This window comes from Ixodes scapularis, unplaced genomic scaffold (genome assembly GCF_016920785.2).
Source record: "Ixodes scapularis isolate PalLabHiFi unplaced genomic scaffold, ASM1692078v2 ptg001080l_1__unscaffolded, whole genome shotgun sequence".
Taxonomy (NCBI): Eukaryota; Metazoa; Arthropoda; class Arachnida; order Ixodida; family Ixodidae; genus Ixodes; species Ixodes scapularis.
Window position 1 is genome coordinate 704,955 of NW_024610096.1, and position 139,564 is coordinate 844,518.

The window sequence follows — 139,564 nt, forward strand, 5'->3', positions numbered from 1 at the left end:
ATCCATGTGCACCACCTCAAATGGTCGCGTGCCTGGTGGTATGGGATTAAGGAGACCTTCTCGTCTGCCAGCAGGTATCTTGTTGGAAATGCACTCAAAGCACTGTGAAATGTGTTTCCGAACGTAGTTCCGCATTCGCGGGAACCAGAAGCTCTCTTGAATCTTGGCAACTGTTCTGTCAAGTCCGAAGTGACCCATTAAGTCATGGGACTGCACCACTACAGCCTTCCGCATACACTTGGGCAGCACAAACTTGTACTTTTTCTTGCCGTCGTGTTCGATTTCTCTCATGAGCCTATCATCCTTCAGAACGTAGCCGCTCACTCTTCCCTTCGCCTGCCCGGTGCGACAATGTTCTGGCTTTTCTAGTATGGCCACCAGTTCTCGTAGCTCTTCATCTCCTCGTTGTAACACTAGCACTTGGTCTGCAAGGTCATAGGTGAGGCAGATCTCGAAGCGGTCCTCAAGGACAGAGTCCATCGTATCCACCGGCTCCTCAACTGGGCTTCGGCTAAGTGAGTCCACATGAAGCATCCGTGATCCGGGACGGTGCCTGATTGAAAAATCAAACTCCTGGATCAAATCATACCACCTTGCAATCTGGGGCTTCTGTGTTCATTGTGCATTAAGGTACACCAGAGCCTGGCAGTCAGTCACAATAGTAAAATGGATGCCAAGTAACAGCGGTCTAAGCCGATCCACCGCCCAAACGATAGCCATCAACTCGAGCTTCGATGAGTGATAGTTGCTCTCGGCGTCGGTCGTTCTTTTGCTTACGCAATAGACAAGGTGCCACTCGTCGTCTTTCCGTTGAAGGAGCATTGCTGCCAATCCCTTCGCACAGGCGTCTGTATGCAACTGCGTCTCCGCATTCGGGTCGTACAGTTGAAGTACAGGTCCACATGTTAGTTTTGACTTCAAAACTTGGAAACTTTCCTCTTGCTCAGAGTTCCACTCAAACTTTTCATTCTTCTTGGTGAGCCTTGTGAGGGGTTCAGCGATTAACGCATACTTCGGGACGAAGCGTCGGAAAAAGCTCGTCAGTCCCAAAAATCGTCTGACATCATGAGGGCTCTCTGGGACTGGGAATTCTGTGATTGCGCGTACCTTAACTGCGCCGGGTTGCACCGCTCCGTTCTTCAGTCGAAAACCCAGAAAATCCACACTGTCTTTTCCGAAAGCGCATTTGCTTAAGCGAAGGGTTAAATTCGCCTTCCTGAAGGCTTCGAGGATTTGGCGCAGCCGTGTAATGGTGTCATCCCAGTTTTTCGCTGGAATCAGCACATCATCCAGGTAGCACATAGCTATCGTTCCCCTCAGCGGCCCCAAAACGTGGTTCATAAGACGCTGGAACACGGACGGAGCATTCGTGAGTCCAAACATCATCCTCTCAAATTGACCGGTCTCGTCCGGAGTGATGAAAGCTGTCTTCTTCTTCGCATCGTCAGTCAAGGGAACCTGAAGGTAGCCGTGAGCGAGGTCGAGAACTGTGTACATCACTGCTCCGGATAGTCCTTCTAGTTGATCATCAATGCTTGGTAGGGGGTATTTTTCTTTTACGGTCTGGGCGTTCAATCGTCGATAGTCTACCACTAGACGCTTCTCTCCGTTCTTCTTCTGAACAAGGATCACGGGACTTGCGTAAGCGGAATGCGTCTCGCTCACAATTCCCTCTCGTTTCCATTCGCTGACGATCTCACGAATCGTTTCTCTTTCGGCCACGTTTGTTCGGTAAGGCCGAACCGCAACTGGTGAGCTTCCCGGCACTTCCGGGATGTCCATTTCGAGGACATTTGTGCACCCAAGCTCGCTCAAGTTCGTAGCGAAGCACTCCCGATACTCGTTCAGGAGATCAAGGAGCTCATTCTTTTGCACCTCGGTCACCGACGGACCTACTTCGACCTGATTCTTGTCTATCGGCTTCCGAATTGCCGTGGTGAAAACCCCTTGTTTCTCGGTTTCGTAACTCTCTTCCGCTCGGTTTCTCTGGTTGTCCTCCTCACCGAGCGTGTTTACAATGTCGACCGCAGTGACACGTCCAAGACGCTGTCCCTTTTTAATGACTACATCGTTATTTCCGCTTGGGAAAACTGGAACAGCCAGCTCTCCGTCTTTCATGTCGAGAAGAATTTCTTTTCCACAGTTGTTGAAAAGTACAGGGCCAGTGACATTCTGATGACAGCGTGATCCAATTTATCACGTTCGCCTGGAGGGTGGATTTTTCGGTTGTCTTTACAATCAACTTGGGATCGTCGCTCAAGGGTTCGAGGTGGGAGAAAGGGCACTGACTCTTGTGCCAAATCGTAGACATCCGCCCAGCCTAGCATAGGTCACGTACGGGAGCTCGGTGAAAGTTCGACCAACGAGCAGGTCTACCGACTGGGCCTCGTCTGGTACAACAAAAATTGTGATATCCTTCCCGGTAACACCGTCAATATCCAAGTCTGCTTTGCATTTACCAATTGTCCTTACTGCTGGGACGTCCTGGTTACCGAATCCATAAAGAGGTGTTGCGTCTCTCATCAGCTCAGCACCGAAACGCGCCGCCGCAGACGCGCGCAAGAGGCGTCCGGAACTTCCGGTGTCAATCATTCCAATGAGCTTTTTGTCGCCATTCCATGTGACTTGCTTAAGGAGCACTTCAGAGAAACTCCTCTCTTTTGAGTTGCTTACGGCGTTGGTCTCACTCCTTGGAGCTCTTTCGATGCAGTGACGCTGAGTGTGCCCGGTTTTTCCACAGCTCAGGCACTTTAGTGGGCGCTTTGGCTCTGGACAGTCACGCGCAATGTGACCGAACCGTGAGCAGTTGTAGCACTTACGCTCACCCTTTTCGTTGTGTATTGGTGATCTCTTATCCTTGTTGTCTCTCTCGTCAATGGTTTTCTTGACAGACGTCATACCCTGGTCTCTGTTTCGCGGTGTGTCGGTAGCAGCCCCTTTTTCACGCTGTCCACCGAAGCGCTCTTGTCGCTCCCTATCGATCCTTTCGAATTCCTGTATGTCGTGTAGGAGGTCATCACCGTCCTCGTGTGTTCTCCCCATTAACATGGTGCACAGTTGTCGCGAACGCAAGCCGGTGAGTACTTGCTCGCGAGTATCGCAGAAGTCGAGGTTTGCCTCTCCACAAAGACGAATCTTCGAATGGAAGTAGGAAATCGTGCTCTCGTTTCGCTGCTGGACGCGGTCTTGCATTCTCCTCCAGCGTTCCGCTGCTCGGGTCTGGCTAACGAATGTTCGTCGAAACTGGTACTCTAGATCTTCCCACGACGCAATTTCTGCATGGCGTGAGCGTAACCAGTCTTTGGCAGCTCCTGTGAGATGTGATTTTGCCGTTTCCAGGAGGAAAGGTGTCGGCCACTTATGAAGAGTCGCCGTCCTCTTTAGGTTCTCAATCCAGTCTCGCACTGCTGCTGCGTCCTCGCCTCCGTCGAAATTGGATATGTTCTTACTGAGGTCAGGCATCACCTGGAACGTCGCCACGCCGCTCACGTCCGCTGCGCCTGACTGCGCCGGAAGGGCAAGTCGTCCCAAGAGGTCCGTTAACAAACGATCCTTTTCTCGAATCATTCTCAAGAGCTCATGCAAAGAAAACCCGTCCCCCATGGAGTGAGCAACTTCAGGCGAACCCGCCTGGCTCGGAGACGCTCCCGACGCTTCCTGGTTCATGGTGAAGCGTTGAGCTGTATACATGTAATTACACCCAACACACACGCTCGCACAAACAATATAAAGCCACAACATAATACACTACATCTCATATGTAAAATGAAAACTCTGTTGATAAAGAGTTCCACAGGGAGATGAAAAATCCGACAGTACCTGAACCTTGAGTTCCGCACAGTGGGAAGCCCCCAATCGCAGGCACTCACACACACGTCGCCCACCTGTCGCACTGTGGGTCGCTCCAACCTGACTCTGATCGCACTTGACTCGTCGATCCAGGGTCCACGGGTTTGGATGCTTGACGCACTTGATTGCTTGTGTCACTCTTCGGTCCGCTCTTCGTTCCGAGGAGTTGGTTGATAATCCCACTTCTGATATGTAATCGTATGGTCGTTTCAAATAAAATAACTTCTTGACAATAAACGAGGTCTTGACGAATGGGTTTTTGGAATTAAAGAAACACTGGATTTAATATTCTTGATACAATTTGAGAGAGAGAGAGAGAGTTAACAAGACGGACACTATTGGTGGTCGCGTACCACCATCGCACACGCACTCTCGCTTTGAGTCCCGCTGTTAGACTGACGCATAGTTTTCTTGAGCAGCTTGGTCTCGCCCAAGGCTGTAACCCGATCCGCATCCTGCCCGACGCCAGCCAGTCGCGCCTTCATGGCACGGGCATCCACGTGCGAGATTCCCGGCGCCGAGGAGTTCAAAATAAAACACAATCTTCTGAGAACTGAACCTTGCGCCCAGCGAAATAAAAGAAAAAGGCAAAACACAATGGCGCCTGCTTGGAATGCGCTCGGCGAAATAAAATAAAAGAGCCAGTAGAGAATGGCGCTCGCTTACACGCCTGAGTCAGCAAGTCGGACCAACTGAGAGGTGCCCAGTGGCTCACCTGACACTAAGAACGGCGTGCTGGCCACCGATCCAGATCGGCCGTCGACATCCCACAGCTGCAACTCGTCTGGAGACTCCAATGCTTCCACCGTTCTCTTGAAACGCTTCATGTATGAAGTACGGAAAAACGTCCGCAGCAGCCAAAAAAGACCAAGAGAAGCATTTGACGAAGCCGTGCGACGGTGTCTTAAACGGAATAGATACCACGCGGCGTTGAAAGGAAACACTCAGGAAACGCGCTTGACGCCATTCTACCTGAGCTCCGTGTCACTACGGATTCGCAAATGTTTCTCCAACTTCAAGACAAAACTCAAGGACGGCGGACACTGGTCTTATACGCCGAGAAGGACCTCGATGTCCTGGTGGGCGCAGAGCGAGTTCTGGGCGACGGGAACTACAAGTACAACCACCCGGAGTTTCACTGCCCAGGACAGCTCTACACCCTCCACACCTTTATCAAAGAGGAAGCACACCGTGTGCTTTACGCACTGATGCAAGCCTGTGATGTGCAAGCATACGAAGTCGTGTTTCGGTGCCTGCAGGCATCAATGGAGAGAAGATTCGGACATATTGGCACATTATCAACGACGAATACGTGGGTGTTTGATTACGAGTCCGCAGCAATTCAAGCTGCAATCAACGTGTTCAGGACATCTACAGGACGGCCACAGGTGAGTAATTTACGTTTTCATAGAGCGGGGCACACTCCTAATTCTCATGTTTTCTGTAGCGTTGCATTGGGTGAACTTGAGAAATGTAGAGCTGCCACTTATCGAAGCATTGAGCACGTGCCATTGCTCTTTAGACGTGGAGTAGCATGCATATCACTTTGAATGATCAATAATTCGCAAAAACAATTCATCGGGCTCCTTAAAGTCTCTGAAGCGAGACTTCTGAAATAGCAAGTGACGAGCGCCCACACGCAAAACTAAAATGCATATTTAGGACAATGCGTCATTCATTCTCTAGTACAATCATGTTTTACTCTCGAGTTGAGTAGGCGAAAATGTGAATTTTTTAAGTTTGTATACAAAAACGGGGCGTGGTGTTTGCCTAATTAACATGCTTCCTTACATTCTACGTTTTTTTTGCATCGCAACAGATCCGAGGGTGCGCCTTCCACTTTGCAAAGGCTATTAACGCAAGGCGGGACGAGCTGGGCCTCAAGACACTCTGCAGGGATAACCCTGCAGTCCATGCGTGGTTCACAAGAGTGAGGCACTTCCCCTTCGTTCTGGACGCCTTCCGCTTGAAATTTGCCAGCGACCTGCTCTCAGACAAGCCAAGCCTTCAGCCGCTGAACGCTGCGCGCCTGGACCAATTCGAGAGGTACCTCTGAGGGTCCTGGCTTACCAACAGCCCGCTCAAGGACATCTGGGGGCAATTTGGCAACCGAGGTGCCAGGACAACCAACAACGTGGAGGGCTGGCACAACGGTCTGCATAGCCGCCTTCCAAGCAGACATCCCGACCTGGCAGAGTTTCTGCAATTCCTGAAGTCGGCTCAGCATGCAGCGCAAAACAGGATTCAAGCGCTACTGCTTGACCCTCTGGCCGTGGCTCAGCCGCAATCCCACGTCATCCAAACCAGGAACAACAAATTGCACCAAGAAATGGGCGCCTTTGCATCTTTCATCAGCTCTCACCCACCCACGTTTGTTGATGTCCGGAATTACATCGACAGAGTTGCCAGCAGTGGCGCGCTCCCAGTCTCACATTGAGCTGACTAACGGCGCTTGAAAAGGCGACATTATTTTTGCATGTGGAAAAAAAAAAAAAGAATTGAATTGAACCACGTGTCATTTTTTAAACCGTTCCATGCTGTATACACGCTGTATGACTTGCGTTAAGAATGCTTATTACGAAAGTTCTTGCAACCCTGTTTAATGTTGCTTATATCAAGTATGATCGAGTCAGATGTGGAATAGAAACGCCCGAAAAACTGTGGCAGGCACAGAATGCGCCGACCCCTGTCCAAGGCCTTCTGACTAATGCCACTAGCAGTGACCTTAATTATAACGAGGGTGCAGTCATCTGTCCCCTTTATCGAGGAAAGGAAGCTAGGATGGCAGCGAACAAAGCATGCGATGCCGAATCTGAAGCATGCTGGGTTTCTTCGTACACACTGCGTATTCATGTGCTCGCCCGGGGGAAAGATTCGGGGTGGACGACTAAAATAAGGTAATGACGAATGCACGTGCAATGAGTAATTTCTTCTTGAGTCTCGTTTTAAACGATTCGGCTGCAAACGTCCGCATGTGAACCTCGTGGACCTGGGCACGAAGCACCCTCCTTGGCTTTTATACTTTAAAATTGGCTCAATAAAAGATAACATTGTAGAGGCAAAAAGATACAGACGAAAAAAAAGACATTGAAGACAACCTTTCTTTTTTTCTTCTTTTTTTTTTCGTTTGTGTCTTTTTGCGTTCTTCATTCCTTTTAGTCATGAACCAACTACCTAATCCAAAGTTTTAGTTTGCGCTATTTTATCTTTGGTTCAATCACCTTATCCTAATTACAAAATATATTATTGCATTTGCTGCCGTTATTCATCACGTTTAATTATATTGTCTTAGGTGTCTCCTAATTTGCAGGTTAAGGAAGGAAACCCTGTTTTAAGCCTTGCAAAAAATAAGCTGGATATCGCGGTCAGCACCAACCCCGCCAGTATATAACTCCAGCGGCTGCATCAAATAACCCAATTTTTCGGAACATAGCGTAGTCTGATTCATTTTAGGCAATGCTTAGAAATGTTCAGTGCTGAAATGGTAGTCTACAGAGCCCGCGAATACATGAAGATGAATAGCGTCCGTCACCGAAAACGGGCCCCATTTGTTAATTAAAAAAACAAATCCCCCCTCCCCCCTCCTTTTAACCAGAGCACAAATATGAACCATGTTGAATTAACCTGAGACTGGGGTAGAAAAGAAACATCAAAATTTAGAAGGGAAAGAAAATAGACAGGACGACCGTCTCGACGTTTTCTTTCCCTTGTATACGTTTTGATGTTTCTTCTCTACCCCAGTCTCAGGTTAATTCAACATGGTTAATATTCACCAGCTCGCCTGCACCGCTAGGGTTACATTTTAGCGGACTTTCAGCGTCCGCAACTTATATTAGTTTTTTTTTTTCTTTTTTTACTTTTTTTTTCTCTGCGATTAGAAATATTTTGTTTTTTCCAAAAAAAAGTTTGTCAGATTTCTTCAAGTCATCACACTACTACCGCTTTAGTGAAAACCCGGGGCGCGTGTAAGTATTCGGAATTCTAAAGACGTTCGTCTGAGCATTTAGCAGTGCCAGAGTCTGGGCCAGCGATACAAAGAGGTCAAAATGTCTATCGGGTGAAAACGTCCTCCGATTCGAAATGTCTAATTGGGTCAAAATGTCCAAAGAGTCAAAATGTCCAACGTGACGAAATGTCCAATCGGGTCGAAATGTCCAAAGAGTCAAAATGTCCAACGAGACGAAATGTCCAATCGGGTCAAAATGTCCAAAGAGTCAAAATGTCCAACGAGACGAAATGTCCAAGCAGGTCAAAATGTCCAACGAGGCGAAATGTCCACCGAGACGAAATGTCCAATATTGGACATTCTGACCCGTTGGACATTTCGTCTCGTTGGACATTTTGACGTGGAATCATTCCACGTCAAAATGTCCAACGAGACGAAATGTCCAACGGGTCAGAATGTCCAATATTGGACATTTCGTCTCGGTGGACATTTCGCCTCGTTGGACATTTTGACCTGCTTGGACATTTCGTCTCGTTGGACATTTTGACTCTTTGGACATTTTGACCCGATTGGACATTTCGTCTCGTTGGACATTTTGACTCTTTGGACATTTCGACCCGATTGGACATTTCGTCACGTTGGACATTTTGACTCTTTGGACATTTTGACCCAATTAGACATTTCGAATCGGAGGACGTTTTCACCCGATAGACATTTTGACCTCTTTGTATCGCTGGCCCAGACTCTGGCACTGCTAAATGCTCAGACGAACGTCTTTAGAATTCCGAATACTTACACGCGCCCCGGGTTTTCACTAAAGCGGTAGTAGTGTGATGACTTGAAGAAATCTGACAAACTTTTTTTTGGAAAAAACAAAATATTTCTAATCGCAGAGAAAAAAAAAGTAAAAAAAGAAAAAAAAAAACTAATATAAGTTGCGGACGCTGAAAGTCCGCTAAAATGTAACCCTAGCGGTGCAGGCGAGCTGGTGAATATTAACCATGTTGAATTAACCTGAGACTGGGGTAGAGAAGAAACATCAAAACGTATACAAGGGAAAGAAAACGTCGAGACGGTCGTCCTGTCTATTTTCTTTCCCTTCTAAATTTTGATGTTTCTTTTCTACCCCAGTCTCAGGTTAATTCAACATGGTTCATATTTGTGCTCTGGTTAAAAGGAGGGGGGAGGGGGGATTTGTTTTTTTAATTAACAAATGGGGCCCGTTTTCGGTGACGGACGCTATTCATCTTCATGTATTCGCGGGCTCTGTAGACTACCATTTCAGCACTGAACATTTCTAAGCATTGCCTAAAATGAATCAGACTACGCTATGTTCCGAAAAATTGGGTTATTTGATGCAGCCGCTGGAGTTATATACTGGCGGGGTTGGTGCTGACCGCGATATCCAGCTTATTTTTTGCAAGGCTTAAAACAGGGTTTCCTTCCTTAACCTGCAAATTAGGAGACACCTAAGACAATATAATTAAACGTGATGAATAACGGCAGCAAATGCAATAATATATTTTGTAATTAGGATAAGGTGATTGAACCAAAGATAAAATAGCGCAAACTAAAACTTTGGATTAGGTAGTTGGTTCATGACTAAAAGGAATGAAGAACGCAAAAAGACACAAACGAAAAAAAAAAGAAGAAAAAAAGAAAGGTTGTCTTCAATGTCTTTTTTTTCGTCTGTATCTTTTTGCCTCTACAATGTTATCTTTTATTGAGCCAATTTTAAAGTATAAAAGCCAAGGAGGGTGCTTCGTGCCCAGGTCCACGAGGTTCACATGCGGACGTTTGCAGCCGAATCGTTTAAAACGAGACTCAAGAAGAAATTACTCATTGCACGTGCATTCGTCATTACCTTATTTTAGTCGTCCACCCCGAATCTTTCCCCCGGGCGAGCACATGAATACGCAGTGTGTACGAAGAAACCCAGCATGCTTCAGATTCGGCATCGCATGCTTTGTTCGCTGCCATCCTAGCTTCCTTTCCTCGATAAAGGGGACAGATGACTGCACCCTCGTTATAATTAAGGTCACTGCTAGTGGCATTAGTCAGAAGGCCTTGGACAGGGGTCGGCGCATTCTGTGCCTGCCACAGTTTTTCGGGCGTTTCTATTCCACATCTGACTCGATCATACTTGATATAAGCAACATTAAACAGGGTTGCAAGAACTTTCGTAATAAGCATTCTTAACGCAAGTCATACAGCGTGTATACAGCATGGAACGGTTTAAAAAATGACACGTGGTTCAATTCAATTCTTTTTTTTTTTTCCACATGCAAAAATAATGTCGCCTTTTCAAGCGCCGTTAGTCAGCTCAATGTGAGACTGGGAGCGCGCCACTGCTGGCAACTCTGTCGATGTAATTCCGGACATCAACAAACGTGGGTGGGTGAGAGCTGATGAAAGATGCAAAGGCGCCCATTTCTTGGTGCAATTTGTTGTTCCTGGTTTGGATGACGTGGGATTGCGGCTGAGCCACGGCCAGAGGGTCAAGCAGTAGCGCTTGAATCCTGTTTTGCGCTGCATGCTGAGCCGACTTCAGGAATTGCAGAAACTCTGCCAGGTCGGGATGTCTGCTTGGAAGGCGGCTATGCAGACCGTTGTGCCAGCCCTCCACGTTGTTGGTTGTCCTGGCACCTCGGTTGCCAAATTGCCCCCAGATGTCCTTGAGCGGGCTGTTGGTAAGCCAGGACCCTCAGAGGTACCTCTCGAATTGGTCCAGGCGCGCAGCGTTCAGCGGCTGAAGGCTTGGCTTGTCTGAGAGCAGGTCGCTGGCAAATTTCAAGCGGAAGGCGTCCAGAACGAAGGGGAAGTGCCTCACTCTTGTGAACCACGCATGGACTGCAGGGTTATCCCTGCAGAGTGTCTTGAGGCCCAGCTCGTCCCGCCTTGCGTTAATAGCCTTTGCAAAGTGGAAGGCGCACCCTCGGATCTGTTGCGATGCAAAAAAAACGTAGAATGTAAGGAAGCATGTTAATTAGGCAAACACCACGCCCCGTTTTTGTATACAAACTTAAAAAATTCACATTTTCGCCTACTCAACTCGAGAGTAAAACATGATTGTACTAGAGAATGAATGACGCATTGTCCTAAATATGCATTTTAGTTTTGCGTGTGGGCGCTCGTCACTTGCTATTTCAGAAGTCTCGCTTCAGAGACTTTAAGGAGCCCGATGAATTGTTTTTGCGAATTATTGATCATTCAAAGTGATATGCATGCTACTCCACGTCTAAAGAGCAATGGCACGTGCTCAATGCTTCGATAAGTGGCAGCTCTACATTTCTCAAGTTCACCCAATGCAACGCTACAGAAAACATGAGAATTAGGAGTGTGCCCCGCTCTATGAAAACGTAAATTACTCACCTGTGGCCGTCCTGTAGATGTTTATCCTTTTTAGTCAAAACTGTCGCGCGCAAGAAAACATGTTTTGTTTTTGTTATTCTTTGTTATATAGGTGACACAGGTTAATTCCCTCAGTCCGAAAATCGTTGCATCGGCGGTTTTAGCGGGGCGGTGCAAAGATTTGTTACAGCTTTTTCCGCCGGCCTACATCATCATGCACGTTTAGATGCAAATAAAATTGAATGTTTGACATGCCTTCAGACAGCTCTCGTGTGACCAATGTGCCAGGATCGTGAAACAAAAAATAAATACACCTCAGACAGTGTCTGCAGGCAGTCTTTTGTATGATATAAATGTCTTGTGAATACGGATACCTTCGTTTCCTCAAAAAAATCGCCCATAATGTGAGTTCTCCACAATAACGAGATAAAAACGCGTGTATCATTCCCGGTTTGTCACTGGACTTTAACAAAGTTTGAAATATACATTTCGTGTTCAGAAGTAGGCTGAATATGATCCACAATATCCGTAAATGACAATCACATTTGTATTTTGAGCCTGATGGCTGTATTTTTCGTTATAAACGGCCCACTCTGGCAAACGCTCGGAGAGCAGCCAGCGGAGAGCACGTCACATCCGCCGCAATCGTGACGTAGTTTCTCTCGGGTCCTTACGTCCGGACGCAGCGGGCACTGCGAGCTATCCCATCCCGCTCTGTGGACGTAGCCCGTGATACGCTTTCCGCGCGTCGCTGTGCCCCTCTCTAAGGTCGCGTGACATTCACACGGCCTTGGATAGGCCCCGATGGCTCGTAGCATTTGCTGAAAGCAGCCTAAGCACACCAGCGATCGGGTCACCGCAAGTTACCCCAAAGTAGGGAGCCTTCATGTGCGATTTGCACATGAGGGCACCTATTCGCGACTCCAGCGACCTATAGGGGGCGCCACCACCAAACAAACATGGCGGCTGAGTCCAGGTCGCGTCGGCTCGGCCGGACCGCCTGAACAGGTGGCGCATTCAATTTAACAGATTTTCTTCTGTTTAATGCCCAATTTGATAGGTATTTGAACTGAGACGTTTAAGTGTAGCCGGTGCACATAAACTTGCAAAGCATAGTATTTTTTCCCCGGTGGTTTTTTTTTTGTTTTTTTTTGTTCTCGTGTCAAATTTTCGTTTCGGAGATTTCGTTCAAAACCGAAACTATGGGCTCCGGAGAGACGATAATAGGCTCTTATCAGTTTTGATCATGTAAGGAAAGCGGCGATGACTACAGAATTGTTGCACCGAGAGTAATTTTCAGCTAACTCACATGCCTCGACCACGCGACCTATCTGGCCGCGAAATCAAGCTTTTGTGCGTATCCGTAAGAAACAGCTCCAGTCGTCTGCTCGGTCAACAATACAGGCTGCAGGAAAATTACGAAAATTAAGCAAGCGCTTTTTGAGCCAAGTAGCATGTTAATCCGCTGGTGCCCCACTAAGCAGCTTATACTCGTATTTCAATTCAGGTTTTAGTAGCAATCGAGATGTCATTTTGGCGAGCGGGTTGTGCATTATGTTCCGTACTATGATCCCACTAAAGTGATAATAGTACATTCTTCAGGTTGAAATATGAGCTTAGTTGACTAGCTATTAAGTGAACTGCTGAATAAAAGTATATTTGACAGAGAGTGAGATACTACTTAAACTTAGCCAACTGGTTCTAGCCGGCAGCACGGAGACAAACTGAGTAGAGTCTTCATCGGAGATTCACGCAGAACCTCTCTGTATTGAACTTTACTTCGAATCCTGAACGGAGAAAATTAGTATTTTTTGCGGCCGGTCAACCTGAGCAATGTAGACGTATATATATATTGCTGCTGGCTTCGACGGGGGTATAATATAAATATTGGAGGCGCGATAGATCAAAATGCAGTGACAGCTTCTAACGTTGTGAGACGCGTCCCCACCTTTTGAAAGCAGATAATTTCCGTCATTCATCATTTGCAGCGATCAGGTTTTCCTCAATCAAGTAAATGCGAAATCAGCCCAACTCCTTCAGTGTGGTCCAGAGGCTTTTTCGGCGAAAAGCAGCCAAGATGAATAGCCAACGCACCGACCGGCGTGGGTGGCTCAAACTTGAAGCTAATCGAACAAAACCAAACTAAAAAAAAGCAGCTATCGAACCTTCCCATTTACTTGACTGCGACATTGCTGTTCCCTCCAGTGAAATGCCACGACTGTCGTCCTCAGTCCGCTGTTCTACATCCTTATAAAAAAACACTTATCAGTTACCAAGCAGTCGTCACTTTGAATGTGATTCAAGACAGACAAGAAATCAAAACATTTTTCCGTGACTCGTCCCCATCTAAGAAATCGAAAGCACGCGACCATGTGTTGTGGAGTAAACGGGTTTTCAAAGACGTGATGGAAGGAAACAATCTTCTGAGCCTTCACCGCACTAACGAACACTCAGGCAAACTAAAGAAATTTTCGGACCTTCGTCAAATTAGATTGTTCGCCACCGCGCCGACAACACGTGTCCGCGAAAGCCATCAGAGACGCGGAGGGGCGCGGAGCGAACCTGGACCGGCTGGTTCCCGGTTTTCTCGCTTGGTGGCGTCCGTTTTGCTGGAGTCGCGAATACCCCAAAGTAGAGCACTGCACGGGCCGGAATTTCTAGGCCCGGCCCGACCCGGCCCGGTAGAGACACGACCCGGGCCCGGCCCGAGCCCGACAGAATTTTTAATTTCTAGGCCCGGCCCGACCCGACCCGGAAGAGACACGACCCGGGCCCGGCCCGAGCCCGACAGAATTTTTAATTTCTAGGCCCCGCCCGACCCAGCCCCATGGCTGTAGCCCCAAACAACCCATTCCCGTTTGAACCCGTCCCGTTTCGACCCGTTCACGAAACGAGCTCCCCATTTGAACCCGTCCTGTTTCGACCCATTCTTTAAACGCCCTTCCCATATGAACCCGTCCCGTTTCGACCAGTTTCCTAAACGCCCTTCTCGTTTGAATTTGTCCTGTTTCGACCCATTCCCTAAACGTCCTTCTTGTTTGAACCAGTTTCCGGAACACCCTTTGCGTTTCAACGCGTCCCGTTTCAAAATATACTTTTATTAGGCCCTGCACATCGCAACCTCTTCGCAAAAAGTTTCAATCGTTCTAAGCCTGCAGTCTGCGCATCTTTTCTGTTTAAGAATATGTTCTGAAGTGGCTTTACATGTCAACGCGTTCTTAAAATATACAACCCTTTCAGGCAAGCTTAAGTTTAATATATTCCTACTTAACCCCTTAAAACGTTTTTTTTTTTTTTTTTTTCAAGATGGTTCCCAAAACGTGCAAGCGCGGAACGGACTATGTACACTGCGCGACACTGATACCGTGAACACGACGTTGGCTCTTTTTTCGAATTTTACTTCGAAATGGTGTTAGTTGGCACCAAAGTATACCGCTTAGGTCTGTGGCCCAGAATAGCACTTCTAAAGACACTAATAGTTTTGAAAACAGCGTTTTGATTCTATGAGATAAACATAAAAACACGATGATCGCTTGTTCGCACTAATATAGTGTCGCGCTCTGTGCAATAGGAGAGCCTAAGAGCGATGAATCAGACAGGTTGACAAGCATATGACTGGGACCTTATTTTGTTTACAATTTATAACACTGAACCCTCGCTCACACGGAAAAAGCTTGAAGACTTGCTAGCTTCAAGACGTCTTTTAGTTTTATTTTTAACGACGCTGTAGTGAATTTGCACTTCGATTTTTTGTATTTAATAAACCTAAAAGATTAATGAGCAAACTTCTTGCTATCAACAACAATTTATGATTTACGGCACAAGATTGCCCAGGCACGGCCCGGGGCGGCCCGGGCCGGCCCGGGCCGGCGCGGCCCGAGAACTTTTTTGTTCAAGCCCGAGCCCGGCCCGGGCCCGAGAAAATACGTGTTACCCGGCCCGAGCCCGGCCCGCGGGCCGGGCCGGGCTCGGGCTTTCGGGCTGGCCCGGGCCCGTGCAGCGCTCTACCCCAAAGTTGCCTTTGTACGAGTATTGAGTTACGGGTTAATTCTATAGTCTTGTACAGGGACAATAGCGACTTTTGGGACACACAAAAAAGAGTCTCGGGGGAAAGGGGATCTCCTCCTTCGGCTCTTCTCTCGTCGTGGCCGGAGGCGACACAGTTACCGTCACTACCTGTCAAGGTTCCCAGACGGGCATTACAAACGAGGCGTGAGCGACATTATGGTGCCTGGAACGCGTCTCCGACTGGTGTGTTTACCGCGTCCAAAAAGTGGTCCCTCGATTTCCGCCTGATGACGTCATAAAAGTGTCATGCTGTCGCCGATCCCGATCCTGGCGGCGTCCAAACAGCTGTGGTGTGTGTGGCATGCGCCTGTTCTGCTGCACGTCGCTTTCCACTGTGACAGTCCACGGAAGATACGGAAGCCGGAAGTTGGGACGCCTGGGACGCCGTGACGGCAGCGACACTCGCGTTCGCTCGTGCTTTTCGCCAGCGTTTCTACGGCCAACCGTCAGGATCGCGACAGGCAACAGCATGACACTCCGGCTTCTGTGACGTCGTTTGTTGCCACTTGAGGACCACTTTTGATGTATGGGTGGGATAGGACGCTAAACACACCAGTCGGAGACGCGATCCAGGCACCATAGCGACATCCACCAGGTGCTCTTTGCTATTAGTGAAAAGACGGTGAGTGTGCAGGCGAGCTGGTGGTAGCTAATCATGTCGTATTACACATGAGACTGCGGTGGAAGAAATCGGAAGAACTTTCAGTAGAAGGAACAGACACAGAGAACGTCTCACAACTTTCAGTAGAAGGAACATTCACAGAGAACGTCTCAAATTGAGACGTTCTCTGTGTCTGTTCCTTCTACTGAAAGTTCTTCCGATTTCTTCCACCGCAGTCTCAGGTGTAATACGACATGATTAGCTCTTTGCTAATCGTTTAATTGGTTTTTAATAAACTTCCCGATTTCTTCTTCCAAGCTACCACAAAAAGGAAACTGAAAAAGCTGCTAACCAAAATTGTCAATCAAGGTCCGCTGCATGGGGTTTTGCTACATCCTGGCGACGTGTATTGGTGTGAAATACTGTATATCATGTTTTTTTTGTTTTTTAATATGATGGGTGACACCGTTATAATTGTTGGAATGTGTGTCTGTTACTGAACTTTTTTGTTTTTTCCTTCTTTGTATTTCGTCGCTTGCCTGCCGGGTCCTGTCCTTCAAGCCTCCTATTGGCTTCGACAGACCCGTTTTTGTATTTGTTTCCTCTTCAAATGATGAATAAAGATTATTATTATTATTATTATTATTATTATTATTATTATTATTATTATTATTATTATTACCATCATCATCATCCACGCCTATACTTTGGCTTTGACGAGCCCGAAAATATCGAAAACAAACATGAAAGCGGAATAAATATTATTATTATTATTATTATTATTATTATTATTATTATTATTATTATCAACAGGAACAATATATTATTATTATTACGAACAATCACTATAGTTGACTGGAACCGTTATGAGCTCACCAGGCGTTACCGCTGGGAGGATCTTGTTGGCTCGTCAAGTACATCCGAACTTTATGACAGGTTTACTGAAGTTCTAAATCCTTTAAAGCTAAATTGCATAAAAAAGGTGAGAGTTCGAAAAAGGAATCCTGTCCTTCCGTCGTTGGATGCTGACATTTTGGCAGAAGTTAAGCAAAAGGAGCTGGCATGGGCTCGCAGCAGGAATAATCCAAAGAGTAAGCAGCTAAGACAAGACTTTAAGATAGCCGGAAACCGCGCCAACGCCATGTTGCGCTCGGCTAAAAGAAGACATTACAAAAATAAATTGCTTCAATCATCTCGTGACTTTGCTAAGACACGGAGTCTTATAAACGAACTCCGCGGGATTCCTGAACGAAATACTAACTTCTGGTAGCGTACCGGTCAACCTAAAGACTGCAACGGTTAAGCCGTTGCAGTCTTTGAAAGTTATCGCCCAATATCAATCTTGCCTTCGTTGTCTAAAATTTTGGAGAAGCATTTGTTCAGCGTTATGACCTACTTTTTTTAGAAGCATAACCTTATGTCATCCTGCCGATACTGTTTTGTCAAGGGTCGCGGCACACAGCCTCTACTGGAAGAGCTGTCGGACGTGTTGAACACCAGTTCTGACAATAATCAAATCTCCTGTGCTCTGTTTCTTGATGTATCCAAGGCGTTCGACACAGCTAGTCGCGACATACTGCTTCAAAAACTGAGTTTTTATGGTTTCAGAGGTGGCATTTCTTTCAATTCTTGCTAACTTTTTAACTAACCGGTCTCAGATGACTTTGGGTGGCGACAGAAAAAGTTTTAGGGATTGGCTGAAAGCAGGAGTGCCGCAGGGTTCTATTTTGTCACCTCTATTATTAAACATTTATGTTAACGACGTGCAATCTTGTATTCAGAACTGTATACCCTTTATCAGTACGCGGATGACACGCTGCATTTATCTCGCCATATGCAATATAGTACCGCGATAGATATGCTGCAGGATGACGCTATACACCTGTTGGATTGGTTTGCGTCAAACCTTATGAATATCAATGGACCTTTTCCATATACCGACGGCACCAGGCGGTGGCTGCACGAACTAAAAATCGAGGAAGTGACCTACCTGCGCTACAAATCGATTATGGAGGCTACACTACCAGTTTCTTCGCTTTCTGAGCAGCTGCGCGTGCCCAGCGCGACTTTAGAGGGGAATCCGTGGTGTCCACCCAAACATCGTGTTTTCCTTTCCGTCGACGTTCTTTTTTTGTGTAACACAATTATATATGTGCTGCAGTTACGTGTTTTACTCGCTAATATACAACCTCCTTCCGAATTTCCTCGATTTTTCGCTCCGGCTTCCGCCGCTTGGCATCGGGCGCTCGCGCGTGCGCAGAACGCTTCTCGGAAAAGGTCCATTGCTCAAAAACAAAACGTGTCTGTTTTTCAAACCCGCTGAGGAGTGTTTGCCTAGAAAGGCCCTTTATTTTGCATACGTTATGTTGTGGCGATTGTACATGTGTTCCTGTTGAATATGTTTGTGATGTTAAGTACATGGGAATTGTTTTCGATTCTGATTTATCCTGGAACACGCAGATGGCAAATATTTGCACACGAATGAGAAGAGTATCATGTCTACTGTATTCTATTAAAGTGTTTGTCCCGATGTCAATTCGAATATTTATTACGCAGACACTGGGATACAGTATTTTAAGGTATGGCATTACTTTATTTGGAAACTGCCCCAGGCGATGGCATACCAGGATTGATGGTATCTTGAAAGGTATGCTGAGAAGCGTAGCTTACAACTCGGAGTTTCTCGCAGAGGACAACTTGTTTAAATCGTTTCAGTTGCCTAATTCTGAGACCCTGTTCAAGCACACCATTATCACCAGGCACTACTGGGACAGTTCCTTTAACAATCCCAAGTATGTGTCTAGGTCTCTTAGGAGCAATCAACGGTTTGAAGTGCCCAGAAGAAAAACGCATTATGGAGAAAGCGTAAGATCATTTTACGTACCAAAGATATTTAATGAGCTTCAGGAAGACTTACATAACATAGAGTCGGTGCAAAAATTAAAGAAAGCTCTCAAGTGTGTTTGCTAAGGCCCATCTCAAATCCGAAGGAGAATAAAAAATTATGATGTTTTGTGTGTTCCTGCTTTAAGTTTGATGGTAATGTGGCGTCACATAGTGTGAGTAATCATATTAAATTACCTTTTTTATTTAAGTGACTCCGAAACAAATTTCGTTAGCATTTGTGATTTTCTGTTTCACTTCACGAGCAGCATGCCCATCAAGGTGGTGTGCATCATACAAGCCGTAGATGGCTTTGATGAACTAGTGTCTGTACCTGATTCTGTGTTCGTGCAATAAACTAGTATTATTATTATTACGTAGCTTGTATACTGAAACTGTTGTGCTGCGCCACTTATGGGCTGAAAGTTTTAAAACGCTTTATACACCATCGCGCCTCCTCAGAACGTCTCCTCGGTATGAAGTACAAAGATCTGTCAGGAGATGGAAAACAAATCCGCGGTTGTTTTACGTCTCGGATATTTTTATTTTTATTACCCTTCCCGAAGATATTTTCAGCGTTACTGGCAAAGGAGAGTTGAAGAATTTACTTCGTCATTATGCTTGTGAAAGATAATTATTGTGCTGTTGTCGTTTTGACTTGAATATGGAGGCTGGTTAGCCGAAGCTTATGATCGGGCGTTTGCTTCTATGTGCGTTCTTGGTTTTGTTCTCGCTTATGCATACTTGTTTTCTGGACTTGACTTGGGAGGCTGATTAGCCGAAGCCTTGTTTACGTGTTGTTTATTTATCTGTTCTTTTTTTTACCCCTGCGAATTTGCTGGGTCCAGTCCTACAAGCCATTGTCGGCTTAGACGGACCCTTCTTTTGACATATCGAAAGCGCTGTGTCAATAAAATTATTATTATTATTATTGTTATTATTAATATTATTATTTTTACTTTCTGTCGTGGTTTCCTTTCTTTCGTGGGGCTCGCATCGCGGATGTTCGTAGTCTAATAGTCAAGTTACCTCAAGCAATAACCAGACTGATACTTCATGTCTGGAGTAAGGACACTGCCCAGAATGGTGCGGCACGTGTGTGCATTAACTACGTTTGGATGATTCGACAACTACAACGAAGTCGACCTGAACTACGAAGCATTCATGTGAACCACGTACTTTCTCGCCACACCAATCGACGGGGGCAACATGAATGGCGGCTTCGTTCGCCGTTTTAACTACGAAGCTCGTAACTTCAACCAGGAGATGAACAGGCTATGGCTATGAGGACCTCGCTAGAGTTTACTTCATAGACCACAGTTTTCACCTACTTCCGCCGTGGTCCGCCGTGGCCATAGGCGTAGACTACGGGGGGGCATCGGGGCTCGGGCCCCCCCCCCCCCCTCTGGCCCAGGCCATGATCCTTACCGAGACGCTGTTTACGTGCCATGTAACGAGCTTCTATACTCCGTTTCATACTTAGCGTGCAACGCTGTCAAAGCTACTGGCGCGAGCGTGTGGCTTCATCTATGGTTTTGTTTGCGCGAGAACGCGTGCAAATGATCAACGAGATCAAGCCCCATGCTCGCGCCAAAAGCTCTGACAGCGTTGCACACTAAATATGAAACACAGCATAGTTGTGGCATGTAAACAAAATAACGCCCACGTTGCCTTTATTGAAAAAATACATAGGAAATGGAATCCCAGCGTGCTTTCGTTAGCTTCAATCTCCAGTTCTGGCGAGAAGGTAACACGCCCCCCCCCCCTCCCCCCAAAGAACTTCTCAACCTGCCCCTGCCCCCCCTCCCCCTCCCCCCCCCCCCCCCCCCCCCCCCGGGAAAATGGAAAGTCTATGCCGCTGGCCGTGGCGCTTCCTTGCGGCCGATGGAGTTTTTACCAGTTTTGAAGACGTCGCACTACCGGCGGAGCACTTCAAAGCTGTGCTCGGATATGGCAGAACAAACCGGATCTCTGATTGGCTTGACCCCCCCGTTGGGATTTCACGTTTTCTACCTTGAGAAATATGGTCACCCTAACCATGATGCAACGCTTTATTTTCGGCTCAGAAATATCATCGGAACCCGCCGTAAGTCCACGTTAGGGGCATTCGTTCCTGTCATGCTATGTTTCGTGTGCTTTGGGGCCGTGTTCGCGTTGTAGTTTGTCAGCTCATTCGAGGTTTAAAATGGTCAGTTGCGACAAGATTAATTGTTTCTGACGTAGACGTCGGCGACAAAATGGAGCTACGGCCAGCAGTATTGATCTTCTTTTTTTTAAATTTTGGCAATCATTAGGAATTAGGACAAGGCGACGCTCGAGCAGTCGGTGCGCCGTCGTCATGAATGGCTCCGACGGATACGTCGATCGGCACAACCTCGACAGAAAAGCTGCGTACTAAGTATTTGGGGACTGCACTTTATGTCAGGTGAGGAACCTTTTTGCGACTGACTAGGAGAAGTAAAGCGAGTAAAGCAGATGAATTTACTTGTGCGGTAGCTCCAGTCTTTATCTGCGTAGCCAGTAAAAAGTAGAGGATCCAGATACAGTGCTGACAATTTTTGCCCAATATCCCCCAATGATTTCAGGTATAAGTTGCGGCACTAATTATCTTGTCAGTCACCGCAAATGATAAGTAGATGACGCATTTTTTGCCGTCTGACGGCCCTCTTGCAAGGCGTTCAAGTGCCGAGTGACAGCACTCTGCACGCGCATTCTGAGTCGTCCTAGGATGTTAAACACAAGTCCCTCTTATTCTGACCAGTGTTCCATCGGCTGCTCGCCACCAATTTGTTTTATCATCAAACGCAAACGAGGCCAACGCCAGGGTTCTACGGCACCGGCAATGCCCTAATAAGAAGGCGAATGCCTTTTACATGGCGCCAAGGCACTGATGGCAGACGGCAGTGTTTGTTTCAACGAGGTAGAGGGGCTTAGAGCGATAAACCGGGGTTTCGGTCTGCACTCGAAAGTGACCCCCTTAAGGCGGCTGCCATTGTACGCAAATTTGACCGCTGGTCACATGACCAAACCAAATACGTGACGTCACAGAAAAGATGGCAGCGCCCATGCAGCGGCTGGCCCTAGCTGGGCCGGAGCTTGTCGGATTCTTTGTTGGTTGTCGTTCGTCTCGGCGAGTTAATTTCAGACGCGGAAGCCGTCATATGAGGCCGGTCGAAAGCGACTTCAGAGTTCAGCGTGGTGTCTGACGTAGGTATAACGTGAAAACACGGAGGAACGGTGTGCATTTCGCTGGTGACCGACGGGGATATTGCCACGGAAGAATCTGCCCTACGTTGCTCGGACCTCGGATTGATTCGAATACCGCTAGGATAAAATTTAAGGCGACGTTTCTGTGCTCTGGTTGACCATCGGAATCTTCGAGGTCTGCGGTGAAGCGTGTGCAATATATTAAGATACACAGTTTAGCGACGGAAATTGCGCGAGTCGTGCATGGCAGTGGGCAATCATGGTGCCGCTTCGTTGAAGTGACCGAAGGCTCACTTTGGTTTTGCGGTGCACCGGAGACCTGCCTTGAAGCTGGTAGTTGCCGTGCCGTGCTAAATGATGCTGTGCTGCTTCCCAAATTGTTCCGGCGTAGACGTGCACTTTCACGGAGCACAGGTGTGTCGGCGTACCGATGAGCTGCCTTTAAGCTGGTAGTTCCTGTGCCATGCTTTAGGTTATGCTGTGCTGCTTCCCAAATTGTTCCGGCCTAAACGTGCACTTTCACGGAGCACAAGTGTTGCAGTTGATATTGATTCCGCTGGTCTGTCGCACGCTTCGTCGACACAAAAGTTTCATCAACCTTCGTTACGCGAATTGCAAGCCGTATGGACATTTCATTGCGCGTGTTACCTACCCAAGCCACCCGTTCACGCCGCTTTGCGACAACAGTCTGCAGCGGCTCATTACCAGAAAAGTGGTCCCACATCCATTTCAGTTCAGTTCGCCCACGGCCGTCGCCAAACCCCGAGGGAGAGAATTTATTTGGACAGAATGCCAGTAAAGCAATGCAGCTTCTTTAGTGGTCAGGGTAGTCTCTCTTCTCTCAGTTTTGTTATATTGTCACGGGTGCTTGCTCCAGTCCTATCTTCTATCAATATTTAATATTCTGGAAAGTTCCAGGCCATGCTCAGCTGTCATCGTATGTTCCGGTGGAGATGCTGGGTACTTTACCAATAGCCCTTCACTCTGTGCACCTTCGCGGCTCCTCAGCCGAGTTGCCCGATAACGGGGACACGGGTGGCGGACTATCCCGCGTCTTAAACCCTTGGCGAGCCGTGAACCAATAACTATCCCGAGCCCGGCAGAAAGACCGTAAGACGAGCAAGTACCACAAGGACGAACCTCAAAAATACACCACGAAGAACCTGAAATCTGAGTCGGTCGCTGCTACCAGCACGAACCACCGGAATTCGGTCTTTTGCGGGAAAAATCCGAAGCTGACTAAGCCAACAATAACAAACCTGTAGCGGTGAACCGCGTCCACTCCCACCATTGTTCGTATGCCCGTCGCACCTCACACTCCGACGCCCTTTCACGCATGGTATATGAAGGTGTCGAGGGCTGGATTGAACAATATGACTGTGTTGCCCGCCACAGTGGGTGGACAGACAACCAGCTCCTGCAGAACCTATGCTTCTCGTGGAAGAAACTGTCAGGCACTTGTTTGAGAACCACAAATCCTCCTCAACGTCATGGGAAGTTTGCAAGATCAAGCTGAAGTGCACGTTCATCAGCCAACATTGACGAGAGAGAGCCGAATTCCTGATTTTGTCCAGGACACGACCCCAACAAGAGCGTCGCTGCCTTCGTGGAGGATGTTTTGCGCCTGATCGAGCACCCACGCCAACCCTGGTGCTACAGAAGACGAGCAGATAAGAATCCCAAGCCCCTCAGGTTAGGGACAGCACCTTTGGCAGCCTTGTCCGCAACCCCACGACAACAGTCGAAGGGTTCGTATCACCGAGACTTCCAACATTAAATGTACACTGCAGGCCGAGCCTGTCACTATCAACAACTCCCCGGCGTCTCGACACTCGAGTCATCCAGCTGCAACTTCGACGCCAGACTCCCAGGCATCTGTAACATCATCCACATTGTTGTCCGGGAGGAGATCAGGAAGCTACTTTCTGCCATCGGTTGCCTAGCTTTTATTTTGATTGCTGAGATTGTTTCTGAACAAGTTCGACAGGTATTTCAACTGAAAACTTCTTCAAGCAAAGAGGCATCTGACGAACCGAGGGCGACTTATGCCACAAAGTCACGACGCCCACCACCGGCTACCAGTTAATATTCAATGGCAATTCAACAAGACACCCCAACGCCGAAGCATTCCCAACATCGGAAAGAACCAGTGTAGGTTCTTGCTGAACAAAGTACATCGAGGAAAACGGAGGTGCTGCGAATGGTCGACCGAACACCACTCTGCTACCACTGCATGAGGCCAACCATGTCTACTGGAGGTGCCGGTACCAATGAATTGGCCTGCAAGAGTTTGCGCCGAACGACCTTAGACCACGTCTCGGGGAGCGTCCGCGGGACATTGAGGATTATCTTCGGTGACCTTTGCCCCTTGTGCTGACATTACCCCGAAGCTCCTGATCCCAATCACCACGACAGGAGGTAAGCACGACAAAGCAGGTGAGCGGCGATGCAAGGACAGTTGATTTGGTCTTGGTTGTTGTCCAAGGACAATACCTAATAATTTGCGGACACCATTTATCTGTGTCCATGCAATGAAGCACACAATTTCCAACTTTGACGGAGAATGCCGCTGAGTGACTTGAAGAAATAGAATGGTTGGTTGTTCTCAAAAGTGGACACCAAGCATCACCCGACTTCACTTTGCCGCACGAGACTTACACAAGTTACAGTGGTAGCGGGATGCAGAAAAAATCTTCATTACGAAATGCAAGTGAAATGGCTTGGCTAGCAAACAAACACTGGTGCCTGTTGCCAGCCATCAAGTCAACACTACAGCAAAGGCACAGCCACGTAAGCGCTACATGCCCGAGCTTGCTGCATTGACGCAGAGAACAACCAGGAAAATTTGCGGATTAGAAGCCAGCTCTGCAGCTTCAGTGCATCAAATGTCAGTGACCGCACACGGCGTATGATTACAATACGGCATCTGTCGGTCAAAGCTGCCACTCGACCAAACTGAACACCGACGTGCCAGGAGCGTCATCCGACAACAAGGAGCACAGGTACTACGACTGGACGCCTGACACAAGGCTGTCGCAGAAAAAACTCGTTATGGAACCATTTTCTAAGAATCAATAATTATGTAATTAAGTGGAAATAAACATATTTGATACACTTACCAGATAAACATATTTCCGCTCGCCTTTACGCCTTCAGAGGCTCTACACAAAGAATTATATTCACGGCACGTGCTGGACCTTTTGAGGACACCCGCATCTCTGACCCCTCAATATTAATTAATGGGACATACCAGACTGGCAGACTGGTTGCATTGGGCTGCACTCGTTCCACTTCTCCTGAACATGTGGCGCGTCCGAAAACCAACTCCATTGATGTGAAAATGTTGTTTATTAATTTATTCCCTCCAAGGGCCTCTGTAGGCATTGCAGAGAGGATATACTTAAAGCTACACACGTGATAACATCAAAGCACACGGACATTAGTGAGCACAAACCAGGCCCAGCTACCGAAATTAAATAATACACTAGTAAGAAATAATAATTGCTGCAACTTGTTGAGTGCAAAAACAAACACACCTCTGCGCATCTAGTATAATAGTATGGATGCATTGTTGTATAGCAGGACACTTCCTATACGTATGACACACTACACCCTTTGCAGAACCCCATCAAGAAACACAACTGTCACCATTTTTTTTCGGCGTAATAAGCACACGAATGGGCCCCAGTCCACGTCGAATGCTAATGCAGCATTACAGTCCAATAGGCGCTGAGCCGAGTTCACAGTGATGGCGGACATAACATTATTGTCGAACAAATGCCCAAAGTATGGAAACCTGGGGTAATTAGAATAGTAGCTAGTGTAATTCGTATCATCACAATTTGGTAAACGGCAAAGGCTACAGTCTCGGTGAGCCAATTTGCACGTTGGAGAGAGGCACATGACACCATGTCATTCAGAGTGCTCGTCTGCACAGATTTGTCACACACCTTCGCTCCGTGTCTCTGATTGGCTCGAGGGGGCTGTGGCGGTTTCCCTTTTCCAAGTTACAATGATACGAAGTATAGGCAGCCCATACTTTTCAAAAAAGTCTATTGAAGAGACCGAAAGGAATGGTGAACATTTTTCAACAAGACTGCTCTTCAGGCAAGGGATGAACACAAATGTGAATAATCTTATCCAGGTAATTAGAACAAGTACGCTCTAGATGAAAAAAAAAAAGTATTGCTGCAATAAATTTTACAAAAGAGAAAAAGGTGCAGTTAATCTATGCATACACCAAAACAGTTGTTCTTATAGCAAGTCGAAAAGCTTTGAAGCAGGTACCTGCAACAATTTATTCATCCCCACACTCAATAAAACGTCATCCTCGTAGCTGAAAATGAGTGTGCACTTCGCACTCACAAAAAAAAAAAAGGAAGAAAAGCGATCGAATGTAGAATCATCGATTAGCACAAAAGGTTAAATATCGCAGGAGTTTCCTCGCTAAAAGTTGCTATGGTTATTCGCTGACGCAGTGCTGAAACAACTTCCCCTAGGCCCTAACGCGACGTATAACTTTCGCTTCGATTCTCAGACATTCTAACGTTCAAACGAAGCTAGAAAAATGCGAATATTTTATGCCTGAAGTTATGTCGTAAAATTGTTGATAAGTGCAAAACCTAACGGTCACAGGAGCTTCCTCGCTAAAAGTTGCTGTGATTATGCAGTTACCTAGGGCTGAAACAAATTCCCCTAGGCCAGTGGTCTCAAACTCATTTGAGTGTAAGGGCCAGGATATCACACACGTGAAAGGTCGAGGGCCAACGGAAGACGCGCGGGGAGGGGGGGGGGGGGGGGTAGAGATTTTGTGCTTTATGCTTTTTGTAAACGTTAAGTCTTGCCAGTGACATCTTTAGATGTGATTTGGTTATAAGACTACTTTGGGCCTTGACCTGATGTGATAAGAATTAAAATGACACCGCACCGCCAACGTGCTGGCATTTTTAGTAAAATTACACGGTCGTTCCCGTTGCTTAATTCACCCAGGAATTGACCAAGCTCAACATGTCTCTAAAAACAATCAGTAATATGACAGTTGCTGTTTTCCTGACGATTTTTGCTACAGCACTCGAACAAATACTTGTCTTTTAAGGGTTATATATTTTTGAAGGCGAGAATCCCGAGCTCGTAGCTTTATCTTTGCCAGTTGCTCCTGCTGATCGAGAGTTCGCGCAGCCGAAATGCATCCTTTAACGAATAGCTTGCGCTTGCAGTATAGTAGCGGAATCGTTATACATTACAGAAAGCTGGGAAGCAAAACATTATGTGAAACAAATGGCAAATGAACACTGATAAGTATCAACTACGTGAATATATGTTAAAAGAGCAGGGCTACTTTTCGAGCGAAAATGAATCGGCGAGATGAGATCACAATGGCGCATGCTATTTCTAGCGCTCGAGACATTGAGACCAAGACTCGTAACTGGTTGCCTTTGCGCCGCGTCCCAGCGAGTCGCGGGCCGCATGCGGCCCGCGGGCCGCGTGTTTGAGACCCCTGCCCTAGGCCCTACATCCGACGCATACATTTCGCGTCGATTTTCAGACATTCCAACATTCAAACAAAGCTAAGAGAATGCGAGAAGTTTATGCTAATTAAGCACTCAAAGTTCTATCGATCCTCGAACAGATCCCGAATCCGAGCACCGGTACGGCGATACGGCTGATGCTGTCTCAAGGTGTTAATACCCAGATGATCCAGAGCGATCTTGCGCAAAAAGGGTATAAAGTCTCATTCCTTCATATTTTCACATTATACCTGCGTCAGCGAGCACGAAAAAGACCGAAGTCGTCGGAAAGCCGCTGCACATCACGGCTACCGCGCACCAAAGAAACTCGCATCCGCCAGCTCTGGGCGCTGCGACGTCACGGCTCTTGGGAGGTCACATGACGAGTAGTCCCTTTTGCGTAAAACATGGCGGCAACCGGGGGGGGGTGCCACTTCCGAACTTCCGGTTTATCACTCTAAGCCCAACGTTATTAGATTAGCTCAGTTACGGAACTGCTCATAGGCGCCGCATGCAGGAACGGTACCCCCCCTCACTCACCACGACTCGCCAAGCGTCGCTCGACGCGCCGCCAGACGGCTGCTTTGGTAACTGAATCAGGATACGTACGTTTCAACGTTACTAGAAACGTAAAATCCAACGGAAAAAAACTCTTTTTGTAGTAACTTTTATTGGAGCTTAGTACAAAATGGTGGGCGCGTGATGTTTTCCAAAAATTTTAGATTGCAATGTTTTGCAGTACAATTAATATTGTTTTCAATAATAATAATTGGGTTGTGTGTATGTTTATACAGCCTAGAACTTGGTCTGCCTCACAGGGGCGACGAGTCTCCCAGCTGTAGATGAGCAATTTAGCCAGTGCAGTACAACCGCTAGCCTGGGATCTTTAACGTGCACCACGCAGTAGTGATACACGACCGCACGCCGGTACGATGCTCATCCAGATCGAAACGGGCAGGGGTGGGGTTTGAACCCAGGATCCCTGAGCTCTGCGGCGCGAGCTTTCGCTCCACGTGCTCCGAGCTGGTGTGCGCTAACCCACTCGGCCACCGATCCCCCCAATATTGTTTTCATACAACCAGGACTCAGCGGCCATTTCAGGTAGCACGTCCCGACCTAGGCGCATCTTAACTTCGGGGAAATTTCGCGGCGCACCCGCTGGGGACACGGGGGTTGCATCCCTGTGACCTCTTTCCATTGTATCTGTTTCGGCTCCGAAATGGCCGATTGAAACCAAAATAGGTGTTACGTGCAGTTCCTTGAGTGACCGCTGCGGGATAAATGGCGGCGTTGTGATCGCCATTTGGCGCTTCAGCTGGGCTCTTGGAAACGAATAGTTATGAAACGAAAATGTAAATGGCACTTCGATCGACGCTTGGCGGATTGGGGTAAGTGAGGGGGGTACCCTCTCCGCGGGAGTTCCACAACTGAGGTAATCTAATAACGTTGTCTAAGCCCCTCTACCTCGTTGGTTTGTTTCGACCTCGAGGATAACCGGAAGTGACGTCAGGTGCAAGTCCTCGTCCCCAGCCACCTAAAAGGCGTATCCAGTATGGACGACGAAAAAATAATAAAATGTTTCAACGTGTAAATAATAATAATAAAAAAAAAACACAACAACAACAGTGGAGGCAAAACGAGAATGTCTGACGGATACGCTAGCCTAAATGTCTTTTATTGGCGTGGCGACGGCAAGACAATGTTTTCGCTCATGACGATTCAAGATAGCAGCGCCCTCGTGTAAAATCGTTTATGAGACCTATACAAACCTTGACATGGCTTTACAACACACAGAATAAGAGAAATCGGGTATCGGTAAGCAAATTACACTTTCTGGTAAGTAGGTATTTACGAAAGGTTGCTCGTGAGCAACACTGAGCATTTGCGGCACCACTTCACGTCGAGCGAATCAAAGCAAATGGGACGAGGCACAGGCAGTTTCTAATTTCGCACAGTACATAAAGGTAAAATCGAATTTATATTATTTCTCTTCTCACAGTTTTGGGGCCAGTTGTTCGCGCCACCAGACGTCACATCCACTGTCGGCTTTGGTTTCTAAGGACGAGTGATCTGTTCCGAAGACGCATTTCGATCCTCCACTGCTAGCGCAAGTATCCTCGCCCATGCGACAGAGGGCGCTAAATTTATTGGGGCGCACGCGGAACGGGAGAAAATAAATCATTATTACGTTCAATGAAAAAACTGTTAAAGTGCAGGCGAGCTGGTGTAAGTTATACATGATCATTGAAACCTGATCTGTGGATTTGAAAAATGGAACACTCGTGAAGGAGGAAGAAAAAGGGGCAGACAGCGTCCCTTTTGCTGGGTATCCGAGAGCTGCCCGGTCTAAGCGCCAAGAAAGTGAGAAGGAGAGAGGGGGCGTCAGAACGCCGAGCTCCGATCCGAATGATTAGGGGGTAGACCGAAAGCTAGCCGCCCTGATCTCCACTGCACTCGTCGCACGCGTTCGAATGGAAGAGCCAGACACCGGCGTTCCGGATTCTAGCGCGTTCAACGTGTTCAGTGGAGGCAAAGGCTGCTAGCGTGAGGCCTACCCACTAATCGTTCTAACCAGAGCTCAGCGTACTGTCGTCCCCCCCCCCCCCCCCGGCCCATTCCTCTTCTCCTCTCCCTCACTTTCTCGTCGCATACAGTTCGACGGAGTCAATCAGGCATCGGCGAAAGTGAACCGGCCCTCGCAGTCTTTGCCACCATCCAAATCAGTCGGGCACAAAAGAGAGCGCAGTATTGGTTTATCCGGTCACAGCAAACGCAGACAAGACGACAGGTGCGCTTTCCACGCTGCTTGATTGACCGTGACGGATCCTGTCGTCTGCGGTCGACTTGAGCGCACTGAACGGTCGACCTGAGCGCACTGAACGTAGTAACTTAAAGAAACTTTTCTTTCCTCAAATTTCGTTTTATTTTAAAAAGTTATAGGCAAATTAGAATTACAAAAACAAGCAAAAAATTACCTCCTCCTTCATGACGTCGTAGGGCCTGGCTTGAGAGGCCGTGAACTAGAGGAGAAGTTGTGAGCTCATCGAGCGCTCACGGCTGCCGCACTCCGTGTCGACGGCTCGAGAGGGCGCCACTAAAGCACGTGTTGGATAGGCTGTATGAAGCGGGCGGCCAGGCTGGCCGCCCGCTTCATACAGCCTATCGCGTAGCAAATGCAGTGCGAGCCGCCCTGGCCCGGCTCGCATTGCATTTGCTGCGCGATTAAAGACTAAATCGGCATAACACTTCATTGGCCACAAACGACAGCAAACACGGGGTAAATATCAGTTCAGAACGAGAGCCATGCACTTCGCGCTGCCATACCGCCAAATGGCTAAACAGCAAGCCATACCTGCTCGCCGAAGGCCTTCGGAACGCTCGGAACCGGTCGGATCCTCGAGCCAGTATACGACCGCAGCGCCGCCGCATACATCCGGGACCTTTCTACGCTCGCCGTTCGTCAGAGCCTAATCCGACTAACCCTTTCCAGTATGCGCCGTTTTTTCCGCCGCCTGGTGGCGGGTTTGTCGACGGGTCTTTTCTTGTTCCGTACTTTATAAACTGCATTTGTTTTTGTTTTTTCTGATCTAAAATACTGAACAAAAACTACTTTCATACATAATAGAAACGGTTCGCAACACTTGTATTTTGTATCTCGACTAAAAAAAAAAAAAAAAAAAAAAGCTTTTAGCGGCTTTGATTAGTAGTATGTGCAGGACCAAAGATGTCACATATTGCGCGCTTTCGGCAACGCGGGTCGCCCTCGTAGGTGGAGGAGGTTTTCGCGTCGTCCGGTTAAAGTACGACTCACTGATATTTAGTTACTGTCTCCGTGCCCTCTGGCTTTCCCGAACCCCAAGAGACGTGGAAACCGCAAAAAAGGTAGACGCTTAAATATGATTGCAAGACCCCTTTAACGTTCCTATGAGCAGCCGGAGCCAATCCGAAGCTCGGAACGTGTCACGTAAAGGCTCGTTCACAGACGTGCAACCGAGTACGACCGAGAGAGACCAGACCGGTTTTTAGGCCTCTTGCGACGTCTTAGGACCGGGCGCGCTGCTGCGGAGCTGGACCTAAGACGTCGTAAGAGGCTTAAAAACCGGTCTGGTCCCTCTCGGTCGTACTCGGTGGCAAGAGCGTGAACAGGCCTTAATTCTCCGGTTGGGCCGAAGACCTCCCTTTCCTGCACGGCGTATATGGCTCGTAGCGTCTGTGGCCGTACATCAGAAGACGCCCGCCACACTCTGAGGCTTTGGGAAGATTCCTTTGCGAGCTCGCGATCTTATCTGGCCAGCCAATCTCGAGAGAGAGAGTGCGTGCTCGGCGAGTATCAATACAGTCTGCAGTACCGCATCCGCGGTTGGGGGTGCAACCGTCGAGCTAACTCGTGAGTTTATTCCGGTCTCGTGGAGAGACCCATTTGGACCGAAATACTTCGGCACTTACTTGAGTGTATATCTCTTTCGATATTTTGCCTTATTAGGGCTATATTTTCTTGCCCAACAACAAGTTCTTTTATATTTTGTTGCGAGATCGATAGAGGAGAAACGTCAGCTCAGAATAGGCACGTTCTCCAATCGCGGTCGGCGCGACGATGCGTACAAACAAGAGGCACAGACGGCCGCTAACCGGGTATACATTGGATGTACAGTGCTCCTCGACTCGAGAGCGCGTTGTCTAGTATAGTACCGCGACAGTTATCGGAGTTTGCCATGTTTGGGCACTTAATCCGATCATGTATTGGACAATACTGCAGGGTAAGTGTTCGACGTTAACTCAGCTGAACTCCTATCGAAGAGGAGCGCTGTGCCAACAATCGGCGAAGACTCGGCTCCAATAGCAGGCTTCATTTCCAGGAAATGGTGACCGCCAGTTGTAATTGTGAAAAATGGCGATTGCCAATCGAATTGTTAAGAAGTAACAAAAAGAGTGAAGGGACAGGAAAAAAAGCGGAACAAGCGTATACGTCTTTCCATTTTTTATATCTGTTTTTTTTTTTTAACTACCGGCTTCTTTGATGCTAATTTTGTTATATGTATTCAATATAGGAATCTTTCACTCGTATAACACCTAAAGAACTCTCCAGCCACGGCCCCTACTTTTACAGCGTACCAAAGACAGTGTGCCGACACTGTCTGAGGCATTCCATGCACGATGGTCCTGTCACGCTGATCATTATAAAACCTGTCTTTAGACATGTTCGAAACGTGCGAATGTGCAAGTAAACATGCCTCGATGATGCTTGGGGCGTGTCCACCGATAATTCTCTCTTCATGTCTGCGCCGAACATGGTGTCCTTTGTGTGATCTGTGAGCAGTGGTGTTTTAGCGGCTTTACCAGTGCCGCCCTAAGAACGAAAGACGCGCCGTAGGGCCCGTTCACACACTTGCCCCTGACTACGACCGACTGAAGGCCGGTCCACACACTCGCGCCAGTCCGACTGAGTGCGACTGCTACCTTTTCGCGACGTTCATGCTCTTACGGGCTGCAATGGCAACGGAGTTTGGAGCCGCTTCCACCCGCCATTGTTGCTGCGCGGCGCTGTCCTAAGAGGCCTAATTAAAAACCAGTCTTGTCTCAGTCGGTCATTGTCAAACGGAAATGTGTGAGCGGGCCTTTATCCTCCTGTGTTATTGACGCAGATAAAGGGAGACAAAAATCTTTCACTGTCTGTGTCTTCATTAGCACGTCCCTGAACCTTGGCCGTGAGCCTGAAAACTATTTTGGTTTTTGCTGCTTTTTTTTTGTTTTTTTCTTTCTTTCAGAAGAAATGCGAAGGGAAATCATGGCAGCAGTTATCGCAGTGGTGGCCTTCCTCCTCCTATCTCTGGGTGCTCGAGGAGATAAACGTACGTTACACGCTCGAGTTCCGAGGGTTGAAAACGGACTGCAACCGACGCTGGCCGGCGACGATCGACGGTGCCAATCAACCAGCGCCGAAAGTGCTATGTCACGGCCCTCCTCTCCTTTGTTAAACTCTCATCGTAATGCTCCGTTTCTTTTTTTGTGCGTGATTGGTTTAGCTGACGGGGAAACTCACAAAGGCGACTAGGGCCGTGACGATGCATTTTTGGAGCCGCTTGATTGCTACTTTCGGATTGCCACTATACTTCGTTTCAGCTTCGGTCCGAGCGCGGCCGATGTTATGAGCCAAAGGCCAATCAAACAGTGAAAGAGGCACAACGTCATGACGTGCTCTCTGCAGTTGATAGGACCAGCCGGTATTCGTCGTCTCTCTCTGCGTGCTCCTCCGCAGGCTAGTCTTATCAAGCGCAGAGAGCACGCCATGACGCTGCGCTTTTTGCGGTGTTTGATTGCTCTTAACATCGGCCGCGCTCGGACCGAAGCTGAAACGAAGTATATAGCGACAGAGACAAACGACAGCGACGGGCCATAGAGTAATATACACAATGTAAAGAGCGGACACTAGCATAGGCCCCAGCGGCCCAGATAGACCAGTGACAGGTAGCGCTCCTAGCGGGCGGCATTAAGCATAACTACGTTCCGGTTCCGGTCAAGTCAGTTTCGGTTTCGGTTTGGGCGGTTCAGCTCCAGTTCTCCGGTACCCTTCTCCTTTTTTTCTCCCTCTCTTTCCTCCTCCCCTCGCTCCTCGCTAGGCTCTCGGGAGCTCCTCGGCTTCCGGAGCCGCTCTTTTTTTTATTTTTAATGTTGACACAGTTTTATTTTAATTTTTACGGTAGAATCGGTGCAAAATATGTCAAACAATATTTTAACTTACATAAAAAAACATAGGTGTATTTCTTGCTTTTTTTTTTCTACCGTAAAACATGTAAGTTACACAATCGCCACATTGACTCCTGGCTGGTGGAGCATTTTGCGGTCAACGACAGTAAGTGGTTTGAAAATATTTTATTGGACCTCATTCATATATACATGATTTACTTAAGAATCTCTGTATGTTTTATGAGAAACAGATACTCGCAAAAATAAATGAATATGAAAGAGTTCAGAATATCGTACACTTCGTAATAGATTTTTAGCCGAACCAAGTTAACAAAAACTTTCCACAGGGAACATGGAACATGCTGAATGATCCATTCACTTTCACGCCTACTCGGGCACGGGAAGTGAGTGCAGAAATAAATAAGACATCGCTATCATTACTAGTCATAAGAGTATAATAAGAGTGCGAAGCACACACCGGATAGTAAAAATTCCCGATTTCCGGCTAATATAAAAACACGAAATGCCATAGCTTGAAACTCACTGCGGGCGAGCCATCACCAAAAAATGAGAACCCTATGCGGAATCTGACTAGATTCAACATCCCTGAATATTACCCGAAACATATTTGTTCAGAAAAAAAAGGATGGCTTCAAAAAAACAAACGGCAAAAAAAAAAAAAAAAACTATAAACAGTAGGTACAAGAGTGGATACATTTTCTTTCGAATATATATAGCCTCTGTACACTATCTTCCATAAATATTTTGTAGAAAGTGGATAAATATTTTTGTAAGGGCGCCGTGATGCACATATGCTGGAAATAAGAGACACAAATTTTGGAGTGCAAGTTGCACCGCCCAATTAATAAGCACTTTCTATTTTTCATTTGCCAACCGCCTCTGTTAATACACTTAAAAATTAAACCTGTCTAGTCGCTTACCAGCAAGTGAAGAGCGCAACCGAACTTTATAACAAGCTTCGGTTAAGAAATCGACCATTCCAACACACGCGTATTCTGCAAAATATTTAAAAAAAAACCTTTTGTGGCACTCCTCTGAGAAAATGATAAAACCACCCAGACCTGAACGTGTGCGATACAAGGCAGCACGCACGGCTCGAACACGCGCCGCACTCTCTGTTAAGGCAAGAAAGTGATTTTCTAGTCGCTGATTATAATTAAAGGCAGCCTGTAATGGTACTACTAGGTTCCCGAAGAGTTTTCCATGCACGTGGTATGCTTTTAGCACAAGGATGTACTGGTGAGGCCTGGTCAAGTTGTTAGACTCATCCCTTAGCAGCTGAGAACAGCCACAGCTGTGGGTTGTCTGTTCAAGCAAAACCTTGATCAAATAGTCCCCAACGTAATAAGTGGACGAGTCATCAATTATGTTAGACCTGATGTCTGACGTCAGCTCAGAAATATCTTCTATTAACGGGAATTTATCAATTGAGAGACATTCACATTGTCTGCAATATAACTCTGATGATGCGAAAATATTGGCAACTCCTTGAGGCGGTCAGCCTTGTCATCCTCTACGTGTCCATTGTTCGACAGTTTGAACAGTTCCTTTATCCCTATGTGTTTTAGTCCAGAGGTGAACTGATACACATTTAGGTTTGTATTGCAGCCCAGTATGTGTCCTATAGCTCCAAAAATGATTTCAAGTGGGTCTTGCTGCAGGCATCGTGTAAGTAAGAACTTAAAGTCATGGCTGTTTGAAAGCTCATCGAAGAGCATGAGGACATTCTTTATAGTAACTTGCAACCCTAAGACGGTTTGTGGCTGCCTCCTACTTTGGAACTTCCATGATGAAATCCATCCGACTTGCTGGTGAAGGAAAACCGAGTATAGGTTCTCCTTTCAGAATGGCATGACGCAACTTCTGCCATGTCTTCTTGAGCTGTGAGCTATTTAGACAATCAAAAAGTCTGTCCATCCTGTCACAGAAAAAGACTTGCCGTGGCTTCCTCAGGAAGCTTCTTGGCATAAACAAGGGATAGGATTGCAAGACAGAGTGAGGCATTCAGTTCCTGTGCGACACGCATTAGAATCTTGTAACTGAAAGGTTTTTAACAGATGTATATCTCAGTAAGTTTCGCACCCAGTCGCAACCTCATCTGATGGGTAGAGCCCTAAAGTCTAAGAATAAGGGACCACTTAATGACCTCATTTACAATGCAAAGTTTGTGTGTTTGGAGATTGTTTCTGGTTGTTTTGATGAGGTGCGGAACATGAAAGATAAAGTAAACATGTTCGTTGTCAACTTCAAAAAATGACTTATCAACAGACACACCAAGTTGGTTGATCAAGCTTACGTTTAAAGCCCCCTGATCACAGACCACAGCTTTTACTGTGAAGCCAACAGTCTTAGCTCCCGAATGAAAGAAATGAAGATCCTGCGGATATTAGAAGACCGTGTTGGAGTGTGCCCAACAGTGGATGCAAGGGGCTGAACCCACCTCCTGGAAATTCCAGAAAGCACAACAGCCAAGGCTCTATCTCTAATGGTTAAGGTTCGTTCAACACCTTCATCTGTAAACCCATAGACAATGTCGTGTGCAGGGTCATAAGTCAAGTTCTTTTTTAAAACGATCTCATCGAAAATCAAAGTGCACACACGATCACGCGCAGCTCGAATGCCCAACGGAAACAACAGCGCGAGAAGCGGGCTCCACAAGCTCACGCCGAGCATGCGAGCACGCGGACGGTCATGCGTCACCTTGTTTGATGCAAAGTCGACCGAACAGGCTGTTGTTGTTGTTGTTAGAACGTTCTTTATTGCCCTGTTATATATAATATATGTATATTGTTATATAGATGAAGAAAATACGACAACGTCATCCAGGTAACACAGACATGTTGTCCAGCGCAACCTGCGTAGTAGCGAGTCCATCATACGTTCGAAAGTTGCAGGAGCATTGCATAAGCCAAAAGGCATGACTCGAAACTGGTAAAGTCCATCGGGTGTTACGAACGCTGTCTTTTCTCGATCTTTTTCGTCAACGCTAATTTGCCAGTAGCCCGAGCGCATGTCAATCGACGAAAAATAGTTGGCGTCATGTAGTGTATCAAGGGCATCATCGATTCGGGGAAGGGGATAAACATCTTTTTTGGTAATTTTGTTGAGTCGTCTGTAGTCAACACAAAAACATATCAGCAATGGTGCGATTGAAACGTTCCACCAAGCCATTTGTTTGTGGATGATATGCTGTTGTAGGTCTATGAATGATTCCACAAAGATGTAATAGTTTTTGTATCACCTGGGAAAGAAATACTGTTCCTCGATCGCTCAGTATGTGACGAGGGGGGCCGTGTCGCAAAATGATATTGTGTAAGAGAAATGTGGCGACTTCGTCTGAGTTTGCTGACTGTAAGGCAGCGGTCTCTGCATAACGTGACAAATGGTCCATGGCAACAATGACCCAGCGGTTACCGTTGTGTGTAAGAGGAAGGGGCCCCAACAGGTCGACACCGATGCGTTCAAATGGGCAGTGAGGTGGATCGAGAGGATGTAGAAGTCCAGCTGGTGCGGTTGTTGGCCGTTTTCGTCGCTGACATTGGACGCATGATGCTACGTATTTGGAGATGTCGCGGTACATGCCGTGCCAGTAGAAGGTATTGCGGACACGCATATAAGTTTTAATGAAGCCCAGGTGTCCAGCTGTGGGGTCATCATGTAGAGCGCCTAAGATATCAGGTCGGAGATGTCTTGGAACGACAAAGAGCAGAGTAGGACCATGTGGGTCATAGTTGCGACGATACAGTACGTCATTCTGCATTGTGTAGGGGTCAACAAGCCGTTGTTCGTGGCGGGTGAGGGGCTGCGGTGTTTGCGACCACGGTTGGAAGGAGATTTTGAGTGCCTGACGCCTCACCTCGAGACAACTCAGCGTCACCAGGGCTTGGCGACCAAGTTCCTCCACCGCTACATCGGCCCGTACGTAGTCGTGCGCAAGCTCTCCGACCTTTCATACCACGTGCAGCAACAGCAAGACACTACTGACCGACGCCGAGCAGCCTCCGATGTAGTCCACGTCGCCCGCATGAAGCCCTACACCCCCCGACCCACCCCTTAAACCACCACCACCCTCGTAAAAAAAAAAAAAAAAAAAGCATACATATATATTTTGTTAATAGCGGTCGGGACGACCGCAAAACAAAAGGGGGTGTAATGTTATATAGATGAAGAAAAAGAGCGCACCAGACAAATGGCTAGGGCGCGCGACAGCTCGAGCTGAGCCCGGCAGTTCCAAATAAAAGCCGACCGACAGAGACTGTCTACTCCTTCAACGACAACACCGTAACAATATATATATATATACATACCATACATGTAATGCACCATTGTCGTCTGCATCGGTGCGGGCTTAAGGATCTGCCGTTGCCGTCATGGCGGTCTGGGTGGGTGTTGGTCCCAGCGCCTTCGGCTGCATGCAAAGTCGTCCACCGGGGCCGTCGTTGTCGTAGACGAACTCCGCCAGCTTTGTCCACAGCAGGGAGACGATCGCCTTGTCACGACTGGTGGGCAGAATCCAATCGACATACGTCGCCGGACGGATCTCGTCTGGGAGTTCCTCCAGTTTCGTTTTCCGAAGGCTAGCGTGGCGCTCGCACTCCCAGACAACATGGACAGCCGTCGCGGTCCTCTGGCACCGGCGACACACCCCCTCGTCGGGATCGTCGCCGAAGAACTTATGTCGCAGCGCCGGGGATAGGACAGTGTTGGTCGCGAGGCGGCGGACGAGGGTCTGAGTGCTCCTCGGTAGATCATTCCGCATCGGAGGAACGGGACGCAACTGCTCGTCCGGGCGTTCCTCCCGCTCCTCACGAAGGTGCCGTAGGGTTCTCCGCCTTCGCTGTTTAGCACTTTCCTTGACGACAGACGGGTCGGCCGGGCCGGCTGCCTCGCCGGCTGAGTTGTCGAATGCGTTTGGCGCGGATGCCATCTGGCGAACTGCTGCTCCCGCCTCGCTGTGGGCCCACTCATTGCCGTCAATGCCCGCATGCGCGGGCACCCAGGAAATAGTAGCTTGGATGTTGAACTTGTTTCGAAGTTCTAGGAAGGCGGCGAGCAACTCGCCGACTATTCCCGTGTGCGTTGAGGGGCTCCCGCTCGCTCGTCTGCAAGTTTCGTACGCGCGGGTCGAGTCGGTAAACAGTAGGAGTCTGTGTGGGATGTCTTCTTGTGCAAAAGTTGGTGAGGGGCTCCCGCCCGCTTGCCTGCGCGACGGCGTGCAGGCAAGCGGGCGGGCAGGCCTTACGGCAGGCCATGGCAGGCGCCATTCATCACGCGTTGAAATTTCGTTGCACCTAAGCTCAAGGGGCATAAGATTTCCATCAGCAAGGATTACTCACCAAAAATAGTCCACGCTCGTAAACGACTTATTGAGCACTCGAAAAACACAAATGCCACGTTCAGGCTTCGCTTTGATAAGATGTTCATTGAAAATAAGTGTTACATTTTTGATTATGCTAATAACTACGTGAAAGAATGTCCGCGATAGCAACAAAAGCCTCAGTCAAAATATATCACCTAGTTCCTCTGCCCACTTTTTATTTTATTGTGCAACTTCCGTAGCATCCTGTCTAAACAGGATGAAATCTTTTCCATTATTGACACGTGTTGCCCTCACATAATCCTTGAAACCGAGACTTGGCTATCTGAGGATGTGGACAACATGCAGCTGACTTTTTTTTGGAAACTACAACATTTTTTTGGAAAGATAGACAGCAGACGAGAGGGGAATGTGTAATGATTGCAGTGAAAAGTACCCTCTCATGCGTACTCTTAGCTATCAACTCCGAACTTGAAGTACTTTAAGTTCGTGTGAAACTAGCATGTTTCTTTCTTGTTATTGACGTACGCTACCGACCGCCATCGTTTTCCTATCACTTATGCGACCTTTTGAGCGAATGCATTAAAGGAATAATCAACAGCTATCCCAGAAGCCCGATCATCTTGGGTGGAGACTTTAATTATCCGGGTGTCAACTGGAGCGAGTGTTCTATTTACCCAGGCTCTCGTGATTCGTCTGAGTGTAGGAAGTCTTTATCGTTCTTTCAATCTTGCAACCTTACTCAGATGGTCACAAATCCTACGCGTGGTGATTCTGTCCTCGACCTTTTCTTTTCGTCTGACCCTGATTGTGTTTCTGCTTGCCACGTTCTAAAAACCATTAGCGATCACAACGCCATTCTAATTGACTCAACATTTTCTCCTGCTGAGCATAATGATGTTAAGAAAACGTTTCTAAACTATTCCAAAGCCGATTCCAGCAAACTGCTTAGCTCCTTCAACTCTTTTTCACACAACTTTTGGGCCTCTTTGACACGCGATCTGTAGCAGAGAATTGAGCTGTGCTGAAAGATAAACTCAATTCCCTTGTCAAGGAGTTTGTCCCATCAGTGGCAATAGTAAAGAATATAACGAACCCTTGGTTTAATAACTTCCTTAAGAAACTCCTGAATAAATAAAAAAAAACGGTTGTTTTCTTTTTCCAGGACAAGGGATTCTCCTGAATCCTGGGCTAAGTACAAGGGAAGTGCTAAAACGTACAAATCAGAAATAACAAGAGTAAATCAAAGTTTCTAATCATGATTTGCCTAATATGCTATCAACCAACACTTGAAAGTTTTTGCAGACGGTCTCGCCTAAACGTCAAAATCCATTTCCCGTTCTCAACGACAGTAGTGGAACAATAATGTCACCATTTGGCTCTGCGTCCATATTTAACTCGTACTTTAGTTCAACTTTACCGAAGAGTCATTTCCTCTACCGTTAGCTTCGCACCCTGTTAGTACGAGTATGGATCCAATAATATTCACTCCGTGTGGGATTGCTAAAATCATAGACCATTTGCGTCCAAATTCTGCTTGCGGTGACGATAAAATTTCAGCGTAGTTTTTGAAACTAACTAAAAATAAAATGTCCACTCTTTTGTGCCTCCTTTTCCAAGCCTCTTTAAAATCTTTAGAAATACCCGACGATTGGAAATTTGCAAAAGTTATTCCTATTTTTAAATCAGGTGATCGCAATAATTCGTCCAACTATAGGCCAATCCTTCTTACCAGTATACCTTGCAAAATAATGAAGCACGTCATCTACTCTCAAGTTATGGACTATCTGAACGATAACAGCTATCTCTCACCCAACCAGCATGGCTTTCGTAAAACCCTTTCATGCGAAACTCAGCTATTTGAATTTGTGACGGATTTGCATGGCAGCTTTAGCGCCTCCTCTACCACCGATGCAATCTTCAATGGTTTTGCTAAGACCTTCGACACTGTCCCTCATCAACCATTACTAGAGAAACTTTCAATTCTAAATATAAACAACGACGTTATCAATTCGATTTCTTGTTTTCTAGCTAATCGGGAACAGTTTGTGTGAATAGACGACGACGACACTTCCATCCCATCCAATTTCAGTAAAATCCGCGCGGGGTACCACAGGGCAGTGCCCTAGGACCCTTGCTCTTTCTGGTTTAGATTAATGACCTACATCCGCTAATTTCGTCATCCGTAAAACTTTTCGCCGATGACTGTGTTATATACCGCCGGATTTCTTATTCCAGTGACTCGGAAATCCTCCAACGAGATATTGGCGGATTCAAATCCCGGCCGAGGTGCCCGCAATCTGACGGAGGCTTATTGCGGAGAAGGCGACGTGTAACCGAGCTTTCGGTTGCACGTCAAAAAAAAAATTCCATGTGGTCCAAATTAATCCTCAGTCCTCCGCTGGGGCGTGCCAGATGCCCGTCGTTGGTTTGACACGTAAAACCCCCAAATTTGAGTTTTCTCCAACGAGATATAGACATTCTGGCGGAATGGTGCCTAACATGGCAAATGAATATTAATATCGCGAAAACAAATATTGTCTCTTTCAATCGTTAAACGACATATATTCCATCCTACACTTACAACTCTGTTGCTATTTCACCTGTCCCCCCTTATAAATACCTAGGTATCCCTTTCACGGAGGATCTCTCTTGGAATTCTCACATTGATGACATAATTAACAAATCATCTAGAACTCTCGGTTTTCTTCGGAGGCCAAGCCCGACAGGATGTAAGGCTAATGGCACACAAAACCCTCGTCCGATCTAAACTTGAATATGCCAGCACGATTGGGGACCCTTACCAATCTTACCTGGTCAATTTGCTAGAGTCAATTCAAAACAGGGCAGCCTGCTTTATTCATCGTAACTATTCTTTCAAAAGCAGCCTGTCCCAACTTAAGGGTCGTTGAAACCTAACTTCCCTCGATGTACGTCGCAAACTATCTCGTCTTTCTCTTTTTCATAAGATATATTATCATATGCCATCTTTCATACTGATGTACTGCAAGCTTTCCTCATACATTTCCCTACGTCATGATCATTCTCTGAAGGTGGAGCCAATATTCGGTCGCACTAATAGATTCAAATTTTCACCACTTGCGCTTTCTATTAAAAACTGGAACTCCCTCACTGACGATATTGTTAAAGAACAAGATCCTTCTGGGTATTTCGCAAGAAATGTTTAATTCTACTGACTTGATTAGCGAACACTATATTTGCCTCATTATGTTAGTGTCAATTACCAATGCTACCGATCCCTGTGTGTAGTTTTCCTTCGTATGTTTATGTATTGTTTATGTGTACGTGAAATTAATGTTTAATCTATTTGGTATGTTGTTATTGCTGCTACGAATTTTTGTTTCCCCCTCATATAAGGCATTCCATGAGAATGCCCTTGAGGGTAATGAACTTGAACTTGATACGGTTCTTCCCGCCTTTCTAAGCCAATGGACCTTTTCCGAGAAGCGTTCTGCGCACGGGCGAGCGCCCGATGCCAAGCGGCGGAAGTCGGAACGAAAAATCGAGGAAATTCGGAATGAGCCTGTGGATAAGCGAGTAGGACAGGTAATTGCAGCATATATATAATGGGGTTACACACAAAAAGAAAGTGGATGGAAGGAAAAACACAACGATTGGGTGGACGCCACGGATGCCCATCTTTAAGCTCGCGTTGGGCACGCGACGCAGCTTGGAGAGCGAAGAAACTGGTAGCGTAGCTCCCGGTATCGATTGGTAGCGCAGGTAGGTCACTTCCTGGATTTTTAGTTCGTGCAGCCACCGCCTGGTGCCGTCGGTATGTGGAAAAGGTCCATTCGGAGCGCAAGTTCGTCTGCTTCTTTTGGAGGGGCTGTGGTGACGTCAGAACGCCGAGCTCTAATTGGCTCTGATTGAAGGATAGTGAGTAGACCTCAAAGCAAGCTGCCTTAAGGTCTACACACTATCCTATAATCAGAGTCAATCCAAGCTCGGTGTTCTGACGTCACCACAGCCCCTCCAAAAGAAGCAGACGAACTCGCGCTCAGCTCTGACCCCGAAAGAATGACGTCACTGCTCCAAACAAAATCGTTGCTGTAGGGTCTTCTTGTTTACTAATACATGGGACTGGATTTCGCTCCGAAAGAACGATAGGTCAAAAATCGGACGTGGGATTAAAACGTCTAAACACGAATAGATATATGAAGCCTAGATTTCGCACTTGCCACGACAGCAGTTTGCCGAGCATCTGCAATCTTTGCGACGACAACTTCTGGTCCTAGAGATGTCTTGAGATGCCTGCTGCAGACGACGAACGCATAACAACCGCACACGAAATGACTGAAGTATGCCGTCTGCAATAGTTTAAATCGTTTGTGCAATGATACGATTCTAATTTTGTATTAATTTGAAACGTGGCGGGCCTAAGAGAACTCATCAGGTTTTTAAAAAGGAATCGTATTTGTGTGCGATACGGGGTACTTTCTGACGAAAATAATCACACACATGTACATCTACTAAAAATAGAGCGAAAAAACATCTACTTAGAACATGATATCAATGCAGCGTGGAGCCTTTTATTTTGCAGTTGACGCGCATTGTAATGCAGGAGCAATTCTTTTGACTCAAACATTATCGATTCGTGACCCTAAACTTCGTTTTTTTCTGGCTCGCCGTATGGGGGTGTGTTTCGTACTTACTTGTAATGATCACACTGAGAAAACAACGTAGTGATTCTTCAGTTTTAAGTAAGACCACAAATAGCGAAGGAGCTGGATTATAGGGACTTCTTGCAAACCTTTACCGTGTTCCGCGTACCGCACTACTGGAGCCTTTGAAGCATGCCCCGCGGTCACGGTATCACCCGGGCGCGCGCTTAAAAGCATGCTTCAAAGGCTCCGGTAGTGAGGTACGTGGAACACGGTAATGGTTAGCTAGAAGCCCGTAACAACATCGGGTAAGTTCTATGTCTCTATTACGGAGAGTTTGTTTTATCACACAAATGTCCACTGAAGCAAATTCTGTGTTATCAGGACTCGATCGAAACGTGTGCTGGCCTTCACTTGGACCTGGATGCACTTCACGTCGTCGTTGTACGTGATTCGGCTTCACAATGTTTTCACCTTGCGGAAGCGAGTTCCATGGGAAGGCGTTCGCGCACCTCAAACGTTGATCAAAGCTGTGTACGGGCACACTTCGCTTTCAAAATCCCACAGAAAGTTGACCCCGAGAATGGAAGTTTCGTCGATAGTGACCAACTTTATTTAACGCAGTCGCGTACATCCTCAGAAAGAACCCCTGAACCTGCGAAGCCGTCGTGTCGTCTGCTAGCAAGGCGAAACCGGTTGTGGAACTTTATTGTGGGCTATTGTCATCGCTTTATGGCACTGAGACGATAGAAAAAAAGTCTTCATGATTATATATTACGAAGACACAATGCATACAAAAAAGCTCGATGTACACCTAAGCACTTCTTATGAGTTGTGAATGCTAAAGCACGCACGCCGTTCTTCGCTCCCATCTTTCGTCTGTGGCGTACGGCGCGCTAACCTTGGGCGTGGAGCGGTGGAACCGCTGCCTCGCGGAAACGCAGCGCCATCGGGTGAGCGATCGTTGAAACTGACGCGCAGTGGCCAATGGGATCCTCGTCGATGCGCGCCAGCCACTGTGACCGAAGCCGAAAATTCATCAGCTTTACTTCGCTCCTTTGGGATCGGGGAAACTAGGTGCCGTGTCTAGGCTTTTCGCGTGGTTTCATAGTTGGGAGCTGGCTACACTTGGATTAAGGATTTAAGGTGCCGTTTTCGCGCTTTAAATTGATGACGTCGGCTCGCTCCATGAAACCAGTTAATGCTCTCGCATTAAAAAAAATATTCGCTTTCTTATCAGACAATTTCTAACTTCATGTCGAGCTCCCATGCATTTGTCGATAACAACGGCCTTAGCAATGGCTTGTTTGGAGCAAAGCGCCTTATTTGTGACGTCATCACTTCCGGGGTCAATTCTCTCCCTCTAATTCTACCACCAGGAAATGGCGACCACCAGTGTTGTTTGATGGGGCTTTGAAAAGAGTCTTTCGTCACCGTGACTATGGTATGGCGCTGCTTGTATGCTGCTTCTTCTCGGTGGAAAGGGAAGGGGAAGATAATTAAAGGAATAAAGACATACCAAATGTGTGGCAGTAAGAAGTTATGCAATGATGTGCCGAGCGTACATAAAAAGGGTACACGTGAACACTTGAAAAATAAATTCACACAAAACGCCCCAACAGTACCAACAAGCTTCAACGGTCTGCCGAAAGTGTATGATCTCGCTTTGGTTTGTGCGGATATAAGTAATATCTTCACAGGCTGTGCACCTGACGACGAGCTGGGTTAGGTTATACAATGTTAAGCATGTCCAAGTGAATGCTTTTGTAAGCTTTGATAGTTAGTGACTCAGCATTTTTCGCCTGAGTGATAAGCGCTGGAAAAGTCTATAGTAGCGTTACACAAGATCTTAGCAAGCTATGAAGCTGTCGTGGGTCAGGGTGCGCGTAGGTTGAACAATATGTTATCCTGGCTGAAGTTTAAGCTCAGATAAGCTTTGTTCGAGTTAGCCTGTGCTTGATTAGGATAGGTCACGATATAAATCTCGTTTTCGCTGCAACTATTTTTAATTGTTCCTTTATGTTTTTGCAGCTCCACCTAACATTCTGTTTATCGTGGCCGACGACCTAAGGCCGACCCTTGGGTGCTACGGAGACGACTTGGCTCTGACGCCGGCCATCGACAGCTTGGCTCAAGAGGGCGTGCTCTTCGCCAATGCTCACGCTCAAGTAAGTGATGGAAGCTGCAGTTCGGGTCGGGGCCTATCGATTGCCATGACCTTCTAATACCACACCCGTTGTAATTCCCCTTGCTTGGGCAGCGTTTCTGCCTCTAGTATTTGTAAATAAATAATAAATAAATAAATACATTTTAGTCCGCCGCACGGAAGGTAATATATGGCTCGCGTTTGACTGACAAGTGCCCCTTTTTACAACTACAGCAGTTTTGGCGAGCTTATGCAGAGGATTCCGAGGTGTGTTTTGTGTTCGCGACTCCAGCGACCTCTAGGGGTCGCCACTTTTCGACAAATATGGCGGTCGAAAACAGGTCGTGCCGTACCATCTTCCAGCTCAACGCAGACACGTATTTGCTTGAAAATTGTTTGCCTGGATTTTTATCCACTTCGTTCAAAACCTCCGGTGATGTGTTGTCGCCAGCAAACTTCTAGAGGCCTTGGCTTCTTTGCAAGCAATGGAAAGAATTGGACTACCTGCGGTCCTTCTCCAGTGCTAATAAAGGTTGATAAACACATATGGGCTTGGATCACGCGGTTGCGTAGGTCGCGTTGAGAGCAACCTTGGCAAGACGCTGATGTCACAGTAACGACAGTAACCAGAACAACTGTTCGCTCCGACACAACATAAGAAGAAACTCAAGACGCACCATTTTAGGTCATTATGAGTCACGGTTTTCCCTGTGGCCCTGTCGTTTCTGCAGATTTCGTTGCTGACGGCACAACCAACGCAGCTTCCCTCGCTTTTCTTCGGTGGCCATCGCGCCAACCACCTATAAGTCACGGAAGCCACAGGAGATACAAGCAGAAATCGCGAAATAACTTTTTTGGGCCAGTTTTGTGTTTTCGCGCTAGGTGCCGTCCGTTTTGCAGTCGTAAATAGGTCGTAGCCGAGAAATTTATTCGCTCGATTCGGCGGAAAAAATGTATCTACTCAATTTAGCTTAAAATGTTGCGAGGAAACGTCTCCGTTAGATTTAGTGGGAAGATGTCCCCAATAAATTTAGAGGTAAATGTTTTCTGCTAAACACAACGGCATCACGTGACGCCAAGTCAGACCATGACGTCACGTGAAACTGTGACGTCATGTGATATACACCAATCCGCTATGTGGCACTGTGACCTTACGTGACACCATGCTGTTGTGTGAAACTACAACGTCACGTGGAACTGGCGTCATGTGGCGCAATATCGTTGTGTGACACGGAGCTCGCCACGTGACACCACGTCGCTGTGCGACATTGTGAAGTCGCGTGACACCATGTTTTGAGAGCCTGATGTCACGTGATATCATGACAACCGCGATACTGTGACATCGCATGACGTCCTGATTAGTCTGCAGTGTGATTGCGTGTAATCTGAGTGGAGCCGAGTAGCATAAGTACGCTGTCACCGCAGTTCATTGGCGGTGACACGGCAAGAAACCGGGAACATTTGTTTTATCCGACCACGACTGCTGGAATACGATCGTTGCATCGCTTATCACCCTGGCGAAAAATGCTGAGTCACTGAGCTGTGGACGCATGCACAGCGTCTGATCAACCGCTCAGCAGAGCAAGAGCGCATGCTCAGAAAGCGTTCCATAGCCAAGCAGACAAAGATGGCGGCGTACAGGAGGCGATTTTTGCAAAGGTCTATACAATCAGTGCTGCAAGGATGTCTAGTTAACTTTTTCAATAAGGAAATAAACTGCCCATGACAGTCATTTTTAACGCTTTTTTTTAGGTTTTATCCGCAAAACTTTTGATGGTCCATCAGGCTGATGGTCTGTTTTATTTTGGGACATTGATGGTCTGATGGCCTGATGCTTTGATAGTGTGATGGTTTGATGGTCTGATGGTCCGCCTTATTTTTGGACATCTGACGGCCTAATCGTTTAATGGTCTGTTAGTCTAATGGGGGGTAGGAATCAACCGGAATAAATATCTGGGGGGCGGGATGCTGGTGGTCATGTCTGAATTGGCTAAATACTGCATTTAAATAAAAAGTATATGTATTCATCCGCTCAGTATTATTCTTTTGTTCTATTTTTCTGATATCTTTGCATTTTATTTAAATATTTTCCTTGCGATGTTTATTTACTTATTTATTTTCCGGTTATCGAAACAGCGACAGATCCCCGATCCGGCTCCTTTGTAAAAACGTTTGGAGATCACTGTTCTAAATGATTGTACTATAATCGGATGCCTAGCACATATCTAACTTAAAATTTCACCGTTTCCAACAAAACGATTTATTTCCCAGACAGAAACAGAACTTCCTCGAAACTTTTCATCTCAACTTGCCTCACCGGCGGATAGAGGGCGCTGACGTTTTCGCCGCAATTAGGTTGGTTCAATTTGGTTGGTTTCGGTTTCTACTTGAACGCGACTGTATTGCAGCTCTGTGTGGTTTTTGCTTAATCTTAGGATACCGATATGTCCCTTGTAGCGCAAACCTGAGCAGTGCACTGAGCTACTTTGAGAACCACGAAGTTGTTTCGAGCCGAAATTGCGGACTTTTTTTGCGAACACATTTGATGCGTCTGATTACGTTTATCCTTAATTTCGGCCATGTTCACCGGCGAAACGACAGAACTGATGGATACTGATGGATGATGCCCATTAATTATTACCATCGTCTACTACCGCGTATCCGATGACATAAGTTTCCAGAAAAATAACCTAATTTATAGACTAATAGATGAACGCATTGTGAAGAAGCAGGTCGACAGCCTAATTATCAGTGTGCTCAATCGAAAAGAACGCATGAACTCGCAAGTTACGATTGGTCTTCATGGGCACCATCTTTTTGTGAACTTGTCAGACTGGAAAAGTATAATATAATGACGCAAATAATCTATAAAAAAATGTTGTATCGGCTTGCTTTTTTATGATATTAAGTGTTTGAGGAATATTTTGACAGTCCGGCGTAGGCCGAGTAGAACATTTTGTAATTATCGACCCTGATAAAGTACTTATTAAGCGCATTTTAGAATAATGAACTAAAAATATTCTATATGTTATATGGACATTTGCTTACGGCGAACTCAAAATGTAAGAAAAATCACAGGCTTGTTAAATTAAAGCCCGACATTTTTCTTCCGTGAATTTTGACAAATAAAATTAGAGAGCGCAAGAGAAGTGATCTCAGCAAATTTAGCTGAAGTCTAACCCCATGGCGTCACTTCATGGAGCTGTGTAGGCAGTTATTTATTTCTTTGAACAGATGCGCTCTGCAGATTTCGGCATCAGCAGGCACTGAAAGTAAATCTCTATTCGCCATCAACAACGCTGCACTTGGGTGATTTTCGTGCAGACGACTTCGTTTCGGCGTCACATATCCTTACAAAAATGGCATATCTGAACTATGTAAAAAAAAAAAAAATATGGGTATATAATGCGGGCTTCTAACTCCGATTCCCTCAGACCCTGTCCCCGGATGAATATGACACTTCAATACTTCGCTCTCGGCAAAAGGGTTTATTCACTACTTATTGCCTGGGGGGTTTCGAGATCGGACGACGGTCATCAGCGAGGCCGGGGCAAAGTCCGCTGCTAGAGCAGCTGCTCCACGTCATAGGGAACGTCGTCGTCCAGGGTCGCCGTCCGATCTGTTTGTCGAGTCAGACACTCGACGTCTTGCCCGCACTTTCCCCGCGCCTGCGTCCCAACCCCGCCAAATCCCGCGCCAGCGTCCTCGTCTCCTTGTCACCGCTGCACCATCCTTCGTGTCCCGCCGTTCGAGAGAGCGTCACCGTCCAAGAGCGCTGCCGTCCTAGAAAGACTTTCTTTTTCCGGCTTCCCCTTTTCAAGCCTTCGCCCCTTTGTCTTGGGACGCCAGTCGCGTGACGTCAGTTTGCTTAGGGGAGCGCCGTACCCGGATCTCTGGTATGCCAGGCCATGGCCGCTGCCCCCAGGCATGACGTATCTCGGAGGCCGAAAATTGGGTCTCGGAGGGTCGGCGCAGGGGAGGGCAGCCAGATCTCCACAATAAAAAATTGGGCATATCTGGTCATATAAAGCATATCCATTTATATAAGGCATATCCGGCCAGATATGCCCAATTTTTATATATCCGTATCTGGGTCGGCCAAATAGAGGTATATGTGCCTCCCATATAAGGCCATATATATCCCAATCGAATAAGGCAACCTTTACAGATACTGTTATTTTCTACAAAAATCTACCAAAAGTGACTTCTCATCTGTATAAGAAAAAAACCAATTGGATATTGAGCATGTGCCAACTTTTATTAACTTTTGCATGAGCTGCGCTTTACGCCACTCCTGATTTCGCTCAACTTGGTTCCCCGGGAAAGCAGGATTATCAACATTCGCGTAACGAATGTCGATGAAACGTTAGTGTCGACGAAGTGTGTGCCCATGAAACGTCTATCCACGAGAAGGTGGCCGTGGAACGTGTTACCACGAAATGTAGGAAGAATATAAAATTCAGTATTCTACCTGCAGTTGTGACATGATTTCAGACGGCCAATGGCAGGTGACTGCTGGCAGAACTTCGGGGAAATTATTCTCCCAGCTGCCAGGAGATCGAGACGGCCTAATTCTAGAGGGAATCTGGAGCAGTACCTGTAGGAAAACGATTAATTGTCGCGAAATAGGTTGCAGCGCATTTACGTTGACGAAACGGGACTTGAAAGTTGTAATCCGAGATATATGTCGACACGGCCACGGCAGAACCACCACTCAAACGCAAAAACGAGAAGGAGGGTGTCTTTGAAGATTCAACACGATGTAGCACAAGCTGTCATTTGTAGAACCGAACACTAGACGCATCACAAAAAAATTATTGGGCTTATTCGAAGAAATCGCTTGTTGCCGATGTACCGGGATGACTTTTCAAACGAGATACCATTTACTACACAAGCCGAATTAATCTACAGCAGCCACACAGGGCGCGCCATACGCCAAACTAGGTCCGCATCCGCAAGCAGGCATTTCGAGAATGCCAATGACTAATGCGTCATCCATCACACCACGCGACTATGCTTCTGCCATTTCCTGCGCACAGAGAGCGGTGTGAAGCGATGGAAAGTCTACGGCTGATTGGTTCGGCAAGTCCTCACCTTCTACCACGCTTTCAGCTTAGGGAGAGAGAGAAAAAGAGAAAAGGAAAGACCAGAACCTTTTGCCTTTTGTGATAAGCCTTTTGTGCACACACAAGAGGCTTATCTTCCGGGGAATCAATGACCACAACAAGCGGATTTGTCACTTGTACCTAAGGTTGATAGTGCAGTGAATGCTATGTGTTGCCTTGGGCTCAAGGCAGGTGCCGTGTTCTGCCTTATCACCAGCATCTAGACAGTAGTCACGTAACCCAAACCGGAGACAAGATTGGCCCAAAACATGCATAGCGTCTACCCTGCTGAGTAAACAGGACAGCTCTATGAAGTTCAGCATTTGAACTTCCAAAGAAGCTGTCCAGCCCGAAAGTGACCCAAAACGATGCGAGTTTGAAGATACGAGGGTGATTCAATAAATAAGGTGAATTTTTTTGTATAAGGACTTCTAATACACATAGACGCTTACTTTTTAGTTATTTTTATTGTTTTACTACTTTTCCACGTGGATTTAATTTCTTATGCAGATTACAAACAACACTGCGAGAATTTAACCGAGTAACAAAGATGGCTGACCAAGAAGCATGCTCCAGGATTGAACAGCGGTCAGTTATCAAGTTTTTGGTTGCTGAAGGGTGCAAACCCGTTGAAATTCATAGGAGAATGTCAACTGTGTATGGTGCCACATGTTTCAGCCAGAAAAATGTCTACAAGCGGGCTAAATTGTTTAAAGAAGGACGGAGCAGTGTTAAGGATGAAGACAGGCCTGGGAGGCCTACAGAAGTGAGATCTCCTGAGGTGATCGAATCAGTCAATGACCTCATTCAGTCTGACAGAAGGGTGACAGTGGATGGCATTGCAAGGACTTTGAGCTTATCTGTGGGGACAGCACACAAAATTGTCCATGATGACCTTGGCTACTCGAAGGTCAGCAGCAGGTGGGTGCCAAAGATGCTTACTGCGGAGCACAAACAGAGGAGGGTCGAGTTGTCCCAGCAGTGTCTTTCCCGCTATGAGAAGGATGGTGATGAGTTTCTGCAGAAGGTGGTCACATCTGACGAGACATGGGTTTGGCACTATGAGCCTGAGTCTAAACGACAGTCCATGGAGTGGAAGCACGCAGGCTCTCCAGTGAAGAAGAAGTTCAAGTCCCAGCGGTCCACTAGGAGGGTGATGCTCACCGTTTTTTGGGATATGCAAGGCCCAATCACCATTTCATTCCTTGAAAAAGGAAGCACTGTGAACAGTGCCAACTACTGTGAACTGCTGAGGCAGGTCAAGAAAGACATGAAGAACAAACGCAGAGGTCATCAGTCAAAAGGAGTCATCTTGCATCATGACAACGCAAGGCCTCACACAGCAGCCTTAACGGTGCAGACCATCAACGAGCTCGGCTGGGAACTGCTCCCTCATCCCCCTTATAGCCCAGACCTTGCCCCTTCGGACTTTCACCTGTTTGGTCCCTTGAAAGCGTTCACGAGAGGCACGAAGTTTGAAAGTGACGATGAAGTCAAAAGTGTTGTGAGCGACTGGCTGAGACATCAGTCTAAAGATTTTTACGCTGAGGGAATAAGGAAGCTTGTGCATAGATGGGAAAAGTGTGTGACAGTGCTGGGAGACTACATAGAAAAATAAAAAAAGTAAGCTTCTATCTGTATTAGAAGTCCTTATACAAAAATATTCACCTTATTTATTGAATCACCCTATGTTTTACGCCGTATAACCCACATTATAATTTTAAATGAAAAAAATAAGCTCGACTATTTTTTGCGCACGATGTCCGCAAATAAATAGATAAATAAATATATATATAAATTTTTAACAATAAATTAAAAATTTATGTGCACACTGTTAGGTTCGCGTTTTTAAATTTCAATTTTTGTTTACGAAAGAGTTACACATCAAAGACACCATGAACAGCAGATCTTCCGACTTTCAACACACGATGAATCGCCGACGCTCACAAACGGAAGGTTGCGACGCCGCGCGAACGGCTTTTGAAAGATGCTGCGTAGGGTACTCCGGGCGCAACGGCTTCGAAGCCGTTCGAAGGGAAAAGGATTCGGGACGACGAAGTAGCGTCTTGCATCTTCAGTAAGCTAACAGTTCATGTTTCCCCGCTTAATTTAGTGGGGAAACATGGACAAAATTAGTTTCACTGCTAGATTTAGCGGGAAAATTGACGTCACGTGACGTACTTGCCAATTCAATTTCTCGCCAAATTTAGCGGGGCGGTTACACCGATGGTGACGCCGACACCGCTTATCTCGGAAACGGGTGCCTAGGAGCTGCGATCTAAAATTCATTATTTGATTAACTCACTTTCCGTTCGCACTTCCTTATGTTGTCACACGTCAAACATACCACCAAATTTCATTTGTCTTTCAATCTTCAAAATGCGCAATTGATTAATTGGTTCAAATATCTGGAATAACTTCACTTTAAGGATGTTAACAATAGTTATTAATCAGTTACATGAGACTCATACAATAATGATCAATCAAGTAGTGTCTTGGAGAGTGCATATGACGTTTTGCTTGCACGACCGAAACGGGCCCATATATGATCATCAGGGGATATATTTTTACCCATGCATGTCGTATATGGCAGTATTTGAACTTTGATACAGCAATATATGGCTGTATTTTCACGCGTATATGGCGATATATGGCCGTATTTACGCATGTATATGGCCCCATATACATGCGTATTTGCCCACTCATATGGCGATATCTGGCCGTATTTTCTCTCACATATGGTGGTATATTGAAATATCTGACTCCTTATATTATCCCATATGACCATATATGGCCGTATTTACGCATGTATATGGCCCCATATGGCAGTATTTGCCCACTCATATGGCGATATCTGGCCGTATTTTCTCTCACATATGGTGGTATATTGAAATATCTGACTCCTTATATTATCACATATGACCATATATGGCCGTATTTACGCATGTATATGGCCCCATATGGCAGTATTTGCCCACTCATATGGCGATATCTGGCCGTATTTTCTCTCACATATGGTGGTATATTGAAATATCTGACTCCTTATATTATCACATATGACCATATATGGCCGTATTTACGCATGTATATGGCCCCATATGGCAGTATTTGCCCACTCATATGGCGATATCTGGCCGTATTTTCTCTCACATATGGTGGTATATTGAAATATCTGACTCCTTATATTATCACATATGACCATATATGGCCGTATTTACGCATGTATATGGCCCCATATGGCAGTATTTGCCCACTCATATGGCAATATCTGGCCGTATTTTCTCTCACATATGGTGGTATATTGAAATATCTGACTCCTTATATTATCACATATGACCATATATGGCCGTATTTACGCATGTATATGGCCCCATATGGCAGTATTTGCCCACTCATATGGCGATATCTGGCCGTATTTTCTCTCACATATGGTGGTATATTGAAATATCTGACTCCTTATATTATCACATATGACCATATATGGCCGTATTTACGCATGTATATGGCCCCATATGGCAGTATTTGCCCACTCATATGGCGATATCTGGCCGTATTTTCTCTCACATATGGTGGTATATTGAAATATCTGACTCCTTATATTATCACATATGACCATATATGGCCGTATTTACGCATGTATATGGCCCCATATGGCAGTATTTGCCCACTCATATGGCGATATCTGGCCGTATTTTCTCTCACATATGGTGGTATATTGAAATATCTGACTCCTTATATTATCACATATGACCATATATGGCCGTATTTACGCATGTATATGGCCCCATATGGCAGTATTTGCCCACTCATATGGCGATATCTGGCCGTATTTTCTCTCACATATGGTGGTATATTGAAATATCTGACTCCTTATATTATCACATATGACCATATATGGCCGTATTTACGCATGTATATGGCCCCATATGGCAGTATTTGCCCACTCATATGGCGATATCTGGCCGTATTTTCTCTCACATATGGTGGTATATTGAAATATCTGACTCCTTATATTATCACATATGACCATATATAAAATATATCAGGGCCATATCTAACATTTTTGTACGGGATTGCGGACCTAAGGCGTTCTCAAACGGTCTCTAAAGTTTCTCGCACAAGACGTCCTAACCTTTGTGTCGAGATAGATAGATTAGATTGAACTAATTATTTTAAGAAAAAATTAAATCACTCAAAAGACTGCAGAAATGGGTCGAGCACGTTACACAGTTTCTTAAAATAGTAAATAAACTAATCAAGTGAAGGTTCATATTTCAGAAACTATTGAGAACGTCAAACACCTGTAGTTGTAATATTATTAAAACCTATAGGTGACGTCGACATGAGACAAAATGCAAGTTAAACGTTCGGTGCCTATCTTCTAACGAGTTCCCCCATATTATCCAACACAACTGTTTTCAGTGTAAAAGCCTGAGTTGTCGTAAGTGATTGGCCTTTGAGCCGTCGTGCTTTCTTAGACATCTACGTACTCACTGTGCTTCAGTGCTAACGCTGATTCCGGTGCCTCATCTTCACACGCACTCGGTACGCCAACGCTGAAAATAGTAAAAACGTGTTACAAAATTAACTGCAGAAGTTGTACACATAACACTGTAATGCGATCGGGTATTAAATATATCGGACTACACATTACGGAGTAAGGCAAGGAAACGCGTAAACACAAAGAAAAGGCATCTGGCAATGCGCAGAGGGGAGAGCGGAGCGGCGGGTTGAAGCAACCTAATGGCGGCCGCGTCACGTGGATTCAAGATGGCAGCGCCCATGCGACGGGAGGTGAAAAGGCCTCCGTTAAACCCTAAGCTAAGACTACGGTGGAAGGTACGTCCTCGCTTGATGAACCACGTGCCTCCCTTTCGCCACGTTATCACGCTCTCGCCCATACCCACGCGTCCCATGACCCATGGCCGGGTCAAGGCCTGACCAAACAGGATACTACAAAAATCGTGAGGCGATACGACTCTGACATAAATCACGCAACGCTCTGCTTCCCTCCGTTTTTTTTTTTTTAATTTTATTTTTTTGGTGGCGGGAAAGTTCCCTCCGTCAAAGGTCGACTGTGCCTTTCACAGGGGCCTTAAATATGCTCATCACGTGGGTCCGGACGGCCACTAAGAAGCTCTGTTGGCTGTTGGTAAATCGCCCAAAGCCTCCGCTGCTCTTCAGGTTCCGAAAACGGGAAAGGGAAGGACTGTGTTCGAAATCTTACCGCTGGACGCTGGACGCGGATAGGTTTTCGAACGCAAAAACAGAAAACCCTTACCCTGGAGTAAGACCGACTAAATTTTGGAACACGGCCAAGGATTTGAGGGTCCGGCAGAACAGAGGGACAGCATTGGCAGGTGGCGTGTGACGTCAAGTCTGACGAGCACCGAGGTCACCGAAAAGCGGAGGAAGCGAGGAGGAAAATCGGGATGTTTGCTTGGCCGGTATGCAAACAGACATAGGACTCCCGGAGACTTCAACTTCCACGAGTTTTGATAGAGTCGTGTCGCCTCACGATTTTTGTTGTATCCGGTTTGGACAAGCTTTTAGGCGGCGAAAAAGAGATGGCTGATTAGTCCGGTGGGGACGTAGCTCCCACCGCAGTCTCAGAAAAGGCTATACTCAGAACGGAGTATCGTCTTATTTGTTGAAGCTCCCGCAAACAAAAAGATATAGAAGCAAGACGTCTCTTCAGTTCGGCCAAATGTCAAGCGGAACAGTGAGAATTATGTTCACCTTCCATTGGCTATCCGACGTCTATACATTTCCATTAACACTGCAGTCACAGACAAGAAAGCAAAAGCCTTTTTTTAGTTAAGATAATTTTTGTAACTATTCTTTATTCCCCGATGACCCTTTGAACGCAATGCTCGGCATACACGATTATGTTGTGTGAGCGTTTGCTCCACTTGCTCCGGGCTGCGGTGCGCTAACACACTTGGCCACCGATTCCTCACAATCATCAATGGTAAATGAAAAAAAAAAAGAAAGCCGCGGGTTGCTTTACCGCTTTCCTTGCAGCAAGCCCTGTGTGGTCCGAGCCGGACGTCGTTCCTGACGAGCCGCAGGCCAGACAGCCTCCGCCTGTACTCCAACCATGGTCACTACTGGAGACGTGCAGTGGGCAACTTCACCTCGCTCCCTCAGTACTTCAAGGAGCACGGCTACCACACGGTCAGCGTGGGCAAGGTCTTCCATCCCGGTGGGCATGACCTCTCTGTCTGTTGTCCTTACCTAAACGCCGGAAACTTTCCGACCTCACCACTTTCTCAGCTTCACCTTTCGGACTCCATGGCCGGTCTGCTGATCAAGGCGGGTATCCCTAGATATCCCGCAACCAAAATTTTAAAAACCGGCAGGCGATTTTTTGTTGTTATTGTTTAGTGAGGTGACGTCACCGGTGACGTATTCCCTGGCCTCACAACAATCGGACGGGAACGGGACGGGGGCTGACGGAGGTCCTCACTTTTCGTGAACCCTACAAAAGGAAAAAAAGAGGCTGTTGCCTTCGTCCTTTTCTCGTCTTCGAAGAATAGCTATTCACTCACAATTCCCACAAAAGGGCCTTATTGCCCCCTCTCGCCCGTAGCCTTAACAGCGATGCCCAACCGGCAACGACCATTGCTGAATCTAGCGCAACAAACAATCTCCCTCGACTTCCCACCCCACCCACCGTTCCGGCCGCTCTGGTAATCCCGTCGTCTAAATAAGTCACTGTATTCGCTTTATTTAATGACTCCAGACCAAACTAAAGTCACTAGATTCTGGGAAAATAGCGCTAAACTCGTATGGTCACTCTTTTACTTTACGGAAGGTTCTTTTTTACCTCTTCATAATTCGTGAGCCTATCCAAAATCCAGGTTATAGGTTGCTTTATAAAGATTTTTTTTTGTATACAGAGATTTTGTATACAAAGATCTTGTCATCCATACACCGGCGAAACAACCGCACATCTTCACTACGACTTCCACATTCGGCGTCGGTGCTTGGAGGCATTGAAAAATAAAGTTTATGTCTTAAAATGTGCAGGAACAATATCATTATAAGAGATCAGTGGAAATAAACATACTTGACAAGTTGATTGGATACACAGTCCCAAAGACGCTTATATCGGCGAGGAACGCTCACAGAACAATTAAGTTCTATAGCGATATTGTCGCTACTGGTTCCGAACGACTTTTCAAAGCTGTAAAGACCTGAAAGGACCGAAGTGTCGATTGGCACGGCAAGAGACACCGATCAGCCCATCCCCTTGTGATGTTTCGGTTATGTGTATGTTAGTACCTGTTTGTGTCCGGCTAGCGGGCAGGGGAGGCAATGCCGCTACTTTCAGGTCCAAACTAGATCGCACGCTGTCCTCTTGTAACGATTATTAAAATCACAGAAAAAGTAAAAAAATGCACTAATTTAGTTACCTGTTGATCGATTGAGATATGATTGTACCGTGGGAATGACGCAAATATGGGTGAGAAACGCTTTTATGCCTTTACCATCTACGCTCAAATGGCCAGAAAGGGAGAACCGCTACTGGGTGCCTTGATGTGTGCGCGTCCCTCTACGTCTGTGTTAATGTCGACGTGCCAGATATATTATGACACCATTTTGGCCCATGTCCGCTGGTAATTTTATGGCGTTGGGCACTCTAAAAAATAGCGATACTGGTTAGAGTCCCATCAACAACGCGTGCCTTTGTTTTCTCTTTCAGGTTCTATGTCTGGCCACCACTACGACTATCCTTTCAGCTGGTCCGAGGAACCCTACCTCCCGCCTTCCAACAAATACGAAAACACAAAGGTAACAAACTTTACGTTCCTAAGCATGTAGCCATTAGCAGGTTCTGTGCTTTATAATGTACATGCTGTTTTTGTTTTAACTTTTGCGAAATATACATGAAGGAGCTCGCACTTCATTTTCTCTACAACCGTATGTACATATTTTTCCCCAATGAAGAGGAGGGTCATAGTCCTTATCGAATCACACAAAGTAGTAATTGACCTTTTTCGCACAAAGATGACACCAAGCCGCAAAAACTCGGAAGTGCGATTGGCGTCCGGGGAGGGGAGTTGCGCTACCCCTCCATGCCTCCTCCGTGACTTCTCCGAGTCGCGGAGGAGGCAGCAGGTGCCAACTATAGTTCGAGTTCTCGCCGTACGTGAGAGCCTAAGCTGCAGAAAACGGATGTAGAGGTCACGTGAATTAAGATCACTCGAAGTAAAAGTTTCTCGCCGAATTTGCGAGCGAGTGTTCCAAAATGCAACTTCGGCGCATTGGAACGGAAGGAGGAACACGCGAACACGCCAATCAAAGGGCAAGTTGGAGAAGGCGCAGGTAGTGCATGATGGCGAGGAAGCCAACCTCGCGCCGTCGTTGATTGAGGCCGGGGTGGAAACAGAAGCGCGTGGCCGCGTTTAGGGGGTAAACAAACGCGCGAGGTGCGCAAGGAGCAGACGAACTTGCACGCCGTATAGACCTAGAACGCCGAGCTGTGATTGGCTGATTGAGAGAGAAAAAAATTGGTTCATTGGAAAGGAGAAGAGGTTATCCCGCGAAGATTGGCAGGATGGCTACTTCACACTTAGGGGAGGGAAAGAGGGGAGGTATAGATTATAAAGAGACAGAGAGAAGAGAAAAGAAAAAAAAGAAAAAGGTATGTACACCTATATATAATACTTATATACATTCATCTATGCACATATATACAAGTATATACATATACACATGCATACACACACACCTATGTGCATATATATACATATATATATATACATACACACATACATATACATACATATGCATAAAAGAAAAGAAAATTCTGTCCGTTATTGTTTGTTCATGTAAAGGTATGTTCTGGATTTAGAGTATTCGGTCCAGTTTTGTTTTCTTAAGAAAGCGGATGAAGGAGGTCGTTGATTTGACCCTTTCCGATGCGGAGTCCCATGGTCCGAGCAGGTGAGTCAGGGAAAGTGGTTCTCCGTTTTGAAGATGGAGAGAGTTTGCCAGTTCATTTCGTTGACTTGTGTATAGGCTACACTGGCACAGGACATGTTCGAGTGTGTCTGTGACGGCACAATGCTCACAGAGAGGAGAGTCTAGCTGGCCGATGAGGTTGAGATAGAATCCCGTTGAAGCTACGTTGAGTCGTATTCGGTGGAGCGTAGTTTCAGTCCGGCGTTTAAGGCCGCGGGGTGAACGAAAGACAAGGAAAGGGTCAATGCTGTGCAGGTGTCTGTAATAATAAAGCGGATTTGCCCAGAGGGAACTTATCATAGTCTTAGCAACACAGTTGACTCTGGCCCTAGCATCTGTTCGTGAAAATGGGATTTTTAAACCAGATTTACGTCGGTGAGCATCCTTGGCAGCTAAATCAGCACTTTCATTGCCTTGGATACCGCAGTGGCTTGGAATCCATTGTAGTATCAGACTATGCCCATTTTCGATAGCCTCCTGGTGAAGTTTCAAAATTTGATGAACGAGCTGTGCATTGACGTTCTTGTTTTTAGTGGATTTGAGGCTCTGAAGAGCTGCCCTAGAATCGGTAAAAATTGACCAATCTCGTGAGTCACATGCAGAAATGAAGCGAAGTGCTTCTCTAATCGCTACTAATTCTGCAGCTGTTGATGATGTCGTGTGACCCAATTTTCCATAAAGTCTCTCATTGATTGATGGTATTACGAAGCTGTAAGTGGAGCTTTCGTCAGTGCAGGACCCGTCGGTATAGACATGTGTTCGCGAACGGTGATGAACACTAATTATTTCCAAAGAGTGTTGCCTCAATGCAGTTAACGGAATGTGTTTTTTGGAATATAGCCCTGGAATATTTGTCTTTATATTAATTATTGGATAGGCCCATGGGGGCGAAGAAGAGAACTCTGCTGGTTCGAAATCTCGTGGAGTGTCTAAGCTGCCAGAATTAATAACTTGAGCAAATCCAGAGGCACTTCTGCTATCTGATATATCTGCAAGATAGTGTTCTTTATGTCTGGTAAGATGGCGAAGGTGTGTTCGAAGGGTCTCTTGCAGTCTAAGGACCCCTATGGGAATAGCGCCTGCTTCAGCTACAGTTCCGACATTGGAAGTACATTTTGGGAGCCCTAGACAGGCGCGTAGGGCTTGAGCCTGCATACTCTCAAGCGCTCTTATATTTGTGCGGCACATCCCATGAAGTACGGGCAGACTGTATCGCATAATGCCGACAAAAAGAGCGTTATATAGTTGGATAAGTGAAGCTACAGATAGACCCCACGTAGTTCCACTTATGAATCGTAAGAGCTGGGTAATGCTAATAAGCTTTCTTTTCAGTTGCCTAATGTGTGGTGTCCATGTTAAACCTTTGTCTAGGATAAGACCAAGAAATCTGTGAGTTTGGACATATGATATAGGGTGAGCATCAATAGTGAGCTGATGCCTAAGCGTACTTTTTTGTGTAAAAGCTATAGCTGCGGACTTTGATGGGCATAGCGATAGTCCACGGCATTTTAAGTAATTTGAAATTATCTCAAGTGCTTTCTGTAAGCGAATCACATTAAATCGCTGCGTGATTGATGAGGTCCATATGCAGATATCATCCGCGTAGAGCGTTATTCTGACGTTTCGAGGAAGTTTGTTCACAAGTCCTATGAGGGTGATATTGAAAAGTGTGGGACTGAGAACACCACCCTGTGGCACGCCACGAGCAACAATATACTCAGCTGTTTTCCCTTCTGTCGTCACCATATGAACTGTTCTGTTTTCAAGATAGTCTAAAATCCACGCATACAGACGTCCTCCTATCCCGGCATAGCAGAGTGCGTTGCAGATAGCCTTGTGGCTTACAGAGTCAAAAGCGCCCTTAATATCGAGGAACACTGCAGTGGTGATTCTTCGGGATTTCTTTTGTTTTTCGATGCTCGTTGTGAGGTCAATGATATTATCAAGAGAGTTGCGTCCGCGTCGGAAACCTGCCATAACTTCGGGGTATATGTCATACTGCTCTAGGTACCATTCAAGTCGGGTATGTATCATCCTTTCCATGATTTTTCCGACACAAGAGGACAAAGCAACTGGACGGAACGATGAAAGGTCTAGGGGGGATTTACCTTGCTTAAGGATGGGTATAATGCGCGATGTTTTCCAATCCCGGGGCGCCTGGCCCGTTTCCCACGATGTGTTATATAGTTTGTGGGGATTCCTCTGGTCTCCCTTCCCCGATGGCTGTGATAACGGCCGCGGGTCGGAACGCTCGGCCTTCTTCGCCGTGAGCTCCGTCCTGTTCGTGAGGCAGAGGGCCGCCTGGCTTGGGGGGCTCTCCTTTCACTCTCTCCCGGGGGGCCTCTTTCCGTCCCCCCGCTCGGATGCGAATCACTGCCGACAGGCGAGGAGGTTTCGCCTCTTGTTTTCCCGCTTTCGGGAAAGGGACTCGTCCGGGTGACCGCGAAAGAGATAGGACGTGTGTCGGCGACTTCTCCGACGCTTTCCCGGTCTTGGCTCTCCGGAACCCCGCGTCTGGCCAGGTAAGGACCTTTTCTTACCTTGCCGGCGCGGGGGGCATTTTGGATGGCGACATAGTAGTCCATTTTAAGAGTGTTCCAATAAATGCTCTTGGACTCTGTCCTTACTCTGGTACGTGTGTCTTCTCTTCCGCTATATCCGAGAGAGTGAGACAAGGTAGACGATCATTGGCACCGACGGAGGTAATTAATCGAACCGACCCGCGGTAATGTAGCCCTAAACGTTCGTCTACATTGCCGCGGAGATGTGGGGACCGCGGGCTACTAGGTTTGACGTCTCCTTTGAGATATCGCCGCTGTTGAGACAATCCTTTGGTTACTCTATCGGTACCTTTGTTGGTAGCTAACAAAGATCCCACAAGTTTCAAGAGCCTCACTTTGCCTATTGTACCCAGGTGAAATAAGGCCGCGTAAGTTATGCCGTCGGAACCGGGAGAGGTTGAGAAACGTAGTCCAGAAAGGGCCTCGTCTAGTTCTCGTATATCGAACGGTGCGTCCATGTATGGACACGCTCGGAAGGGACTGTTGGATTTAACAAGTGGAATGGTCGCATTTCCGACGTTTTCCGTGAGCTTTTTACAGTACTCTTCAGCCACAGCTAGTTCCGAAAGATCTAGTCGGAGGGCTAGTGCACGTAAAGGTTGACGCTGTTGTGGAGTCGTCCTTAGACCACGAGCAAGACTGTATATTCTTGAAAGAGGCTTACGAGGATCTAATGTTGCGCAATGATCCCTCCAATGACGTTGGGCTAGTTTATCTAGATGTCGTTTTATGCGTTTTTGTTGGCGTCTTACTTTACGAATATCTTCAGGATCATGTGTTTTTCTTGCCTTTCTTTCGTATCTCCTGCGAAGCGCACGAAGACGTTCGTATTCCGCGTCAATCATAACAAACCTTCGGGGTAGTTTGTATGTCTTTGTGTGTTGTTTCACAAGTTCTCCGATACAATGGTAGAAATCACCTTCGGTGCTAAATGAATCACATGCTTTTTCAAGATTAACTTTGAAAAGGCACCAATCTGTCCGTCTGATTGTTGACGCTATGGTATTGGATGAAAACCCCTTAAGAAGAGTGTACGTAGGCATATGGTCACTGCTATGGCATTCAATATCTGTAAACCATGTGAGAGAATTCGAAAGGCTCGAGCATGCAAATGTCAAATCTAAACAGCTGCTTGTAGTGGCGCCCCGGAAAAAGGTTGGACTTCCGTCATTCAAAGTAAAAAGACCATGCTGATGCGTGAGTGTCACAAGTGAGGTACCTCGGGCGGTTGTTTTTGTACTTCCCCATAAGGGGTGATGGGCATTAAAGTCCCCCGTTAAGATGTGTGGAGAGGGGGTGTTTTTAATAATAGAGCTAATACGCAGGGAGTCAAACTGCGTATTTGGCGGAATGTATCCTGCGATTAGGGTGAACATGTTGCGACCTTGTTTCACAGTTAAAGCGACGTACTCGTTGGTGGCATCAGGAGTAAGGCTGTGGGAGATATAAGTAAGGTCTTTACGAATCGCCACTAGAACTCTGCTTGGAGATCTACCTCGTAGCGAGTGAAAAACATCATAACCAGATAAACGAAAACTGTCGGCAATGTTTGATTCTGATAATGCTATAACCGGAAATTGGTACTTATACACAAATCGGCGAAAGTCGGAAAGACGGCTGCGAAGGCCCCTTGCATTCCACTGGAAAATGGTTGCTTGGTATCGAATCTTATCTATTGATAGCATGTCCAGATTAGCAGCTGGGGCCTAGGCAGAGAGTAGGCTGAATCATAGTTAAAAGTGTGAGCATGATACCTTTGAAAGCTGTGTCTTGCTTGCTGATAAAAAAAAGGAGTTTTTTGCAGCTTGAAAGATTAGAGGCAAAAGGACGTCAGTCGTTAGGTTGGTTTTTCGTGGTTCCTTGAAAAGGGCTCTGGTGGTGATCGTAGGCTCGCCTTTCTTCACGGGGGTAGTGAATAGTCTTGATATGTTGAATAATATCCAATTGCGGACGCGTTTATGCGGCTTCTTGGTGCTTCCATCGTTTATAATTCTCCCATAAGCGGAAGAATCATATTAAGCAATGATGTGATGTTTCGTGCCCATTGGGCGTCGACAGAAGATAATAGGCTATAGGCCATGCGAGCTGCTTTTTTGAGAAGCGGAATCCAGCTTTCCCATGCATTCCCTTTGATTGGTGGAGCACCAGAGGTGGAAGTGGTCTTCCGCATTGGATCAGGAGTGACAGCCGCTGACGTCGACGGCCTTTCCTTTTCTCCCTTGAGTTCTGAAACTTGACTTTTGCGGTCAATTGAGGGAGGGGCCCCCTTCGTGAGCTTCTGTTGATTCTTCTTTACAGCTGCAGCATAGTCATGGGAGCTTGGGTTCTGCTTGTTAGATGTCTCATTTCTTGTGTTCTGTGAGTGTGGAGGTCGTTTATCAGTTTCAGCCGTTTGTTTTGTTTCCGTCTTTTGTGAGACGGCGGATCTTGCGGCGCGAAAGTCAACTGCGTGTTTGCGTGCTTAGCTGCGGGTCTCACTTTCTCTCTGCCATTTTGGGCAGGAAGAGGAGGTGGCAGCGTGAGCTTGACTGCAGTTCGCACATTTTTCTTGTCCAGAACACGTGTCGTTTCTGTCATGGGCTTCTCCACAGCGACTGCAGATGGGTGGGCGCTTGCAGTTGGCTTCGCGATGTCCATATCCACAACATTTGCGGCACTGAATTGGGCGTTCCTTGAACGGGGTCACCGGATGGCGAACGTGACCGAGATAAACAAAACTCGGCAACGTTGTTTCGCTGAACGCTATCTTTACTATGGAACTTTGTCCAAGCCGTCGAATTCTTGCTACTCGGCCTTCTGGTGATCTCACATGCTGTTCAATTTCGGCATCAGTAAGTGAAGTGTCGACGTCTTTAATCACTCCTACTGCGAAATGCCGCGGAACGGGCTCGTACGCCCGAACTTTCAAGCCGCAGATCTGAGTGCAGGCAAGGAGCGCACGGGTCGTCTGGCCATTTCGAGTATCTACTGCGATCAGATTTAATCTGCTGTTGGGCCTAATCTCGTGGATGCATTCGGGACACATCTGTTCCAATGCAACAGACAGTTTTAGACTGCTGATCGCTGTGATTCTCTGGTTTTCAACCGCTGGCACAAAAATTATAGTCAGGCCAACTGTCGTGGTAGGCGAGTTCGTAACTGTGTCTCCGCTTTTGCTTGAACTGGAGTTCTTTTTGCGCTTCTTGGATGTCTTGGCATCGTACCATTCACCTTGGTCGGTGTCGGCGATTTCCATGTCGCTAGTTAACATTTCAGCGTTGGGTGGAGATATGTGGGGTCCGTGGTCAGGAGCTCGAACTTCAGCCAGGTTAGTGAGGGAGGTTTCGTTCTCTAATTCGGCGATAGAGGATCCGCATGTTGAAGGAGGCATGCTGTAGCGCTCAGTTGGAGTCTTCTGACTTGCCGTTAGCGAAGGGGTTGCGGTAGCCATGGCTAAGTGAAATCAGGGTTTATACCCCGAGCCGATCGAAAGCCACCCCTCCGACAGGCGGAGGAAGCCTTATTAATTGTTCGCTGAAGTTAGAGTTGTCTAAACTAGCGATATTATAAATAGAAATAAGCACAAACAGATGAGCCGAGAAAAACACAGACCTGTTCGAAGCGCTTCGGATAGTGGGTAGACGTCAATGCTATAGCTGCATTAAATTCTACCCACTATTTGTTCAATCGGAGCAAATCAGCCCTCGACGTTTTGGCGTCATGCGCAAGAAGAAGAACTTGCGCTCCGCACGGCTTAATTACCCAAGCATCAAGGAAAATTATGTAGGTCTACGCGTAGCGTGTGCCTGCGTTCGCAGCGGTAATTGTTTTAAAGCAGAAACCTAAGACAATGGGCATCTTGCACGCGCGTTCGTCAACGCCTTATTTTTGTCATTTACTTCCAATCTCTTATACGGGGACAGCGAGCGCGTGCGGTGTTTCCAAAACTTGGCTACTGGCCGGTTTCATTTTCAGCGTTCTCGCGCATGGCTCTTGATTTGCTCGTTTTGCGAAGCAAGGAACATGCGCGTGCTGGGCTGACGAGATCGCACGCTGGTCTGAGGATTTGTAAATATTGGAATGATGCATACATTTTATGCATTCTTTTTGATGCTGTGGTATTTTTGTGATAATCTCGCTCTACTAATAATTGCCGCCCGATCGGTATGCGCTTGGCTCGTCTTCCAAGGAGTCGCATAACAGAACGAGAAGACAGCGAATGGGTTCACTGTACTTCCCGGTTACCCGTACCCGAGAGCCGGCAGTCCGGGCCCGCCGACCCTGGTTGTCGCCCATCGTTCAGAGCTCGCAGTCGGAGTCCGTGTCTAGGACTGCGGATCGCCCTTCCCACGCCGGCACTGCGTAGGCTAGCTGTCCCGGGCTATCATAGCCCGAGTCTCGCTGCGGAACCACTCCGGGATCGTCATGGCCCAGGCCGGTATGACCAGGGCTCACCGTTCCCTTCGGTCCTGATCAGAACCTCGCTGGTGGACCGCTCCGGGGATCACCATGAGCCAGACCAGCCAGAACGGCTCCATCGTTCCTGTCCAGCCTGTTGGGAACGCATGTGGTTCGGGCACTATGGGTACGGCAGGGAGCCGAGCCAGGGCAGGAACTCACGTGGTAGCCGGAGTCGGGAAGGACCAGGAAGCAGGAGGGGTGTGTCTTATATTAATATAACTCTATATATACATATGAACAGGTTACATCAACTCAAGAACACTTGAGGACACTGTCGAGAACACAAGAGAACTCACAGCAGCAGCCGCTGGCTGCTACTTTTATAACGTCCCTTTTCCCCACATCTCTAGTAGGGAATCCCTATCGTTCATTGTTCCTAACGGCCAGGCACGCCATTTCCCTCTCCCTCGCACTGCCACACGCGACACACACACGGAAGGGCCAGACATCCTTGGCCGCGGTGTCGCCGGTCAATCTCGGCGGACAATGGTGCCATCGAAGTCGAAGAAGGCGGAAGACGTCCATAATTGCACGCGTCCTGGCTTTCGTGTGTTAAGGGATAATCCCATGGGCGATCTAAGCTCGGGAAATTAAGTAAAGCCCCCTCCTTTGTCGAGGACGTCCCAAGGCTGTCGGGTCGCCTTGCGTCGAGGTCAGGCCGAAGAAGCAAGGAGAGGTACCGGACGGCAGAGTCGGCTAGATAACACTGGCGTGGGTCAACCCGATGTTTCTTCGGAGAAGGTCACGTCGTCCCCGCGTACCAAGGTGCGATGGCGGCTCCAAGGCGCCTCTCGCTTTGTGTCCGGGCGCAGCTGACCGTAGCCACCTGGCGACGATGCTACAGGGCGTTCACCCGTGCCGGTCGGTTTGGAAGGACAAGGTCGTCTCCTGGGGCCTTTCGCAACAAGCCCCAGCATCGCGCAGTACACTCTGTCTCGCGCCAGCTCGTGCTTTCCGGCCGACCGCCTGTCACGTGCCCTCCGCCCGTCGTCTTCTATCCTCGCCTTCTACACTTCCCCTCCCCTCCCCCCCCCCCCCCCCCCCCGAAGGCCCGGACTTCGGAGGACTTCCAGTACTTGGGACTTCATATGGGCCTCAGGGAGGAGTTCTTTTCACGTCGATGGGCTCGGGAGACAGGTGAAAGCTTTGGTCGGGGCTGTGTGAGGTGTTGGAGAGGCGGCTGCTGTTGGGTCTTGACGGAGTGGCCACGTTGCAGCGTCCGAACGAGGCGTAGGTAGTGGTGGGACCCTTTTTGTCGGTCTTTCTTTGTGCCGGCCTCAGCTGGCTCTTCTAGCCAAGCCCGCTGACAATGTCGACCTGTCCGTCGCTCGCTGTTCCAGTCACCATGATGCGGCAGGGGGCCTGCTCTAAGCTGGTCCCCCTGACGCGGACGGACCTGCCCCGTTCCGCTTGGAGGTTGCCGCGGGCCTAGAACTGCCCGCTTGAACCGTTCGTCAGACCGAACAAGTGTCAGCCACCCTGAGCACTTGAGAAAACGGATGGGCCCGTGTTTTCTCCCATAGGACTTCCTGGGTGACGCCGTCTATGGCCATCTTTCCAAGAAGCCATTCTGCGCGGAACAAAGTGTTAAAACAACACACAACGAACAAATACTCTACCGCAGATTGTGGTAGTGGCCATAGCCTCTACCGCCAAATTGTTTGCTGACGGGTTCATGTACCGTGCGGCTAACTCGGCGAGTCCGCATTCCGGAGCTCGCTTCTGGGTCGCCAGGATCAGGGGATTTCCTGTGTCCTATCGCAACCTCATGTTAATCATATTCCCCATCGCGACGGTAGTATATCCCTTCAAGTCAGAAGTGTGAACCGGGCCAGACTCCTCGTTTGTATCTGGTAAGGGTGGTAAGGATACCCGACCGACGACGAGGAGGACTACATCCTTCGGGGTTTTGCCAGTGTCCAGGACCCCCCCCCCCCCCCTCCCAACCGTTACCGTGCCAGGGTCGCCGACGAGGACACGGAGGACCCCACTGACAGCAAGTGGGATGCCAGCCCTGACCGTAATCACCTTCCCCGCTACGTGCGACCCCAACGTGTCCCGACATGCTCCAGAGGCCAGCGCCTCTTTACGACCACAGACCCACCCACCCGCCGAGACTTCAGCAACGCCCTCATCTTCGTTGACCGAGCCAGCCGGCACTCCCGATTCTTCGGGACAAGAGACATTGTGGAGATCCAGCTCCTTGAGCACTTCCTCGCCGTGTGAAAGTGTCCCCCCCCCCCCCTCCCCCCCTCCGCCCTGCCGCCAAGTTGCGGATCGGTCGGGTTTCAGGTAAGGATGGTGTAAACCTAGCCCATCTGTTGCGCAAGCGAAGAGATGGAAAGCCCGCGGCGGGATGACCATACCATACCCGCGTTCCGCAGCGGCAGCGTGTACCAAGCGTCGGCGTCCCGTTCTGTCGACGTGCATACCGGCTCTAGGGACTCATCGGTCCTCGGAGGGGGCGGCAGCTCAGCGAGCAAGCCCGCTTGAACCGTTCGCACCTCAAGGCAAGCTGGACAGCTGCAAGCTCACCTAGATGTCTCCCGCCTCATCCCCGGCGAGGTCGTGACGCGACAAAACTTATTAAAAGTCTTGCTGTCACTGCTGCGACCGGCCAAAGTGCAGTCGAAAAAGCATCTTATAAATCACCTCCGTAGCTCTCTTTAAACCACAACCCTGAAGGGAGAGTCATCTTTCTTCCTTTCGCCGTTCGTTGGGATGACGCGAAGCAACAAGCCGCGTCTTGGCCCAGCAGATACGAATCGTAGTCCCCATTAACTCGCCTGCCAGCGTTCCCGGTGTCAACTGCTATCTCGCAATTTTTTCGACCCCCGCTTACAATCTCGTCCGGCCGTGTTCCCGGTGTCAACTGCTATTCCCGCAATACCCGCTGACAATCTCGTCCGCCAGCGTTCCCGGTGTCAACTTCTATTCCCGCAATCTATCCGACACCCGCTAACAGACTCGTCCGCCAGCGTTCCCGGTGTCAACTGCGGTTACCACAATTTTTTCGACACCCGCTGACAGAAACCCACCTGCACCCTGGGCCTCGACAATCGCTTACTTGCTCACCGCGTAACCGCAAGCCTAAATTTTAAATCTGTCTTCTCGTCTAAAATCCTAGATCCTAAATCATAATAAAAACAACTCAGAAATCTGCAACGAGTCCTGGCTTTTTCCCCTCCTGCCAGTCGTTATTCTGCCTTCTAGCGAACATGCGGTGCCTCTCTCCTGCCTCCAAAGACGACTTACTTACGTCATGCCCGCACTCCTCATAAACTACTCAATTGCATCACGTCCTCCCAACCGCTATTCTGGGGTGCTCAAGAGGGCGGTTCCGCAACCTCCCCAAGCAGCACACATGGTCCCCCGGATATCCGCAGGATGTCTCGACGTTCAAGGGTTGTCCTGTGGATGTGTATAGGACATCTGTGCTGCTGGGTCGTCTTTCGAGTCCTTTCGGTACTCGACACGGGGAGACACCTGCTGAGCTCTGCTGTGAGACAAGTCGCCAAAATTCCAACAGATTTTGTCTCAACGGGCATCGTTAGCGTTAGTAAACAACCCGCTCAACGAATCCGGCACTCCCCGGGGACGAACAGAAACAGAGGCATACCGACCGGGCCCCACGTTTGGATGCGCCATTGGTGGTCGCTCTTTGTGGTGTTCTCGCTCCATTAATAATCACCACTTGATTAGAATGCGCTTCGCTCGTCTCCCAAGGAGTCGCACAACAGAACGAGAAGACAGCGAATGGGTTACAGTACTTCCCGGTCGCCCGTCCTCGAGAGCCGGCAGTCCGGGCCCGCCGACCCTGGTTGTTGCCCGTCGGTCAGAGCTCGCAGTCGGAACCCGCGTCCAGGCCTGCGGATCGTCCTTCCCACGCCAGCGCTGCGTAGGTTACCTGTCCCGGGCTATCATAGCCCAAGTCTCGCTGCGGAACCACTCTGGAATCGTCATGGCCGTTTCCTTCGGACCTGCTCAGAACCTCGCTGGTGGACCGCTCCGGGGATCGCCATAGGCCAGACCAGCCAGAACGGCTCCATCGTTTCTGCCCAGCCCCAGCCTCGCGCAACACGCTCTGTCTCGCGCCAGCTCGTGTCTTCCGGCCGACCGCCTGTCACGTGCCCTCCGCATCGTCGTCTTCCACCCCCGTCTCCCACAAGGCTTGGGTAATTTCGAAATAGTTCAATTGATTTGGCGTAGTGTGCGACGTGGCCTTCATCGCCGTCATCGCACCGTTATGATCGCTAATGGTTCACGCCGCCAAACCGAGCTAACCGGGAAGTGCGCGTCAGTTCGAAGAACATAACTATCGTTGAGAATACAGTGTTCTGGAGGATGTATTGGCAAGAGCGGCGCCTGCTTACAATGGGCCACGTGAAGACGGTCAACGTAGATGGCCGCGAGTGGCGCTGGAGTTCCGAGCCCTAGGAGAATTTGTGGCAGAAGGCAGATTTGCGATGAGCGAAAAAGAAGACGAAGCTGAGGCGGTATGCTTCTCCCGAAAATAGCAACGTAGCACTTTACTTTGTGATGCAGTGGTGGGGAGTCTTCACCGTTCCGTTTCCATCTCGGTCATAAATGCAAGGAAAAAAACGGACACACACACTGCTTCGCGCCGGGATGCAAGTCGGGCTTCCCGGTCAACAAGGGCAGGCGGAGCACCAGCGATCGTAAGACGTCGTTGTTTCGTGTGCCAATGAGGAGTCGCGCAGACTACAGTGGGAAAAAAATCTTACCCGACAAGATAAACACCTCGATGAGACATCAGCGGTGTCCGAGAGACATTTTGAACCGCGCCTTATCTTTCGAGACTATGTGCACATCGTCAATGGCGAAGAGGTTAAAATTCTATGCTGCAATATATTATGACTATTCTGTAGTCTTTTTGCATAGTATGTTGCTGGATACCTGTCATGGGCTTGCTGTGTATGTCGATGAAGTGTATTACACTTTTGAGAGGTCATAAAGCAGTGAGTTGAGAATATTTTTTTTTCCATATTAGGGGTTGTTGAAGTTTTTCTTCATATTGTATTTTAATGCTTCATGTACTCCCAATCAAAGAATTTTTTCTTCATAGACTGCCTTCCACAAAACACAATTTGCTATATGTTCGCCGGTTGCATTGACACCTTGGACGTTCCCAAATGCGTTCGGCCTTGCACCTTACAGAACGCTGGTTCCCGCATCAGCAACATGATGACAAAAAACTGTACACCTGTTAATTGTTCCTCTCACCATTAAGAAAGTGAGAGCTTTATTGAGATTTATTAGTCTATTTTTCCTGGTTATATCGGTATCGCGTGGTTTCTTTCGCAGCTATTAAGCGTGCAGCCCAAGTGATGGCGTTACTGAACGACATGTCAGTACTGGGAAGGGGTGGGGAGTCGATATTAATCAAATGATCTCCATCAAAAACAGGCGAATAATGAAAGTAGAGGATAGCACACACTCCAGAAACATTAGTCCAAAAGAAAACCTACACTTTTTCACATTAGCACTTGTTTTGGGTCGTGAAAAGCTCCAGTCGAACCACAGTAGTACACGCCAAGCAGCGCCGACGATGAGGCTGACAAGCCACGTTCCAGAACAGCAGCGCTACGGTGTCGTCTACGCACAAAATCTTCACGCGGCGGCCGCCGCTCTTGCCAGTACAACTCTCTAGAACACTGTAGTTGAGACTATAGTAGCAGAGTTTTCGTGTTTCTCACTGGAGATCACGTAACGTTGGGCCACTTGATGTCAATATCCTTGCTAAATTTAACGGGCAATGCACAGACCGAGGGAAGGAGAAACCTTTGGGATTTGGGGATCTGTTCAAAACCGTTTCATGCTTTAAAGTTTAAACTTAGGTATGACTACGTCGTTTCCTGTACAGTGATCGTGTATGGAGATATATGGACGCAGGAAGCGAGTCTTTTTTCAGTTCAAACAGGCTCCTTTTGACGCCGGCAGGTCTGTCCCGACGTGGACGGGAACCTCGAGGCGAACCTTCTGTGTGCCGTCAACGTGTCCAGTCAGCCCCTGGGGACCCTCCCGGATTTGGAGAGCAGTCAGTACGCGACAAAGTTCCTGCGCCGCTGGTCATCGAGCGACGGTAGACGCGGAGGTGCTCGAACGCCCTTCTTCATGGCCGTCGGATACCACAAGCCGCACATCCCTTTTAGAATTCCTCAAGAATATTTAGGTGGGCCCTCATCTTTACACGCACGCACACTCAAAGCAACAACAAAAACAGCATCGAAAAAGTATAATGACACAAAGAAGTCTCAAGGCTATATACTAGAAGAACACGCTATTTACAAACAAGTGCGAGTTTCCCACACCAGTTGGGGACACTGCCAGTACACAGAAACGAGATTCGCTTGAAGCGTTTGCTCATGCGCCGTGCCGACAGCAGCGCCACCGCATTGCCGTGACGTCAGAGCTGCTTGTTGATGCGGAACGTAAGTTCGTCCGCTTCTTTTGCTGTGGAGACGTCAGAGAGGCGATGAGTTCTGATCGGCTCTGATTGGAAGGATAGTGGGTAGACCTTCAGGCAGCTTGCTTCGAGGCCTACCGACTATCCTTCAATCAGAGCCAATCAGAGCTCGGCGTTCTGACGTCACCACAACCCCTGCAAAAGAAGCAGACGAACTTGCGCTCCACGTAGATAGTAAAAGCGAGAAGGTACTTTAAAAAAAAGTACTGCTGGAAGCATCCGCATGGCGGCTTACGTGTTGCCAAGTCTCTAAGCGAAATGTACGGCTGTCACTATGTGACTTTCAGCTGAACGTCCCTTTTTCAAACGCGACGACATACGCTTGAACGGGCACAAAGCACATGTAAAGGCCCATTCACACACTTGCGTTTGACTACGACCAACTGGGACAAGACCGGTTTGTAATCCTCTTGAGGAGGCTTCCGACCAGCTCCGCAGCGACGCACCCGGTCGTAAGCCGTTGCTAGAGGCTTAAAAACCGGTCTTCTCTCAGTTGGTCGTGCACTCGCACAAACGGCATAAGTGTAGCTTTCATGGCTTGTAAAACAAATCTGTAAGAAAAAAAGAAACAAAATATATATATTTTTGGGGGGGAAACTTTTGCTGACGTATTTTCAATTTTAAAAATGTATGATACATTTTCACACTTTACGCTATATTTCAAGCAAATATTCTTGAAGATAAGTATTTGAAGATATTCTTATATAAAGATAAATATTTAAAGATAAATGGCACCTTCATGCATGTATGGCTTGGTGGTTGCAGAGTTATTTTAATTTTCATTTTAGCGGGATCTTCATGAACAGCCGCCTACACGAATGCAGTTAATTCCATTCCATACATCTCAATGTGCACCAAAATCACAGCCTAGATCTGTTAAGTCACAGCCCCGCACGCGCATGTTCATCGCTTGTGAAGGTGAGCAAAGAACGCACCACAAGCAGCACGAACGCTGAAAATGGACACGACTAGAAGCGCTTTTCTGGAAGGGTCTAGAGATGTTTGGGTAAATTACTTAAGCGAGCATATGCATGCTACGAGGGTAGCGTGTTGGCGTCTGTCTAAGCCACTTTTCTACAGAAATTCTAAAACAAGTGGCACGTTCTTTCAGGTAAGACGAGCGTGGAGGGCACGTGTATCCAAATTTCGAGCATTATATCCGTGGTGCTTGGGTAATTTGTCAAAAAATGTATTGTTTGACTTGTCGACCTTTCTTCGCCAGCGTAACTGCCAGCTTCTGATATAAGGAGAACGGATTTGCTAGCGATTTCATGAAACCAGCGAGCCGCGGGTTGAGCGTACCGAATTGCAAAAACGGTTTTATCAAAGTTTCAATAGACTTCTTCCAAAATCTAAGCGCACCACCGCGGCGAAATACCACGCAGTGCACTCTGGGAACTAGTTGGCCACTCAGTTTCGGTTTCGATTTAGCAGCTTCATTTCATGCTACCACGCCGTGACTGAATGCGCTGCTTGCGTTTTCGATTATCTGGCTTTTCACGAATGTACAATACACTCATTCTCGAGCGATACAAAACGAAGACTGGGGCACTTTCCTTGGTTCCCGAAACACCGGATATTGTGCGTGGGTATGCAAACGTATTAAGACGTGGCTTAGTCACCTCACCCACAAGTGCATCTTTGAGCTCAATTTCAATAATCCCGTCTAGCACCAGTGAACTAAAGCTGAAACTTGGTCACCTTGAGCCTCACACGTATTTTGTTTCCAAACGTCCGCTTCTTGTTACTTCACTGGGCGAAAAGCAAGCCGCATCCTCACAGGAGTATCAAAGTTAAGGCCAGCGTTGACGCGTGAACTGTTAAGGAAACGCAATACATTCTACCTCACTACTGCACAAAAGTTACTATGATGTCTCACTCGTTTCATCATATATCTCCCACTCAAATTTTATAGTGATAGGAGATTAAGTTTTCGGAAACGCTGAGATCGGTTAGCTATACAATGGAGGCTCTAACAAGCGTCCCCTACCCCTCGCTAAGCCTTTTTGGACGAGCTTTTACTGACGCCCAAGATCTGTGTTTGAACGGTGTGTCTGAAATTATATCGGCATACTCAGTCAGGAAGAAAGCAAACACATGAGCTTTGAATAATTTCGTTCGTTTGGCGCACCGCATAGGGGTTCACGCTCGTCCGACGCACTTCCGACGAACGGTACGACATTTTTCACGGAAGTGCTCGACTTTTGCTTTCTTAAAATGGTTTGTATGCGCGAATATGCCTTTATGATTGCAGGATAACTTTATGCGCATACGCGATGTTGAATATTAGTGGAATGCAAGCGGGTGGGGACTTCGCTTCGTGCAGTGCTGCGGATCAGTATACAGATAAGAGATAAGAAGTGTGTTCCAATTAAGCTTTTCAATGGCGCTTCCTAGTTTTACCTCGCGTACTCAGGCGTATTAAGAAAAACAGTAATTGCAAAAATTTATATATCGTCCATGGACGCACAAAACAAACTTCCTGACCAGCAACAGTAATGTGAAGGTGCGAGCTCGATGTATGCATACTTATTGGCTGTAACAGCTTGTTGACTCGTACACAAGCAAGATCCCCGAGCGAATTCGCAGATTCGAGATTCCCAGCACTGGCTCGTTCACATACCTCGAAACGCTAACAGAAAGGCTCGAGTACAAAAATACAACAAGCATGTGTTAAGACAAGCTATACGTCTCGGGCTTGTGCTATAACTTCAAGGTCTGGCCATTTAGGTTAGTTTAAAAACCAAAAATGACGCCCTCGGGACCAGAAAACATGCCAGGCTCTGTGTATAATCTCTTGTCGACGTATTGATCAAAACCGAAACCATGCCGCTCTCCTCCCTGGCCAACTAGTTCCGAAAGTGCAACGCGCGCCCTGTTGCATGCAGGGGTTTATGGAAGTAGTCTATTGCTTCCGTTCTTTTACATTCCCATAGTTCAGCACGTACGCCAAGGTCCTATTTTGTGCAAATAGAGATTATGATCAACCTCAGATAGCACGAATGCCCAGTTTTTCTCGCTGTTAAAGGGATACTTCGACGAAATTTGAAATATACCCGTCGTGTTCAGAAGTAGGCTGAATGTGATCCACAATATCAGTAAATAACAATCGCACGTTTGTGTTTTGAGCCTGATGGCCGTATTTTTCGTTATAAACGGCCCACTCTGGCAAGCGCTCGGAGAGCAGCCAGCGAAGAGCACGTCACATCCGGCGCAATCGTGACGTAGTCTATCTCAGGATGAGCAAAGCTGCGGCGAGGCTGACGTCGCCAGGATGCCCTAGCCGTTCTAGCCATCGAAGCGGTCGAAGCACGCCAACGATCGGGTCACCGCAGCCAACCGCAAAGCTGCTTTTGTGCGAATTTGCAGTGACGGGTTAATCTTGTATAATCTTGTAGAGTGAGAATAGCCACTTCTGGGGCACACACAAGAGAGTCCCGTTGAGTGGGGAGTTCCTCCCTTCCCTCTTTTCTTGAGCTGGCCGAAGAGCTGTCGAGATCACGTCAAGTTCAAAGCATGTACAAGAGGCGAGACAAGCGCACATGAAGGCTCCCTAGGCGAGACACTTATCGTCACTACCTGTCAAGGTTCCTAGACGGGCATTACAAACGAGGCTTTAGTGACATCCATCAGGTCCTCTTTTCTAATCATGTCGTATTACACCTGAGACTGCGGTGGAAGAAATCGGAAGAACTTTCAGTAGAAGGAACAGACACAGAGAACGTCTCTGTGTCTGTTCCTTCTGTCCCATTGTTAAGTCCTCGTCTCATGTGTGGGTTGTTTTGTATCTTTTGCACTTGTTCCATCCGGTTCGAGATGTCTGCAACAAAGGAGTTTATCTGTAGAGTGTGGTTGGGAAAAAGTTCCGTGGGTACTTAAAGGCTGATTGAGAAATAAACCAGTTAGCTGTGTTTGAGACGTTCTCTGTGTCTGTTCCTTCTACTGAAAGTTCTTCCGATTTCTTCCACCGCAGTCTCAGGTGTAATACGACATGATTAGCTACCACCAGCTCGCCTGCACACTCACCGTCTTTTCGCTCTTTTCTAATCGTCTAATTTGTTTCAAAATTCCTTTTCGTGTCTTTTTTAACAAGATATTGGTGTTTCCGATGTGATACTGCTCCTTTGAACACGTATAGACCAAACAATTAATGCCGAAATTTCGTTGTAGTATCATTTTAAGGCCGAACCACATAGGGGCGTATTTTCGACGTATTTACGGGCGTCTTGGCGGACGTAATCCGGACGTAGCGGGCGTTCTGGACAAGCCCTTCCTCGATGACGCGCGTATTCGGCGACCCGACCGAGACAGATCTCGGCGCTGTGGCTTATTTCGGCGTGGCGTATCCGAAAGTGTACAACGCGGTGCCGGCCAGTCAGCTCGCGAGTAGCGAGAAGTTGTTCGAGGATTGGCTTGACCAGCTTTGCGGCCGGCTGGATGGCTTGACTCCGCCGCCGAAATGGGCACTCGCTTGTCGCGGTCGCCGGTTTATCGGCGAAGTGTACGAGATCACCATGGCCGTGTTCCAAAATTTACTCGACGTTACTCTGAGGTAAGCGTTTTGTACCTTGGCGTGCCAAAACCTACCCGCGTCTAGCGCTTTTCAATCTGTGTTGTCACGTGACATGACCCGCCGGAGTAACTCGGATCCATTTGGGTAAACTTTGGAACACAGCCTGTATCTCTTTCGAACGAGCGATGAACGTCTGGAAGAGGAGAAAAGGTATGAAAAAAAAATTATAAAAAGAACGGCTTTGAGCAAAGATCGCTGTGTCCTTCTGCCGGGACTTGTTATACTCTATTTCACGATAACTTGGCGAACTGTGCAGGCTGCGGAACCCCCCGACCAAACAAGAATGTCGGAGCAAGGCACGTGACAACACCCCATGGTTGAGGACACAGAGATATCTCGCTACTTCCACAGCAAAAGCGCCGTCCGCGACAAAAAAGTAGTTCTAGGCTTCTTTTCTTTCAGTAGTGTTACGGTCAGGCTCTCCTGACCGCAACACAGTACTGAAGAAAGACAAGGCCATGTTACTTTTCGACGATACTTAATACGAAGCAACACTTTTTCGAGAACAGCGTGGCTTTTGATTGATGATTGAACGGTCGCAACCGTGTAATCGACCGCTTCCGCTGAATATATCGCCCTGGCATTAGAACTCGCCACAGATTCAAGGGTAGATTGAGCGCATTTTCGTCTCATGAACTGTTCCCGAAGAGCTCGCAGTGTCGAGGCGGTGAACGTCACAATCCGAAGTGCGTTGGTTTCGCAGCAGACGACTCTTGGCCAGCAGACGACAGCCGGTTACTCAGAGTCTCGCACTTGGCGTATAGTGACACGAACGCTCCCGTGATGTAGTGTCACGCGCCTCGCTTCGACGTCCTTATTGGGACGTGGGGGCCGTAGCCTCCACTATTCGACAAGTTAACGTAAAACGGAGTTTAGCAACTTGGCGATTGCACGATACAAACGGAAAATAGCAAATTAGGCTTTCGTTGCTGATTAACATTTAGTTATTTCTGTCCCCCTGCGGAAGGCGATAATATAGCTGCCGATTTACATTTTGCCTTGTTTCATGAAAAGCGCGAGTCTGGCCACACTGCACCAGACGCCGAGCAGACGCCGACAAAAACCGTCGTGTGTGGTTTGACGACCTTCCACTCTTCCCTTCGGGGAAAAAAAAAAAGGAAACGCCCTCCAAATGCCGTGATTACGCCCCCTGAAACGCGCGTAAATTTGTCGAGAATAGGCCCTGCTTTTTGGGTCGGTCTTTAGACGCGAGAAAGTCGGGCGCGAGCGTACCCGGTTGCCGGCCGTGCGCCTCGCTGCCTGCCGGTGACGTCACATCTGGGTGGCAGGGAAAACTGGGGAAACTCTAGGGAGAACAATGTTTCCATTTCGGCAGCGAAAACATATCACTTTTTTTTATTTAACTAGGGTAAATCTGGGGGAACGAGATAGCATTTCGGACTCAGGAAGTCATTCGCATTCAGATGATGGCTTTCGAGTTGGTTGCTCAGAAAATCAGCGGGGTTCCCGTTCAAGGCTAAGTAACTTTCTACCAGCGGAACGCTCAGCCAACACTGCCTTCGTTAGCATTTAAAGGGGCGGTGCAACGATATTCAACTGGAATGTTTTTCACTTTACACGAGCTTACTGGCACTAGTGGGACTCAAGGATACTCGTGCGCAACGCCACTGGCCAAGAAACTCCTTTGTTGCACTGTAATTTCGAGGACAAAACCAAGCGTTTTCATTCAATCTCTCCTTCGCAAAACCTGATGACGTAGCTGGGCGGTAGCAGTACCGCCCAGTGACGATATTTGAATGCGGCTCATAGATTGTACCCGAGCATTGCGTCGGCACTCGATTTGGGCTCGTGATAATCTATAGCTCGAGAAGCATTCGGGTAGTGTCTTGTGTCCAATCGCTGCAATGACGACAACAGCCGAACCATAACAATATCTGGAACGCAGCGCGTGTCCTGTGCCTTGCCAACCCTGCAGCGCATGGCTATGATCAACATTGGCGGCATATAATCGGCTCCAGATCACGTGGCCGCTTGTTCTGGCTGCGAGTTGAGGGGGTGAACGCAGCTCGTTTTTCTTTATTTTTTTCTGCGACTTGCGATTGCGTCTGGTGAAAAACGAATGGGTATTTCACAGGTCATGAAAGTCAGGGACCCGCTCTAAGCGGTATTTCCGCAAAATACAAAACTCGTTGCATTGCCCCTTTAAGTGTCTCTTACTGGCGACAGAGGGATATGTTTGTGGCCAGGCGTATACGACTGAATATTGTTGGGGTTTCCCAAAGACCTATTATCTTTATTTCGACAAGCAGGGTTGTTTGTCCGTTCGTCTCGTAGGGCTGAACAGAACACGAAGATAGATTAAAGTAGATAACTCGAATAGAAACCTCCAGAAGCAGAGCAGCCGATGTGGTAATAAGAGACTTAGAATTCTTCAAGGCTTGGTCGTATAATGTCACGCTCGGGGACGGACTTACCAATAGGCAGAGTAGGCAGTTGTCCAGGGCGGCAAAAATTTGAGGGTGGCCAGTTTGTGGCGGCATTCTTAAAAGCACTGCACTGTTAAAAGCTGCTGCAGGGCGGCAAAATGCTAAGTTCGCCTCTGGTACTCATGGTTACGTACCTTCCTTTCCCCCGACCGTCTCCAGGGCTGTACCCGATGGAGTCGATGAGTCTGCCGCCAGATCACGACCGGCCTACCGGACTTCCGGATATAGCCTGGAATCCTTGGACGGACCTTAGGAAACGCCACGATGTGGCGTTGCTCAACGTCAGCTTTCCATACGGACCGATGCCCTTCGAGTTCCAGGTGACTAGCCCCGTTGATAAGCGTTTAAACGCCGACGTACAAGGAGCGGCAGTAAGGACCAGCACATTCGGCACGTCATGCAAAATTCGAATTCTAAGTGTATGTGCTTGACATTGGATACGCAAATATAGTTTCGAAAAACGTTTTATGACTATTTTTTAGACCAAAGCTCAGATGTGTTGAACTATTAAAAATAAAGCAAAAATGGTGGCCGTGCATTTCCTATGTCCTATACCGAATGTTCGTCGTCTGCCCCTGGTTTGCGAGCTTGCTCTCAGGTGGTCATTCCGTTCAGATATTTCGTTAAAAGTATCTCTTATCACGATTATCCTGCTCGTAGCCAGCCTCTACTCCAGCTTTCTCAACGTTTTGGCGGTCAGCAATCCACCTGGGAGCGAGCTCGCAAACCAGTGTGCAGACGACAAACACTAGTGTAAACCAAACTTGGTGCGCACCTTTTCCACGAGGGTGCCGCCATCTTCAATGTCGTCACTTCCAGTATGGGCGAAAACATTAGGTTCGTTCGATTTACCTACACCTCCTGCACCGGTGCAGAAAAGTGTAGGGCGGTGTACTTCCGGTCATATATCAATATACATACCGGAAGTACACTGTCCTACACTTTTCTCCACCGGTGAAAGAGGTGCAGGTAAATTGAAAGTGCTTACTGTTTTGCCGTCGCCAAGCCAATAGGAGACATAATCGTAACCGTCACGCATTCTCGTTTTGTCTTACCTGTATTATTTTACTATTTGCAGGCTGAAGGGTTTTGTTATTTTGTCGTCGCCCAAATCGGATACGTCTACCAGGTGGCTGGGGACGAGAGTAAACGAAAAAGGTCTATATACCGTTTTATGCAAAAATACTCCAAAAGCTGGGAGACGTCATAATTAAAACAAGAACACCGACTTGACATAACAGAAAAAACAACTTCATTAGACGTTTCGCCTCCCATGCGGGAGGCATCATCAGTAGTTACACAGCAAATGCAGGGTTCAACCTAGTGCCACTAAATAAGCTACGCTTCAGAGTAACGACACTTGGCCATATTGTGTCTTAAAATCATGGTTGTCAGTTATCTGAAGCTTTATCTGAAATCACAGGAAACGTTTTTCCGCCCTCCACAAATGTTTAAACAGTTCGCGACAGAGCAAACCAATATTACAAGAGCTTCCTAACGCCGAATTTAATGCTAAGGAAGTCGCACTTTTGAATCGTGACGATCAGCCGTTGCGTCTGCTCTGCATACGAGCCAAAATGGCGGCGCCCACAACAATGTCGGGGAACGGAGTGCCGATACTCTAAGCGGAGCTTATTTAGTCAACCTAAACTCAACGCTATTTATCACGAATGTCCGTGTAAGCTTCGTGGAGAGGGCCGCGGTTTTTGTTGCACACGGATGTGTCCCTGCGAAGAAACCACGATTCTAGAAGCTTTCGGGGCCCCCATCTGTCCTCTCTCGCCAAGGTCGTCGCGGCCGGAAAGTCGAAAGAATGCCCCATTGTCTATAATGCAATTAAATGCAAAGGTGCAAGCGAGCTGGACAAGAATGACGAAAATAATCCCTGGAGAAGGGGAATAAGAGGGACAATGGACAAACAGAAATCTCCAAACACAGCTAGGTGACCGGTGCGCGACCGATGTTTGTCCATTGTCCCTCTTATTCCCCTTCTCCAGGGATTATTTTCGTCATTCTTGTCCAGCTCGCTTGCACCTTTGCATTTAATTGCATTATAATCAATACCTTAAATTGCAAGCTTCACCCCTGTTGGTGTTAGACTGGTGGCGGCTGATAAAACCCGTTTGCTCTGCTGATGTCTAACCCCTGGTTAGCTCAATTGGTAGAGCGCTCCACCTGTAATGGAGAGGTCCCGGGTTCGATACCCGGACCAGGCGGATTTTTTCGGTCGCGCACCGGTCACCTAGCTGTGTTTGGAGATTTCTGTTTGTCCATTGTCCCTCTTATTCCCCTTCTCCAGGGATTATTTTCGCCCCATTGTCCACGCATGGTCCACCAGTTCAGTCTTCAGTCGCGTCGCGTGGGATGCGTACGTGACGTCACGCTTGTGTTCTTTGAGTCTGGTATCTCTCCTCCGTCCGGTTTCACCAATGTAGGACGCTTGGCAGTCACTGCAGGGGATCTTGTAGATAACGCCTCTTTGGACGTTCGCCGGGGTTGGATCCTTTGGTTTGGAAACGGAATTTCCAATAGTTCTGTGTGGCTTGAAAACAGTTCGGATGCCAAGGGGCCTCAAAGCGCGACTAAGAGGTTCGGAGACTCCTTTGACATAGGGGATGCACACTACATTCTTATCTCTTTCCCTTTCGCACGGTTCCACATTTTGTTTCATTTTGTTTTTGACCTCGTCAACAAAACGCCTCGGGTAGTGACGTTTCACCAAAGCTCTCTGTAAATGAGTCATCTCATTTGCGCCATGGAGCTCATTAGATGACACGGTATTTGATCTCTGTACAAACGATCGCACTACTGATTTCTTGTGTTGCACTGGGTGATGGGACAAAAAATCCAAAAAATTATCTGTTTCACATGGTTTGCGGTACACCCCCGTTTCAATCCTGTGGTTCGGCTCGCCTGTCCTTATTACAGATACATCTAGGAAGGGCAATTTGCCCTGCTGTTCTGCCTCGCAAGAAAACTGTATCGCGGGGTGAACAGTGTTCACCCTTCGTCCCTGTCGTGAAGCGCTATTATGTTCTCCAAGTTTCAGTACCAACTCGCCCAAGAATCCGCATTACTCAAAGGACCCAACCCCGGCGAACGTCCAAAGAGGCGTTATCTACAAGATCCCCTGCAGTGACTGCCCAGCGTCCTACACTGGTGAAACCGGAAGGAGGAGAGATACCAGACTCAAAGAACACAAGCGTGACGTCACGTACGCATCCCACGCGACGCGACTGAAGACTGAACTGGTGGACCATGCGTGGACAATGGGGCATTCTTTCGACTTTCCGGCCGCGACGACCTTGGCGAGAGAGGACAGATGGGGGCCCCCAAATCTCCTAGAATCGTGGTTTCTTCGCAGGGACACATCGTGTGCAACAAAAACCGCGGCCCTCTCCACGAAGCTTACACGGACATTCGTGATAAATAGCGTTGAGTTTAGGTTGAACCCTGCATTTGCTGTGTAACTACTGATGATGCCTCCCGCATGGGAGGCGAAACGTCTAATGAAGTTGTTTTTTTTGTTATGTCAAGTCGGTGTTCTTGTTTTAATTATACCGTTTTATCATGGGTAGCGCCATTTTGAGTACTGTAGCGCCATCTAGCGAGCGTCAGGTTATGCGGCCAAGCTGAATGGTTAGAAACGTTGGCGAAAGTGTTCTTCGGGACGCCGCTCCCGCGTTGGGTATGCTGGTTGGGTGCTCCAAAGTGCTGGGTATCCGACTCTTCTCTTCTTGTATGCCGCGGATGTCGGTTTTTTTTTTATCTTATTGGGAACGTTTCTTTTCGCGCATTATGTTATTCGCCAATGTGGCGATGCCCAGAAGAGGGGAACTGAATGCGCCACCGATAGAAATCGGTGGTGACTACTCAGAATATTGCATCAGTTGACAGCGATTGATTTTTTGTCCTTTTAGATGCAGTACACCGATCCTATGTTTGGCGTTTTGTATCGTCCACAACAGTGAAATTTCATGTTAATAAGGATGCCCAAAGTAAGAGCATTGCAGGCAACGATCGAAGGCTCCGGCTTGCAGATGTTTATAAACGTTTAAATTGAAGATCTCGTGTCGACGAGTGTGTCCTTTGTCTAGAACTGAAAGCTGCGAAGTCGAGATATGTATATTGCCGGAGCGAGTCGATCAATGGCTTTACGATTCGAAATCGATGCATGAGCGTATTTCAGCAATGAATATTGAAGTTTTCTTTCCACCGACGTTATGTACTAATTTGCAAGATAAAAACATCGCAGTCGCGTTGTGATGGTCAACATGAGTTCACGGCTTTCTGCTGTTGCACAGGAGATCACGATTAAGAAAAACCGATAGAACTAACTTTTCGATGATTTCCAGCTACAGCCACGCCCGGCGGCGAAAAATCTTCAACTGAGCGTTGTAGATAATAAAACTCGCATCAATGTCACCACTGCAAGATATCAGTATACTAAGATAAATTGAGTTTCGAAAGGTTATAAGCTAAAACAGCGATTTTCACCGGAAAACTTGCACCTACCTCGCGAATGCATACTCATGTTCATTGGCGGTACAGTGGTAAGTTCGGTACGCGTTCTATTCAAGAAACGTTCCGAGCACATTCGAGAGGATAGCGTCAATAAAAAAGTATTTTCTTTTTCCCGACGCTGGAAAAAGTAGGTATTTACCAACGCAACCCACTGCCGCCGAAGGTTTTGGTCATTAGGAAAGCGATGGTATTCAAAGACATTGCAGCCGCAGTTGCTTTGTTGGATCCCGTGCGCGATACAGATATCCTCTGATAACATTCTGCGCTTTCGATTGTTTTTTGCGCAGCCTGTTACCGAAAAATGGTGTCGCGATGACCAGGGGATTGCCGTCATTAAATGCGCTAGCGCTAATTAAATCTGGAAGTTAAAAATCGATAAAAGAGCGAAGAAAACAAGCGAACTTGGAGCAACACACGCGTTCAAGGCGTCCATCGGTGACTTCCGCTCGTTCCTAACTAACCAGCAAGGAGGAAAGCGCCGGTAGCCCTTTCCTTTTTCTCTCTTGCCCTCTTTCAGTAGAACGTCTACATGGGAAACGCACAGTCGCCGTGTTTGCTTTATTTTAAATATTTCAACACCTTCGAGTGAAACTGTAAAACAAAACAAAAAAATAAAGCTTTTTGGCAAACGAAGTTTGCGTGCCCTATTTCAGGTATGTCTTTAGAATGAAAATTATGCAAGGCGTGACCAATGTGTTAGTCTTTACGGCCGCACATTTTATACACGTTTGTAAGTACGGCCTCTGGGAGCCGGCCATCTGGTTTCCGGTGTGTGCAGATCGTCTGATAGTCGAACCTTGCCAATCTTCCTTGGTGCCCCAACAAAGCGCTTCCACCCACGTTGGCCAGACTAGATTGTGCGTTTCTTTCTGGTTTTTCCCTCCCTCAAATCATTTGCATACTGGGGCCCATTTCCCTCAATAATTCAATGCATCCCCTTCGAATTCGGAGAGCGCGCATGTATGTCATGGACGAACATGTCCTTCAGAGCGATTGGGCATTCTTGTTTGCAGAAGGATATCCGCAGGCACTACTACGCCGCCGTTTCGTACCTGGACTCCCAGGTGAGTAGCCTCCTCGACGTCCTCAATGAGACTGGGCTGCGGAGGAACACATGGGTCGTCTTCATCGGAGACCACGGTAATCGTCGACATGTTTTGACCTTTATCGTTTCCTCTCAAAATAAAAAAAAAGAACTAAACAACATAAGGCACGCAACAAGTACTTTTTTTTCTCCATATACTTGTAAACTAAGGCATAAAAGTCACAGTCCACTGCTTTGGGATTAAAAAAACAAGCTCTATCTTGCAAGTATAGCACTATCAAAATCAAGGGCGGGAAAACGTGGCTTATAAAAATGTATGTATGCACATGTGGTCGCGAAAAATAACCACTCGAAAACTACACTCGCTGGATTCCAACTTCACACGGCGCTCCAAAAACACACCAGGAAACACTTTTTATTCCTATATTGGTGTACATGACCTCCCTACTGAAAAAAACCATTTGAAATTCAAACGGGTGGCAAACTGGTAAATCAAATGGTTGCAAACTTGTCGACCCGTTTGGATCAAACGGGATTATGGGATACGGGTAGCCGTTTGAAACGGTACCCGCTCGAAACGGTACCCGTTTGATACAGGTGCCCGTTTGATATGGGTGCCCCTTTGATACAGGTGCCCGTTCGACCTTGCACGTGACCACAAGTTTGAACGTGCCATTCGAATCGGGAAATTATGCGCTAGCCTTAAACGGGGGTCGTCTGGTAGGTTGGTTATCTTAAACTTATTTAAGACGTTCCGAAACTCATAAAACTATTTATAACATGGAGGAAACACGTAGAACAAATGTACTCACGTAGGTGCTTGCAAATGGACAGGAAAACAGACACAAAAGATTGTTTTCAATTCTCCTCAAAGTTTATTACGTCTTCTGTAGACAAGTACAAACGTGCAAGCGATCTGTGAAATGTGAGAGGCACTCTAAGCTTTTATACAACTGAGAAGATAGCAAACCAAACAAGAACCGAGGTAATTCTAGACTATGAAGGTAGACATTCGGGAAATTATTCGCTCGGCTGCCGCGAGAATAGTGGCTGCATAATTATATAGATAATCTGGAAGAGTACGAATAGAAGAACGGTCAATCGTTGCCATGAAGTAGGTTGCAGTGCACTTACCATAAAAGTAGCGGACTTGAAAGATGTAATCCGTGTTATTTGTCGACACGGTCAAAGCAGGACAACCACACAAACACAAATGAGAGGGAACGGCTTCTTGGAAGTTTCAACACGATGTGGCGCACAAGCTGTCAGTTGCCGAACCCAACCAAACCGCAAGAATTCCTGACTTCTTTGAAGAATTGCTTGTTGCCGATATAGACGTAGGACTTTTCGAACACTCCCAGGTGAAAATTTCTAACTGGGATCCAACTGGTCCCAGTTCAACTGGTTAAAGGGACAATTTCCAGTTGCAACTGGTCCCAGTTACAACTGAGACCAGTTGCAACTGGGACCAGTTGGGTCCCAGTTGCAACTGGTCCCAGTTAGACTGGGACCAGTTGGATCCCAGTTGCAGCTGGTCGCACTAGGCGCTAGCTCATGCTTCTGGGTCTAGGACTCAAGTAATGAAACGCTCTATACGCAATCTTTTTTTGTTTATTCAAATGGCCTCAACCAAAGGCTGTGGTGTCTATTCTTGCGAAGCCTGTAGTCGCCTCTCCGCTTTGATAGAATCTTGAATTTTTTCAGTTAAAATGTTGGTCAGGTTTGCCACTGCCGGAGATGCATCCACATCCTTCTTTATGGCCCAGTGGGATAAGGTAGCTGCAAATGAAATCATAAAATGTTATAGACTTCATAACATTTTGTTCATTTAGTAAACTCACCTATGACAACACCAATCTTTTCTGGAGTTAGAGCAGGCTTCGGCTCTTCACCAGAGTTCTTCTTCTTTGGTGCGAGCACCCCGGACACACTGCGTGCCGCCAGCCCGGCTTGTGTCCAGATGCACTGGGCTGTTTCCTTCACCACCAGTGTCGGTTTTTTTAATTTCATCACTCGCGCCGCCTGGACTGCTGTCAGCGTGATGCCTTTTTGGAGGTGAAGCTGCAAACAGATTGCACAACAGCATGATCTATGTCACAGGTATCTCGTTATTTGCATATCTGAGCAACACAAAATGGAAAAGTAGTAATTTTACAGCAAAAGCTACGCCTCTCGACCACTTGCAAAATTCCCAATAACCAAGGAGCATGCTGAAAGTGCAGTGACATATGCTCTCCTTGTCTGCGGAAAAGATTCAAAGTAACCAACTGCAATAAGGCAACAGCAAAAGATCATGCAAATTGTTATTTGCTGTAAAAGTTACTGCTGCATACAGCAACACATACGGCCTAAGCTTATTATAACAGAGCTTGATAGTGACAAAGACTTCAGTCGTGTAAAAGGGGCTTGCAGTATGCGGATACGAAGTTTAGTCAATATAGTGCAGATGGGAAAACAAAGGAAACTTTATCAATTGGTATGCTACATCCAAACAGGGGCGTAGCCAGAAGGGGGGGGGGGGGCTTATGGGCCTTCAACCCCCCCCCCCCCCCCCCTCCCCCGCATTGGTGTATTCTGTGGCGGCCCACTAAAAGGAAGGTAAGAAGACTGACTCAAGAATTAGGGAAGACTCTGACTCGAACTTCTACGAGGAAGAAGTGCACTTCACCGGCCGCTCTGCTCGGCCGTGGGGGCTTCTTCGTGCGGCTTGCGTTGCGCGGCGGCGCGATTTTGCGGCGCGACACTGGGGCAACCACCCTTCTCCTATCTTTACCTTTCACTCCCCCTCCCCTACCCCAAAACAAAGGTGACATATTGAGCTTCCGGCTCAGCAACACTTCCTTTGATTTCCTTCTCCCAAGACTCTGACTGACTGACCCTCCCCCCCCTCCCCGCCCCCAACCGACCCTATACTATACACATGCATTTTTACCCCCCCCCCCTCTTCCCAATGCATGGACATCCCAGCCACCTCAGCCCCCGCCACTGCATCCAAAGATATGTTGTCACCAGGACTACTGCAGACAGCAACATATGCAGCACATTCATGAAACTACAAACCCAGCATGCTCCCTCTGCTCGGGAATTTAGCAAATCCCAAGCATGAAGATTTTACGAGCCCACAAAAAAGAGAGTCGTGGGCTCGCAAGATATTAAGCTCAAAACTCTATTTTCGTGAGCTCGATATTTTATGAGGTACAAGCCTCGCGAATATTTTGCAGGCACAAAATTTCACAATCGATCAAGACTTATCTGCATAACCAATCTTTACAAAATTGCAAACATTAAGTCCTTGTGACAATTAAATTGATTGTATGCCCTTTCTGAGTAGCCTAGTGCCCTTTCTCATGTTTTTTTGATGGAAGGACTGTAATAAGCTTTACCCACACTATTTTTTGTACACTGAGTTTCAGTTGTGGTATAACTTGCAGAAAAAAATAGGTATGATCCTAGACCCACTCCTTATGGCTAATGAAAAAACAAAAAGACTCACATATTAACACAGGAAATTGATTGCATTATAAAGAACATGAAATATTCACTGACCAAAGAAATAAGTAATCTATAACCAATCACGTTTTGCTACCTGAACAAAATGTGAGACTAGGTTATCTTTCAACTTTACATCTAATAACTGACGGATATGCAAGATATTTTTCCTGTTTCCTTCTCTGTCGCAAACCTTTCTAGATGCACCTTACAAAACTAGAAAGGTACTTACTGAACCATCAGGCATATAAGAAAATTCCTCCAGGCATCCACCAGGTGATGCTGAAATTAGAGCTCAGTCAAACATTTGGGTTGTTCAGCTAACATGATTAGCAGCTGTTCCTGAAGCCATGCATATGCAAGCAGGAACACATGAGCTCATGCCAGGTTATTAAAATTTCATAGCAAGGCAATGTTCCTAAAGTATCAAGAAGTAACTCACCTGCCGCAGGAACCCTGACGTGAGGCACCTGTGCAGCCAGCCCTGAGAGCGATGCAGAGAGTAAATGCAGGATAGGGTTCCATATAGAAAAGCTAGATATGCACACAGCCAACTCACCTGCCATAGCATTGCTTGACCGGGGAATGTGCGGAACGACTCCTTGGTTGGCTGTAAATATACGCAGTGCATTTAGGTTAGTTTGTTTCAGATGTAAAAGGCTGCATGATTGTCAACTCACATTTCATTTCCTGGGGATGAGGTCCAAGCAGCCCTGGGCGTGCTATAAATACAAAAAATAACAAATTTGACTTCCACAAAGACCCATACATTCAACTAACTTACGTCCTGCTGTGGGTGCTGCCCTGGATGTAGAAGCTTGGCACTGTTTCACGGCTTGACAGGGTTCAGCGAGCCCCTCAGTCTCTGGTGCTGTATTAAACGAAACAGCATCAACAATGTGAGCCAGTTGAAGTGATTGTTTCCCAACCCTGGAATCCCCATCACATAGTAGATCAGCATTAAATTTCTTGGAAACCTTACGAACGACCTCCATCGAAGTACAAGATTAGTTAATTTAAACACAATGTAGGTGGGCATGACTTTGAATGAGGCGGCAGACTCTTTAGCAAGAGCCCGAGTGCTTTGCAAGCTTGATCACTGCGCATTACAGCAGCGCTTCACCGCTTTGCACCAGTGTAGTAGAAGCAGCAGCTGATACGTGAAAGCAGATAGGTTAGCTTACAGGCTCGGAACATTTTGAGACTGAGATAGGTCAGGTAGCTCTCTAAAGCCATCAAAGCCAGTGTCACATCTCTAGAACATCAAGCAGTGTTATCGGTCGTTAGGTTTTCCAGGATGATAGGTTTTCTCTCCCCCGGTCTTGTAAGCATTTGTAAACAATGCAACTAATCTGACTAATCAAATACCCCTAAACTATAAACAAAATATCTGTACATACCCAGACTACCATGGTCCCCGGCTGGATCTTGGCTTCTACTCTGGAGCTCGTCCACTGTTTAAATAAGTGTCATTCATTTAATGATCATCATAAGAATTGATCATGTTTCTATTGCATAGAATAGGTGCAGAGCAACCACGTTACCCGGGAGTGTCCCCCAAAACAAAATCCTGGCTATATGCCTGGTGCAGACACTACAGATTGTAAATAGAAACTTTCCCAGTAATACACCAACTTCCAAAACAAAATAGTCATTAAAAAAAAAGAATTTGTAAAGGTTTACCACTCACACCTAAAGATCTTGGATTCCAGGGGTACCTGCTGTGAACGGACTTGCTCTTGTAGGAACTTGTTATCCTCCTGCAGTTCCTTGCTTCGGGACTTCCAAAACTTTGCCTTCTTGCGTGCTTCCTGAAGCTCATTGCTGGAAACCAGCGAGTCATCCGAACTTGACGTGCTGGTGGAAGCAGGCTGCCTTTTGCGCTAAACATTATTTTGGAGCATAAAAGTGTATGCTAATGCCAGACCTCTAGGATTGGAGAGGATAACAAGAATTTCAGTCATCCCAAATGTTTTGCTCTTTGGTGAAAAGTCGAGACTGACGTAAATGACAAACGACGACAAGGAAAGAGAAGGAGAACGTCTCAAAACGAGACATTCTCCAGTCGTCATCTGTTGTTTACCTCAGTCTTGGGTTTTCACCAAAATATTTAATATACACCAGTTCACATCCTATCCCAAATACACAATTGCAGCATACTCACGGTAACTCGAACGGTGTTCGCATTTTTTTCGTGGGCCAGGCTCAGCTGGTTTTGTAGGATTGCCTCGTAGCTGTCTCTCTTGACAGCCGCCTGATTTTTCTTTACCTTTTTTCCTACCTATGAGTGAAATTGAAGCAAATAAGTATTCACTTAGTGTTGGTCACAGTGACATCAATTATAGCACATATACTACAAACTGTGGAGGCTAATAATGCTTGAAGTTGGGCTAGTTGGTTTGACATTGATGGAATGCTGCGCTGCGTAGTTCCATCAATGTAAAGGCTACGGCTCCCGCGACCCAATAAGAGCGTCGGAGCAAGGCACGTGACACCAAGTCACAGGAGCGTGTGTGTCACTGAGCCAAATGCGAGGCCCAGAGGAACCAGCTGTCGTCTGCTGGCCAAGAGTCATCCGCTCCAAAACCAACCAACTTTGGATGAACATCCACCGCTGCAAAATTGCTGTCCGCTAGATTAGCGAGCGCTTCGGGAACAGTTCATGATACAACCATACGCTCAATTTACTAGCGAATCTGTGGCGCGCGTTAATTTTGAGTGGAAGTGGTCAATTACAGGGCTGCAATTATTCAAACATTGTTCAAAAACCCCACTGTTCTTGGAAAAGGGTAGATCCGAATTAAGTATCAATAAAAAGTAAAACGTCTTCGTCTTTCTTTCCTGTCGTGTCAATAGAGATGCAATCGCAAGAGTTCAACTGGCATTAAAAGAAAAAGTCTAGAACTACTTTCTTGTCACGGACTGAGCTGTTGCTGTGGCGGTAACGAGGCCTCCTTCTCAGTCGCCCTCAGTGGGTCGCAGGCGCCGCAGCCTCCACAGTTCGCCAAGTTATGTGAAACATGTATAGTATAAATGTTTCCCAGAAATCACAAGCTTGAGAGTTTTGCATAGTGAAAAGAAAACTCGTGAACTGGTCACTTCTGAAAAACGTAAATTGGAACTATCAGTTAGCTGCTTTGGCTTACGCCAGTCTCAAACATGGGCCAGTGACATTTGTTTGGGAAAGGGGGTAGAGGCAGAAACATCAGGTGGTGCTCATGCTGCATTTTGCCTGAATGTCTCTCACTAAATGGAGTAACAAATAAATGTGGCTAGCATTTATTTGTCAGATATAACTAGCGGCGAAATGTTTAGGCACTAAAAAGTTCCATTTTAGGTTCAAAAAAGCGTTAATAACCCTGTAATAGATAAGGGCAAAATCAGTCAGTGAAACAGTAATATAGCACAAATGTATGCAAAGCAGATGCATACATAGATTTCGCTCAGAAATGCTCACGCATTTAGAAAGATGCGTAGAGCCGGGCATGGAGCCGACTCGCCGAAAGACCCTCCCGACACGGACCACACACTCCACCCTATATTTTACTGCCAACCCCCTGGAAGCTTGAGCGCAAGGAAATGTTCCCCACTGCATAAATCGGAAGAGTACAGCTATATGCACAAGATCGTGCACCTTGACCAGAAATGGCTGTACGCACGACGCAGAGAGGTCATGGCATTTGGGTCACTCTCTTCGGATGGCGCGTGTATCACTGGAGAGCGTGTTAACCCAACCCCCGCCTGCGTACACGCCGCTTTACGGCGACAGTGTGCGGCTGCAAATTACAAAACTATTAACCCGCTTGCCCCCCCCCCCCCCCCCCCCCCCCCCCCCCCCCCACACTCTGTACTCCAAGCCCCGCAACCCCCATTGCACCTCCGGAAAGGGAGTTCCAACCATTTAGTTCAACAAATTTTTGCCGACAACATTCATTTTTTTTTTGTCTTTTTCCAGTGTTAATTGTAAAAAGAAATGTCGTAAATATCGGCACATGCTTGACAAAACAATGCTATGTTCGGGAAAACAAAAAAAGAAAAAAGCCCACACTGTGGATCGAACCGGGGTCCGCTGCATACAAAGCAGACACCTTACCATAGAGCTACGCTACCACTTCGGAAACTCGTTCTAACCATTCCAGGCACGTAGCCAGGATTTTGGTTGGGTAAGGCATGACAAAATGCTGTAAGAGGGGTAGGGGGGCGAGGAGGCCCCAGCAGTATGGAAGATTTCGGCCTCCTCCCCCCTTGGCTACGTGCTTGAACCATCCGTTTCGCGTCGTGCGTATAGCAATATCCGGTGGGAGGTGCACAAGCTCGTGTATATAGCTTTGCTCAAACCGGAAAGTGAAATGAGGTTGGGGATATTACCTTCTTTCGTTTTTGGGTAGACGTCTCCGTCTCGTCCTCCGAGCTCACCTCTGCGGCCGTTAATCTTGGCACTGGGACCCTCTTAGGGCATTCGCGCAGTTCTTCTTCGGTATCTACAAAATTGACAGGGCGAAAATTTAGCGGAAATACAAGCACCAAAGAGGCCTAATCGCGGCCTATAACGAGTGCTTACCGCCGAGCATAAGAATTTGCGCAGTGTAATCCCCAGTGTTCCCACTGTCCACGTTGTCTGTCCACAGCACCGTGTAGTGAGCCTTGTTGTTGAAGTCAGTTTTATGAACTGGGTTGAAGTTTCGTATATTATCGACGTGCATCACATGGCGGCGCCTGTCCAGGTCATCCACAAACCGAACCAGCGCGTACATGACGGTTCTCGATCCGAATCCAAAAACAAACGTAAAATGACTATATGAAGAAACAACTGCAAGAACCACTGAACACAATATTTAGGAAGCCGAAAGATAACGCAACAGGAAAACACAAAACGTGCAGAGAGTTCGGTCGAATTGAGAAGCGAGCTCCGCTCCACCGTCCACAAAGACTCAGGCTGTAAGCTCAGGTACTCAGGGTTGCCAGCTGCTAAACTATTTTCTTCTTCTTTTAGCCACAGAGCGTTTCCCTGTGCCACGTTGGGCTCCTCCAAAGCATCAGAGTTGATGAAATACGAAATTAAACTATAATAAATCAACTGAATAAGCTATTATTAAACTAATATATCTTTTGTCCTTTTTTTTTCTTGTTTCCATAATTTTCTTATTTTTATTTTGTCGACAAAAACCAAATCCAAAGACGCAGCCTCCGGCCTACCGAGGCACCGAGGTCTGGCAGCGAGTTTTGAGGGACGATGTTGAGATAACGTGGAGTTTATTAGTTGTGTTTCCTTTGAGAACTGTTGACGTAAAATTACCTAGTGGCGTGTGACGCCAAAGCGGCGCAAGCTCTAATTGGAGCCGTTCTTCGACGGAGCCGGCCTACCGAGGTCGACAGAGCACCGGTCTCTTTGTGCCGAGCGATCCAACACACAAACGAAACCTGACGACAGTGGAGTGTCGACCGTACCTGCGGGCAATGGGCCGCCCGGCCCCGGAAATTCTTCACTGAGCAACAGTGATTTAGACGAGGGAGACGAATGTGAGGAGTCTGGCACACAGGTGGCAGATGAGCAAGTCTGCGAAGGTTCTGTAAATGAGCAAGACTGCGAAGGTTCTGGCAGTCGCGGAGCTCCTACCGACTCTGAATTTTCTGCGCAAGACTTAGTCACGCTGGTGATGGACTTCGCCGTCACATCTGGAATGTCGTGGACGCTAGTAGAGAACCTGATGAAGTTCGTTGGCTTTATCCAGAAGAGAGATGACCTTCCCGATACGAAGTTCTTATTTAAGAAATTCGCGGGGATTTCGCTGGAGTCTTCAACCTTCCACTTTTACTGTCCACACTGCATGCTTCTTCTGGGGGAATCTGCAGGAGACCTCAAGGAGAGAAAGCAAGTTGAGGCAACGTGCGCGCAGTGTGGTCAAAAGTACACCGGAGAAGAGCTGACGACAGAAGGCCATTTTTTTGTCAGCCTTCCGTTGGAGCAGCAGCTCACTTCAATGCTCGCATCTGAAGAAGTTGCGAGGTCGCTGAAGTCCTCCCTGCAGAAGCTATCAGATCGTTGTGACCCAACTGCCATGGGTGATATTACGGATGGAGCTTATACAGAAAGCAACGAGAGGAGCTCAACCTCAAGAAGATGGACGTGACGATGACAGTGAACTCGGACGGCAGTCCGCTCTTCAATTCCTCCAAGTTCTCAATTTGGCCAGTGCAGATGACTATAAACGAGTTGCCTCCAGACCTTCGCTGCAAGAACTTGACCATCTCCATGCTCTGGTACGGTCAGAGCCACCCTGACATGACTTTGGTGCTGCAGGCCTTCGCCAAACAGATGGACCTGCTCACCAAGACTGGCGTGGAATGGACCTGTGATGGGGAGACCTTCATCTCGAAGGTAATGTATACTTTTTTTAATGTGCAACGTTTATAGGCTAGCCTTTGGTTGAACGTGAAGGCTGAGCATTAACTGACTGGCTGAGTGACATAAGCCTCATGGCTTCAGTCGCCCCCCCTTTCCCTCCCCTCCCCTCTACCCCACAATCTTTCGTGTCCGGGTACCCCCCATCCTAGGACATTTGCGTTCAGCGAGTGTCCCCGAGACCCCCACGACCTTTTGTGTTCGGGCATCCCCTCTCTCGGGACATTCGCCATACCTGCCCCCAGGATCTTTCGTGTCCAGGTATCCACCCGCCCCCTACCAGGGATCTCGTGTCTGGATACCCCTCTCCCACAATCTTTCGTTTCCAAGTACCCCTCCCCTCCCGTCCAGGCCATTCCTCTGGTTATGGACTCACAAAAGTTACACATGCCAACACGAGTGCTTGCCATACATTTTTTTATTTTATAACAAATTGCATCTCAAAGATTTTATATCTTACTAGTGATAGCCACGAAATCAGGTTTGTTTCTGATTACTGGAAAGGTTAGCTTACATTGTTTTTCACTCTGAAATACAGATAGACCTAATAATATGACGGAGGATCCAAGCCCTCTTCCAGTTTGGTTTCTCCTCAGTGACAATTTCGGTCTACTAGAGAACAGTTCCTTTGGAATATTTTTTTTGTTATCCTTTCCGTTAGTCATATTTTGAAATAATTTATTTCTGGAAGTGCCACAAAGACAACGTTTTCATTTATATCAATATATAAAATGACATTGCTTACTAAATAACACAGAAGCAGTATCTAAGAGTATGGAGGCCTGCTCCTACACAACACTTTGTTTCCTTTAGTCATTATAAAATGTTGGAACGTTTCACAGTTTGACCTGCTTCTGTTCCAGGTATACTGCATCTGCTGCTCAGCCGATTCCCCAGCCAGGGCTCTGATGCAGAACATGGTTCAATATAACGGCTACTTTGGGTGTGGCTGGTGCCTGCACCCAGGCAAGACTGTTGAAGATATACGAGAGTTTAATTATACAGTTTAACCTCTACTATTATATAAACTGCCCCATAGAACAATACAGCACAGTTAATCAGAGATTGTGTGCAACTGATTATCCATGCAATAGATTGACACTGTTTACAAACAAGCCTGTTTGCCCACATCAGGTGTGGGCACTGCACGAGTACAGAAACCAGATTCGTGCGAGGTGAAGCTTCTGCCCATGCGCCGTGGTGACAACAGCGCCACCGCATAGGCGTGATGTCAGAGCTGCATGTCGGTCTATACACTGACCCTGCTATCCAAACTGCCTCTTGCCTGCCATTATTCTGGTGCTTTTTCAATTGTGTTCTATGCCCTTGGATAAGATTTTTACTGCAACAAAATATGGTATGTTGCATTTGTGGAATAAAAAAAAATTTGATGCATAATTGTTTACCTGTTTAGGGCCCAGTATTCACCCATATCACGGATTTGATGGAGCAATTAAAAAAGGGCTTCCTGTATTTTATGGTTACATAGTAGTTATCACGCGGCAATTCGGGAGTCAGGGTGTACATACTCTACGATCTAAGGATGTTAAGGATGAAAATCAATATGCTCATATTTGTAACAATTAATCTTTTTGTCCTTTCACTTGCTCAACAGGGACAGTCAAGTACCCTGTTAGCTCTGCCAGTGTGCCTGATAGGACCAAAGAAGGAGTGGAACGCAACATGGCCGAAGCGTTTGAGACGGGCACGCATGTTGAGGGGGTAAAGGGGCCTTCAGCCTTAATCACCTTGGCCGGTTTCGACATTGTGTGGAGTTTCACGCCAGATTACATGCACTGTGCGCTGCTTGGTGTGACGCGCCAGTTTCTGGAGTTGTGGCTATCCAATGTCGGTGCTGCGTACTACATTGAATCGCCACAACTCCTGAAAGAGATTGACGAGCGGCTCTGTCACATCAAGCCCCCACAGTGCATGGCACGTCTGCCTAGATCTGTTCTTTTAAGGAAGTTTTGGAAGGCCACCGAATGGCAGCAATGGCTGCTCTACTTCTGCCCGGTGTGCGTGGAAGCCATTTTGCCTGGTTGCTACCTAACCCACTTCAGCCTGCTAGTGCGAGGTATTTTTCTGCTTCTTCAAGACGAGGTGTCCTCCGCCGACATTGCTGACAGCACGGACTGCCTGGTGCAGTTTGTTGTAGGTGTCCAGTTCCTTTACTCTGAGAAAGAAATGACGTCCAATGTGCATCAGCTGCTACATCTTGCAAAGAGTGTCATGCTGCAGGGACCTCTTTGGGCACATTCATGCTTTGGCTTTGAGGCAAGCATGGGAAAGCTTAAGAACCTCGTCACTTCAGCGAAGGGTGTGCCGCACCAGATCATGACACGTGTTATAATGACTCAGAAAGTAAACGCATGCAAGGCAGTCGCAAGCCCTCACGTTCGGGACTTCCTCCAGTGTGGTGCGCCGAACAAAGAGCCTGTAGCGCTTCTCGGCAAACCAAGGCCCGTAGAAGGGCCTTTGTATGGGTTGATCGAGAGGCAAGTCCCTGATCAAATCACTGGCCCTGTTGTAGAGCATGACAGAGTTTGCATCTCTGGACGTGTGTTCCACAGTGAGCAGTACCAAAGGCCAAACAGAACGGACTGCACAGCAGTAAGGCTGCCAAACAATGTCTGTGCAAAGATTCAGCGCATTGTTTCAGTGAGCTGCAGTAACATGAAGAGAGTATTTCTTGTTACAAAGGGCTATGCAGCCTCTCCCTCGTTTGGCACCACTCACATTATAAAGGTTGAGAGGTGGTCATCTCAGAAGGTCATTGAGATCGATGCCGATGCAGTGGGATGCCTCTGGCTGGAGTGTAATGGAAAGAATTTTTTTTTTGCAATCTGGTGAATCGTTTTCGATCACTTTGCCGCATTTGAACGTTTTTTCCGGTTGGGGTGCCCAGGATATAATGGAGGTTTATTGTGGAGAAGGTGCAACGTAGCTGATCATTAAGTTGCATATCAAAAGATCTCCAGGTGGTCAGAATTAATCCTCAGTCTAACTCTAGGGCATGCCAGATGCCCTGTGTTCGTTTTACATGTAAATCCTCAAAATTCATTTATGTACTTTCATGTTATGTATGTAGCTTTGCCAGTTACTTTTTTTGCTGGGGACTTACTGTAAATAACTTTTTGTGGCAATGCATTAGAACGTAGGAGCATATGCACATCACATTCGGGTATCAAATAGAGGGTGCGTACAGCAAACTGCAGCAGTCAGCCCATGCTTTCACTGATGTCAGCATTGTGAATACCTTGTCTTGGAAAAACGGGCACACATCTCTCTAGCAATCTGAAGTGGGTTGGGTGTGAACTGAGATTTTGGTTACACATGGAATTACCCCTTAGTTTGAATTCATCCCGAATCTCGGGGCATGGCAAATGCCCTTTGTGCACTTGACACCTACAGTTGACTTTGTGATTATGCACTGTTACAACGTTATATTTTGTTTTTTGGGTAGTATGATACAAGCTGCTTTGTTGGTGCCTGTTCAACATTGTCAATTTTATTACCCTTGATGTCATGCCTAGTGAATTATGAACACAATGTTGGTTTAATTTTAGAAAAATCTTGCTGGTAAAATATGTGAAATCTTTTCTTTTTAGACATGTGCCATGGTTGTATGTATTGAACTAAGTATAAGCTTAGTCACATGGTGTATCACATACAATCTTGTACGAATGCATTTGCTGGAGACAGTTACAGCATGTCAACTGCATCATGAAGCAGCTACTTTGTAAGTAGTCTTTGGTTCCTATAACCAAATTTTGTCAACTTCTGCTATGGTTAATTTGAAGAACTGTTTATAACTGTTCGGGTAATTCAGAATGTACCCCATGTTTTTGTATTATTCAAAGGAAATGTTTATTGACAAAAGATTGATGTACTTTTTCTTCAGTGATTTTTTCAAGTGTTCCATCTTGTTTGAACACAAAATAAACAAATAGCAAGTAATTTTTAGTGCTTTTGGGCATTTCTGCAGCATGAATAACACATTAATCTATTATACTATCTTAATATTTATTCCTAAATTTAAGCCAGAAAAAATAAGAGAACCCAGACTGAAGAAGACTCGAAGTTTCATGAGTTATGTTGGTGACTGAATGCCACAGAACTTATGGAATCCAATTTTCACAACCACCTAAAATTGTATTTCTCTGACAATGCACTCCGTTTTGTATCTTGTCAAAGGTATTCAGGAGAAGTGAGGCAAGCTCGGTGCTAGCTTCTCCAACTGGGGCTAGCTAGAACTGCACCCAAGTGAACTAGTTCCATTTGAACCGACTGGTTCGAGATATATCTCATTGGGAGCAGTTCAAGCTAGCGCTCCAGACAGCTCTAACTGGGTTCAAACATGGCACCTGGTCCCGGTTGCATTTTAACTGCAAAATATCAAGACAAGTTCCTGTTACCTCTTCAACTGGTCCCAGTTGGCTTCCAACTGGTCCCACCTAACCTGAAACTGACCAGTTGACCCCCAACTGAAACCAGTTGCCCCCTAACCAAAACCAGTTGACCCCCAACTGGGATCCATTTGGGACCGGTGGACTCCCAACTGGGACCAGTTGACTCCCAACTGGGACCAGTTGACCCCCAACTGAGACCAGTTGACTCCCAACTGGGACCAGTTGACTCCCAACTGGGACCAGTTGACCCCCAACTGAGACCAGTTGACCCCCAACTGGGACCAGTTGACCCCCAACTGAGACCAGTTGACCCCCAACTGGGACCAGTTGACCCCCAACTGGGACCAGTTGACTCCCAACTGGGGCCAGTTGACTCCCAACTGGGGCCAGTTGACCCGCAACTGAGACCAGTTGACCCCCAACTGGGACCAGTTGACTCCCAACTGGGGCCAGTTGACTCCCAACTGGGGCCAGTTGACCCGCAACTGAGACCAGTTGACCCCCAACTGGGACCAGTTGACTCCCAACTGGGACCAGTTGACTCCCAACTGAAACCAGTTGACTCCCAACTGGAACCAGTTGAAACCAGTTGACTCCCAGTTGAAACCAGTTGAACCCAGTTGACTCCCAGTTGAAACCAGTTAGATTTTCAACTGGTCCCAGTTAGACATTTTCACCTGGGCTGATAGCTTTGGTGTACATCCAATACGTTGTCGAGAGACATCCTAATAAGACCGCAGGGTTAGGCGACAGATCGAAGCAGGTGGACGCGCGAAGTTCGAGCTAGAACTGACAACAAGCAGAAAAAGAAAAAAGCGGCTGCAAGGCGCACCTTTCCGGATCTCGATGCTTATCAGCGTGTAGCTCGCGCGCGGCTTTTCGGGTGACAAGAGAGGAGGGAGGGGGCGAGCACCACAGGGACAGGAATTTTTTGGGACAGCCCCTCTCCCTCTCCCCAGGCATTCCAGAGAGATGTGTTTTTGTAACCTCGAAAAAAAAAAAAAAAGACACGCGCGCGCGCGCGCGCATTTTAGCGCGTTTGAATCTTGGAAATGGCGGCGGGGCCGCCAGAAGCTCGGCTTGCGTCCGAGCGAAGAAAGTACTCAGCGCGAGCTCGTAGTTTCACTGCTGCAACGGCGGGCGTGCTCTCGCAATGCTCGATGTTCTTGCAGCCGCGTGTACGCGTGCTACCTTCGCTGCGTCTTGAATTAAAGTGAAACGGAGTCTAGACGTACATTCTTTCACGCGGTCGCGTCTTCTGCGAGAGAGATTCGAGCTGAATAAGTAAACTGAGGCAACAAAGATGGACAAAGCTTTAAAGTTCTGTCAAAAATATCGGCTCACCAACGTCGCGCGTTCACGTAAAAAAAAAGTGTTAGTTTTAGTTGCAGTATTAGCGAACATCAGCGCAATTTAAATATAAATATAATTACTTGCATTACGCGGACGATCTGAAATCGATGAGCCGGCGCTCCCAGCCTTCCGGAAACATTGGCTGCCACGGCTGAAACGCTAGGCGTGCCTACGCCGCCGATCTGTACGTTCAGTATGAAACGGGCTCCGGAGAGCCGTTTGATTAATCCGGTGCAGTTTGCTACATGGTCACCGGTTTGAGCAAACGTGCGACAACTTTGCCCAAACGAGTCGCCCATTTGCCCAGACGAGCGACCCATTTGCCCAGACGAGCGACCCGTTTGCCAAAGGAGTGACCTGTTTGTCCAAATAGGTGACCGTTATGGCTCATACGGGGGACCCCTTTGAGCCATACGGGCGACCCCTTTGACAAACTGGTGACCGGTATGGTTAAACTGTTACCGGTATGGACCCGTTTGTTTTCATATAGGCGCCAAATGGTTTTTTTCAGTAGGACTGTCCCTTTGCTAGGCCTTCTGTTGGTCCGTCCGGCCCAAAATACGAATAAATTAGCTATAGTTAGTTGTGCAATTAGTTATTTTTGTCCATTTTTATATCTGTGCCTTTACAAAAGGGCAATTCGGCCTTGCGATGACACTAACCTTTATTACCTTTTAAATCCCCTTTAAATATGCCTTAAGATGGCGTATAGCGGTGTTAGCGACGAGACATGCCACGTATGTGCACCAATGAAGGTGTAAAAAAGATGATGCTAAGAAAATCGAAGGGTCGCCGCCGGCCCTGCGACAGCTTACATCGCTCTCGTGGAAATATAAAGCGCCATCAGCAACCCAAAAGTATGCATGATCCCAAATCGTTGCAGTTCGACGTCAGTAAAAGTAGGATGCAAATATGGACAACGTAATAATGCTAAAAGCGCAGAACAAGCCCCAAAATATTAACGTGGGAGTTAATCATAGCGAGCATAACACTCTAAGAAAAGGGGGTGTACACGGGTACTCTCCTTGTCCCACATGTAACTCCCCAAAACTACATTTCGTCGTTCTGTCCACTGACGTCGAGCTGGCGATACCAACATCTATGAGCGGCTTGATAGCTGTTGGATAAAACATAATAAATAGCTAATGTGCGTATCAAAGACAAAAATGACACCATCTTCCCGAGGGGAACCATGGGGTGATGCGGAGCATCGCGGATCGTTATTAACGGTGTTATTAACGGTGTTAGTAACGTTGTTAGTAACGTTGTTAACTTGCGTGTTATTACGTTGTTAACTTGCTTTGGTTACCACACATCGCGAACGTTGTTGGAAACTCCGCGATGCTCCGCATCACCCCATGGTTCCCCTCGGGAAGATGGTGCAATTTTTTTAATTGCGTAGACGAAGGTCTAACGGTTAACGAAGGTCTTTATTGACTAGCGTCTCGTACTTGAGGTGTGCACTTTGCTTTGATGAGGATGGCTTTGTGGTCGCTGAAGTGAACCGTGAGGGGATCTTGGTGCAGTGGGTGGATCTTGAAATTGGCGAAGACGTGATCAATGCATGTGCCGTGAATGGTAGTTGGCTGTTGTTTGCGGTCGTCGTATGATACGTGTTGCAGCGAGTGGTGTGATGACATGTACTCAACTATCCAATATGGCTCTTCATGACGTTGAGATTAAAGTCGCCAATGTGCATGAAAGGATGTGTGTCTGCGTATTGCTTTTGGTAGTCACCCATGGCCTCGTCGATGTACTGCTCCACGGCTGCACGTGCCCTTCGCTGCGCAGCTTTGTCTTCAGTGGACGTAGCGTTGCTGTTAGTTTGTGGGGTGGTGCTGACGCTTGCTTGCGCCAACCCACTAACTGACGGGACTGTTGCTTCCATCACACTTCATCGGAAGAACGGAGTGAAGTGGAGTCAACAGCGGGTGAACTGAACGCGCGCAGCGCGCTACCGCTGCTTATATTCACACTTGGAGAGGAGACTAGAGGAGGAGAGTTACGCATGCGCGCGCGGTGTGAGTAGAAGCGAACGCACGCGAAGTGCACGCAGCTGGTAGAGAGAGAGGGAGAGCGGAGAGAGTAACGCGCAGCTGTTGAAGAGAGGGAAGGAGGAGAGTTGCGCATGCGTAGTGTGAGTACGGACTACGACGCCGACGCCGCGGGACATGGACCCGAGCAAGCTCCGCATCTAAAAAAAATGCGGTGGCTTAGCTCGGCCATGTCAGGATATACGTAGCTTGAGCTTATGCGCACAAAATGAGAGGCGCTATCAAGCGGCTCTGGTGCAGCGTCAGACTTGGCTACTGCGCAACGGAGGCGCTCAGCTGGGCACGCGGCGGTGGCAGTGCTTCTGCCGCGGCTATGACGTTACTCCTCTGTAATGCCCGGCGAGGTGCGCGCGGCGGCGGTGGAGCGCGCGGCGGCAGCGGCTCCGGCGCGCCAGTTGTGCGCCGTGTGACGTCACTGCTCCTCGCGCACGCGCAGCCCGGCTCGTTGGGAGCCACGCGAAACTGCTCAACCTCGGCCAGTGTAGCTCATGCTACAAAAATTACTGAGGCTTTGCAGCAGGGCCAAAAAAAAAAACCTTGATTGTCGCAATGTAGCCTTTAATGAGTACATTAGCTGTTTTAATAAGTTGTATCGGTCGACTATCAAGCCGCTCGTAAAAGTTGGCATCGCCAGCTCGACGTCAGTGGACAGAACGACGAAATGTAGTTTTGGGGAGTTACATATGGGAAAAGAGGAGTACCCGTGTACGCCCCCTTTTTCTTAGAGTGAAGAAGACCTTTAGTCACTGACAGAGCCAGAAAGGTATAGGCGTGCCTTTCGAACGCTCGGCCTCTAGAACGCGTTTCATGCCTTCCGTTGTGCTTTGGTTGCGCGCGCGAGCTCGAGGTGCCCGAGATTCCGAAGCATGGTCGAAGGTAGAGGAGCTCGCTCTGGAGGCGGGATAACTAAAGCTCCTCGCTTTCATTCTCACCTTGTCAGTCCGAAAGCTGAAGTTCGTCTGGTTCTTGCGCAGGAGTTCCGGCGACGTCAGAACACCCAGCTCTGATCGGCTTTGATTGAAGGGTAGGGGGTAGACCTCATGGCAGATAGCAGTGAGGTCTGCCCACCATAGTATACTTCCTATCATGGCCGATCAAAGCTCCGTGTTCTGACGTCGGTGCCACCCCTGCGCATGAAGCCTGCAGACGACCTTCAGCTCCGCATGGTCCCGCCTTCGTATCTATGTCCTTTTCTGGATTTCGCGGAACAAGGACCACAGAGAAGCCCAATATTTGTCTTCTTTCTACATTTTTTTTGTTTTGCCTGGTCAGTAAAAGTCGCCCTTCATGTTTGTTCAGGCTGGGCTCTCGGGGAGCACCAGGAGTTCTCCAAGTACAGCAACTTCCGTACGGCCACCAGAGTGCCGTTCATTGTGTCTCCGCCACCGTCATCGGAGCCCGAGGTGTCTTTCCGGGAACCAGGTTACTCCCGACACGGCCGTTCCCCGGTGGACACCATCGTGGTGCAGGAGCCCGTGTCTTTGCTGGACCTGTTCCCTACCCTGGCGTCCCTGGCAGGGCTTCCGGTGCCTCCCGACTGCGGTTCCCCGGGTGCATCGACCGAAACTTGCACGGATGGAGTGAACCTGGTACGCCGTCTACGCTGGCGGGAGACTCTCATACGCAGTTACACGCGCAATAATTACACCTCAAGGTGTAGGTGTAAAGGCATGCTTCTTTCACGGCAAATATATCTCATACCATAGAAAGTTGAGCTAGCTGCTTAGATGTAGTTTATATATAGTGTTTGACTTTAATTCAAAGAGATTTTTTTAAAATAGGGGTTTAGAGTTAGACGGGTTCTGTCTTCACCATGTATTTATCAAGCTCGGCGGACATTAGATGAGAGGATAATCATCACAGTAAGTTGACTAACTAAAATCTTTTCATTATCTTATAGAGCGCAGCTCTTAGGCGCCCGTTTCCGGCTTGAGCGGCGTAGGCGTCGCCGTCGTCGTCGACGTCGGCGTAATTGCGTGTTGCATTATGGGAAACGTCTCATAATGCAACGCGCGGGTCTCACTGGTGACCCGCGCGGTGCATTATGGGACGTTTCTGATAATGACGTCACACGTGACGTCACGTGTGGCGTCACCAGGGTCACGAGTGACGTCACGACGGTCACGAGGGTTACGAGTGACATTACCAAAGACACTCGCAAGGTCACGACCTTCATGTTACCTTCACTCGTGACGTCACGGGGGTTACTAGGGTCACGAGTGATGTCCCGAAGGGGGAGTGAGGAAGGGGGAAAAGGAGGGTGAGGAGCAGGCGAGGAGAATGAGAGGAGGATGAGGGAGGAGAAGGGGAGGGAAGGAGATCCGGGAGGAGGAGTAGAGGAGGAGGAGGAGAGAGTAGGGAGCAGGAGGGACATACCCTCCTCTCCGTACCCTCCCCTCCTCCTCCTCAGGGGCTACGCTCTAATTCGGCATTACAGGGAGTTGTAAACGTCTTTCATTTTTAATTTTTTTATTTTTTTAATTTTAGGGAGCATGGGGGAGTTGCAAGACACTGAATGTAATCGGCGAACAGGTAATGTTCTTTCTCGGTATTAATCGATGCATATTCGCGTTCTTTCACCTGATTTAAAAATTACGCTAAAAGGAAACAACTGAATGTCCCTAACTTTGCTTATAATGATGCTTAGAAGGCAGCGGTGGTCGTTTCAGTCATGTCGCAATTTCGGCAGCGTGTCCTAGGTGGGTGCGCCACCAACTCAAGTGACGACGTGACCTAAACGACTACTTCACTCTTCATTGCGAGTCATTGCGGGCAGGGCTTGATCGCTGTTGGCTTGATCAACACCACCTCGAGAGAAGGCCTCCGCACGCGTCATCACAGTCAGGTCGATCGAGGAGTGAGGTTGGGCCCGAGTGCTGTGTCAGTGTTCGGTTGGGGCTCGTGTCCAATCAGGGCGTCGAAGGTCGGACTCGGGCCCAATAGCCGAGTTAGCGCGATCCGACTCTGATGACGTTTCATGAAGGGAGAGGGCACCATGCGGAGGCCTTCATGTCTAGGTGGTGTTGGCTTGATGCGCTCTTTTTTGCGCGCAATTTTCAAATCGGACGAGAGAACGTGAAAATTCATCGATTAATATATAAAAACCATTACTTTTTCGCAAATTCTTTAAATTAGCCTGGCTCGAATAGTGATTGCCGTCAATACGTAAATTCCAACATGACGCCTAAAACCATTAGATAGAAAATTAATAAATATATGTTTTTTAGTTAGTCAACTTACCATGAGGATTCGCCCCTCATCTATAGGGACTATTCACCGGCTGCCATAACTGTGTGCGCGGCTGCTGAGCGCGTGCTGACGGCGAGCTTCCGCAGTCCTTTTGGAGCGTGCATTTAGCACCATCAAGGTTGCCGGTCTTGGCAGGCTATTAACGTGAGCTCGTTCTGGGCATGCGCTCTTAACATCGCCGTCAAATATGGCGTGTCGAGCCTAATAAATTCACGCTGAAGACAGAACTCGGCGAACTCTCACACCCCATTCTTAAGAAGTCTGTTGGAATTAAAATTAGACACCCAGTATATTAGGGAGCTTTCGTAGAAAGATTTCTTTTTTTTTTTTTTTTTTTCTCACTTCTTTTGGCTTTCAGCGACAGAGACGTCACCACTTCTCACGCGCGCCGCTACGCTAGCCTTGTCTGCAGAGTTCCGGTTCTCGTATCAAGTTGCAGAGGGCGTTGCAGGACAGCGAAAACGATCTACAAAACCCCCTTATTAACAGCAAAAAAATATAATAATAAAGAAACCAGAAATAAAACGCGCACAAAAAGCTTTTTTTTTCTTTTTTCATTATAACAATTAGGGTTTTGGTTAGCTCGCGCATTAGTCACCTAGCTGTGTTTGGAGATTGTTATTTGTCCTTTGTGCCCCTTGCTATGCCCGAGTCGCACTAGAGCGACAAACAGAAACAAACGACAGCGTCAAGCCTCAAACCAGAGACTTTCGCAATTTGACGGGCTTTATAGAATAAAGGAGGCTATATACGCTCAAACACGAGCATCATGAACGCTAGGGTATCTTTGGCAGGCTTGCAATCGCTCGTGCTTACTTCGCAAGCACCGAACGACTAAATTCCTCCCAAAGGCGAGCATGCTGCATGTGTGGGAAACGTGTCGCTGTCATTTGTTTCTGTTTGTCGGTCTAATGGTACTCGGGCATAACACTTCTCCATGGATTACATTCCTGTCCAGCTCGCTTGCACCTTTGCATTAATTGCATTATCATCATATCAAATAGATTTGCTTGGCGTACAAGGCATGCAAGAGAATAAGCATTGTCTGCGAGCACTTTACTCTGTTATGCAGTTCCTTATATATATGTATAGGGTAAACATGGCTCTACCAACGCAATGTGAATACGATTGCCTACGTGGAACTTTCGTCAGCCTGTTTGTCTTGAAAATTTTCATGACTTTCTTGGCGTTACAAGGGGACTAAGGAGCTTTATATATATATATATATATATATATATATATATATATATATATATATATATATATATATATATATATATTTCATTTCATTTCATTTAATTATCCCTAAGGGTCCTCTTTCGAGGACATTACATAAGGAGGGGGCAACACAAGAAATTATACAATAAATGAAAAAAACAAAAAAAAACATAAAGATACATAACAACGCACACTCATGCAACGTAGCTAAAAAACCTAACTTGGTGTGGAAAAATACAACATGATGGAGCTTTTGAAAACCACAGGGTCAGTTATAGTAATGAGCGATTCTGGAAGACCGTTCCAGTTCACAATTGTGAGTGGGAGAAATGATTTGTTAAAGGCATTACTGGAACCCGATATACGTTGAAAATTGTAAGAGTTATTGAGCCCACGAGGTGACCGTGCGGGAGTGCGCAGGAATGAGCTTCGAACAGTGGGATGGTAGTGTTAAAGTTTATGGAGTAAGCAAAGACGGTGCAACCTTGCGGCGTACCTCCAGAGTTGATAAATTTAGGCTCGTTTTTATGGCAGAGACACTGTTTTTATAGTCATAGTTTGATAAAATGTGGCGGGTTGCTGGGTTTTGAATTGCTTCGAGTTGGGTGATCAAGTAATTTTGGTGCGGATTCCATATTGTAGATGCATATTCCAATTTTGGTCGAATGAAGGTTTCGTATGCAAGTTTCCTAAGCTTTGGAGGAGCAGCATTCATGCAACGCCGGATGTAACCAAGGGTCCTTGCTGTGTCCGAAGAAATTGTGTTAATGTGATTAATCCATGTCATATCGGATGTTAGTACGACACCGAGATATTTATACCTATCGACTTCTTCAATGATCTCGTCGCCCAGCACATACTGGAAGGAGGAAGGAACTCTTTTACGAGAAAAGTGGATTAATTTGCATTTAGATTTATTTAGTGGCATCAACCAGTTGTTACACCACTGAGATATATTATCTAGGTCCTTTTGGATGAGTTTGCGGTCATTAGGTGAAGTGATCTCGCGATATAGAACACAGTCGTCTGCAAAAATACGTATGTGAGAAGAAATAGAATTTGGAAGGTCATTAATAAATATTAGAAAAAGAAGAGGCCCAAGGACTGTGCCCTGGGGCACGCCAGATGTGACATTAATTAAATCAGATTCGTACCCATTTAAGACTGTGTACTGCCTTCGCGAGTCAAGAAAATTATACGTATCCACATTAAGACGTGGGGGTCTAGATGAAGGCGAGAAAGTTTAGAGATTAAACGAATATGTGGGACACGATCAAATGCCTTGGAGAAGTCTAAAAATATTGCGCCTGTTTCGTTGCGAGATTGAAGGCTGCAATGAAGGTCATGTGTAAATTCAAAGAGTTGCGTCTCACAAGAGTAACCTTTGCGAAAGCCATGTTGGTGATGGTAGAAGAAGTCATTGTAATCTAAATGCGGCATTATGTGCGAATAAATGATATGTTCAAGAAGTTTAGATGGAACGGAAGTTAGTGAAATGGGACGATAGTTAGAAGGCAAAGAACGATCATCACTTTTGTGGACTGGAACAATCCTACCTACTTTCCAATCGGATGGGAGGCAACCTTCGGATAGTGACTGATTAAATATCAGTTGCGAAATATCACTAGATACAATCTTAGTATTTTTCAGAATCTTCGATGATATGTTATCTGACCCTGAGGATGATGAAAGCTTGAGCCCATCGATAAGAGTGGCAATACCGGCCGAAGAAACGTTGATAGGAGTCATGGGCTCGTAGTGAACAGCGGGTAGCTCAGGCACATTTAAAGGACACTCGTCCGTGAAGATGGATGCGAAAAAGGTATTCATTACCTCTGAGCACATTTTTTCCTCAACTGGGTTGCCACCCTCATCGACAAGTTGAATGATATCATTGTTGTTTTTTGACGTGATTATATTCCAAAACTTTTTGGGGTTGTCCTGAAGGACAGTTGGAAGGTCCTGATTAAAATATTTTCTTTTTGAAGCTTTTATTAGATGATTATAATCCTTAAGGCAATCATAATACTTCTCCCAAATATTTGAACAGCTGGTCAGTCTTGCTTTGCGAAAGAGGCGTTTTTTCTTATTGCCAAGTGATTTAAGTCTTTTGTTTTACCAGGGCTGGCAACCATCACTTCGAGCCGCCTCGGTGGCTCCGAGGCGAGAGCGCCGGCCTACGGATCCCCAGGTGGCGGGTTCGAATCCCGACCGAGGTGCCCGCAATATGACGGAGGCTTATTGCGGAGAAGGCGCCGTGTAACCGAGCTTTCGGTTGCACGTCAAAAGATCCCCAGGTGGTCGAAATTAATCCTCAGTCCTCCGCTGGGGCGTGCCAGATGCCCGTCGTAGGTTTGGCACGTAAAACCCCCAAATTTGATTTAACCATCACTTCGGATCCGCAGAGTAGGAACAAATGCCTGAATAAGGTCATTCAATTCATTTTTATATAAAATCCAGTTGTCATTCACACTCCTTAGATTAAAATCGATTTGATACGACTGCAAGAAAGTGGTCAGATTTCTGTTCATTGACACGAAATCTGCTCTACTGTAATCCCGTATCACCTTTTTAACAGCCATCTTCACCAAAATGGGAAGGGACAGCGAGATGTGCAAAAGTTTATCGTCACTGAATCCATTGCTGTAGGTAACAAATCGAACAAGATCATTCTATATATGTATATATATACATTTTAGGGTGTTAACTTTATGCACTTGCTACAATTTACTATTATATTGTGGTAGTTGAGCCACAGAGACGACGAAGAGCTCAGCGCTTGCGCTTGCCGACCTCTTCGTCGTCTCTGTGGCACAACTACCACAATATAAAATAAATACTCTCCTGTTCCATATAAAAATGCGACTGAACAAAAAAATATTGCCTAAGGCAGAGGTCACAGTGAACTGGTTGAGAAGGAAACAAATTGAGCAGTCTTTCGACCGTGACGAGTACGCGCGGGTTAACCGGAAGTGACGCCTCTTTGAGGCGTAGGACGGGAGTTCCGACCCGACGTTTCTAAGTGCGATCAAGTGAAACTGATCGCGACATCGTCGCATAACCAGTCCTTCCCGGTTCTGCAGGACGACGCTGTGAGACGCCATCAAGTCCTGACCCAGTATCCCCGGCCCTCGGTCGAGCCCCAGACGAACAGCGACCAACCAGACGCGGAGGATATCCGCTTCATGGGCTACTCGGTGCTCTCGGTCGACTACCGCTACACCGAGTGGCTGGGCTTCAATGCGACCACGGCGTACCGAAACTGGACCGACCTGGTCGCCAGGGAACTGTACGACCTCCGGAAGGACCCACGGGAAGATCGCAACGTCGCAGACGACCCCGCTTACGGGAACGCTGTCCGGACGCTCTCTGCTGAGCTCAGGAGGCTCGTCGGTTCTCCGTAAATCTGGTTCCGCGGAAGCGTGTGTGGAAACAGGGGCGGATCGAAGTGGTGGGGCGACGGGGGCGCGCCCCCCCCCCCCCCCTTCCCCCAAACAAAGTCGACCCCCTCTTCTCCCCCCTTCCCGGAGGAAATTTGACATGGGTGAACCACCCGGTGCACAAGAAAGAATGGGCGAATGGTATCCTTTCCAATTTTCCGCCCCCCCCCCCCCCCCCTCAAAAAAACAAAAAAAAAACGGAGTTTTGGATCCGGTCCTGTTGGGAAAGGCTAGGGAAGTGATTAGTCAACAGCTCGATTTCGGATATCTGATTACAGGGAAAGGGGCGGGGGGGGGGGGGGGGGGGGGGAGAGAGAGAGGCGGAAGGACCGAGACTTATGATTCTCATACATCGCACAAAATTCTCGGTGTGACAGAATCATCTGCCGCCTCAGGCACGTTCGAAGCGCTTCAAATATGCTTGCTGCATGCGAAAATGCCTGCTGACAGCTTTTTTTTTTTTTTTTGCTTGACATGCACCCTTAGCGAAAATGGAAATAACTTAAATATATTTGAATATATTTAATACGCATATTTATTTTATATTTGGACGCCAACATTCGACAGAGATCAGTCTGGCTGGTGGAATAATCAAAAATGGAGGACGTCCAACCAAGCCCTATTTGGGAACCCTACGTTTTGATGCCTACTCGGCTGTTCTTTAGGTGTGACTATGGCGATGGCCACAGTCACCCTGGTATTTTTATGGTTTTAAAGCCCTTCAATTTGAACAAGTAAAGCGCTAGTACGTGTGCTGGCTTGAGAGGGGATCCAGACGCCCCACGAGCCAATTAATATTGACACTTGGACGAGTTATGCCAGGAGCAAAGAAATCGTCTCCCTAAAGAAAAAGCACAAGGTGTCATTTATAGGATTCCATGCGCGGATTGTCCAGCGTATGCCCGTACATGCATGCGTTGGACAATTTCGGGAGAGGATCTGCCAACAACGAAACGTCGTTCGCAAGTTCAACCACGAGCGAAGCGCGGCTGCTAAACACCCCGACGTCAAAGACCACCTCATTAAGTTAAAGAACACCCGCATTCTCTACGTTGAAACCAACCACCGACAGCGAATTTTCTTGGAGTCATGGCACGTACAAACTACGCCAGAAAACATAAATAGATCTCTCGGCACTTCACCATCTGCGCACGTCCACGGGCTTCGAGACATGACCAACTCAAAAAGAAATGCACCACCGTAAAAAAAGAGAAAAACAAAAACGCTGCTCCTCGGCGGCCATCCCCATAGTCACCCCTGAAGAAGAGCCGAGTAGGCATCGACATGTAAAGTTCCCAGTTAAGGCTTAGTTGGGCGTCTTCCTTTTTTTTTTTTTAATTTTATATTATTTCGTATATTTTGTCCAAACTCAAAATTATAATACAAATGCATGACTACTGAACTCGAAATATACTTGCCATATACATCGAACGTCTGCCAGAAATATGTGAACATATCTTTGGTTTTTATTTAAGAATTGACCACAATTATGGCGACAAATATTTTAGATATTTTGCAGTATCACAAATTAATAAGCATATTTTTCATAACTTTTTAAAATATTACCAAAATATGGAAACATACTTATATATTTATAAATATATACCAACATGCGTAAAATATGTATTAAATATACTAGAACCGAGACTGGAATAATATGCAAAAGATATATTTTTAATGTATAAGGAACGTATTTTAACTATTATATATGGTTTATTTAAAGTTAATTAAAAGTGCACTTAAGTTACAAACGTCAAATATGCATGACATGTACTACTAAATTGGTATGATTATAATATTCTTAGAGTAGTGCCAATAATGTGTGACCATCCAACTCAAAAAGAAATTTCGCGCTGGTCGCCCGCTAAGAAAATCGGACTTTTAGATGCACAGTAAGGATATTTTTGCTGTTGGCCACTACACTCTCAATGCTCAAGTTCAAATTCGAGGTGAGAGCGTGTTTTATATAAACAATTTCCTGTATTTCCACTTTTTTAGGCCTGAAATGTTTCACTCTATCCAAGCTCCGGTCACATTCCATTTATCTCCAAAACCATACCTTATAATAAGCTTTTTTTTTTTTTCTTTTAACAAGTTTGAGCGGTTGATTGTTTATACAGCACCAAAGAGTCTCATCTTAACGAGAAACACTCATCACGATGACGGTTCACCGCATGTCTGGCGTGCCTAATTGAGGGTGGGTCCGAAATTCAGTGCCACTTCTTGCCAATTGACGCTAATTGACGGTTGCCTGACTTCCAGGCATGTTCTAAAGAGTGACAAACTCTCCCAGTACAAAGGGCGCTGCTAAAAGGTTGTCTGTGTTGCCTTAAGACTACATTTAGACGACGGTATGGGACAGAAACGAGTACCTAGTCTTTCTTCAGAGTTTTAGGGGCGAAGCTCCTTAGGGTCGAGCGTTGTCCGTCCGGCTTTCGTGCTCACATCAATTGCCATCCCATCTGTCTTCTTAAAAAAAAAAAAAAAAAAATGTTTGCGCAGTCGACACGATTCGAACCCGTGCGGGCGGGGAGACCCCATGGATTTCTAGTCCATCACCTTAACCACTCGGCCACGGCTGTTTTTTTTAAGTGTTTATTTACATGGGTATATACACGAGAACACTATATACAATTTACATTATGTACAAAGCGTCAAAGAAACAAAAAATTGAACGGTTGTCAACCTATACAAGGAGAGTGTTACTAGAAATATTAGAAAGCTCGGAAATAGTTGGAAACAAAGGATGTACAGCACACTTCAGTTTTCCTCTACAGGGAGTTGGCAAAGAGGACCCTAAGTGATAAAATCCTGGTCTTGTGACACAGACTCATATGACGTCAGGGGAACGACTGATGCCTTCTATGGCTTGTTTCCATTCTTCATCATCTTCGCAGCACGTTAGTATGCTCTGACAAACGAATGCGGCAATATTCTTAAAGTTCACCCAAGACGGTTCGGCTACCCCTCCGTCCGTATCTACTTTCCGTGTCTTCCACAGGCTATATAAACCTAGCACAACTAATTTGTCGAGAATCGTATCTAACTGGTCTCGAAAATGTAGGTAACGAAAATTACTTTCTTCGACTTCAAAGTCTTTTTTCACTGTCCTCTTGAAAACGTCCCAGAAAAAGACTGCATCAACACAGAGCACAAATGCATGACTGTATGTCTCAGATGTTTTGCAGAGCCTGCAGTTTGTGCTCCAAAATACGTCAAAACCCCGTGACTCTCGCCACTCCTTTACATGTATTGTCCGCGAGTGAAAGCGAAAAAAGAACGACTTGCACTTCGGTGGAATGGGCAAGCGTTTGACTCTTTTTAAAACATCAGTTTTGCAGTTAGGGGGAGCAGCAAATACACCCAATCGGTACAGTGGATCCTGAAACAAAGAAGTTAGTAGACATTTAAGTAACTTCTTCTTGGAACAGGTCTCTAAGAAGTCACCGGTAAACCGTCTTCTGAGGAAATCAATGGTGTCTGCTACCTCTCTGTAGAAGCCGCGTAAAGTGATCGTTTTGCTCGATGACTCTGTATTTACTGCTGTTCCCGTGTACTTTGTACCCCCAGGGCGAAGCTCCGGTGCTGAGGATACCGATTTTATTGTTCATAGGTAGTGCTAATGGTGCTGATTTTTTTTTTTTTTTTTTGCTCATAGGTAGTGCTGAGTTCCGGGTTGCCGTTTCGACTTCATTATTACTGCTTTATGGTCGGTGAAATACAGAGCCAGTGGTTCGTTTAGCGGATGAGCTTGGATCTGCTAGAAGCCATGGGAACGCATCTCCACCGCTTAAGTCAACGGTCCATGTCAGAAAGAGAATGTGTGGTAAAGAAAAAAAAAGTCAAATTGGACGTTTTTAGTGATTTATACAGCCTAAGGTTGGTCTGCCAGTAGGGGCGACACTGGTTTACACTGTAGATGAGCAATTTTGCCAGTGCAGTACGACTGCTAACCTGGGGTCTTTAGCGTGCTCACGCAGTAGTGATACACGACCGCACGCCGGTACGATGCTCATCCAGATCGAAACGGGCAGGGGTGGGGCTCGAACCCAGGATCCCTGGGCTCTGCAGCGCGAGCTTTCGCTCCACGCGCGTCGAGCTGGTATGGTATGGATCTAAATTCTGAACTATTCTAACGCTTATAAAAAGCACTATAATCATTACGCTGCATTAACTTCCCTTCTGTCGAAATCTCGGAAATCTGGTGGTTGCGCGGTTTCGTATTCCAGGGGCGCGCCCACTCGCGCCCCACCCGCGAAGCCCGTTAACTGGTTTAGTTTTGCGTTGACGCCAGGCCTTACACATGCCAGCTATGCAAAAAGAAAGCTTCGAAAGGAACGCGAATATATTTCCACCGGTGAGTACGTGGATTGTTGAAGTTCATGAAACTGCTCTGAATATATAAAAATATTCGTGATATTGAAGGCAGTTGGTAAGCATGTGTGGGACCCCGAAGGTATGCCTCCATGCTTCGCCACTTGCGGCAGCCAGAATGCATGGGAAAATGGCAGACGTTTTCCTCTTGAGTTAGTATATGTGATGTTTATGATGTCATGAGGCTCTCTGGTCTTAGAAGAAGAGGACATCCAGTGAGCACGCTCGCAGGGGGTGGCACGCGCTGTTGCGTTTGGAACTGACGAGCAATCGCCATAGCTGCTGCTTTGATCCCGTATGTTACTTACTAAACAATTTGCTTAAACCATCCTCCTGAGCTTAACTAGCAACATGGTGCCAGAAGTGGTGAACAGCTCAACGTCCATATTTTTTATTTAACAAGCAACAGCAGCAACAATATGGCATCTGCTTTCCTACAACCGCCGGCTCCGTTCCAACCTGGTGACGACCCAGCAAGAGCATGGGAGTGGAAATCATCGTACCTTATCTTTGAGGCAGCCTGTGAATATGCATCCAAGCCTATCGCAACTCGGAAAGCTTTTCTGCTCCACTGCCTTGGACCTCAGGCAAGACGTATTACGCAAACCTTTCCTCTGCAACCAACGGGAGATGCTCAAAGCGGGCAAAGAGAGAATGCAATAGATTACATACTGCACGAATTTGATAAACTGTATGCAGCTTACAAAAGCGTCACACAAGCGACAGCCATTTTTAACACAATGAGCCAAAAGCCAGAACAAACCATCGACGAATTTGTAACTGAGCTAAAACTGCATGCTCAGAAATGCAACTACGGAGCTCCAGAAAACAGGCTCATTGGTGATCGTATCATCATTGGGATACGAGACGTGGCTTTGCGCGAACGATTGTTTCGTGAACCGAGTCTAACCCTTGACAAAATCATTTCAACCTGTAAAGCAACTGCAATCTTAAAAAAAAAAAACAAAAAAAACTGGTGAATGATATTCAGAAAACTGACGACGAAGTTAGAGTTGATGGACTCTATCGTCAGCCATCTAGCTTCAGAGCAGCGCAACGAAGGCATCAACCATCCGAGCCACAAAAAGACCAATCCAGCAACCGACAGCAAAGTTTATGTTCGAGATGTGGTACTTCCCATCAACCCAGAAAATGCCAGCTTCCGGAAAGCGCTGCCTTTCCTGTGGAAAGTTTGGACATTTTTCCCAAATGTGCAACCAGACACAGCAGAAAACCTACGGATATCGACGTGTTTCTGCAGTAGAAGAAACTTCCAACTCATCCATGAACAATGACTCCAATGAAACGATCCATTTGGGAGGCATAACAATTGGGCCTCTTCCATCAACCAAAGCAACCAAGCTTACGCAAACTGGGACAGAGCTGGAGAGGCGTTCAAAGAAAAAAAACGGCATGCTGGCATCTCGCCCCGAAGAGGGACAAGGCCTGATTTCAGAGTTGGTGTTGGCAAAGACAGAAATGCAGCGAATGTCTTTGGAGCACGAGAGAAATATCGAAACGAGCTTTGGCCGTGAGCAGGCCCTTCAAAGCAAGTGCAAGGCAGCTTCGGCTCTCCTGGGGAAGATGCAAACGCAGCAAGCATAATTTTCTCATGCCATGTATCAGGAGTCCGAAGCATTGAAAGCCCAGTTAGTTTCTCGAAGTGGGGATTTGGCAAAAAAGTTGAAGCTTGTAGGTGCCAAGGTGGAGGAAGCAGACACCCTAGCTGAAGGAGAAGTTTGAAGCACCTCAACTTGAGCTCGAAAGGTTTTCTGCCGAGTACTGAATCTTGCAGGATGTCCTTCTTCAACAATGTGGCGAGGACTTGCCGGTAGTTGAGAATGATTTCAAACAACGAGAGTTCAGTGCCTTTCAGTACCCCAAGAAGCTGCTGGACATCGCAAAACGCAAAAGAGAGGCCCTGGAAAACCAGGTCGCTAAAAAAGAGGAGCAGTTCAATCTACTTCAGCAAAACTATCAGTACTTAAAGGACCGGTACCAGTGGCCGTTACAAGATCTCGGGGCATTTGTCCGGAGCATCATCGGGGCATTTATCCGGAGCATCATCGAGCACACCAACCAGTCGTCAGAAGCTGCAGTGTCTCTTGAAGCAAGTCAGCTGAAAGGCTTGAATTGTCTGCTGGCAGTGTTCCAGGAACGGGTCACATCCTTGACAGTTAGGAACGAGCTCCTCGCTCAAGAAAGTCAGGAGTGGAAATCATCCTGTGAAAATGCGAGTGAAAAAATTAGATGCGTGTCTGATGACAGTCGCCTCTGGCAGCAGAGACACGAAAAGGTGGCGGAGACTTTGAGAGAGAGAGAGAATGTTGTTAAGTGGTCACAATTCGTCGCAAACGGAAGCAGACGGAACCTCCATTACCGAGAAGGCAGAAACAGAGTGCAACAGAGTGAACGAGAAAGTCAGCAACCTCCTAAAACGCAACGGAAAGCTAGAAATCGAAGCCGACGTTTTGCGGTCACAACTTTCCAGCCTGGAGGAGCAAGTCGAGATGCTCGTCAGCGACAACAAGCATTTTCAACAGCTAGCAGAGAACTTAAAACAGGCACGACATTGCCTCGAGGAGGAGCTGAAGACTCTGTGCGAGCAGCACGTCAAGGCCACCAAGGAAATGGAGAACGAGCACAGCATTGCGCTGGACGAAGCGGCTAAGTGTGAGGCAGCACTGTCAGCGCTAAAGACAGACTACTCCCGGCTGTTGGACAAGTATAACCACATTGTATACAGACACAGGAACCTGCAGGAAGAGTTTCACGCGGCAGCCCAAGGGAAACGCAGTTTGGAGGACAGGTGCGCACAGCTCACAGAAGAGTGGGCAACAGCCAGACGAGCTCTCGCAGTCTTCGAGGAGGAGCAGGGCACACTGGGACAAAAGACCATGCAGGAGCTGCAAGAGCTGTGGCAAGCAAACCATCAGTTGCAAGAGCGCTTTCGCCTCCTCGAGGACAAGCATCTGAAGGCTGAAGAACGGTTGGTACAGGCGCCAAACCAAAAAGTGGGAGCCTCGATGGAACATGTCACCGAGGGCATTGGGGCTACAGCGAGAACTTCGGAGGCACCAGCAAGCCGAGTCGAGATAAACTCTCCCGGCGGTATGAGTCCCTGGTGGAGCAGTCTCGAGCCGAGGAGAGCAAGTGGAACCAGGAGAAGAGGCAGCTGAAACACATCGAGGACTTGCAGGCGCAACCGGTACCACGTCAAAGAAGCTCAAAGAACAGCAGAAACGAATACAGCTGCTGAAAACTATTTCCCTACAGTCTCAAACGAAGCGGCTGAAGACTATGTCCCTACAGTCTCAAACGACGAATCACTTAAAAACATTTCCACGTCTACAAGGTCAATAGAATAACCAAAAAAAAAAAAAAAAGTGGACGCGTCGTGGTGAAGCCGCTACGATACAGAGACTGACAAGTGCCGCACTCGCACTGCGTGATCTTCAAAAAAAAAAAAAAAAAAGAAAGAAGATGGGGGCATGGGATGATGTCATTAGGCTCTCTGATTTTAGAAGAGGACATCCAGTGAGCACGCTCGCAAGGGGTGGCACGCGCTGTTGCGTTTGGAACTGACGAGCAATCGCCATAGCTGCTGTTTTGATCCTGTATGTTACTTATTAAACAATTTGCTTAAACCATCCTCCTGAGCTTAACCAGCAACATAACAGTGATCATCTCTATGCCGGTACCAGACAAATGTCGACACAAAACTACACAAAATTCTGGGCAGCTACCGCCATCTATGAGCGACGGCGGCAACCAGACAACCAATCTGGTTGCCGCCCTCGCTCATAGATGGCGGCAATCTTTCCAGCCTTTCTGTCAAGGTGCGCGATTGTCCGGTGGTCGCCGTCGTGTACGTCCCCCCCCCCCCCCCCCCGCGACATTGAAGAGAGACATTGAAGCATTCATGATGGACGTCCTCGGCTGGGTCATGCTGGCGACGACACGTCTGCCATAGTGACGGTGACTTTAACGTTGACATTGCACGCCAGGAGGGAAAGTGGTTCACTTCGTTTATGCTCGAGCGTTTCGGGCTTGCGTGTGTGAGCGAACCTACGGTGCCCATGACCAGGCATCGAACGTGTATAGATTAGTGTTGGACAAAATACTCGATAAAAGTATTCAAGTTAAGTTACTAAATACCTGCTTCATAAAGTATTTAAAATACTACTCAAGTTACTTTCACTGTAAAGTATCATGAGTATAGTACAAATACTTAGAAATGTAATTCAATTAGTTTTGAAGATACTTCCGCATAGCGTAATTTGTATCGACGTCAGTGACAACGCCAATTATACAGCTGCGCAAATCAAATCTGGGTTACCAGAATAAAGGCTTATTAGCACGCAACAACACACAACGGAAAAAAAAACTATCGTAGGGATATTTTATGCAGCCCTACTATATGGAGCAAAATATTGTCACGAATGGCAAATGATGAGGCGGCGAATAACTGAACAAACTAAAAGTTTAATGGGGCGAACTTGTGCCCAAAACAAAATCGACAAAGGCTAGCGTCGATGTTGGCAAAACAGCAGAATCGACCGCTGGTGCGAGACTCACTCCGGACCGCCACTCGGAGCACCTTTTGTACCCGCGTGTGTTTCTGGAGCATTCGGCGTAGAAAGTTCGGCGCGTGGAACATTCGTAACTCGATCAGACGACAAGGTTCTCGAACTTACGAGAATGTCAAGTTGAAAGAATAAATAAAAGACAAGTCCGCTCCCTGGTATCGAGAGCCAAGCCCGGTAACCATTCGGCCACGCGCTCGCTGTGCGACGCGCGTGTTAATATCACTGATAGATGTTACAAAACATTTCTGGGACAACAAGAAAGAGGTCGCTTTATGGGGAGGAGATCAGACCGTGGCGCCCCAGGCGGTTAACTTTAGAACTAGATGGATGGGGACAACAAATACAATGACTCAGCGCTCGGCTGACCTAACCGAACGCGGCATCAGCGTTCGGCTGGAGTTCGTGTTCTCCGGTGAGGGGGAGGAGGGGCTCTTTTGTTATCACTCCGGCCTGCATGAACAATGCAGCATGCAGGGTGCCCAGCTCAACACAAAAGCCCAAGTGGGTCAAGCTCGCATCCTCTGACGACTACTTTCGGAAGAGATCCGTAACATAACATCACTTCACTAATTGTTGGTATTTTTTCACTACACCGTGCCCCGCGCTCTATTAAACAAGATAACATGAACATGCCCACAAGGCCTGTGGGCATGTGCACAGGCCTTGTGTTTGGTAAACACCGAGGTGTGGGAATGACAAATGGGTCAGAGCGCTTCACCAATACTGACATCGCTGAATATCACATCCTGCGGCGCACCTTAGACGCATCGTTTAACTACAATCCATGTGGGGAGTTCACTATAAACGAACTTGGGACACGGATATGAGTGAATGGATAATAAAGAGAACCCACATAATAGCCACGGCAGTGGTCGCACCTTCTTCAAGTAGGTTGCGTTCAGAAAGGCACTCAGCGTTGGGGGACACTTTGTTGGAATTTTGAGAGGTCGTCCAGCTCGCAGTTCGTTTCCGGTACTGTTCTCTGCTTATCAATGTTGCCTTACAGACAGTGTTCGCAAGAGCAATAAGTGTCAAACGGACAACACAAAGGAAAAAAAAAACCTCGACGTTTTGCCTTAGCGGGGTCAAATATACAAAAAGCAAACAAACATGTCTACTTTTTTTGTGTGTCCACTTCTCATTTTCTTCTATTTGTTATTTTCTTGACACTCAAGTCTGCATCGTTGTCGTAGGTCGTTTCTCTATCTGCGTTGCGCCTCAGGGTGGCATCTTTACTTCCGTAAAACCACACCTTTTGTTTGAAGATCTTTAGGGGCGAAGCTCCTTAGGGTCTAGCCTTGTCCGTCTGGTGTCCGTGCTCACATCGATTGCCATCCCACCTGTCTTCTTAAAAAAAAATAAAAATGTTTACGCAGTCGACAGGATTCGAACCTGTGCGGGGAGACCCCAATGAATTTCTAGTCCATCTTCTTAACCACTCGGCCACGACTGCGGGACGAGTAGGGGGCTCTGCGATGTGGTAGTAACTCAAGAGCTGGGGATGTCATGGATGAAACGTTGCATGTAGCCGCTCAACGTCTATACAAGAGAGGGCGCTGCGGTCAAATGCGTATATAATCGCGTTAAGCTTTGCATGCATTGGCTCAACGTTTATAGACGAGAGGATGCTACGGTCAAATGCTCAACTGCGTATATAACCACGATCCATACCACACATTCTCTTTCTGACATGGACCGTTGACTTAAGCGGTGGAGATGCGTTCCCACGGCTTCTAGCGGATGCAAGCTGATCCGCTAGAAGAACCACTGGCTCTGCATTTCACCGACCATAAAGCAGTAATAATGAAGTCGAAACGGCAACCGGAACTCAGCACTACCTTAGAGCAATAAAAAAAAAAATGAGCACCATCAGCACTACCTATGAACAAAATCAGTATCATCAGCACCACCATGGCTTCGCCCAAATCAACATCACTCACCCCGTGGAGATGCGGTCATTTTTTGGGGGGGAAACTCTATAGAAACAAAAGGCGCCTTTTGGGATGCGAGGGGAGAACCTTGATTGTACGAGCTTCGGGCTGAAATATGAGTCATAATTGGCAAAAAAGCGAAGTTTTCACGAGCTCAGTTAAAGTTACCGTAGCTAATCAGAGCTAGCAACAGGGTTTGGTTGCTCGAAAGAATATTCACGTTTGCTCGTGCCACGCCCACACCACTTCATACCGAAAAACTCGGAAAATAGCGGAACGTCAAAAGTGTATTTAAAACAATGAGTACAAGATACTCGGAATTGTAATTAAAAGAGTATCAAATACTCTCGATAAAAAGGTATTTGCAAAATACCAAGACACTCCAAAAAGTATTTAAGATACAGTATCTTGAGTAGAGTATATGAGATAGGCACAAGTTTGGTATAGATCTCGTCTTCACGAAGAATGTGCCTGCCGTCAGCGTACACCCTACGGCGCTGTGCCACAGTGACCAAAAGGCCATGGTCACTGTGGTTACGAAATAAATAACAAGACCGTATCTTGTTATATACGTCTGATTCTTTGATCGCTCAAACAACCAATTACCCAATCACACGTTAAAAAAACACTGACACCCCCCAATTTGTTTTTTTTATTTTTTTGCCAGGCGCTTATATGGTGTCGGAGGACTACCTAATAAACATTTTGCAACAGAGTAGCGTATATTTTTAATAAAGCCAAAAGACGCAACTGCTCGAAACCGAAACTGAAACCCGCGCACGGAGGTCGGAGCAGTGCAGAGGAGAGAGTGAGTGGCGGAAGTCACGTAGCTACACCCGACCGTGCGCTTTTGTTTTTCCCCCTCTGCGTAGCAGACGACATGCGTGGTTTCGTAGCGGGAACTGTTTGCCGTGCGATTCTTTTGATGTTATATGTTTGTTCCGCTCGCTGTTCTGTACTTCAAGATGAGTTGTTTTGTACATTGAGGAGTTGGAGACAAGTAGTGAGTGCCCGTGGTGAATTTCTGTGATCGGCTCCGAAAAGAATACACCCAAGATGTTGGGTGAAGAGCTGGCTCACATGTCCTGCGTCCGAAAAGCAGTGGCATTGTGCGACAGAGTTTCCGAAAGATCGACGGGATCGGGACCAATGGCTGGCTGCGATTCCTGTAGAACATTTACGGGCACCTCGGAGAGCGGACGCTACCTGATTTATATGCTCCTTGCATTTTGTGGAAAGTGATTACATTGAGTTCGCAGGTGTCTAAAGGAAATCCCATACCATTTATTTCAGCGACGTTTAGTCTACAACATTTGTTTGTGATTTTTTTGTTTGTTTCTTCAGTGATAATTGTAAAAAAAGAAGAAATGTAAACATCGCAAAATGTCTCAAACAGAAAAAAAAAAAAAGTAAACGCTTTCACTGGAGATTGGACCCGCTCCTGCCGCGTGTGAAGCGGACGTCTTTCCACTGAGCTACTGGGGGAACTCTTTCCTCAGTAATAATGCAGCCGGTAAACTGCAAGTTGGAAAGTTTGCTGCCGATTTTCCTCCAGCAAAAGCACTCCCGGGTCGAAGTCGGGAAGCACCACGCATTGGTGACATTCGCACCTAGTAAAGGAATCGTACGCGTGCATATTCAACTCGAAGTACACACATCGTGAGGTGCTTGACGTTTGCGCGAGCGATGTCTACAGCCACGAGAAGGGAGCGACGGCTCGGCGACGTCTTTTTGCAAATCGGCTTGGTGGTCGGGCGTGTCGTACGGGATAAATACCAATTCTTTTGATCAGTCCCAAATTTCTCTTTTAAAGGAAGACAGAACTCGCCGGTACCGCGAACGACAGTTCTGAAGTAGAAGTCTCATTCCCGCCGTCCGCTGTCATCGCCGTCCCCGCGAGTCCCACGATACGCGAAACGACGGACGCACAGAATGCTTCCGGTTGTCTGTGGAACTTTTTTTTTTTTTTTTTTTTTTTTGCAATCAGCGTATTTGCAGCTTTTTAGAAGCCACAAAAAATGGGTTTTATATTTTTTTTTCTATTTTTAATATTGAGTGCGTGCCTTCAGTGACCAACGACTTTGATTAAATTTGGTGGTCGTGTCGACAGCTTAGAAAACGGCCCGTGACCGCGGAAAAGAGAGTGAGCGAGACTCGAACCGCCTAGTTCTTGATCGGCGGTTTTCGGGCGGAAAGAAACCGAATTTCGAGCCGCAAATTGGGTTTTGGGTAGTTAGGCTCTCATATGTCATGTACAACTAAAACCCTCGGTCAGTGTCCCTTTAATCCTCACATTTATAAATACTTCATTCCCACCATAGTACAGCGCTAGTCTTCCTTCTTCACCAGAATGATTTTTTTTTTTTTTTTTAAACTTCGTTGTCTCGGAGGATGAAACCTCGGATCATCCTCGGCAGCGTCACGGGCAGCGCCTTCTGCGGATGTAAAGACTGCAACTGATATGGCCGACCTGAACCTCCTGGACGGCAGTGGAGTAGTTGGTATTTCCGAAATGGGGGTATGTGCCTTACTCAGTGTTGGGAAGTACTTTAAGTCCATTGTACTTAAAATACTACTTCAAGTAGGTTTAGAAAACGTGTACTTTTTTTAATTATATTCTCTGGGTATGTACCTGCACTTTACTTAAAGTGTCTTCTTCTGGTACTTTCCGAGGAAAGTACAACTCCCGACTTCAAAGTACAGTCCTCCAATTTGGTCTCGGTGAAATTTAGCTCTTTCAACAACCACGCGCACGTGGCCTTGGCTTTCCCAGTACTGTACGTAACTTCTGAAGTCTAGTATGAGAGTTCACTAACCTTTAACAAAACATATTGCCGTATAGTCATGTGAAAATGCACTATCGTTTTTCGAGACAGATTCAAATAATTCCCTTTTAATTTGATTGTGTTGAATAATTCGTAAGCGATAGTAAAACAACTACCTGTGGCCACTTGACTTGATCCAAAATTCGCCGCCATTTCCTAAAATAACTGGTGCACCACCATTACCACTGGGCCAATGCATATCAGTAGAGCCCTGCATATCCGCTGATATCCGTAGCAAATTAGCGGACGCGGATAAAGATGAATCAGATTTGGCGGATTGCGGATCGGATGCAGATTCCAGGGGCAGCGGATGCGGATCGGATACGGATATCCGCGTGTCCGGATCTACATTTTTTTGCCCAGGCGGCCCATAAACGTGTGCGACAGCGCATTGTAGAGTGAATTTGTGAGTGATATCATGAAACTCATCATCAAATGTATTGCGGGAGAAAACTACTCTCTTAGATAAAAAGTGCCAATCGGGGAAAAAATCGTTCTTTACGTCATGAAATGTATGATTCTCACCAAAAATCGCTTTAGAACGCTCTTTCTCGCCAAAAGAGCTGTTTCTAAATAAAGTAAAGAATGCATGAGCATCAGTCGTACCGGGAAAGCATGTTCTTGTTTGGCAGGAAAAGAGCAGAAAACGTTCTTTGAGCAAAGAAAACTCAAAACGTACAAGCCACAAGAAAGTAGAAGAAACCTGCAAGTGGCTTCTTCGCAGTAGATTGAGGAGACTGAATTCAATCCTCTGGAGTGGTGGAACTTGCGCCAGCACGAGTTTCCGCACCTCATTCTTGTAGGGCAGTTCGTGCATGCCATCAAAGCATCAGGTGCATCAACTGAGAGAGACTTCTCATTAGCGGGTATTCATTTACAAATCATTTGCACAGGAATACTGTGCAAATGATTTGTATATATTTTTGTATAAGTGTAAATATCGGAAGTGATCTTTAATAGTGGAATAGGGCAATTTATAAAATAGGTTTATCGCGCTCCACTTAGGACTCAAAGGGAAGGAGCAAAAGCGCAAGGAAGAAGTTTACACTAAAATATCGTTGGTAGTCAGCTGTGTGTCATATCCTGTCCTTTCTGTCTTTGTGCTCTACTTATGTCTAAAGTTTAAGCTGATATATTTACAAGTATGTACCAACAAGCTCAACTCTTCACCGTTATTCAATCCTAATTAATTTGTAAATTTTATACTGAGAACTGAAGGGTCTTAACATTTCTAAAGGAACATTAACGTCGTTTTAGAGCGCAGCTCTTAAGCGCCTGTTTCCGGCTTGAGCGGCGTCGCCGTCGCCGTCGGCATAACCGCGCGTTGCATTGTGGGACGTTTCCCATAATGACGTCACGTTTGACGTCACGAAGGTCACGAGTGATGTCACGAAGGTCACTCATGAAGGTCACGACGAAGGTCACGACCTGCACAGTGAGCTTCCCGAGGCCTTCACGAGTGACGTCACGAAGGTCACTCGTGAAGGCCTCGACGAAGGTCACGAGTGATGTCACGAGAAAGGATGGAAGGCGATAAAGGGAGGGGGAGGGGAAGGGAAGGAGGAGAGGAGGAGGAGGAAAGGAGGAGGAGGGGAGGAGGAGAGGGGGAGGTGAGGGTACGGCAGATGAGGAGAGGAGACTCTCCTGAGTCTCCTCTCCCTACCCTCTCCTCCTCCTCCTCAATAGCTGCGCTCTAATTCGGCATTACAGGGAATTGTAAACGTCTTTCATGTTTTCCTGTATGTATATTATAGACTTCGAATCCTTGCCGCAATGTTTTTTTTTTCCTTCGGTTGATTGTTTAACGCGACATGGGGAGCGAGTACTTTAGCAATTGATCAACATATTATGGCGCCAGGTATTGTTTGCTGGCTTCACGCCAACCACATGCCCCAAAACTGGCTTTGCCTTAGAAAACTACATTTCTTTTTTTTTATATTTTAATTGTTTAAGATTATTGCCTCGTTAGTGCTATTGCATAAAACCATTAAGCGAGATATTTACTTTGCAGATATTTCTCCCATCGCAAGGATATTTTCATTGTTCTTCGAGTGTACGTTTTTATACCGGTGAAAGAAAACGAAGTTATTGAAGTTTTTCACTAGACTGAAGGACCTGCAACAGGTCCCGAAACGTTTTCTTTTTGAATCTACGATCGCCACAGAATACCTAAACCATCACGGTCAATATTGTTTGATATTTCTCCTTGTCATATATTGTTACTGTCTTGTCTGAAGCCCCCTTACCCAGTCCAATGATCGTGAGGACTGTACATAAAGTTAGAGTGTGATACTTGTGCGATACTCATTACAGGTACGTATCCAGAACGCGGGAGGACCGGTTGTTTCAATGCATTGAGTTACGGTGTGTTTGACAGGTCGTTCTGTTATAGATGGACGTGTGAGGGCGGCAAATTTGGGGAGGATGATGTGCCATGGAGAATCAGTCATGACCATTGAAATGGCGGGACTGAGTGGTAGTTCGTCTGAGAATAACCCTTGGATGCTGAGTCGCGTTCCCGCGTCGGTCAGTTCTTTACGCCGTACGTCCACAATAAGTTTGAAGAAGCGTAGGAAGTCGGCTCGAAGAATGGGTCGAGTGACCTCGACAATTAAAAAGATTCAGAGAAAGGTGCCACAAATACCAATATCTAGCGTGAGTGATCTTTCCCCAAACGTTGAGATGAGAGAACCATTTGCAGCTCGAAGCGCCAAGCAGTCTTTTCGATCATCTGAAGTTGGAGGTATTACGCTGATCTCCTCCCTGTGTTTACCAGAAAATACATTTTCGTATTCTTCTCCGTGATGAAGAAAAGACGGCTGACATCAGGTACCACGGCATTTGTCGCCTTTAATGCGTGGTTGGGGAGTTTCCCTGGTAAGAACAGGGAGGAATGCATCGGCGGGCCATGTCACGAAATCGTTGGTGGTGCCAGCATGATCCGCTTGCTTCGGCGGAAGGAGATTTGCTTGCTTTGGGTCGGAACCTCGATGATCCTCGATGGTTATTTGAGGACGATGACTCCGTGACACGGAGGGATGACACCTCAGAAGAGAGTTGGTCCATATTTCTCGAGAGCTGTAGGACGACGTCGTTGAGTCTGTCTAAACGGCCAGCCGCTTGGATCGATGAAGGTGTAGTAGAATTGAGAATTACGATTGCAGGTGTATTCACCTCCATGATCCTATCAGCCAAGCGAGCCAAGGCCTCGGTAGGTGCTATTTCCGAAGCGGAGGGGCTCACGCGGACGTTATTTCTGAAGGAATAGTTCTCAGAAAATTGGTTCGTCGACTCCGTCTGGTCTGTCGTAGAGTAGCTGATGCATACATCGCAGAAGGTCCATTGGTTTTCGATCACCCATCTCTTCAGTGGTCAAGAGCTGTTGAAGTCGGCGTTGTTCTGACGCCGTGGCGCGGCGAATAAGTTCATCTTTAAGGTGATCAAATGGTTCATCTAGTGATACACGAAGGATGTCACGGACAATCGCGGCTGTAGTCTGGGGTAGCGCCGCTACTGCAAAGTCAAAACGGGACCTTTGGGTAAAAATCCGACGAGAACGGAACAGGGCCTCGACGTCCAAAGCCAGAGTTCCGCGTTGCCATCCCAAAAGGCGGGCAGCTTGAAACTTGCGGTGGCAATGTGTGCAGCCGGCAAGATAGGATCACGGGCGGAGGAAAAATCGGAAGGCATGAAGAGGTGGACAGTTGTATTAACGAGCACTGATGGAGGGGGCATGTTTGAAAGTATATAACTAGATAAAATAAGGAGAATTCTAATACTTTTCAGAAACAAACTACGGATACATCTTGTTTGTGATATATAATAGTTATAATTATATCCATTTATTTTTTTAACAATTGCCAAACATGCCTGCTCGAACGACAAATGTGAAAATGTGGAGGCATGTATCTCATGAAATAATTTAGTCATTATTATATACTTTTCAGAAAGTATTATAATTATATATTGCTATCATTTAAAATATATATATATATATAACATATCTGAATGATACGGTAGTTGGGATATATTTAAGCAATCATGGCGGAAAATCAAACAGCGAAAAATTCCGATGCAAAAAAACAAAACAAAAAGAAACCTTTTAATTTTTTTTTTTTTTTTTTTAATTTGGGTACCCTGTCATATTCTATTTCGGAATTCATTTCTATTAAAAACATGTTGCATTATTTGATTGAGAAGAAGACACAACTCCCCAAAATAGGGTCCTTTTTCAAAGCCTACACTTAGCAGTGCCCTATATGAGAAGCGACTCTGAGTTCCAGTTTCATGAAACTAACACACATCTTTTATAAATTTTGTTCAGATGAGGTCACTGGACAACTAAAGCAATTGGTCACACACTAAAAGTGAGGAGAAACTATGTACAGCATTTAACATACAGCGTACAAAAAGGTGTCATATTAGAGACTAGTGATTCGAGAAAAGGTGATGCAGTATGAAGTTTTACTTTCCCTAATATTTTATATTTAAAGTGAAAGAAACCGCTTTACTTCCACGCACAAAAATAAAGATAGAATACAAAATTGTTTAGGTTAGTTATGTATTTCCGGGGACAAACCATTTCAGGTGAGGTGCGCCACCGCGCCGGACTCTAAGAGCTTTGATACTCTCGGTGTACGAATGGATAGCGGCAAGCCGAGATATTTTATCCTGCGCGAGGATAACGTTTTGTGATTTTTTTTATAGTGATCAGATAAAAAGTATAAGCTATCCCCAAGTAAAACCGTAGATTAAATACCCCGCAAAGAAAACTGTGATAAATAAGATGTTCCAGGATTCAAAATGAGCAGTCCTTGGGGAATCAAATTCGGCACTTTACGCAAAGGCTTTCCTCGATGTAACAATTTAATAGAGTTTCTTCTACCCAGACTTGACCGTCCGTGCTACCCATATATCACAGGTTCCTTCTATTGATGACTTGCACAGCCGCCACGCGTGCCCAGACTGAATGCCAGGAGAGGCGCGCACCGTCAGCCATTCTTTTTTTTTGACGATATTAAACAACCTTATTTTCGTCCAGATATACAAGATGAACCCAGTTTCTCAAATAGAACGCTCACCAGTGCCCTTGCCGTCTGAATTGCGTTTATTGAACGTTCTTTCATGATGTTCAGCGTGGCCTGGTGCTTCACGAGTCCACCAACTCCGTCGCATGCATTTTCCCATTTCCAGGTGCAGAAAATAACCACTGGGCTTGTGGACAATCGTTCTGTGCAAACTGGTGAAGCTGGTAGCGATTCTTAAAGTGACTGGCGGTCCCGTCACTTACATACGTTACATACATACGTGCGAGTATACCGCAACGTTGTCTTCAACCCACTCTTTCATTTTTTCTAGAGCCAAGCACGTTGAGCGGCGGCGTCACACGGGTCCTCACTGATGAGAGCAAAGCTGTTTCTAGATTTTCTTGTCGTCACTAAACATGCAAATACCGTAACTTTTTTTTCTCCACTAGTATGCTTGAACTTTGTCAGGAAGCACGATGGTCCAGTTCTCATCAAAGTCATAATGAAAGACAATGCTCCCGCGTTGCATGCACTGCTTTTCATCGTAGATCACTTTATCTTGGGTTTGTCGGTTATGGTTGTGAAATATCCAACTTTCAAGCGTTGCTTAAACAACTTTTAGAAAGTCTCAGGATCCAATGTTTTTTTTCTTTTTTTTTTTTCACAAGGGCGCCGGACTCCCATGTTGTAAGCACAATCTCTTTATCCTCTGGGATATGAAGTTCCTCGAATGTAAGAGACTGGCCTTTTGGGCAGTGATCACAGTCTTAAAGACACAGACTTGTTAGTGGGTCGCACAGAAATGCTGAATTCATTTCACCAGTGTTGAGTGTTGAGCCTGTAACGTTCTCTACAGCGGCAATACAAAGATAGAGGGGAAGAGAGAGGAGCATATAGTGTTGTAGGAAAATAAAGTAAACAAAGTTCCCAGTGACCGATGGCTGCAGGATCTTTCCTCGGATCACTAGTTCGTAACATGATAGCTCTCTGTTCACAGTAGCTTCTCCTCACTTTTACTGTGTGAACGATTGCTATAATTGACAACGTTTTATGCTCGTCCTGGCTCACTATTCTCTATTTTAAAGTGTAGTCGTTCCGCTTAAAAACATAATACGGTTCTTTTAGGTAAGCATCGTTGTTAATTTCCGGTTTATTTTTAAATATTAATAATTAAAACATTAATCGGTATTTTACGATGAGCGGAAAGTAGTTCTCAGTTCACTTCATTCTTCGTTCCAGTAGAGCAACTTTTCCACCCGTATACACCAACTCATGTTTACAAACAAACGGGAGCGCCCGGAGCGCCCCTAGCGGACGCCACCGGCGCCGCGCATGCGCGATGGGGGTGTGGGCAAGAAGCTCGCCGTCGCCCATAAACAAACCATTGAAATGCGATGTTGTCGGCGTCGGTGTGAGTCCCCGCGCTCTTTTTGGCGTTGAAATTGTTGATTCTACGTCTTCCTAACGATGTCTGACTACTTGAGCGGCGTCAGCGAAATTACCGAGGCTCGTTACACCGCAAAACTTCGCGTGAATCATCTCACATGCGGGGATTCATTCCGCGTTGACGCCGCAGAATGTACGCTAAAGCCTGATTCACATGATGAGATTTCGCTCGCAATTTTCAGTAGCGACGTCGCTCGGACTGCAAAAGCGTGAACCGTAGCTGAGATGTCGACGTCGATACTGAAAATCGCAAGCAGGATCTAACCAAGTGAATCAGGCATAACAAGTCGGTGATGGCCACTGGTAACAATGATCAACATCTCCTTGTATCTACTGTTTACGTCCAGCCTGCTTACCAACCTTCAAACTTAAGTCTTTTGAGGCCTGCACTTACTTCTTATCGCAAGTACCAGGTCCACGTTTGGTCTACGGGCCGGTGTCCTCTAAAAGAGCAGACGACAAGCAGAAACGTTTGAAAGAGCAGACGACAGTTCGAACGATCAGGCGGCCGTTTGAACTTGAAGACGCACTGAACGTAGTCCGCAGGTGGTCCGTACAACTTGACGATTTTCCGGCGCTCATTTTGGAACAAAACAAATAAATTTGATGACCAGACGTATCCGTGAATTCAACCCAAAATGCTTCCCGCCCAAGCAATCGTGGTCCGACGGCGTCTGGTTACCCTTTTCACGGCACATATCCGCGTTCTCGGACGAACCGAGCGCATAAAAACTGACCTTCAAATCTTTCTCGACACTTTTGGTACAGCCCTAGTCGCAGACTCGCAGCATTTTGACGAGAAGGCAGGTTTTTGTCTGGTTCCTTTCAAAACAACGCAGCATTACATGTCTCACATGGGCACTTCCGCCCACAGCCCCGGACCGGAAGTGCGTCCGACGCGCAACCACCGCGGCGTGTCGTAACAAAAATTAGTTCGTGTATAGACCATTCCACTAGGCAGAGCGGAGATAGACAAAATCCCTCTCCCTCTCAAGCCACGCGTCGTCTGCTCTGTTCGAGTGGGCTGTACCTAACATCCGGCTGGATCTGAAAGTTTGAAATTTGAAGTTTAAAATCGTATAATTTTGGAAAATTCAAGCGCAGATGCGTGAATTTCGATATGCAAGATCGTGTAATGCTATGCTCGATAAAAAGACCGGGTCAAATTCCGCTGTTGCCTGCGTGCAAATAAAGAAAACAAACAAGGGAAAACTGTGTCTGAGCGGCCGGTCTTTCCGGGAAAAGTAGATCCGGTTGCTGTAGCTTTTTAACTGTACGAAGTTCGTACTGGTGTACGTCTTTAGCGACAATGAGTGAGTCTGGAATAATAAATAAAAACGTGTTCTCCTGACGCAATAAACGCAGTGGTTGAGGGCAGTACTGCCGGCTGACTCCCCTGCTATTAGGGAGTTTTAGTAGATCGTTTTCAAAGGCCCGCTACCGCTACGAGCGCGCGCTTCATAGCATGCATCGAAGTGGCAGCGCGAGCTCCCGCTACGATTAGCGTGGCCTGAAAACACGATCTACTAAAACTCTCTATTGAAGTAACGGAACAACGATACGCTAGTTGGTCATTTACTGAAATAAAACAACAGGACGATATATAGGCTGATTTTGGAGCCAAAAATATTCAAAGAACGCGAACCACTTCACAACACTAGCCACGAGCGAGAGTTTGATGTTCGGTACAGCCCGCCGGTACAGCCCAAAGATGGAGAACGGCAACCTCCCGGTAAAGTGAACTAGCTGCTAGCGGAATCGAGCGCGTGCCATCTCTCTCGTTTTACCCCGCCGAACCTGCTGAACTTCCCGGATGTCTGGAGAGGGCGCTGCGGTCGAACAAAATGGCGCAGCCCTGAGAGCGCTAAATGGAATGGTCTATACCTCCCAAGGACGACGCTCTACACGCTCTACAACTATATAGCAGCCCTATTTTGATTTTCCCCCTTTTCTAATTTTTTAATTCAGATTATTTGAGCATGGCCCCAGACGACAGGAATACTCTAAAAGTGGTCTAACGCACGTTTAATTATCTGCTTTTTTTAGGTTGGCAATTAGGAGTGTTGGGTAAAGTTCATCTAAAAAGTACTTCAAGTACAAAGTAAATGAGAAGTAACGTACTTGAAGTAAAGCCGTGAGTAAACCGGGCATCATGTACTGGGAGTAAAATACTATAAATAGAGTGCACTTTCAAAGTAAAGCACAAGTACTTTTTACACAATCTTCCATAATGCCATTTCATTCCCTTAGACCAGTGGTCTCAAACTCATTCGAGTGTGGGGGCCAGAGAGCCCACACCGGAAAGGTCGCGGGCCAGTGTAAGACCGGGGGGGGGGGGGGGGGGGGGGGAGGGAAAGGGGGAGGGGAGGGGGGGTTAGAAAGTTTTAAAGCGAAGAAACCTCGCTCTTATACTTCTTGTAAAATCACAGTTTTGCCGGTTGCACCTTTTGATGTCATTTGTTTTATGACCACTTTGGGCCCTGACCTGATGTGATAACAAGAATTAAAATTCCAGCGTCCCGCCAACCTGCTGGCATTTTTAAAGGAACAAAAGAAGTACACCGTCGTTCCCGTTGCTCAATAGACAGATCTCAATAGCCAGTTTGACTATGCCACTATGGTGCCTGGAACGCGTCTCCGACTGGTGTGTTTACCGCGGCCAAAAAAGTGGTCCCTCGATTTCCGCCTGATGACGTCATAAAAGTGTCATGCTGTCTCCGGTTGCGACCCTGGCGGTGTCCCAACAGTTGTGGTAAGTACGGCAGACGCCTGTTCTGCTGCAGGTCGCTTTCCATTGTGACAGTTCACGGAAGTTAGGACAGCCGGAAGTTGGGACGCCTAAAGCGACGCCGTGACGACAGCGACACTCGCGTCCGCTCGTGCTTTTCGCCTGCATTTCTACGGTCAACCGCCAGGATCGCGACAGGCAACAGCATGACACTCGCGTCATTTGTTGCCACATTGGGACCACTTTTGATGTATGGGCGGGATAGGACGCTAAACACACCAGTCGAAGACGCAATCGAGGCACCATAATGCCACCGCTGCCGCAATGCATCGAGGGAACTTTAGTCTTCCTGCACGAGCGACAACCCCGCTGGAGCTCTGCGCGTGTGGAACCCGAGACGGCACGAGCTCTCGCGTGCACGGCCGTCTGCCTCCTGCCAACTAAAGTTATGGCGACGTCATGCATGCGCCAAACGCTTAGTGAGATCGGTCTATTCGCGCAGGAATTAACCAAGCTCAACATGTCTCTAAAAAACAGACGGCTAATTTGAGAGTTGTTGCTTTCCAGACGATTTTTATTACAACACTTTGAACAAATGCTTGTAATTTATTGGTGAAATTTTTTTGAAGGCGAGAATCCTAAGCTCGTAGCTCTATGTTTGGCAGTTGCTCCTGCTGATCGAGAGTTCGCGCAGCCCGAGATCCATCCTTCAACGAATAGCTCGCGCTTCCAGCCTAGTAGCGGAATCGTTGCACATCAAAAATGCAGGAAGGCAAACAATAAAGTGAAACAAAGGGCAAATGAACACAGATTAGTATAAACTATGTAAATATGTTAAAAGAGCAGAGCTACTTTTTGAGCGAAAATGAATCGACGAAATGGGATCACTATGGCCAAATAGGATATTTGCTATGGCGCATGCTATTTTTATAGCGCTTGAGACATGGGAATCGGGACTCGTAGCAGGTTGCCTGCGGGTCGCGTTCCAGGGAGTCGCGGGCCGCGTGTTTGAGACCTCTGCCTTAGAGAGTGAGTTTGTTTTTCTTTCTTCAAGCTAGTATGCACTGCCTCAGGGGTAATGGGGCTGCATTAGTTATTTTTGGAAACGGCGGCGAATATTGGGTAAAGTTGAGTTGGCACAGAGTAGTTGATTTACTCTCGCGGACGAACTATTAGCACAATCAACTTACAAGGCACTTAATTGTATCGGTCTTATATCCACAATTACTTCACTCAGAGAAATGACCAGGTGACGTTTCGGAAGTCGATAGCGTGTTTTCACATTGCAATATATGTTGTTTGTTTGTTTTTTGTTTTGTTTTTTCAAGTTTTGGGGAATGTATTTTGAAGTTGGGAGTTGTACTTTCTTCGGAAGGTACCACAAAAGAATACCTTAAAACGTACAAGTACAAACTCAGAAAATGTACTTCAAGTTAAGTACAAGTTTTCTAAACCTATTTCAAACATAAGTAAAATATACTTAAAGTAATTCCTAACACTGGCCATTTGGAACATTTAAAACTTCGTGGAATGAAGTAGCGCACCCTTCTAGCTTTTCTAATCACATAATCTAAGTGAGCTAACGATTATTACTCTCTATCATACTTGTATGCAGACTTTACTGAAGTCACTGTAGCTTAATTACTTTTCTGAGTAGTTTACTAACTTTCAATTACATTTTTATTTTGGATATTAATACTTTAATTACTTTTTCCGTGTAACTTCTAATCAAGCTACAAATTAATTTCAAATTTTAGTGGTAGGTTTAGTGGAAGCATGTGGCGTGTTGCATAGGCAGGGGGGAGGGGGGGTCGGAGGGTCCGAAATCCCCTTACAATTTTCACGAGCCCCCACCGCAACAACTCTGCTACGAGGTGCGGGGAGCGGACAGACACGTCGCAAGTGAAGCCGGGTAACTGCGGGATTAGCGCCGATGACTGGCGTTTCTTTGTGTCCCGAAGCTTAAGGAGACTTGACCCATTTGAAGAAATAATTTGTTTCCCTCTTCTCCTCAACGTATGAACTCTCGCCCACTACAGGATCTGCTACCATTACACACTGCATGCTCATTCAATGGAGGCAACGAAATGCAGCACCTGCCCGGAAGCTCATCTGGTGCTCCCGTAGATTGTGCTGTACTTGAAGCGTTGCGTACTAAAGGGAAACGCAAAGTTTGCGTTGAATTTCCTCCCAAAGCTCAGAATATAGAGGACTTCCAACATTCGAAGATTGTTCGAGAAACCCTAATAACTCCCCCTACCTTTTTACATTAAAAAGTATCAAATAAATAACTAGTGTTGGGAAGTACTTTAAGTACATGGCTCTTCAGGTACTACTTCAAGTAGGTTCAGAAAACTTGTACTCTACTTGAAGTACATTCTCTACCATGTACTTGCACTTCACTAAAACATTTTTTTTTCTGGTACTTTCCGAGGAAAGTACAACTCCCGACTTCACAGTACATTTCCTAAATTTGAAAACAAAAAATGGCGTGTCGTCATGTGAAACCGCGCTATCGATCGATACGTCATTTAGTCATTTCGCTGAGTGAAGTAATGGAGGCTATAAGACGGTTACAAATAAGTGCCTTATAAGTTGATTGTGTTAAATAGTTCGTCAGCGAGCGTAAGACAACTACTCTGTGGCGACTTGACTTTATCCAACATTTGCCGCCATTTACGATAAAACTGATGGACCGCCAATGAACCTAAAAAAAAACAACTATAGTATAGGGGATGACCGGGCATCATGAAGGATTGTGTTAAAAAGTGCTTGTACTTTACTTCGAAAGTACATTGTATTTATAGGACTTTACTTCAAGTACATTCCACCCGGTGTACGTACTACTTTACTTGAAGTACATAACCTATGATTTACCTAGAACTTTACTTCAAGTACTTTTTAGGTGTACTTTATGCAACTCTGCAAACAAGCAATTGGAAAATCAAGCTCAGGCAGTGCTGAACCTCGAAGTAGAATTGATACATCAGCGGTACGTCATTGACCAAAAAACAATAAAGTAAAAAAAAAAAAAATTAGGAACGCAGAAATAGAACTAGCTTGTAAACCATTACTGTGAACACAAACCGCTTTGTATTTGGCTATATATATATATATATATATATATATATATATATATATATATATATATACTGCAATAATACTTAAAAAACAAGCGAGCTGGTGATGATTCATGGTAATAAAACCCGAAACTTAGGAACACAGAAGGGGACGAACACAATACAAGGTCTCCAATTTATATATATAAGTAACTTCAACAATAATTCGCTACGTTTTCGCGGTAGTTAGTAATTTATTCAATTATTTCCATTTGACTAATTTCTACTCTACTCAAATTACTTTTGAGGTCAATACTCAGTAACTTGATTACTTTCTTTTTTTGCTAACTTGTACGCGTCTGGTCTCAATCGAGTGATGTGCGCGTTTCCCTTAGCACCGCGGCAGTGTCCCCCAGGGCCATCGCGCGAAGTTGTGCAGTTCGCATGGCTGTGGTGCGGACGGCGCTGCGGTCGCTCGTCGGCCCGCCGAGGCAACGCGGGCCGGCCGAGCGAGAGAGAGTCCCCAAAGCTGAAAGGGGGCCGTGGGTGGGCGCGGTCGGGCGGGCCGAGCGCGGCGCCCCTGGCGGTGGGCAGCGCGCCAAGCGAGAAGGCGCGCCTGCGGGAAGCTGCGATGGCCGCCAAGTGGTGCCTGGTGCTCTGTGCCTGCTGGGCCTGGGGGAGCGCCCAGGAGCTGCGCTGCCCGGAGCCCTGCCGCTGCGCCGCGCTCAGCGTCGACTGCAGCGAGCGGGGCCTGCGCGCCGTGCCGGACGGACTGCCCAGGGGACGCCCGCAGACTGTGAGTGGCCGCGGCCATTGGCGTCGCGCAGGCGGGCACACGCTGCGCCCGGGGACGCCGGCCCGCTCGCGACGCGCGCTGCACGTGCGGGGCCGCACGTGCGAGCCTCCGCGCACCCTCGACGAAGCGCGTGCACGCGCTCCAGTTGCGCGTACACGCGGTTCCGAGGAGGCCCGACTCCCCCCCTAAGGCCGACAGCGGGGCTAGCCGCGTGGGGCCCCCTGGCAATGGGCCGCCGCGGGAGCCCGGAGAAGTCGCGGGCAGTGAGGCCACCGCTCACAGCTCGCGCTGCCTGCTCGCGCTTGACCCGCTACTCTCGGAGCGCCCGCAGGCGCCCGGACGCGCAGCGGCTTCGGGGGAGGTGTGGCACCCGAGCCGCCGACGCTGCCGGGCGGCTGCGTTTTCTGCCCTGTCACGACTCGCGCGGACGAGGGGCTGCCCGCGCTTTCTTCGCGGAGGTCGTCCGAAAAGCAGTATCTTCAGGCCAACCCACGCAACCCGATGAGTGCCCCCGCCTCGACCGGATTTTGCAGAATCGCCTTGTACGTCAGCACCAATTGGAGCATTGCGCGAGTGACGTCCCGGGTCTCGCCAATAGATTGTAGGGTTGGGGTAAACAATAGCACGTGGTCAGCCAGACAGAAGGGGAGAGGTGCGACACAGTCAGCATGCACAAGTGAGCGATTCTTTGGTTTTGCTGATTGTCTGACAGGCTATCAGGAAAATCACTTTCATGGTGAAACGCTCTCCTTCGGAGCACTAACGTAATGTAATATTCTTCGCAACCCTGCCCGCATAAAATCGGATGAAGCAC

At 47.0% G+C, this 139,564-nt stretch overlaps 1 protein-coding gene and 1 pseudogene across 4 annotated transcripts; both read left to right on the forward strand.

The window, feature by feature from the left end:
• Positions 1-31,212: 31,212 nt before the first annotated feature.
• On the forward strand, positions 31,213-114,466 carry LOC8027744 (iduronate 2-sulfatase). 4 transcript variants are annotated; one of them, XM_040219923.3, is made up of 10 exons: positions 31,213-31,294; positions 33,178-33,261; positions 46,091-46,227; positions 57,335-57,515; positions 59,019-59,107; positions 73,243-73,474; positions 80,948-81,108; positions 86,326-86,452; positions 105,368-105,657; positions 111,619-113,986. In XM_040219923.3, the coding sequence occupies exons 2-10, from the start codon at positions 33,183-33,185 to the stop codon at positions 111,937-111,939; spliced, it is 1,617 nt and encodes a 538-aa protein (XP_040075857.2). In that variant the 5' UTR covers positions 31,213-31,294; positions 33,178-33,182; the 3' UTR covers positions 111,940-113,986. The 4 variants fall into 4 exon arrangements, with proteins under 4 accessions (XP_040075857.2, XP_040075860.2, XP_040075858.2 ...); XM_040219926.3 differs by having other exon boundaries at positions 31,230-31,294; positions 33,181-33,261; XM_040219924.3 differs by lacking the exon at positions 31,213-31,294 and adding an exon at positions 31,526-31,799 and having other exon boundaries at positions 33,181-33,261; positions 111,619-114,466.
• Positions 114,467-117,558: 3,092 nt separating this feature from the next.
• Positions 117,559-119,528, forward strand: LOC115329847 (annotated as a pseudogene).
• Positions 119,529-139,564: the final 20,036 nt, after the last annotated feature.

What these genes read in the sequence shown, in the direction of transcription:
- LOC8027744 (XM_040219923.3), top strand. Translation starts at nt 33,183, where the DNA reads ATGCGAAGGGAAATCATGGCAGCAGTTATCGCAGTGGTGGCCTTCCTC. An exon ending in TCGCCAATGCTCACGCTCAA is followed by an intron (nt 46,228 to 57,334) that starts GTAAGTGATGGA and finishes CTTTCCTTGCAG; the next exon opens with CAAGCCCTGTGTGGTCCGAG. An exon ending in CGTCTTCATCGGAGACCACG is followed by an intron (nt 86,453 to 105,367) that starts GTAATCGTCGAC and finishes ATGTTTGTTCAG; the next exon opens with GCTGGGCTCTCGGGGAGCAC.